At 35.2% G+C, this 107,469-nt stretch overlaps 4 protein-coding genes across 4 annotated transcripts; 2 read left to right on the top strand and 2 right to left on the bottom strand.

Moving 5' to 3' along the window:
- Positions 1-4,417: 4,417 nt before the first annotated feature.
- On the bottom strand, positions 4,418-19,781 carry LOC121418164 (ataxin-3-like). The gene is made up of 8 exons (XM_041611883.1): positions 19,600-19,781; positions 17,572-17,620; positions 15,512-15,627; positions 11,948-12,078; positions 9,913-10,067; positions 7,663-7,917; positions 6,675-6,756; positions 4,418-5,167 (listed from the first exon to the last, which is right to left on the bottom strand). The coding sequence occupies exons 1-8, from the start codon at positions 19,621-19,623 to the stop codon at positions 4,912-4,914; spliced, it is 1,068 nt and encodes a 355-aa protein (XP_041467817.1). The 5' UTR covers positions 19,624-19,781; the 3' UTR covers positions 4,418-4,911.
- Positions 19,782-21,612: 1,831 nt separating this feature from the next.
- Positions 21,613-31,596, top strand: LOC121418165 (serine/threonine-protein kinase Nek2-like). The gene is made up of 8 exons (XM_041611885.1): positions 21,613-21,861; positions 23,484-23,701; positions 24,126-24,363; positions 24,815-24,897; positions 26,293-26,419; positions 27,063-27,334; positions 27,846-27,928; positions 30,527-31,596. The coding sequence occupies exons 1-8, from the start codon at positions 21,700-21,702 to the stop codon at positions 30,760-30,762; spliced, it is 1,419 nt and encodes a 472-aa protein (XP_041467819.1). The 5' UTR covers positions 21,613-21,699; the 3' UTR covers positions 30,763-31,596.
- Positions 31,597-39,046: 7,450 nt separating this feature from the next.
- Positions 39,047-66,667, bottom strand: LOC121418166 (serine palmitoyltransferase 2-like). Its single transcript, XM_041611886.1, has 12 exons — positions 66,236-66,667; positions 62,360-62,527; positions 58,361-58,515; positions 51,343-51,488; positions 48,493-48,617; positions 47,582-47,675; positions 46,319-46,424; positions 45,440-45,659; positions 43,275-43,401; positions 42,003-42,138; positions 41,136-41,265; positions 39,047-39,728 (listed from the first exon to the last, which is right to left on the bottom strand). The coding sequence occupies exons 1-12, from the start codon at positions 66,386-66,388 to the stop codon at positions 39,630-39,632; spliced, it is 1,659 nt and encodes a 552-aa protein (XP_041467820.1). The 5' UTR covers positions 66,389-66,667; the 3' UTR covers positions 39,047-39,629.
- Positions 66,668-77,226: 10,559 nt separating this feature from the next.
- LOC121418167 (GDP-D-glucose phosphorylase 1-like) lies at positions 77,227-99,107 on the top strand. Its single transcript, XM_041611887.1, has 11 exons — positions 77,227-77,330; positions 81,645-81,721; positions 85,076-85,192; positions 85,782-85,889; positions 88,467-88,667; positions 90,145-90,203; positions 91,917-92,019; positions 94,432-94,535; positions 95,270-95,415; positions 95,724-95,789; positions 97,974-99,107. The coding sequence occupies exons 2-11, from the start codon at positions 81,647-81,649 to the stop codon at positions 98,090-98,092; spliced, it is 1,098 nt and encodes a 365-aa protein (XP_041467821.1). The 5' UTR covers positions 77,227-77,330; positions 81,645-81,646; the 3' UTR covers positions 98,093-99,107.
- The last annotated feature ends 8,362 nt before the right edge of the window (positions 99,108-107,469 follow it).

Genomic DNA, 107,469 nt, shown 5'->3' on the forward strand with positions numbered 1-107,469 from the left:
CATATTTTGTCACAAATTCTATTCGCATATTTTAATGATTGATGTATTAAGAACAAAATGCACGAAAAATATGTGACACCATTTATAAAGCAAAAATAGATTATTACTTCAAATTGGAAAGGCTAAAGGTTATTCACCTATTAATTTTCAAATGTCTCATACATCTTCAATAAGAAGTTTTTGATGTGAGGATAATTGAAAGATTGTTCCATTAATTGGCTAAAGCGATTGCAAAATCAGGTTGATTACTTTACACAAACATTTTTATGAAGTTCACCGGATGTACATGTGTATAAAAGGGGCGGTCACAGTTGGTTGTTTGATCGTTTGTGAACAATGCTATCATGAGATGTCATGCAAACAAATGGTCACAACCTTTTGTGAAAGTTCCTTTCGATGGTGGTGAGCACCTCCTTTGCTTGTGGGCAAAGGAGAACCACATATAGGGGGTGGGGGAGTAGAGGGGGTGGGGGGGGAGAGAGAAAGTGAGTGGGGGAGGGAGGGAGGGAACTGGGAAGGCGAGGTGGTAGAGAGGGAAGTGAGAGCTTGAGGAGAGGGACAGAGAAAAAGGAGAGTGGGGGAGAGGTGGGAAACAAAGAGAGGGAAAGCAAGAGAAGATGTGAAGAAGGGAAATAGGAAAAATATGTCATACAGAAGATGCATGGGATGATGGTAGAGTTTGACAAGGGAAAATGACAAAGCCATTAATCATCAAGTTAAATGTGATGATGAAGACAAGAGTTACAGAGCAACACTACATGCATGAGAATTATGACAAAGGAATAAGGATTACTGAAGTTAAAATGCAAAATCCATAATGAACCCGAAAGGCAATGAGATACAAGCAGGCACTCAGGCAATGAGATGCAAGCAGGCACTCGAAGTAACCCGGATGTAACAAAAAGCGGTGAAGAATTGATTTTCTTTTGTAAAAGGTGTAAAATGAATAGTTTTTAAATCGAAATTCAAGATCAAAGATATTAATGAGGGGTAAATATTTAAGATTGGGGTTATCATCTAATGTAAAGAGTGGGGAAGGAGGGGGGGGGTCAGTTGCAATTGGTCTAGATGAGAGATGGTAAGGTTAACAAAGGAAAGAATGAATGCAAATTAGCCAAGAAACAGAAGAGAAACAGGATTATTTCATGGTGGAACATGACTTGAGAAATCTTGAGCACTATACAGAAATGAGGAATTACTAGTTTCTGATCTGAAAATGCAACATACCAGAGGGGGGAGAGGATACGTACGAGAGAGAGAGGGGAGTAAATGAAAGTGGTACAATAATAAATAAAAGTAGCCAAAAAAGGTGTAACACAATATTTACTAATGAACCATCTGAGCAAAATAACAAATTCTAAGAATTTAGTCCAACGTCATTTGTAATTCATTCTTAAACAAGGATTTGGGAAATACCAGCAATTAAAAAAAGGTACAATATTCTTCATACTTTTCAAATCATAGTTATAATTTCCTAAAAAACCTACTTTTGACAACCTTAAAAAATTATAACTGTTACCAGTCAGAAATACATCATTCAGCTCCAAGGAAAGAATATCCATAAATATCAATAAATTTTACTTAATATCAGGTCTATTGCAATTTTTGCACTAACAGTCTTTCATTTTCATCTGTATTGAAATTGCTTACTGTCCTACACTTCTTAACTTAAGTTTGTTTTTAGATCTCATCATACCCAGTTCATGAAACATGGACATAAGCATAAACAAGTGTCACTGATCAATTGGTATGAGGTCTCATGATCATGTTGTGGTATCAACATCAAAAAATTAAAACCTAAGTAAAGATTTTTATTTTTTTCAAGTTAATTTGGGAAATATAAAACCTTAGTCCACGAAACATGAATATAATGGCTATGAAGTATAGAGAAAGAGATGACTGTGGTTTAAAAACCCTCGGTGAATGTCTCTGCTGCCATTGGAAACGCGACACCTGTAGTTTTACTCTGCTATGTACGTGAGACAGAACCCTACGACAGTTGTATTATTTGTTTTAGGCTTTATTGATTTGTGTTATATACACATTACTTAAAATGAATTTCTAAATGAAGACAAAACAAGCAATAACACTAGCTACAATGAAAGTCCTATCAATGATCGCTCTGCAAATATCCCTCTTTGCATTAAAGTTCAATAGATCTCATTCAAAGTAAAGCACAAGATAATTCATTTAGGCTAAATACAGCACAAATACCACTAAGGCACTGCCTTTGGATTAAATCCAACTCAAAATTAGACATAATCTTATCAGTCATATCACAATTAAATTAAATTGAATAAAACAGCTGTATGCGTGAGAAAAATCTAAAAGCTGTAAAAAATGGAAGATTTTGGTTTCTTCTGTTTCTTGCTGATAAACACACAACCATTTTATATTTATAGTTTATAATGCACATTTTATCCCACATAGCTAAATGTAAATCCTGTATAGTAATTGGTTCAAATAGCATCATGTGACTGAACATATTTGAACTATGATGTTGCATGACGTCAGAAAACTGGATGTTTACAAGTAGCTAAACTCTCAGGCACATCAGTCAGCGAGCTCTCTCCTCCGGGCAAGTCCCGTGATGCGGCGGCACAGGCACCAATCTGCGTTCTGCTGAGAGCGGTGGCTTTAGCAAAAGTAGGTCTTTCAATGCAAATAACCGGAATCTGCGAGCTCAGCGCATAGATTTTTGTTTTAGATTATTAAAAGTAGGATATAAAACAAATATATCAGGCATTTCGTTTGAAAGCATAGCATGTATAATAAACAAATATATCAGGCTTTGAGAAAGTATAGTGGAATTATCTATTCTCAGTTGGACTGGCAAAAACAACTATATTTTTGCCTCTCAGGAAAATAGTAATTGCCAGACCAACCTCGGATAAATAATTCCACTATACTTTCTCAAAGACTGATATATTTGTTTAATATACACATGTTCCTGCTCCCATATAGAGGGCGGTAGAGGGCGCATGCTGGTGAATGGTCGGAAGCCATTCCTTGGGGATGTCAATGCCGTTACAAGCACTCGTACACACGGCGTGTTAAAGAGGCTATCCAAATCCGCCTACATCTGAATAATGTTCACCTCGGGTGGGCGAGACAAAAATTGAATAGGAAAGTTATGAGCATTTGAATGTTGGAAAAGCGACTAACATGTATGTCAATCATGTCATACTTGTATAACTCCTTAATTAATTCTGAAGACGACAAGAACACACTACAATCTTCTTCTTTGCCAAGGAAACCTTCAGAAGTTACATCCCTAATTACTTTTACACAAATTAGTTACGTAAATTGTCACTTTGTCAAGTCTATCCATAGATCAGATACTCAGTAGCGGTTTCATGTAAACATATATCACATTTTGGTGTATATTTTCAGTGTACAACATGGGGACATTGTACTTGTGTTACTTCAAAGATCAATGAGAAGATCTAGCATTAGTGATTTCAACATTGAAAGCTCATAACTTCCCTATTGTTTACCTGATTGTTCCCAAACTTTTATCAATCTTATTTTCTGTTATGGGTGTGTTTTTTTTCATACAAGTTCACATTCCAACCTATAAAATCTGTTCCTAATAGTGGTATAAACACTAAAATCAAAATTCCAATCTAATTTGAGCATTCCTGCAAGATTAGAAACAAATATAATTCCAAGCTGTACCATCACCAGCAGCTGGGTCTTGAAGTCAATTTTGATTTATCTCCAATCATAGTTATTCCAATTTACTTCTTGGAACACATTACATGCAAAATATAATTTGTAAAAAAATTTGTTTCAGTTTGCGTAGTGTGCAATGGTCTTTTCATGTTACAGCAGAATAGCTGCAGCTGCTGACTAGATATTAGGCTATCTACATTTGATGTTATAATTCTAGCTATCACAGACTAACCTGAGGTTGGACTTGATATATACCTACCTTGATGAATGAATACAAATAAAATAAAATCTTATTAATCATCCATGTGTGACCTGCCTCCCCAAAGCCAATAAGATGCCCAAATCAATTTTGATATTTTGATTTATTGAACTTGAAAAATGATATACAACTTGTCACACAAGTACTAGATTGAATGCAGAAGATATCCAGTGAGAGCTTTCAAAGAATAAAGAGAAAAGGTTTGAAATTCAGGGTTCACTCAAACATGAGATGCGCAAACAGCAATCTCAGTGAAATATCAAAGCAGTCCACAAAAAATTATGTCAAACAAATTCTTGTATTTTGTCTATTGACTTTCCAACTTCAAATTTTGATAGAATGAAGATCAACTCTATCCAATATTAGCTAACTTTCTCCATTCACTCTTCGAAGACCAAATTACTGTTTTGCTAAATGCAAACTTACTATTTGAAGAGAACCTTTGGGGTAGCAGGTCACTTATGACTCCGGACAAGATTCCTAGATCTCCCACACATAATATTCAATAATAGTGAGAAAATCAATATTCTACATACTACAGCAGAATGATAATTGTGCACTGCACAAAAAAAGAAACCCTTGAAATAAATCAAATAGCCCCCTGAAAAAAAATTACCTTTCTTCTTTATAGCTATTTGTAAATTTTAGGGGAGATCGATCAACTTGGATAAATGAAAGAAAATATTTAGGCGAATTATCCTCTGATTCACACACCTCTGTGTCAACATCTTTCCATTTCCAGTCAGCAATAATGATAACTTCCTACATAATGACTAAAATCATATCATCGTCAAATTGTGACACAGAAAATACATGTACACGACCAACTCAATTTCCTGGCAGGATTATCCATCACAATATGGTTTGTATGATCTGGCCTCTACCTGCTTCTACTGCTGACATCTGAATTTTCAGTCATTTTAAGTAACATCACAACAAGATTAATCAAATTCCTGACACAGCTGCTTCAATGCTTCTCACGTTTTCTGTTCCACAGATTCTATCGACATTTTGATTGCAGCTTCAAGCATAGCGGATTCGGTCATATCACTGTCCATCTCTCCGGTTTCCTGTTCGGCAACGGCTTTACAGGATGGGCTAGATGTCTGAGCTGAGTTGTTAGTATTGCTTTCAAGTCTGTCTTTGGCTGTTCTATTCCCAGGTGGCAAAGGCACTTCTGAGGATGAGGACTGGTTGCTTTCACCTGATGATTGCGTTGGACCTTGGGCTTGTCTGTAAAAAAAAAAATTAGATTATAAAATGAGACGAATTTGAGAAATCTTGCTTTTATTCACTGGAAACTGAAATCAACCCAGCCTAAAAATAACATATATATGGATCTGTTATAGTAAAAAGACAACTAGCATTAATGTTCTAAATCATACAGTGTATTTACTACAAGAATCTAATCAGTCAAATAATACAACACCAACTTTATATTATCTTGCATTTAATTGTTGTATTTCTTTTTCCCAGCTTTCTAATAATGTATACTTTTTTTTATTCCAATGTGACCTTGGTCTAAAAGTTTATGCGTATGGCACCTCTTGTTTTGTGTTTACATCATTGCATGGTCGCCTGGTTGAACAAACAAGTCGAGCACCTCTGGCAGTCTCGCCTGCATTACGCAATTCAATATAGCAGCAGTGCTGCCTTTGAAAACAACTATAGAATAATCATTCACAAAAACACTATTCATATGATGATAAAATACTATGAACCTAAATGACGTTTGACTTTAATTGTGTAACCGAGGACTTGTGCAAGACAATCAGTGACACTTGATTACCCTTATGTCCACACCTCATGAACTAGATCCACATACTTTTAAAGTTATGATGGTATTTCAACAAATACCCCCTCCAAAAAACACGACCAAAGTTCTTTGACCTTGGTCATGTGACCTGAAACTCACACAGTATGTTCACTGATGCTTGATTGCTTTTATGTCCAATTTTCATGAACTAGATCCATATACTTTCAGAGTTACGATATCTAAAAACCCAAACTTTGTTAAGATTTTGTTTTGATTCCAACATAAACTGAGTCATTGACCCTAAATGACCTATGACTTTGGTCATGTGACCTGAAATTCACAAAGAATGTTCAGTGATACTTGATAACTCTTGTCCAAGTTTCATGAACTAGATCCATAAACTTTCAAAGTTATGATGGAAATCAACAAATACCCCCAACATAGCCAAAGTTTATTGATCCCAAATGACCTTTGACCTTGGTCATGTGACCTGAAACTCACAAAGGATGTTCAGTATTACTTCATTACTCTTATGATCAAGTTTTATTAACTAGGTCCATATACTCTCTATAAAGTTATGATGACAATTCAAAAACGTAAGCTTTGATTATTAAAGATTTTGATGTTGATTCCCACAACATCGTTTAAGTTCATTGACCCTAAGTGACCTTTGACCTTGGTCATGTGACCTCAAATCTGGCAGGATGTCCAGTAATACTTGACAACCATTATGTCCAAAATTTCATGAACTACACCTATATTCCTTCTAATTAGGATATCAAAACTTAACCTTTGGTTAAGATTTGATGTTGTTGCCACCCCCGTCGGAAAAGCGGCACCTAACGTCTCGCTCTGCTATGCAGGTGAGACAAAAACAGGACTGATAGACAACTAAAAACAAATTAGTCATGCCATCGACTTAATTTGTAATTCTCTTTAAATAAGAGCCTGACTAGATATTTCTTGAATGTAAAAACACCTCACCTGTTAAAAAAAGCTTCTCTCCTCCTCCTCACTTCATCAACATCGACAGGTTTGCTTGCTTCAGGAACTTGTTTCTCTGTACCTATTCCAATGAAAAAGCAATCTAAATATGCAAAAATCTTAAAATAAGCTTAACTGTAAAGGACACATTTTCAGAAGAATGTTATCATGCATTTAAATGGGAAACATTCATAATGTCCTCCTTTGTAATTTCAAGTCAGAAACGGATGAGACACAAAGCATTCCTCATCATGATGATTATTCAATATATTTTGATGAAATTTTCACTCTCTATTTATATTAATTTACTGACATACTGTCGGCACATATCAAGCCTTGATTTATATGAACAAAACATTAATATTTAAAAGTTATCCATAGTTCCAAGGAAATCTATATTTTGAAACAAACTTCCAAAGCCTTGACATATTCATAGAGGTGGCATCCCACCACACCACTTTCTCATATTTCTAACTGTATCATACAGACAGGCATTGTCCGGGGAAACAGTTTCAACAAAAGAATTGTCAGATGTTTTATCTGACAAAGTTATGTTTTGTCTGACAGTTAACATTATAATTACTACACTTCTCCTCCAGTCAAAATCAAGGAAACTTGTCAAACAACAAATTATATTGAAATGCTCTCCAGAAACCGCCAACGCAATTCATCACAAACCTTCATGTTACGGAGCCCAGGTCATAGATGACCTAAAAAATCTTGTATGTCTGATGTAAAAATGATATAAATATACATGTTGATACCTAGCCAATCGCATTGCAGTTGATGCGCATACCTAGAATGATTTTTCTAAATAAAACTTACAAAAATAACCACACTGACATCATATGGTCACCTGAAGTTGAAACTAAAGCACAGCAGAAGTTCCCAAATCTTACACTATTTGGGGTTATTGCTTTATAACAAGACTAATTTGAAACTTTTGGCAGAAAATTTCTGTTAATTGAAAATGAATTAAATTCCACACCTTGAAGACTCAGTTGAATAGCAGCTTGCAGATCATCCTCTGCTTTGTCACCGGATATTAAATTCCTGCTTTCGTTAAGCGCCCTCTGGAGGTCATCCTGGGTCACCCCTGCACCGGTGGAAACCCTCTGGTTTGATGACTGGACAAGGTCCGAGAGAAGCTTTGGTGGCTGAGTCTGAACGGCAGGTATCAGGCGTAACAGCTGGTCTGCTTCACATTCTGGTAGACTACCACGGATCACAAATATAGAATACCCTTGGATTGGTGAGAAAAATGAGCCACATGTCAAGGGTGTATAACAGGTGTATATTTATCAAATAAAAAGAGAAAGGAATAAAGGCTGGAAACAATTTTTATGGCAAAGAAATATTCAGTATAGAGGTTTTATGGTATACCACGTATTCTTTTTTTGTGGGCATGCATTTGGTCCTGAAAAGGACCCTTGAAAATTTGTTTGAAAGCAGAAAAATCAAAGAATAACATTAATTAAAGAACAAGTAATGTACAAATGATTGACAACACAATGATTAATGTGAAATGTGTTGGACTGACATTCCAAACTTACCAAAGTGTAGTGACTACTATCTTTTTCCATCCACCTATTATGTGAACATTAGACTTTTACTATCTTGATACAGTTTCATTAAAAAATAAATAATAATGGTTGCATTTAAACAATATATATACACAGATTACATCCTGAAAATTTTGACCCATTCCATGCTTGACAATTGGTTTCATATGAAAAAGAAACTAGAGTGTCAAAAGGGGCCTAAGCTTATGCACCAGTTTATTATGCCTTTCTTTGTTACCTGTTTGACCCACCTCTCAATAATTCTCTTGTTATTAATCTCTTCCTCATACCCTCTGTCATTGTTTTGTTTCAGATCCTGTTTGATGTTGCCTGCCTCATTATCTTAATCCCTCTCGGCTTGAGGTCTTTCATTGGCCTTATTTACACTAACTTCCCTTTGTAGCCACCAACTCCTTTCCTTTCATACCTACACTAACCTTATTGGTCATCTATACTCACTAATGCCCCTTTTGTCTCCTTGTTTCTAGTGTTGCTGTTGAATGTCTGTGGTCTATATTATGGTTGTTCCACTTTTGACCCATTCCATGCTTGACAATTGGTTTCATACAAACAAGAAACTACAGAGTCAAAAGGGGCCTAAGCTTATGCACCAGTTTATTATGCCTTTCTTTGTTACCTGTTTGACCCATCTCTCAATAATTCTCTTGTTATTAATCTCTTCCTCATACCCTCTATCACTATTTCAGATCCTGTTTGATGTTGCCTGCCTCATTATCTTAATGGTGGAGTGAATTCCCTATAACCCTTATAATCAAATTTCTATAAATTATGAATTTTTCATTCCAGTGGTTGTTCAGAACAAGGCTTTTAATCCACAAAGACTGGAATTCAGCTTTAGCCAATGAGAATCAAAATGATTGGCATCCAAGGAGCAGTTACCATCCATAAGGTTATGGATATTTTTTTTAAAGCATATATGAAAAATATGAAAACATTTGCCATAGAATAACTCAGGCAAACCAAAATATGTCATTGACAAATAGCCCCCCCCCCACCAAAAAAAAAACGACAGCATTTTTCTTTTTTAAGGAATGGCTCCAGGTACATGTATGTTCGTACAAGTTTCCATGGGGAATTCAAAAGTATAAAGATGCATAACCTGCATCTTTCAAAGAGTGCATTGATCCGAACAACCAAAAAGATGGAAAGCCAGCAACATCAACATCTAAATGCATGTTTCTTCAGAATGTTTTTTACATATAATTTATACTCGTACATACTCGAACTTGACAATTCAGTGTGTTTCCTCTTTGTTTACAAAGAACATTTGTGCAAATTTCTGATCAACTAGAGTGAATAAGACTTATGACAACCACTGGAAATTATACACAGTGCCTTTATGGTCAAGCCATTATCTCAATTTCCCTGGTCTTCTTTCTTTACTGCACCATGAGCATCTTCATGATGGATACCAGCCTGTTACAAATGTCCATATTATTATTACAATTATTATTAATCATATCATGCAATGTGATTATTATTGGAGGAGAGACTGGTTAATTTTCTTCGGTCCCAAATCTAAATTATCATAAGGATTGGCAAAATAGTACTCACAAGTGTTTTTTTTTCTCAAAATGCGATGTTCCAACCTTTCTTGAATACAATTAGAAAAAATAAAAGCAAGAAAACACTGCATTGTGTCTGAAATATCTTACCCTCCTTCTGAAGCTGCGCAAGGAACATGCTTAAATATGTATGTGATATAAGCTCTGGACCCGTCAACAGAGAATTTAGATTAAACCACTGGTCCCCAAGCTTTCTAATAGTCAGCCAGTGCTCCCGGAAATTACATATGAAGGCACATTCTCTCCTGTAGAAATAAGACAAATAGTAAAAATATATTGATAGTTTATGAATTGAAGAAATGACAATGAAATTTGGCCTGTAAATTGAGTAGATTCAAAACATGGTGCGCTATCAATTGGTTACAGCGAACAGGCCCAACTTCTAACTGAAGGTCGACAATACTTGCACGCAACGCACAGTGCTAGTGTACTGTAATGTGACTGCGATGCTTCAAAAATGAAAACCACATAGCAAGAATTGAATTTCGCCATGAAATATGCAGGCAAATTTGATCGCCCATTTCCTGGACCCTAGTAAACAGCATATCCGGTCGAGCCGCATCGGCCAGCACTGAATAACCTCATGCATGTATGCACAATAGTGCTAGCGCGGGCAACAGATGTCTACTGAGATGAGGCATTGCAAATTTTGGCCTGTCCGCTTCAAGTGATGGCGCACTGTATTGTAAATCCCCCAAACTGACAGGGATGGAGTCAAGGCCAGACTCGAAGGCCATGGTTTGCCAGTCTCAGCCTGAGTCACGTGTATTTTCTTCAGTGGCTTTGTGGTTTGAACCTATCTGCTTTGACTCCATCCCTGAGAAATGTACAAAAGAACAAGTGGAGCATCTCTAGCAGTCTCATCTGCATCGTGCAATTCAATATAGCAGCAGTGCTGACTTTGAAAACTACTATAAAATGATTATAAAAAAAACACCATACGTATAATGATACAATACTATGTTCATCGACAATAAATGACATTTGACCTTGATCATGCGACCTAAGACTTGTCAGTGATACTTGATTACCCCTATATCCACATTTTATAAACTATATCTATGAAATGTGAAAGTTATGATGTCCAGCAATCTAGTTATTACCTCCAAAATGGCCAAAATTCAATGACCTTTGACTGTGATAATGTGACCTGAAACTCGCATGAGATGTTCAATGATACTTGATTACTTTTATGTCCAAGTTTTATGAATTAGATCCATACACTTTAAGAGTTTCAGAGTTCCAGCCCCCTCCCAAACCCTCCCCCCCCAAAAAAAAAAAAAAAATTAGATAAAAATAATAAGAAATAAATAAAAAAAATAAATGAATAAAAAATTGATTTGATTAAAAAGAGAAAAATCCAACAAGCATATCACTCACCTGAAAATTTCATTAAAATTTATGTAAAATAAGGAAGATTTTTATTGGCTAAATTTCAAAATGAGTTATATACACATGATTGTTGATACATTTACATGTATGCAGATGTGGCAACCACACTCAATACAAGTATTTCTTTTGTATGAATGTTAAACTATTTCTATTTGACAATAAGGGATCTTTACATTGAAATGACAACAGGATAAAAAATTGATAATTCCACTTCTTCAGGGAGGAATAAAATTTTATTTTACATCATAGTGAGAAAAAAAATAATGTTCATATTTCATACTGTATACAAAAGAAATAATCAGTGGGTGCTATATTTGAGTAAACTTTGAGTTGAGAAGCCCTTGGTTTTCATTACTGAGATGATATTCTTAATTTTGTTATTAAAGAAAATAACAAAAAAAGAGCCATTTTCACACCCAATTTGCTTCTACTGTACAAAATGAATATGAAATAACATCAGAAAGTCCGGGTTTATTTTTAATTCTCGTTAATCTACATGCAGGATGGCAAATATGAAATAGTGATAGGAATACAGGATTTTAACGAGTTTTTTTTTCAAATAAGGAGTCTGGGGGCCCATTTTAAGAATTAAAACTTTGGTAACTTTGCCATTATGGAAACTATACCTAACAGAGCTCAGCAGCCTTTCACTATCAAGGTTCCCATGGTACAGTAGTTACAAAAAGTTACATAGTTGTTTATGAAATCGACCCCCTAATTGATTTGTACTTACTCAGGAAAAACTGAAGCGGAACCAGCCTCTGAACTACCGATAGGAATACTGACCAATCCCCAAACAGATAGAGCCTTGCTGATGACTTGCACAGAAAAGAAACCACTATCATCCATATTTGAAGATGGTTGCTGTTAAAAAAGGAAGAGTCAAATTTATCTAAAGCAGTGGAAGCGCCATGGTGTAGCGGTTCTGACTCTCGCCTTGTAATCAGAAGGTCGTGTGTTCGAATCCCACCATGGCCTAGCGCCCTTTGGCAAGGCGTCAATCCACACTGTGCCACATTCACCCAGGCGCTAATTGGGTACCGGTAGGAAACAACTGTCATTGTGGTTGGTTTAGCAAGTTTGCGCCTAACAGGCTGCTTGGAATGCTATGAATCCAGTGACCAGGTAATAATAATTGAACAGTCGTAGATTGATAAAGCGCTATATAAATGCCAATTATTATCATTATTAAGCAAAATACAAACCAGGGGCCCGTCTTACAAAGACTTGCGACTGATCCAATCAATGGATCAACTATGTAAAGCCAGCAAAGTCAACATATAAAAAGCATGTTTGCTCAAAATTTTTCTAGATATGAATGTATATCTATAAATTCATTGATTTCTAGACAGTTTGTTGTGTTCTCCTTTGTTTACAAAGGACATTTTGCACATTTCCTGTAGAAAAAATTATGACACTGATGGATTTCCAGAGTTACGTTTGATCCAATCAATCATAAGTTTTTGTAAGACGGGCCCAGAAGCATTGTAGAGTGCCACTTCAAGTCCTCAATTATTCAAATCTGACCAGGGTCCCATAACACAAAGGTTAGCAATTGATCATAAGCTTGATTTTTATGATTGATTGTTCACTGTAGTCAATGGAATCAATCGTAGAAAAATGTTCTATGATCATTGCTAATTTTTGTGTTACTGGTCCCAGGGGGGTGTTTCACAAAGATTTAAGTATGACTGTATGACCAGTGCTGTCATGCCTTTTATACTGCGCAACTAGACATTGTGACTCTTAGTCATACTTAAATCTTTGTGAAATACCCACCAGGTTCTTATCCCATGTAATTCAACATTCTGAGCAGTCTAGTCTTGTATATAGGTCATCTTGAATTATTGATAATACACTAATTCACTACTTGATACATTCTTGATGCAATAATTATGTTGGGCAATTCTACAGGTTGGTGGACATGAGCTTAAAAATTCAAATTCAATATTTTCTTGAGTTTTTTAATATTTCAAGTCCTTCATACATGATAGTTTCAGGAACAAGAAATAAAAAGTTTATTTTCATATGTATACTTTGGAAAAAAATGGTCAAAAGTTGTGTCTTCCATTCTGTACCAAAATACAAGAAAAATAGTGAAAAATGAAATATGCCTTATTACCATTTTGTTATTGCAACAACATACCACTTTATATATTCCTGAAGTTTAGAAGAGTCAAATTACTTAAAATACACAACAGCTTTTCAAGTAAATTTGTAGTATTCATTCAAAAATGAAAATTGCAACCTGCTCAGTTGATGTAACGTGAGTAACCGAAAAAACTGACTTTGTTTTCTGAGAGAAAAATTCTTCACAGTTAATTGGTGGGATTTTAAATTCTCTTCCTTCAAACAATATTTGAAACAGTGATGACTATCAAAATCATTAAAAAGTACAATTTTTTTATAAAAATGATGAAGAAAAACTGTAACGTGAGTAACTTTGTAACGTGAGTAACCATCATATAATGTGAGTAACCAGTAAAAATTATTCAGTTAGGTAACATTTTCTGTGGGATGTCAAGTTTTAAGTCTAATGGTGAGTTGTGTAGTCATTTTTGATTAATTAAAAGCAAAATGAGGGTACACCTCTTTGATGTGACTCTTTGTTCATCAAAATATCAGTGGTCATACAATCAAACAAAAAATTGAATATTAGTAGAAGTATTCACAATGTGAGAGTGCATTAGTAAGACTTGGTTTCGATTAACCAAACTTTAAAGAGTGTTCGAACAACACATTGAATGCCCTTACCTGTAACCCTATCTAGGCCGGGGTATTTTGGGAGTCGATATAGCCCGGAGGGGGGGTGGGGAGGCCTCCCAGGCCCCCCTTGAGATCTCGGCCATTGGCCGCACAATCACGCCGAAAATTTGCGCGCTGGTTGTCTTGGACATAATCTACAATACTATACAGTAATTTATTTCATGCAAATTGTATTATGCAATTATGTTAATTTATGCATAATTAGCAAGCAAAATCATACTTCTCCCTCTTACTCCCTAATAAAGCTCCAGTTGTTCCAATTTTTGGTATAAAATCTCTTTTTTAAGTTCCTAGCAATGAATTTTACACACATTATTGAATTTTTAATGACATGTGTGTTGTTAACCATACATGGACAAAATGTAACGTGAGTAACCATATTATCTGCACCCCAAGTAAAAACCATGTGTTCTTTATTTCTAATTATATACAAAGTTTGTCTCCCTAATATACTTCTTTGAAATGGATATACGTAATCAACTTTCATTAAAGCCTTGTATGAGGAGACTTTTCACTTATGTCGACTTTTCATTTTATGCATGTCCAAATCATGTAACGTGAGTAACCGACACATTCCAAAGATTTGCCAGGAGCATAATAAAATTTCCCAAGTTTTGTTTTTATACAAAGGATAGTCAGACTGTGTACTTTGTTGTGATAAGGAGATGTTTAGTTCCTATGGAGTTACAGCTCCAAGTATGAGTCAAGGTGTCTCCAAATGTAACATGAGTAAGCGTGGAATAGCCCTGTTACAAATAAACTCAACAAATACTTTTCCTCTCAAAACTTACAAAAGTAAAGCCTAATTTATTCTATGTATTATTATGCTCATAAAATCTAAGAAGGTATATTTTAAGATTAGCTATATGAGACTAGCTAGTAGAGTTACAAAGTGCTTTTGTATGATTGTATAACATCATTTCCCAAGTACGACAAAATATTGTTGATGCCACAGCACATTCAATGACATGAACTTGGGCCATATTCATCCACGTAAAATTCTCATAAGTCTGTTGAGATAAAGTGACTTTGTCTCAACATTCTTGACATACATGGGCTGAAATCCCGGGGGGACGTATCCCCTCTACTAAAAATAGTAGGGGGACAGAATATCAAATGTCCCCCCTACTATTTTTGGTCTTTTAGGATGGAGAGAAATACAAAATTCACAATCGATATAATACACATATTTTGACTTTATATTTTGGGTGACAATCTTTTCTTTTTTTTTTGCTTGTCAAATTTTCCAGCCTCTGGTACCCCTACCCTTGGGGACAGATTTCTGCCCATGGTGGCCTATAGAGTACCAAAGTGTGACAAAAAGGAAAAATATTCAGCTGGTGTTAAAAAGCATTGAATATGCATAAAGCTTGCATTGCTGTCTTCAGTAGTTCAAGCTTTTGATTGGTATATGATTTGTCAATTGCATTTTTGGGTCCGGTCAGGGTCTTCATTATATAACGTTAGCAAGAGGTGAATAACATTGGCCTTGTATGGCCTTCCCCTTGTAGATGTACATTCTTGTACTTACTTCTTGAAACCTGAGGTATTCCACTGAGTCTACTCCTCCTTCAGCCATGTGAGCCCCTTCAACATCATCAAGCTCCTGGGCAATGGTAGCAAGATCTACTGCACTGAAATATGAACCTATTGCAAAGTAGAAGCAAGAATGAGAAATCACAATAATGCATGGTCTGTTATATTTCAATAATTTGCATGACAATGAACACCAATTTACATTATATTACCATTGAAGAAAAAAAATTATTTGAGTGAAAAGAGAAATTGAACAAACATAATGCTGAAATTTCATCATGATCATATACAAAAAATGTATTTTTTTTTTAAAGTTATGTCATTTTAAAGTCCCACTGAATTTCATGTAATGGTTAGAAGCGCATCCTGGTCAGTATGCAAATGAGGTAACCAATGACATTATCCAAATAGCCCTGTCACTTTTTTTGGATTGCATACATTTAATGTCGATATGAAATATTTCCTCATTAAAATGTTACCATGCTTAATAATAATTCCTCTTATGCAATATGTGGGATTGTAAGTATTACTACCTGTAGTGATTCAATGAAGATAATCATATATTGCCAAATCTGTAAAAATAAAAATATTTTATACTCTATACTGTACATGTAATATGTAATATGTATAATAAAGAATAAAAGAGAAATTAATCTAAACCGGTAGTCTGAATATGTATATCTACCAATTTTCGACATTTGAATTATGACATTTCAGGCTATCCATAGTTAAATCAACCCTAATACAGGTTATTTAAAAGCTTGCACAGGGTATTTAAAGGGGTGGTCCAGGCTGAAATTATAGCTTAATAAACTGAGAACTCACTGAGCAAAGTGGCGAAAATTTCGTCAAAATCGGACAACAAATAACAAAGTTATTGAATTTTGAAGTTTAGTAATATTTTGTAAAAACAGTCGTCATGAATATTCATGAGGTGGGCTGATGATGTCACGTCTCCACTTGTTCTTTTGTATTTTATTATATGAAATTAGGTTTATTCAAATTTTTTCCTCCAAGAACTCAAAAAATTGGATTGACAACTGATTTAGTGCATTATTGCTGCAACTTATTTCATTATGAGGGAGACATATTATTCACACAAGTATGAAATAATGAAAAAATATGATTTTATGTAATAACATAAGAAAACGGAAAGTGGAGATGTGACATCATCAGCTCGCCTAATGAATATTCAAGACGATTGTTTTCACAAAATATTGCTAAACTTTAAACTTCAATAACTTTATCATTTGTTATCTGATTTTGATGAAATTTTCGGTGTTTTGCTCAGTGAAGTCTACTCTGTGTATTAAGATATATTTTCAGCCTGGACCACCCCTATAAAAGCTTGATATGCAGAGATCTCAGCCATGGGTCGCCTGATTTCTTCAAAATTTTGCAGAAGGGTCATAGCAAAATTTACAAAAGTAAAAACTTGTTTTAAATAAATCAATTTATGCTTTTTTAATATTAATGCAAGAAATCATAGATTGTGGTATTTCTCACTAAAATAAAGCCTCAAAAACAACAATTTTGGGTACAAATGTCTTTCATAACTCACTCATCAATTCATGAAAAAAACGGTTGTGGTAATTATTGATGTATTTTATCATTTTCAATTTTCTTAGGTATTTCTTTATTTTTCGTCAAGCGTTTTCAAATGCACAAGTGTGGGTGAAAGTGAGGGTGTGCGTATGTGGTGGTGTGTGTGTGGCAATTATTCACACTATTTGAAACAATGATGACACTATAAAAGTAGACTCTATCTATATTGGAAAAGCTCCTGATTTTGTCCATGGTTACACAGTCATATAGCAAAATTTCAGTAGCATGTGTTCGGTAATCTTTATCTGACACCCACATAGTAGGTCCGATCGCCTTAAATTTGGTATCAAAATGTGCCGGAATGGTCAGAAAAAAAAGTCACGAAATATTGAGGCACTAGGAAGTACTGACATAAATTTGAAAGTGCCCCCCTCCCCTCCCGAATATTGGGGTACATGTAAGAATTACATTGTATAAATAATCATAAAAATTGAATCATTCTTATCTCACCTTGTAATAATGAATTCAGACAATGTTGGGCACATAGAGAGCCCTCTTGCTGTAAGAAATGAAAGGGAGGTAAAACTGTTAATAAATTAAATAGAATACATAAGAGATACATCACATGATTACTTTAAATCCTTTTGTTACAGTAGTGTAGTGGTTTTACAGTACATCATCATATGTATTCCTTATATGTTGGTCTGAATCCAAAGTCATAAATTGGCAAAAGAAAGACCAATGAAAATGAGATGGGATTAATCTCTTTTTTTTTTGTCAGGACCACAAAAAAATACATGGTGTACCGTCACACCGTGAAACCACTACACTCTTCGTCTTCGCCATGGAAACCTTCATTTAAATAATGTTCTAACTTGAGACTTTATTGGATTGTGTTGTGTTGCATATATTCTTAGCACAGATAGTTGGTTGCAGACTGCAAATTACTCTCCCTAGTTATCGTATGCTTGGACAGCTCATCTGTCCGAATAAGACAGAGGTTTCTCTAAGAGGGTCCAAACGTTTCTGATGCCCTGACCCAACTTTCTGCAGGGATGATAAAAAAGCATATAACATAACCCCTTTCCTACATGAAAAAGGTGTTTTCTATGGACAAAAAAATATGTTGAAAAAATCTGTTGAATAGTAGACTTGATACAAAACCAAAAGAAAAAAAAGAATGATGGGGGGAACACATTAAAATTGAAGCAAAAATGAGTTGCAATTTATCTTTATGAACTGCAAACATGAATTCCATTAAAGAAGAGAAACATGGCTTATTTTTATGAATATAGGGCTACTATGGAAATAAAGAGACTCACAGTGTCCAAAATCAACAAAGTACATATTTACACGGTAGGATATTAGGATCAGACATCAGAAAACAGCATACAATGTAAAATACAATGTGTGTCTCTCAACACTTAATGCACACATGATGTACATGTTGTCTGCTTCAATTTCAACCTGTGCAGTGAGCACTTGTTCACTGGAGCATACATGTAGCATTCCTTTTTATAAAGTTCAATAGACCTGTACATTTCTTTTGTTCCTGTCAAGACAGAAACTTTTTAAAACATTCAGAACACATCTTGCTCCTGACTAATTTGCATTTAAATTAAAGAAACCAAAACCCAATGAAAATTCAAGATGACAAGAAATTAAAATGAGAGGACCTGTCTGGAGACGTACGTGTATGGTTGAGCAAATAAATTTTCAGATAGTAGGAAAATACTTATTTTATTTCAAAGTTATTTATCTTGTCCATCTTGACCAAAAATATTATAGCTCTGTAATTTATTTCCAACTATACGTTTCCATGTCTTTGTAGGAGACCAGGGTAAACATGTACCTAGGTTGCATTAACAATGGATCAAAGATGGCGATGACAACAAATGTGGGTAAACTCTCTTCTACTTTTATTTCTTCATCGCATTTCTGTGATATTTTTTAACCATAACTATCCATTTTTTGCCAACCGTTGCCAACCGATATTTTTACCCATGTACAGAAGTGTTAACCTCAGATTCTAAACATAACTAGCAGCAGTTTGGTGCATTTGTATAGTTGCCTTTTCCCTCAGTGCGTGGGAGCCTATAAGGCTATATAGACCAGCGCCAGGCGTTAGGGGAGTAAAGGATAGTAGGCCCTACTATGATTTCTACTCCCCAGACGCCTCCAGGCTAGTTTTATCTGACAAGTCCCATTTTATCCGACAGTTGTTGAAGGAAAGATGTCAGATCTGAAAACTTGTTGGACAAATTACCAGACTCATTGACTCAACTTTTGCAGTGATACCTGCCGATCTCCAAAGTTTGACCAAACAGCGGTGGAACTGACAAGAGAGAGAGAGATACGACGATAGACATGATAGAGTTTACTAGTAATTTTGACTTTTTGTCTTATCTTTCTAACAAAAACTAATTCGAGAGTCAAAAGGGGCCTAAGCTTTCGATCCTAGCAGAATCTTCGTCGGAGGCAAAATGACCTACTAACTAACATGACTAACATAACATGACTAATTCAGTAATTCGGTACCTTTTCATGGAAGATAGAATCCATCCTCGTCTGGCTTTATAACTTAAGACTCGTCTCCTATTCGTCCTAGTGATGCAGTTGACAGATCCCTATTCCTAGTAGATCTAGATCAAAATTACCGAAAATCTAGCAGCCCATCTCTCTCAGACGTGAAGTTACAAATGCAAATGTAGTTGTTACGGACTAGCACTACTACTAGCAGCTCGCTACATACAAGATGCTGCGCCACGGCCGCATCAGCGCCGCACGCCGGCAGCTCCCCGGCGCGGAATTGGAAAGGTAGCTAGAGAAACTCCGGCCGTGTTGCTGCTGTGCGAGTTCCGTGGATAATATTTTTATTTGTAGGCGAGTTGCCATCCGTACGTACCCTACATAATAAAGTCACTTGAAAAATGACTGAACGAAAACGACGCGATTACGCTTTGCGTTGCTGCTAGAAAGATCTTGACCTCTGTAATGATTTATATCGTTCTATTCGAATGTATACGACACAGAGCGCTACCGCTCTTTTTCATGCTTTTGATTTACTCTCATTTAATTCTTCTTAATGTTTTTTTAATACTCTTTGCCTTTTCTCCCTACTCTGTGACAGCCTATTTGAGATCATTAGGGTTCGTACAGCTAGGCTAGTCAGCCAGGTGCCCCTAGGAGCTAGGCCCTAGCCAGGCGCTGATTTTTTTTTTTGCTTGTTAATTTTTTTGGGGTACAAAACATCCTTAATTTGTTGTTGAAAATCTTTTTCGGGGGGCCGGGGGGGGGGGCTTGTCAAAAAAAATTACTCTGGAAAATTACATCCCCCGGCCATTTTGGAAAATCCTGTATCCGCCCCAGCTTCCCGCCGCCCCGAAGCTATTATGATGATGATGGGTGATGATGACGACGATAATGATGATGATGATCGATGATGATGATGTGATGATGATATAATTAGATTTATTTACATGTATTTTCTGTTCAACAATTATAAATATAATATACAACAAGCTTAGTATATGACTGGACGAGCCTAATAGTGTAGTGATCGATAGCAGCTAGGAGTGACATGCCATCAGGAATGGGGGGAGCGTTTCCATACCGATGTGCCCACCCCCCCCCCCCTTTGAGAGTCATATAGTCAATATTTTCAATGTAAATGTCATTCATATACAAATGTGACTCACCCCCTCCTTACAGTCACAGCAAGTATTTTTCATGGATTTTTGTATATATATCTGCTACTTGTCTATTCTTTTTTATGTAACTTTTTTATTTTTTGCCAATCAGACAAATTGTTTGTAAATTTTGTGATTTGACATTGATTTCCTAATAAAACATATAATTGTAAAAAAAGTATTTTTCATGGAAATTAATGTCGTTCAGATCTAAGGGCTTCTTTTGTTTGCTAGTCAAAGTGTAAGCGGGAAAAAATGACTGTCATATTTTAGTGGCAACCTTTTTTTTGTTGCTGTTTTTGCTTGTCAAATTTGGAAAAATGTGCCCCCCCCCCCAGGATCGACGCCTCTGGTTCAATCAAGTTTGTCGATTATCGATTCTCTCATTTGCATTTGACTAAATCTGTGCATATATTTTGTGAAAAATAAGTGAAATTTTAAAATGTCATTACTTTCAGTTATTTTACATCTGATTTTGATGAAAATTTCAAGCATGCAGTGCTTGTCTGATTTTTCTCTATCAACATTTTTTCTGAGGTGGACTTAACCTTTAAAGTAATTTTACTTTAATGAACACGAGGAGAATGAGGATGCGGGGATATGATGTCATGATCGACGATGATGATTGATGATGATGATGTAGATGGAGATATCATGACGGGGGACTATGATGAAAATGATGAAGATGATAATGACTGTGATGTTGACGATATGATGGTTATGACGACTTTAAATTGATGGTCCATTTTCCACTTGCTTTTCAACTCCGCTTCGAGCTCCCCCTTTTTTCTGGTACAAAGTTCTCTTCCCAAATTGTGCTCCACTTATCAAATTGGCCACGCATTATTTGTTACCAATAATAGGTTGCTCATTTCGCAAGCTTACCCAATCAAAAAACAATGTCAATCAGCTGGCGTGAATTCAAAATATTGTGCGTGCACGATCTTTCATGATCGACAAACTTAACCACGAACGACCACACATTTTTTTTCAATCGTGGCATTCAAACACCAAGATGCCTTCAAAATTGAGCGATTATGATATTCTTTATACGATCGGGAGTGGCTCTTACGGGAAATGCAGAAAAGTACGTCGGAAAAGCGACGGAAAGGTAAGTAAACTTTCTTATCCTCGAGGCTCGGCTTCTTGGCAATTGCTTGCGCGTTGTGTTGCGGGCATATTAATAAGTGTGTGGTACGGTGGGGGAGGATACCGGCAACGGCGCCTACGGCGGGACGATCGCACTGTGCCTGTGGATTTAGAGCGAGCCTGCGATGCGGCGAAGGTACTCATTCAGCTCTGCTTTCGCTGGATTGCGATTTCAAACTTCTAAGTTCTATTTACTCTATATTATAAAATAGCAAGCATCGCGATTGGCCAATACGCGTCTCATCAAGGAGCTTCTCATGACCATGATGACATCCAACTTTTTTGGTGCACGGCAGTGCAAAAGGTGCGCAACGAAAACTGATAATATTGCACGCTTGAGCAAACCAATGCGGTAGAAGTCCCTGGAGAAGTCCAACAAAACTGTACTGTAACTTTTTGGAAAGTAATTGTTTCTGTGTTGCTACATGTATTTTATAAAACAAATGATGCACTCGCTCTGTCGTGCATAAAAGTAAATGCAGAGAAAGCTCAGTTTCTTCAGCCTTCAGGTGATGCACACTGGGCAGTGGGCATTTAAAGAAACCTCGCGTGCTCTCCATTTCCACTAACTCACTCGGCTGCATGCGTTATTTGTATACCAATCAATGAGTGAGCAGTGTCTTGGAAAACTGTAGTGGATAAAGTCAGACATACGGTACCTAGTTGAGTGACACAAGTTTTGCTGAGATTTAAACAAAAAGTCAAGCTCAGAAGCCTTTATATTCAGTTGGACAGCAAAATCTTTTACTCACATTTTGAAGATATCTGATATCTGCTTGCAAAATTATGATTTCCTGATGCTTGTTGAGAAGTTCAGACTTTTTTAATGGGTACTTGCTAAGGGTAAGGGTTTGGTGAAAAAATTGCTGATATTTTGTCATTATTTTCATGCATGAATAAATACTGATCTAATCTCATCCTAATAAAATTTATGTTATGGTTAGTTTATGTTTTAGGTTTAAAAGACAAAGAAATACATAAGAAAAAACAATAAAATACATAAGAAATTAATTATTTTTGAAAAAAACGAAATTGTAGATATTTGTTAGAAATTGATACTCCCACCCAAAATTAGCATTCTACTAGTTATACAAAATGAGTTTAAGGCAAAAAACATCTACACAAAATGACAAATTTAGGGCAAATTTCATACACTTATAAATTTACATAATTCTTTTAAAAACATTCAAAATTTTTTGAAAATTTTACTAAACAGTCTTGTTGTTTACATCTGGCTCTATGCGAGGGCAAATTTTTGCGGCGACCACGCGATCAGCAAGATCTGAGGGGGGGTCAAATTGACCTGCCCCCAGTATATACTGGTCTGAAATAGCCCAGTTTAGATGGGAACAAGTCAACAAGAGATGTGGATGGATCTCATGTACAAGAATGAAGGTACTGTAAGTCTACAAGAGAAATTAGAAATGACAACCTGGCCCTCAGTTTCATGACCTTGGATTATAAAATTGTATCAAAGAGTACATTTTAAAAAAAGATGTGATAGTTCCATGTCTCAAACTAATGTCAACACTGCTTCTATATTTATAAGTCTGTCATAAATCCTACGTTTTTCTCATGTTTTAGATCCTTGTTTCCAAAGAAATTGACTATGGGACCATGGGTGAGGCGGAGAAACAGATGCTCGTGTCAGAGGTCAACTTGCTGAGGGAGCTTAAACACGAGTTCATTGTTCGCTACTATGACAGGATTGTAGACCGTTCAACATCTACCATCTACATCATTATGGAGTATTGTGAAGGAGGTGATCTAGGCAGTCTCATATCAAAATGCAAGAAAGATAGGTAACTGGTCATCTTAGTACTACTTGTATCAATCAGTAAACCTGCTCATTCATGATTGTCTGAAATTTTTCCATAGCCAAAGGGAGACCAATTGTTTTTGTTGTTTATGAAATAAGAATCTGTCCAAAAAAAAATTTAGTATGAACTTTTTTATTAATGTTAAGTTGAAAATCGAAATTGTAGACAGGTCTACAAAAGGTTGTGCAAAACCCTGTGAAGATTACATACTACATATTATATGCAAATTATTGTAAGCATTCTGTGATGAAATTCATGGTTTTAAACCTTTCTGTTTTGGTCATTGATTCGCTTTCTCTCTTTTTAGCTGTATTTAAAAAAAAATTAATAATACAGACTAGTGTTTTTTGTTTATATTAGGTAAATGAGGAGATTTTAAATTTTTGTATTCTTTTTTTTTTTGAAGGAAATTTTTAGAGGAGAGCTTTGTGTGGAAGATATTTCAGCAGCTTACCGTGGCCTTGCAGGAGTGCCACAGGAGGGGCAAAGGTCGCGCCATCCTTCACCGAGATCTTAAGCCAGCCAATGTATTCCTGGATGCTGATCACAATGTGAAGCTTGGTGACTTTGGCCTAGCCAGGGTGCTCCATCACGATACCAGTTTTGCCAAGACATTTGTTGGGACACCTTATTACATGTCTCCTGTAAGTTTGTTTTGAGCATGTTTTGAACAATGATTGTAGTTATTTGGTCTAGTCTAAGGTTCTTTTTGCCAGAGCATGTCAGGAAAATACATGCAGGCTCTGGGGAGCGTTTCATGAAAGGACTTGGTCTTGTTTTATCTGACAGTTTTCATGGGAACTGTGCTTTCCAGCCAATCAAACTCAAGGAAAGTTGTCAGATCTGACAACTTGTCAGACATAAATGTTGATGAAATGCTCCCCTGGGCAAATTGGCCCCCAATAGCCCTAAAATACTCAAAACAGAGCACTGAAATTCTGTACCCTTGGGGAAAAATTAGTATTGAATTATAATTTATGTCCACTTTGGCCAACTACAAGGGTTTGCAAAAGAGACATGCAATTTTAAAAGGCTTGATAAAAAATAAATACTACCAAATAATAACAATGATTTTAATATCTTTTATGTACACAGGAACAGATGAATAGATTATCATACAATGACAAGTCAGATATTTGGTCCTTAGGTTGTTTGCTCTATGAACTTTGTTCACTCAGGTAAGATTGTATTCCAAGTTCTATTTCCTTTTCATCAAGATTTTGCGATGCTTTTTCTCCCTCCTGCTTCTTAAACATTATACAATTATTGGAAATAGTCTAGTGTTTGTTTTTCAATAAAATTGTGGAACAAATTGAAATTGTTAAATCTTTTTATATTTGTTTAACCCTTTGTCTGCCGTGCATGGAATCCCCTATTGCCGATTATTTCTGTGGGCACCTGGGGAGCGTTTCATCAATATTTTCATTCGACAAGTTGTCAGATCTGACATCTTTCCTTGATTCTGATTGGCTGAGAGGCACTGTTCCTATAGTAACTGTCGGATAAAGTGGTACTTGTCGGATAAAACGTCCGACAAGTCCTTTCATGAAACGCTCCCCAGAAATGGGTGCTCTGGATTTGCATGCGTAGTTTACATGGCTGTAACTTTTTTATGCTTTTTTCTACAGAAAAATGTTCTCAGTAAAGTTGTAGAGTATGAAATTAGCTTTCTATTGATGTATATTTCATAAATATTTACTCATGTTTAGAAGATATATCTCTGATCAATGGAAACCTTTAAGTTTCAATTGGCAAACTACAAGTGTACAGGCTATTCATTCCCAGATTTTTACAAAATATGAGAACAAGCTACTTACATGTATAACCCCTTTGTCAACGAATAATAGTACAGGCCCAATACTCTAAGCCTATGCTATTTTTTTTCAATGGCAAGACAGGAAGTGCAGCTTAAGGAGCTTAGCTTTTGTGATTGATAGCATTGTTCAAATCAACATAATTGGATTGTCATGAGATTTGTGCCGATAGGCGTACTTGGCGAAACAGTGTGTGCCAATGGCAATCGGCGAACTTGGCGAACAAAGAGTTAAGGGAATATTTCTAAAGGATGTGTAATGGTATTCTCTTTGGCTATTTTACAGGATGATTAATTTAATGAGATATGAGTCATGTGACTTGTTACTTATTAAATGTAAATCGAATTTTTGATGGTTCACCAAACATTTATTTTATTTCGCTATTGAGTAAACATAAAAATGGGGGTTGCGAGATGTACAGTATCAAAGCAAGTACACCTCTCTTATACACCACCTCATAAATCATCAACTTTTCAGTGCAGCTGTTCAGAAAACAATTTTCTAGAACTCTCACGATTATCAAAGAAGGGAGAAGCCAGATCTCAATTGGTTAAATCCAAAAGAAGCTGAATATAAAATTTTGCAAATTTTATTATTTAACACATCCATAATGTGCAGTAATAATATTATTATACACATTTAACATATTTGGGGATGTATGATGAAATGAACTATTGAAGCCAAAGAAAAATATCTTGTTTCTTTTGATAGTCTCATTAATATTGCAATTTTCATATTTACTTTCTGATCTTTCCTCAGTCCTCCTTTCACTGCTCCTAACCAAGCTGCCCTAGCTGTCAAGATCAAGGGTGGCCATTTTCGTAGGTTGCCTGTGCAATATTCATCTGATCTCAATGATATCATCTCCACCATGCTAAAAGTCAAGGTAAAATCAATTGCTTGATATTGTTTCATTCAACTACATGTATGACTAATTTTTAATCACACTTTTTCATCAAGATTGACAAAGGAACTAGCCCTTTTGTTTAAGTTTTATGTTGAGATATATAGGTGAAACGCTACAGTTTGGAGAGGCTCATTTGTGTAGAATAATAACAACGATGTGTTGTAAACATGCCAAAAGATTCTTGCCATGATAGATAGAATTTGGTCAAAGATCCCCTTTTTTTAATAGATTTTCTTGTTTCCACCATATACAATTTTCATGCTCTTTGGAAAGTATACACATGGATGTAAGAAATAAATGAAGAATATGTCATTGTCATTGTGGTATTGTAATTTTAGAATGTGTCAACTATTTTGTGAGTGGTTATAATCTCCTTAGGAGTGGTGGGCGAGCTTCCTTTGGTGATCAACATTGTTTCTCAATTTCAACTTAATTTCACTAGCCAAAACAAAAAGTGTAATTATTAAATACAAATTGCAATATTATACACTATATCAAACTGTGTTCATAGTTAAATGGACTTTCTTTCCTTTTATATAAGTCTGTGTTAAGCCAACAAATTTCAGTTTTATATCTCATTATATACCATGTTTTAAGATGACCTTCTCTCTTTATACAACAGCCCGCATCAAGACCATCGATAGACGAACTCCTCGCAAATCCAAGACTGTCGCCTCCAACTTCCCCAGACTCCTCAGGAGACAAGAAATCATCTGAATCAGATCTCCTAAAGAAGGAAAGAGAGGCCTTGCTAGCCCTGGAGGAGAGCCTCAAGGTCAGGGAGAGGGCTGCCAGCAAGAGGGAACAGATGCTGAATGACAGAGAGAAAGAACTGGACTTGAGGGAGAGAAGCTTAGCAGCTAGGGAGAGGCTAGCAAAGGATAAAATGTCAAGGTAGTCTCATTTAGAGAAAAGCTAGTACATTTATAGCTATAACATAAAAAGTAAAAATATGCATTGATGATTTTTTTTTTTGAAACGGTAGAAAACTTTAGTATAGGAACATCCTTTATACATGTCTGTCATTTGCACAAAATTTCATGACGAAGATCCTAAAAATGGTTGGGGTCATCTTGACTTGTTACATCACCCCCCCCCCCCCTCCCTTTTAAGTTCCATTTATTGTATAAAAATCTGATGTTTATTTCAAGTTAATTGCATTGACCACAATGTACAATCGATTGTGAAAATCAAGCGTATGATTAATCACTATTAAACTTAAGTGTTACATGTATGGGATCCTGGTATTGCATCACTATTTGCTATGCATATACTTAACAAAATGCCATTTGTGTATTTTGTCGAAATGTTTTTAAAACAATAGCCTAAACTGCAATTCAATTTTAAGAGGAAAGACACATACATCCTGATGCTATCAACGGTTATTTTTATTTTGTAATAATAGGGCAGAAGAGCTACTTGAGCAACAGCAGCAGAAACAGCTTTCAAAGGCTACCTCCAGAGTGGCAGAACTTCGGAAGCAAAAAGGTAGGACTTCTCCCGAGCATGACTATGGGTTTCCTTATTTGTGTGCTAGATACGTGATGAATGCGCCCTCGAGAAATAGATTAACTCCTCCATAAAATTCTTTAGGAGACAGTCCATCCAGGTGCCATCTCACAATAGCTGTATTCACAAAAGAAGTTTCAATAGTATTATAGTGCAAAACCATGTTCTAAGCAGATTTTCGTATATAACTATATTTCATCACGTACAATTATAAGTGTGCCCTTTCGGCAAAGGGCGCCTGATCGGAGCACGATAAAGAGTGAAATCTACATAAACTATGGTTTTGTACCATGGTTCAATTGAAACCTCTAGGTTTAAAGAATATGGACCAAATATTTTAGATTGATTAAACGTCTTTGGTATAAATATGGGTTACTGGATAGCTGAATTTCTACATAATCTTGAACAGTACATCTTTTGAACTGTTGAAACTTCAGGAAATATGAAGAACAAATATTTTCTTGGGAATTCCAGAAAATAACCTCATTGTACATCAGACCCCAATGGTTATCTAATCTTACTTGACTCCACATCCTGCTCAAGCTATGGTAATGATTAATATGAAAACTTTTCATCATTAGAAAACAAAGACAAATATCTTTCAGGAAGGTTCCACACATTGGCCCGTATTCCGAACTTGGGTTTACCGTGGTCTAACTCTGCTAAAATTCTGGGTAGCCAATCATTTTAAATTTGTTCACATGGTCATATTTTTCTTATGTTTACTGTGCTATTTCCAAAATTCTTTAATGGTAAAGATAATTACAATGTATTTCATTTATCCTTCCCAGACAGATCAGATTTGATCTTATTATTTTGTGGATTATGCCGTTATGTCGAAATAGCTTGATTTGTTTAGGGTTAAATTAGCTGATACTTTGAACCTCTACTTTTAGAGATTTATGTCACAATTGGCTATCCATAGTTAACCACAACTTAAGACCAGTTTGAATTAAACAAGACTTCAATACAGGCCATATGGGTTTTGATGTACATATTATTTTTTTTTTTGTTAACACCAGAATGGGCTTTGTCCCAATAGCCAAAAAATACCCTAGTTGAATTCTAATGGGCGAAAAGTTCATGTTATTACTAGTTTACTACTATGCTTTTGTAATATCCAATGTTTGATGATAAGAGCATATTGTTCAAATTAATGACTCTGCCCAAACTTTTATTGTGTATCAGTAAACTGAAGATTCCACTCATTTAGTTTCATATTATATTATATATTAATTTCTGCCATTTTGATAAGAGGTTGCCATAACTAGTACTCTGCTCTGGATGTTTTTAGTCACTGTCATTGTCTATACTGATTTACTAAGTACGGTATTTATATAGATCTAGTGTTACAGTATGTCTAAATAAAATGTCATTTTTTTGTATTTGTATTACCTGTATTTAGTTGTCAGTTTATGTAGATTCTAAAGAACATATAATTGTACGAGGTATTTCCATTTGAAAGAACATTGCCATTTTCATTTCAATGTGCAATATTTGCAATACAGTGTGCTTTACTTACTCCAACAGTACGGTTTAGAATTGCATCACAGATTGTTTTCTTTTGTATTTGTTGCTTTGAGGAGATCATGATGTTTCATTGTTATTCAAGTTAATCATGCAGCTATGAGAGTATAATGGCCGTTTTGTCTATGTTTGTGTAATAGAATCTACTCAGATTAAGGTTATTTAAATGTGAAGTGACAAAGTTTAGCAATATTTTTTGTGCTAAATCCTAGGCCTGAACAAGCAACGTATTGTACAGGAAATTTAATTTATTTACAGCTTAAATATGTTCTGGGATTTTGTGTGTCTATTACAATTATTATTCATTCTATGTTATTTCCCTTTCGTGCACTGATATTTTTTTAATAAACTGCGTTAGAGAATAATTAATCTGATCCCATCGAGTGATTTTTTTTCTATTCAATGCTTTTTATTGAAATTACAAAACTCATGCAAATATAATTTTTGCCATAATAGTATACAATGTATTTAAGTCTTCAAGAAAACCAATCGGGGCAGAATGTATTCTATTTTCCAAATATCTTTCAAGAAACATGATGCACATTTATGGAAAAATTACCAGCTATACATTTCCTCAAGTAGAGTAATGAATGAGTTTCAAGTTTTCAATACGCTTTCCATGAAAAGTACTAGAGTTTGAACTTAGCTAGTCCTCTTATTCCCAAATTTCACCCCATTTTCTCTTCGGTAAAAGTTTCAGAGTATGAATGTTTCAAAATGACTCTTCATCCTGCCACTCCCCCCCCCCTTTAATTCTCAAGTATAAATACTTCAGACGATTATTGTGTTTGACTTGCATCCCCTTCCCTTTTCACTTCTACTACACAAGTACTTGTATGAGTAAATCATAATTCAGATATGTAGTTGTGACAGTAGAATAATTACCCTATTCAAGTGGAGGAGGGTTTATACTTGTATTTATAGATCACCCCTCCCCAAAATGATATGATGCTCAAATCTCTGGTGATGCCTGTTCAGTATTAATACCAGTTCATGTTTCATTATCTCTTTAACGCTATCAATCTCATTTTTACTCCTGCACAATTTCAGAATACCTTGATGATAAGCACCCAACCACCTTGAAGACGAAGAAGCACGTCCATTTCATGCCGGGAAAGGAAAACGACCCCGCATCTCACGAAAGCGACGATGCCGCACTGCCGGCCGATACCAAAATGGTAAATTTGAAGGAGCGATTGTATCAGGCAAAATTGAGAGGACTTGCCCTTCGCAAACAGGAGATGACTTCAAAGCTCAAGAGCAAACAGCTGCTTTCATTGAGATGAGCTTGTCAAAGATTGATAGGCTGAAGGTCAGGCAGGGTTTAAGAAAGTGCAGGACACTTACAGGCAACGTACAACGGGACAGGTGGACCATGCAAGCTTGTTTCAAAGAGTCAAGAATTTTTTGCCTTGGCAACATAAACAAGTGTAATAAAAAAAATTCCTGAGGGTGTTTCACAAACAGTGGAGTACGACTTGAAGGCATGTTTTAGTGCTGATATACACATGATATTTAACACATAATCTCATTGATTTTTACCAGTGATGTGATTCATTATTCAACACACAATCAGGATAGGTTGGTCCTCCCTCTGATATAATGGAGTAGTATAGATTGTTCATGATAGTGAGCTCTGATTAATGAAGGTCTGATGAATAAAAAAACAAGACTGGTAACCCTGGTGAACAGAGTGGGTTTCACTGTGGGGGGGGGGATGAATTTATTTGTATGTTGGTTTTCTATTTTTCTATAAAAAAATATTAAAACAGATCATATGGTTCTTCATAGAAAACTGTTTTATTATTCATTTATCACAATCTAATCGACAAAAGTTAGTTGTGATATACCAAGAGGTCTGATAGTATTCTGGCAAAGTGCCAATGGACTTGTAAGCTGTGCCGTTGAATGGAAATAAATGTAATTGTGTGTTATTGTAATTTTGGAAATTGATTATGCTGTGGTTAATACGAGTGCACACGGTAACATACAATCATGAAATACAATGTATGAATTGAGGACTATTATCATACAATGACAATTATTGCATGACTTACAATCATGTATATTTTTATATTTCAACTCATGCCAACTTAAAATGAAAAACAATACAAACAACTGAAACAGTTCAAAATGGGATGAACATGATATCTGCTCTGCCTAATCATCACATTAAATCCAATGTGGGGAACCTCTTCCCAAAGCGTATCCAGTCACTTGCAGTGTAATTCAAATGAAATTGTTTGTTACATTGTGATACCCAATACATGGTGCATGATCTGAACACCAACTTTCAGTAATTTCCACAAACAACTTTTAAAGATAGGTATCCACATAAGAATAGCGAGCGAGATAAATTTTTCCTGTATTACAGCATAACATAGATTCAAGATAAATTCAAGTATTTAGATCACTAATGGCTACCAAAGTCAGTCAAAATAAGAATTGGTTCGGTCAGCAGAGTTGCACATGATAATTGCTCTTTCTGTGGACATACCAGCATAATAAAAAGTGAGAGGTACATGTATAAAGTGACGGTACATACAGTAAAAGGAAACTTGTGGGACTCTGCCATTATTTTTTTCAGTCATATACAAGAATAGTAGTCATTGAAATGCATGTGATGTGGCCTCATATCTTTACCTGATGTTCCTGCTGCATATACATGTATAGAGCTAAGTTATTTCAAGTCAGCATAAGTCAAACGTTATACATTCCAGTGAATAATCCGCAAAGTAATTTTTCAAACGAGAAAATTCAGAATTTTGTCAGTTCTCTACAGCTACATCCAACCTTAAATTTGTAAAATCAAATAATTAGGGAGGAGCCATCCTTTTCTTTTTTTTAAGTTGACATTGTAATGCAAGTAAGAATCTCAAATAAGAAAGTGCAAAATTATGCATTATTTCTCTGCATGAAACAGAACATTCCATTTCAAAAGGAAAATGTCTTCCAAGCAATTACATATTATTGTGTGGCATTATCTCATTTTACATATTGTTGCATGTCATTATTTAAATTGTGATTTAATGCATATATATTAAATTCAATTGTGAATTAAAAACATGAAAATTTGTGTTTGTTTCTTTTAGTCCAAGATGAAACCATAGCTCTGGGGTTGAATAACAAGGCAATAGAGATCAGTATCGTTCACAATTCACACATCTTTCACTAGCATAAAAAACAAAACAAATACATGTAGGCACAAAGCTCTACCTTCCATACATGTATATAAGAATATGTATGCATACAACTTAACATAGGACAAACACTACATTGTATTTTATATCCCTTTATTCCTTGTACATTTCCAATTCTAAAGTCACATATCCCAACAGCAGGGCCCTGTTGCATAAAATTTACCATTGACAATAACTTTGCCATTCTATGGTAATTACCATGGTTACAACGCTAAGTTCCAATTGGATGGCAAGCTAACCATTGTCACAACTTTTATGCCACAGGTACCAGACTACATGTACATGAACCTGGCGGATGTTTTCAAAAAGCTGTTCATAACTTACTTACTTCCTCAGACCTGTGGGCCGTTTCATAAAGATGTTCGTAAGTTAAGAGCGACTTTAAGAACTTTCAATGAATATACCATCTTCCACAAGAAAAGATCACCAGTCATTCTTAAAGTTGCTCTTAACTTACGAACAGCTTTATGAAATACCCACCTGGTAAGCTTTTCTTGTCTTGTGCTAAATGTTCATACCATGCCCACGTAACTGTTTTAGATCATAAGATCATGTCCAATTGTGCTTAAAATTTTACGTTACTTTATGGACAGCTTTATGAAACACCAACCTGAAAAACCTTGAGTATTATCACTTAAGTGTATATAATAAGTATTAACAAATTGCCACAATATAAAATAAGCCTCCAAAGGAGGAAAGAAATGGTACATTTCAGTTCTTTTCATCAAAGTTATCTTTTCATGAATACCAAAGATGTTATTTCTAGTGTCAAAGATAAACAAGCTATAAAACAGAATTAGCAGGAAAGATCTTAGATTATACACTTAAACAGCTATAATACAAGAAATGTTTCTTTTAAGTTCCATGTGGTTACACATTAAGCTCAGGGATCATTGTGATAATTGACCTTCACTCCCCCTTTCACTTGAGGAACACTAATTGCATGTGAACGTAGCTCAAAGAATCAAGTCCCTAATGCATGCTTTTGTCTGATTTAAAAAATCAAGCTGTGTTTAATTTTACGGGTTGCGTTAGATTGCAACTCTTTCTGCAACTTGTTTCGTGAAACATAAATTCATCTTACAAATATAAAAAAATCTGCAAAATTAATATTTGTTTTTATGGGCTCTAAAAATTCACTTGTATGGCACAAATATCAAATGTCATGAAATTGATTTGTTTGTCTTTGTCAACAGGAAAGATTTATGGGAAGCTTGCATTGTTTGGTTATATTTTCATTTGTTTTCCCTTGACTAAAAATAATCCACAAGGTAAAAATATTTCAAGCCTACTTACAGCAACAGTAGGGAAATTCCATAAAATGATGAACTTATTTGTACATCCAACCCCCATTTTTCTGAAGTCTCCCTTCACATCATAAACTGACCAAATCATGGTCTTTTGAGAACATCACAGACTGTCAAAATAATGAGAAATCAGAGACAGAAAATTTCATGAGGGTCCCACATATTTTATGAAATTGCCCAGTAAAAAAAATGAATAATGTGCACTCTCTGTGTACAAAGTCAATGGGTAATAAAAATGTCCTCAGCATGGACAACATGAAGTGCAGTGAAGGGACCGGTGACGTAAATGCTGATAATGCCTGTATGCATGTACCTTATTCATTCAAAGAAAACTTGTATTGTTATTGCTAGTTGCAGGTTTGCAGACTCTACGCTATACATTATTTTCAAGGGATGACAGAAAAGTGGCTATTCGACCATTTACTTTGAAGCAGCTTATTAAAGAGTTTTGTTACAACAGTATCAGATAATTCCATCATGTTGAATGGCTGTAAGGGATATACATGTATTACACATACTCCACAGGTTGGGGCCATATTGTATGAATCAAGGATGAGTGCAGTACTTAACCTTTGCAAGTGGCATATTCATGATATCCCATGAATAGTGCCATCCAATCACATAAGTGATCATTATCCTGTCCAATATGTCACAGTATTGGTCAGCACATTTTTGTACATGCAAAGCCTGATGGAAATTCATCAGATTTCGGTGCATCATACAATATGATATGGTACTGCACAGCAGACCAAAATATGTCTGTTTAATGCACCACAAAAATGCCCACAATATTTGATAAAAGATTACAATGCATGTATAAAGAATGAAACATTAAATATCTCAACTGGTATGATTCAGAAAATGATCATCATCATCATATCCATGTCTCATCAAAATATATCATTTACAAACTTATCCTACATAATTGATTACTATTTAAAAAGCCTATACGTCACATTCATTGAATGATACATAGTAGACAAGCGATTGCCCTTCAGTATCAAACATGTAATTCATATGAAATACATCTACACAATATATTAATGCTATGCAATTATTGATTATATAAATGCTATGAAAAAAAAGGTTACACAAACCATGCCTATATCTAAAATACATGTATATAAATATCGTACTACTGAGTATTAAGATGGTAGAAAACATATTGAAGGTAGAAAAAAAAAATGACAATATGATAAAAAGAGGAAAAATATCACAAATTAAAGACCTCCACTACATTATATTTCTGATATTACAGCTGACAGCCTCTTGTTTTTGTCAATAAAATGTAATAGCATAATGATGACATACAATTCATAATACATACCCTGAAAGGCTAAATATATCAGTAACAAAATTTGTGCATATCGAGAAGTGATCTGAGAGAATCTCTGCATAAACTTCCTCATCAAAATGGATACTTAACTCATCAAGATTCACTGAAAATATACATGCAGAGGTTCTTCATAGAATTCCTCTTTGCCGAGTTGTTGGTAATGCTATCAGCTTGTCACAAATGGCAAGAAAATAAAAGTTCTAAACAGTGACTTCGGAGTTAATATTATTTTCAAATAAAAATATTGTATACCCTGTAGAGTTATATATAATGGCAACAACAAATGGACACCTGGCAATATACTGAGAGAATTTATGTATAACTGTTCATTAAATGCAGGCATTTGACTTTGACATGATAGTTAAATGCAGGGATCTATTCATAAAAAAATCTACTCTTGTTGAATATATTGGCATAAATGGCAAAAACTATACTCCTCTAAAATATTGCATCACAACTTGTCACAATCAAGGGAGAATTATAGGCTTTTATCTTAATAATGAAGATAAACAGAGATTTAACCTACATGAAAGAAAAATACTTTTCACATTTTCTTTCTTTAATTCGTAATACACAGGCACAAGTTAAATTCAATTAAGTCATAGATTGTGAAAAATGGAATAATCATACCAATCAACATCTTGTAGAGAAAAGAGGCAGTCACAACTGAATATTTCAATCAGCATATATCAACATACATATGGCAACCCATTTAAAAATTTGATCAAAATTCTCTTGCTCTCAAACGTTCACTTCTTGATATTAAGAACTGCAATTTCTTCACAAAACAATTTGACATCAATAAAATGACTATTTGATTCAAATTTCTTGATATCGACTGAAATCTTGATAACAAGAAGCAGCATTAAATGACATTACAGCTTACCATGTGAATGTCAGTACACACTATCTAAAACACTTAAGTATGAAAGCCCTGACACATCACAATGGGCAATGCTGGCTGACATCTTGCTTTTAAGTGCTCCACAAATGTCATAGAAAGCTATAACATCCTGCGTTTGTTGTTGAATTCATTTGTGTAGCACAGCACTTAATTGGCACCTTGAATTCTGTTAAAATAGCACTTGTCACCACTGAGGAATCCTACCTTCTTCAAGTACGATGTTTACACCTTACAATAATCTGTACATGTACATCATGGTACTACCTCAAAATGGAAACAAAGTCGATTCTTAGAATCAACTTTGCAACTGACTTGGAAAGTAGAGAGAATAGAATGCCGGGGGGAGGGGGGGCCACTTCCATTAACTAGTGGATACCATAAGCGACCATGGGGTCTGGAAAAGCACCCTAAACAAGTATTTTCCATATGCTGAAAATGTATTGGAATCACAATGATACCCTTGGCATGTATTCCCTGAAGTGAACCCCTAAACAAGTAGAGCAATATTTTAGTTATGTCACAGACGACGATTGTCACTTTTAGCTTTAATTACATCATTGGGTTTAGTATGGCCACACCGAGCAAATACGGCTCTATTCACATAGTGTTGACGAGGCAAAAAGTACATCCTTTTGAAAACAATTTAGTCTTTTGTATACCCTCGCAAATTTGACCCTAAACACGTAACGTTCCTAGTGAAATAGATACCCCTTTCTGATTATATTGTTTTTGACACCCTTATTACGTTAAGTACGTAACGTGCCCTATCTTGAAAAAGACATCTTTTCACGAGTTTTGGGGGTCGCGCATGGTATCCACTCGCCCAAGTAAGTGCACCCCCCCCCCCCCCCCCGGATAGACTGTCAATTCAGTCTTGCAAGGCAAGAGTTTCAATAGAACAGTTGGGGTTCAACATACATATCCATATCACAATTTTAGTCATAAATACATGTATACCAAACTGAATAGAAAGTTAAGAGCATATCACAGTTATTGCTTAATATTGCCTACACTGTTGCTTAATATCATTAACACCAATACCATGATTTTATATCTGTTAGCAGTTTCATTTAAAAAAATACACTCAAATTGAATCTTGATTATTCATAAATTGGGTAAAGAATAAATGATTATTGATATTTGAACTTCAAAAAGGAAAATATACACAAGTATGCAAAACAATACTAATATTCAACTGAAAGAGATTCAAAGATTTGAAAATGAATTAAAATTTTGATTTGGCTTTAAAAAGAGAATGATAAAGGAATAATAAGTAAAATAAGCTACATTTTATGGCACATGACATTTATATTTCAATGCACTCAAACATTCTCATAATATGGTGCATATGATGAAACTTACAAAACCGTATCTAACAGATTGCCAGTAGTTTTTAACCCGTTTTCATACAAGACCTTAATGCAGTTTGCATAGCAGATGTACTAAAATGATTGCACAATTTCTATGAAAAATTTTCAAAGACATGAGAGTTGTTTGGGATGAAAGATAAAAATTACATGTTTTACACATTTCATGTATTGGCAAGCAGTACCACAGACCAGAATTTCCCCTAAAATTTATTCAACTTAGCTGGTAAAGGATACAAGTAAAGAATACTAGTAATCAAATGTTTTTATAACACAAACCTATTCAAAATATTTTATTTTCTTATCATATTCTGAGATTCTAATAATTAGATAAGAATTAGAATTTCAATTTGGTTTAAAAAAATTAAACATGATAACACCCCCATCATAGTGTGTATGATAATACATACAAAATCTCAGTGGAAATCAAAACATGATCTTTGGGTAAGGCTATTTTTCATATAGACAGAATTGATCAGCCCTGGAAGTTTTTACCATCAAAATCAGTTTTTTGAGCTGATTTTGCTTCTTATTAGAGGGTCTGATAATGTATCAACATCATATGATCTGGTCAAAAGTTACATAGTAACAGGTACTGTGTGGGGGTTAAAGATTTTTTACCATCTAAATGATTTTAAACATTCCAAAATATGTACACAATAAATTTACAAATTCCTGAAAATTGCAGTGTATAAAAGTTTTTAATCTGTTTCCAAACTAGACCTTTATGAAGTTTGCACACAAGATGCATTCCAAATAACCAACTGCACAAATTCTATGAAAACTTATTATCAAATACACAAGATTGGTTTGGGTAAAAAGAGAAATCACTTTTTTGCAAATATCATGAAAAGATACAGAAAAAAACTAGAAAATAAAAGGAAAAAAAGGAGGGGGTGAAATACTTTTATTTTCTGAATATTATGTCAAAACCTATCATTAAAAAAATGTATAAAAATGGTGAAAATTTTTGTTCACTTGCTCACAGATTTTTGTTGCTGAAATTTTACCCCATATGCCATGGGGAAAGAAGAAATATTTGTTCCATCCCATGAGTGGTAAACAAATAAATAAATAAAATAATTTAAAAAAAATAACCCGAGCATCAAATCATCAGAAATTCGAATCAATGACATGGTAATTCATGAAAGAGATCCTACACCACTAGTCCAAAATAATAATAATAATATATCCATTGATATAGCACAGTTACTATATATACTCTACTTGATACTTCGTATCATATTATTAGATGCCATGTGAGGTGTCTGTTTTGAAAGTACATAATTTGGTCAGGAAAATCTTTTGTTTTATTTTCTCAACGTCACTTTACGGGGACAGAGTTCAGGGGAGTGTTTCACGAAACAACTAGTCAGTGCTCTGAGCCAATCAGATGCAAGGATTTCAGTAGTATAGTCAGTGAATATTTGTGAAATGCTCCCGTTTTCCACTTACTTCTCAGTATGGCAATTTTTCATAACACACTACGAGTTTATTTTTTATCAATATATAAATTTTCTTTTCCCAATTCTGTTCAAATGTATAGAAAGAAGGAAAAGGATGCACAAAGATAAAACACTGAATACCACAAAACAACGGTTGGATATTGTACGAAGAAAGAAAAATATAACATTGTTGGCACTTATCAGGCTGGCTTACTGGAAATCCTGTAAGGGAAAGGAAGCACTGCATTTACAAATAAAAAGGAATTAACAATAAACATTCTCAGCATAAAAATTAATGAGTTGCTAATAAGGTTAAATATTGTACAACAAAAAAAATATTACATTGGTAATCAAGCTAGCTCACTGGAAATCCTATTTATGCAAGGAAGCACTGAATTAATACAGAAGTACTACAACAAATTTCTCAGCATGAAGATTGATGAGTTACTTTATATGAATTATTACCAAAAATCATGGAGAAGATCAATAATATCATTTAATTCAAGCAATAAACTTAGATTTACAAAGACATTTGTTCTGAGTTGTAGGAAGACTTGATTGCATTTGTTCGGCTGAAGGCAGTGTAAGTTGAAGCTAAGTATGACAGTTGCCATTTAACTCTTGCTTTATCAGCTGGCGTCTGGAATATTTCACATTGAGAAAGTCACCAACTTCATCCATTATCTTCAAGGCCTGTAGTAAAAATAAACAGGAAACAGGGGAAAGTGAATAGGGAAGTGAGATGAAAATAAAGCTGACCGCAATGTGCAACATCCTCAATTCATCTACCGGTATCTTCGTATACTTTTTAAGATAAAATGTAACTAATTTCTTGCTGGTGGAAATAACAGTGCCCCACATAATGCATAGTCACCTTCAAAGTGTTAAATTAAATTTGATCATTCTAGCATTGTGAATCACATTTTCATATTGTCCACACTGTGGACACACTGTCAATACACTACACTATAAATCACATTTTCATATTGTCCACTCTGTGGACACACTGTCAATACACTACACTATAAATCACATTTTCATATCGTCAACACACTACACTATAAATCACATTTTCATTTTGTCCACTCTGTGGACACACTATCAATACACTACACTATAAATCACATTTTCATATTGTCCACTCTGTGGACACACTGTCAACACACTACACTATAAATCACATTTTCATTTTGTCCACTCTGTGGACACACTATCAATACACTACACTATAAATCACATTTTCATATTGTCCAATCTGTGGACACACTGTCAACACACTATACTATAAATCACATTTTCACATTGTCCACTCTGTGGACACACTGTCAATACACTACACTATAAATCACATTTTCACATTGTCCACTCTGTGGACACACTGTCAATACACTACACTATAAATCACATTTTTATATTGTCCATTCTGTGGACACACTGTCAACACACTCTGTCCACTCTGTGGACACACTGTCAACACACTACACTATAAATCACATTTTCACATTGTCCACTCTGTGGACACACTGTCAACACACTACACTATAAATCACATTTTCACATTGTCCACTCTGTGGACACACTGTCAACACACTACACTATAAATCACATTTTCACATTGTCCACTCTGTGGACACACTGTCAACACACTACACTATAAATCACATTTTCACATTGTCCACTCTGTGGACATACTGTCAACACACTACACTGTAAATCACAATACTTGAACTAGGTCCATAAACTTATAAGTTATGATGACATTTTAAAAACTCAACCATAGATTAAAATTTTAATGTTGATTCCCCAACATGGTCAAAGTTCATTGACCTTAAATGAACTTTGACCTTGGTGATGTGACCTGAAAATCTAGAAGGATATCCAGTAAAACTTGATTTCCCTTATTCCCAAGTTTTATGAATTAGATCCATATACTTTCTAAGTTGTGATGTCATTTTAAAAACTTAACCTTAGGTTAAGATTTCAAAGTTGGTACCGCCGCCGTTGTCAGAAATCGGCGCCTATAGTCTGCTCTGCTATGCAGGCGGGACAAAAATTGAGCAGAAAAAATGGCAAATATTAAAAAATGATATGCCAACTCACCTCATCAAGCATTTCTATGGTGTGCGAGGCAGAAAGGCAAATCCTAGCTCTACCCTCAATGATAGGCGTAGCCGGAAAACCTACAACGACCACGGCAAGACCACGTTTACGACACTCCCTTGCAAACGCCCTATGGAATAAGGTAACAAAACATACACATAATGAAACTTTTCTTCATATCTCACAACCCCAGATAAATATTGGTTGAAAGAGCAATGGTATCGTTTTATATAGCGCCATCTATCTAGATATAACCTATTTGGAGATGCACGATTATCATTACTATGGCTTTAGCTTGAGCTGCTGTATTCCAGCGCTTAGTGTAATTAATCGATGAAAGAGTAAATCCTACCTGAGTTAAGAGGGTAAATTGCTAATTTGTCCACTCCTAACTCGTCTACATTCCGTCCATCAACATTTCGTCTAACAACCATTTGGTCCAATAAGCATTTGGTCCAATCATCCCTTCGCCTAATCACCAGTTTGTCTATTCCCATTTTTCTAATAACCAGTTGGTCTAATATCCATTTCTTTTCATTCATTTTAAACAATTAACATTTCTGTTTAATTAGACCAAATGGTATATGGACTAAATGGCTATTGGACCAACTGGTTATTAGATGGAATGGCATTGGAATGAATGAAAGTAGACCATGTGGTGAGTGGACGAACTGATGGTAGACCAAATGATAGTAGACGAGTTGGCAATTGGACGAATTGGCATTAGACAAATTGGAAATAAACCGCTGAGAGCAGTACAACTAGGGTAAATAATCTTTCTGAAGGAAATAAACAATGGCTGGGATTCAAAATGAAAATATAATTGGGAATAGACATTTCTATTCTGCTAATAAGCTTATAACTCACGCTAGTTTTGAAGGGTAGTAGAGCAGCATTGGAACAACAGGAGAGTCCACATTCCCGTAGGTGAGGAACCCCAGTTCACGGAGGCGTCTTCTGAAATACTTTGTATTTCTTCTCAGTGCTTGAATTCTCTTCTGACCTGTCAATGGGGAAAAAGAATAGCTATTTCAAAGTTTCCTTTGCTGGTTCCTAATTGTTATTTTCAACAGGAAACCAACAACCATCTCCTTATGAAGACATCATCATTTTATTTTACAGGAGTACATAACTCCAATTAGGCAATTTTTTTCAGCAGCTACTTTTCACTACCTACTGCGTAGATCTGCAACATTGGATAAAGTTTAAATTCCCGAGCCCATGTAATATTTCTTTCCTGCCTGCCACCAATTTGAAAGTAAAATTCTGAGCACACGTCATGAACAAGAAGTGCAACATCCCTTGTGGTTAGGGTCACCATCCAGCTTTGGGGTCATAGACAATCACAGGTGCTGACATAGGCTTATTATTCAACATATCCATGGCCAAAACCACACTTACATTAAGTACAAGTTCAAGCTCAAGATACCACTTCATAGTCACTAAAAAAATGGAACAAAAACATGAAAAAATACCTGAGCCAGAGACCTGATTTGTCTACATGTACCATCTATGCTTCTGTTGGCCCTATTGTCACTTTTGTATAAACATCTGAGAAAGTATTCGAGACTCCAATCGGTCAAAATAAGTCGCATGTAAAACGCACTTTAGTGTAAAAAGGTGTAAAAATTGACATTGCATGCTCCGAGTGCCATCAAGACAGAGTAGGAGAGCACCAAAAAGGTACTGTTTTCTGTGCCACTTCATTATAAACAAGTAAGGCACTTACTCAGTCATGTGTAAAAAAAAAATGCAGTAAATGTTCAGCGTCTTCACATAGTGCACATTCATTGCGGCACATATCTCAAGATATTTCAAGTACATTGCATTTCCACTAACACACTCACACCAGGGGCCATTTCATAAAGCTGTTCGTAAGTTAGGAATGACTGGTGAACTTTCTTACGAGCTTAACCATCGCCAATGAATATACCATTTTCCACAAGAAAGGATGACCAGTCGTTCTCAAAGTCGCTCTTAACTTACGAACAGCTTTATGAAACACCCACCTGGGTCCCATAACATTAGCAATGAATTGTACTCTTGACTGATTGTAGTAATTCATTGTAGAACATTGTACTACGATTATTGCTAAGCTTTGTGTGCACGGTCCCCTGTGCATTATTTGTATGGTATTACCTTCTGTGGACCCATCTTCTTGCATGATGATCTTGACGGTCCTGAGGACCTGTTCAACCACAGGGGCTGGGGTGGAGCTGGAGTAGGCTGAACTGTGTGAGTGGATCCGTAGGTGATCTATCAACTCCTGCACCAAGAAACAAAAATAATATTTAAAGAAAGAGTTTTGATGAACATGAGGTAGATGTGTTTACATCGTCTATTTCCTTTCACTTTCAAAAAGTTTCACAGATGAATTCTGAGTATTTTGCTTGCTATTATAATAAAATTTGGATCTAGTTTTTCATTGTTTCCATGTTATTTTATCATTTTCCATGCAAAAAGTATCACAGAAGAACAAGTATTTCAGTTGCTATTTAAATATAATTTGGATCTAGCCAAGCCTTGAAATAAGCAGCTGCAGACCAGGGGCAATTTTTCCAAAAAAATTGCCCCCGGCTCACGGGCTTTTTACAGGAACCGCGGGCAATTTCTGGAACCAGGGGCAATTTTCTGGAACAAGGGGCAATCAAAAAAAAAGAAGAATGTAATGGTGAATCACACTGCAAATTTGTTTATAGTAAGCACAGCTCCCGCAATTTTTTTAATCAGTACATGAATAGCATGCTAATAGGCTAACATTTAAGAAATCAGATTTAAATGTTTAAGTGTGTTTTGATACCCTCACTCCACATCCCCTTTACAACCACACACACATGGGCTTATTTATTTTTCATCTTTAATGAACCAAGAACAACAACCCCCCCAAAAAAAAATCTAAATAAAAATGTTAAAAGAGAGAGAGAGATGTAGAAAGAGAGAATTCAGATCAAATAATAAATTTTTAAAAAAATAAATAATTTTTAACGTTTTTCTTTTCATGGTTAGAGTCACGGGTGTGGGTGTTTGTGTGTGATTGTGACTGTGAGGTGCACTTGGATTGCATATAAATTATTTTAAAGAAATGAAGAAATGAAATCAATATCTAACTCAGTCTTTTCAAATTCCAGCACATTGCCACAGGCTATGTACAAGTATTGTAGGTTCATGTACCTTAAGTTTTTCACAAGTTATTTGAAAACGCAGATCTCCACAGAAAATGCCTTTCATTCCGGGAGAGTCTAAATTCGGTGAAAATGTATTCATTAATAACTTAAATATTCATCAAAATGAAGAAATCATAAAGTTTTTTGACGGTTTTCAAAAATTAACATGAAATCTAAACTCTATCTGAAACGGAAAATCACCATCACTTAGGCCATTACTGATAGAATTCTCACCCAGAGCTCTGGCAGAGAACATGAGCTCAAACTGGCTAGCTGCACCACACTCAAGTGCACGGCGTCCTCCTATATTTTTTTTGGATGGAGCCTTGTTTGATGATTTATTGTCTGATATTTACCCCTCTCCAGGAAAGAAATTAAAAAAGCTATAATTCACAACTATAAGCTAAGTGATTTTGGATCATTAAGGCTCCGTTTTGACAAGCAAAGTCGGCGACTGTGAGGACAAGACTCGCACATCAACAGGGATTTATCTCCTGTGCAATTCGAATTACTATATCACAGAATTGTGATATCCCAACTGGAAATAAGTGCATTAGAAATTGCACGTGGTGAAGTATGGAAAAACTGTTGAATTACATGAATTACCAAAAATAAAAAAAGACGGACGTAGCCATAGAGTTCTATGGACGTAGCTCACTTTTCATGGCACAGAAAAAAAGACGCACTTGGCAATTTGAAACTGCTTATCGTAAATTGAAAATTTTACTTGATTTTGGCTTCACTGCTCACTCACGGCGGGCGCAATTACCTGGAAAATATTTGCGCCCAGTCATCAAAATTTTGATGATTTTGGGGCTTTATGGGCGCAATTGATGGCTTTATGAGCGCGAATTTGCGCTTAGCGCCCGCTTATTTCAAGGCTTGGATCTAGCTTGTCATTGTTTGCTTGTTACCAGCTCAAGGTCCAGTAAAAATGAAAAGCAAATTGTGAGTCTACCTTAATTATCTGTGTTTATTATTATGTGATCAACTTTGAACAGATAGCTATTTAAAGTGCAGCTTCCTTTTAACATACCACCACTTGTTTCTTTCACAGGTAAACCTTAACCTGAGGTAGCAATGGTTATATCCTTGACATGGTTGACAATGTCATTACTGAAGTCCTATCATTCATCTCACCTTTGACCCTGCGATGTAGCCCCCGGCAGCACCAAAACTCTTGGTGAATGTACCCATCATGATGTCGACATCCCTGGGATTCAAACCAAAGTATTCCACCACCCCACGGCCAGTCGGCCCGATGGCCCCAATGCTGTGCGCCTCATCAAGGTAAAGATAGCATTTGTATTTCTTCTTCAACGCTATCAGTTCCGGGAGTCTCACAATAGACCCTTCCATACTGATCATGCAAAAACAAAATCAATTAATTTAATACTAGTTCAAATTTAAATTCAGTCATGCAAAAAAAAATTAAAAAATCAAACCTTGTTTTGTGAGTCTAAGTGCCTATTCTACTTTGTTCTTAATCTTTTTGTGTTCTTGGTCATACCCAGTTACTCAAGATCCTCAGGCAAGTGGGAGACATTTTCAGTTTACTTAATTAAGATTTGAGTTTTCATTTGCTCAATCCTTGTACCATAAATACCTTTTGCACACTTGCTTTGTCATTTTTCACTTAACATTTTGGGAAAAATTTTGACTGCTACAAGCCTATAACATTATGGAAGAAAATGATGTTTCTTTAAATTGAATAATATTTGTAGAGGTGATTAGTCTGAAAAACTTTGTGGGTCATGCCATCTACCAGTTGACCAATGACTGATTAACATGAGTGACTGAGAATATTAGTCAGATAAAATCATATAAAATATTCAATATGTACCATTTGAAACAAAAAATGTCAATGGAGAGACAACATAGATTTAACTGAGCATTTAATTACACAACATAACAATATACCCCCAAAAAAAATCCCTGAAGCCATTTTTAAGTTCAGGTGGTATTCATTCTTTGAAAAAAAAATTAAAATGATTTTTATTTCAGAAGAGAATGACTTACCTGTAAATTCCTTCAACTATGATGAGAATTTTCTTCCATGGCCTTTGTGTCCTTGGTTGACCCTCAATGATGGCCTTCTTCAACAACTTCTCTAAGCTTTCCATATCTGTAGAAAATTATCAATTCAAATAATCCAATAAGCATTGAAAAGCAGAATAGACCAATAACCAATTGGATCGGGAAACAGGTAGTCCCTGTACAAAACCAATGGGGATTACAGAATTTAGTAGTCAATCGGTTAAGTTCAAGTCAGATTTCACAAGAAGCTGGCAGAGTATCCTATCCTTCCTCTGAACAAATATGACGGATGCGAGATAGTTGAGAGATGGGAATGGATTTCTCGCAAGCAGGTGGATGGGAAGATGAGTAGTTGAGGTAAGGACAGGAATCTGTAGGCTTGTAATGTACCGATATGGTGATACCTGAGCCTTTGATGGTGACTTTGAGGTCCAGGAAAGCCACGCTGATGTCTGACACTTTTGGAAGTTGAACCGATGGAAGCACATTTCTGAGTTGGTCAATCAATTCTATAAAATCAAATCATCCTTGAAACATGCAGCAATTCCAAGATAATCATCAATGTATCTCCATAGAAGCAGTTGTTTGGACCCTTCCTAATTAGACAAGAACCTGCTTTCATTGAATCCCATGAGGCAAGAATAGGATGGTCCCATCTTAGTACCCATCTTCGTGTGAGAACAAGGTCAGTCAAGAGCTTTATTTATAGTGATGATTAAGTTGAGATCATGGCAACATGCATCTGCGTACAGTGCTAGGTTGGGAAATTCTCCTTCAGGGGGAATCTATCCTGACTGGCGAGGTTGCAACAGCTCAAAAGGAATGAGTGACTCAGTAGACTCTTGAACTTCATCTCTGGAATGGATGTTGTCGTCATCTGTATCAGAACTACATTCGACTTCTTCCCTTTGAGAATAAAAGTGTGACTTTAAACGTAAATGTTGAGCATAATTGAAGATTTCAAAATCACGCCGGAGTTGGAATTTGTCAGCAATCCTGCGTCGAGGAGCAAAAGTGAGACCTTTGGAGAAAAGAGCATGTTCATCTTACATAACGGACAGGTTCTCAGGAACGGTAATGACAAGCCTCTTTGTAAAGGTATCAATAGTATGAGAGTTCCTCCTGACAGAATATTTGGGAAGCAATGACATCAGTTTTCTATGCTTACAGCTTACATGAGCATTGAATTGGAAAAAGAATATCTACATAGAGTTATTTAATTTTAAGGCCTTTAAAAATACTTACTGTTATGTTCAAAAACTTTGACAGAAGCGCCCGACAGTCTGATTCCCAGTACAAGGGATGCATGGTTTAGTCTATCACTGACAACCAAACAACCCTGGAGAGAAAAAAAAGTAATATAATCAAACTTTTCATTTGCCATTATTCAATCTATTTGAAAGCCAGATGGGTATATTCCTAAAATATGGCATACCTGTATTACGATTTAAAAACTACACTGCAATACTTGTTGGGGACAATAACTTCAAGAAATATCTATATGGCAGTGTGTCTACAATTCAGTGTGTATTACCAGATCATAAAGAACTTTGTATACATGTAGGTTCTGATTTAGGGTAAGCAGGTCAGAATGTGACATAGCTGAAAGCCAAGTATGCTAAAACTTGCAAACACAGATGAGCACATGCAGGCACATGAATCAATTATCAGAAATAGGCCGCTTAACTTGTAGACTGTCATGTTTTAAAATCTCATAACTGAGCAATTTCTCATTTTCATCACTTGGCACATTTCTTGTTTTCAATAAAGTAATAACCTTGGATGGTTATTTGTTGGAGTGAGTCCAAATTGATTTACTGATATATATATACACATATGTCCATGGGTAAATTGTTGATTAAACTACATCTACTTTCCATTGCAGTCTCATCCCATATGGTCAAGTCCTTCTTAAACCACTACCAGTGATTGCCCTTTTAGCCCATTTATCAGTTTGTCTAGTTTCCAGTTAGGTTATATCCATTTTGTCTATTAAAGTTAGACCAACTGGGTATGAGACTAAGTGAGGATTGGACTAAATGGGTAACTAGACCAAGTGTAAAGTAGACCAAATGGCAATTAGACCTAATGGGTTTACCCATGTAAATATTAACCTAATATGGCATATTTCTTTTGGTTTTGATCCTGTTAATTACCTTTCCCATAAGTGTAGGAATGTTAAGAGCATTTGTGGCAAACCCCATTCCATAGGTTATGGCATCCTCTTGCCCGCAGAACTCAGCAATGCAAGTCTCCAACTCTTTGTGTATGGCTAGATTACCTGGATAGAAATAAATATTCATATAATATCATGAAAGGAAGCATAAAATCTCATTCAGAAAAGCAGTTTTCTCGTAACCTTGGTTTGATTTATTGTCCAATCTCTCTTTTCAAAAGTTGCCTTCAAAAAAGCAAACCCCACCTTTAGAGAACAAGTGACCTGTGAAGTATTTCACAACCCTCTACCCCCACATCAGTCTTGGTTTGAATGAAAGTCTATTATATCTCAATTCGACAGTTCTTATCAGTAAACATAAATTCCACTTGAAAAGCTGACCTGTAAAGCATTAATATTTTCCATCTCATAACCACCAGTGGATCAAAAACTAGTTATGCAACTTTACATATGTACAATAACATCAAGGGGCTATACTGTAAGCTATTAGGCTCGGCAAAGGGACATGCACCCATTCCTATTACAAGGACATTGGGAACAGGTAATCATCAAAGCATTGATATTTTTTGAATTCCCTGACCCACAATAATCTTGTGTATCATTGCCTGGGTTTCAATGATAATCCATCTATTCAAAAATTCTTATTTAAATAATAAAATAATCCTGCCTTTTGAAAACCTTGGCCTGCGAAGCATTTATCATACATTTTCCACTCCCTTGCTCCACGATAAATAGAAACAATCTACAAGTAGGGTCAGCAATGGACAGGCATTAATCTCCATTGCCAAGCCCCTTCAAGAAATCTAGAGACTAACAAACATTCAAGCTTTTAAACCTGGGCCTAGTCTTACAAAAAGTTACGACTGATCCGATCAACATCAAGTATATGGAAATCCATCAATGTCATCATGAATATACAGTTCGACCTCTCTCATCAGGCCTCCCCTTATTCAGATCTTTCTATTACGGTATACAGACGCACATTTTTTGTTCAATCTAGTACGTGGGGAATTCCATCTAAAATCGAAATTTCTACACAAACTCAGTTTGATTACATACATTTGCCAATATAGTCTACCTACAACCACATTATTCTTTAAGAAAATATCTTACCCAACTCACTGAAAAAACTTTGGATAATTTTTTAGTAAATCCAGGCACAGAGCAACCATTTTATCCCATTCTTTTTTTTTTTTTGGGGGGGGGGAACAACGCATGTCTCACTAGCTAGTGCTAGGCCTTGATACGGACAGCGCCATCTATCATGTTTGAGCCTACAGCCTAACATAGCCCAGTTTGCAAAGCAACGATGCCCGCCGCAATGATCCAATTTTCAAAATTAGTTTTATTGAGCCATTCTCTTTCTTTCGAGGTATGCTCAAGGTATTCCTTAATCATTTCAGCAGGTAAATTATCCAAGAGTTTCAGAAACCAATCGATTTAATTATTTGCCCTCTGCAGTGAATACTCTCTGTGTACGGCAACTACAACAGATTACCTACATGTATTGCTACCACTGGGGAGGTGGAGCTGCGTGTATGGGTCTCCCAGATCCGGATAAATTCCTTTAATATCGAGATTGGTGCTGGTTCAAACGTGTCCGGATAAGAGAGGTCAGACAGTACTGTACATCATATCTAGAAAATATTTTTAACAGACCTGTTGATGTTGATGGCTTTCCATACAGTAGTAGTGGTTGATTGGATCAATCATAACTCTTTGTAAGATGGGGCCCCCAGTAACCATCTAATGGAACCTATAAGCCATATCATTATTTATACTCTGCCATTTTCACATTAAAGAGTAAGTTCAACCTGATAAAAAGTTTATTGTAACAAGTGGAACACCTCTGGCAGTCTTGCCTGCATTACGTGATTCAATATAGCAGCAGTGCTAACTTTGAAAACAGTTCTTTTATAATTATTAAAAAAAAGAAAGCACTCAAATGATAATAAAATACTACCATATGTCCATTTACCCAACAACAACCTTTGATTATGATCATGTGACCTAGGATGTGTGCAAAACAATCATTCATACTCGATTACCCTTGTCTGTGTTTCATAAACTATATGTCCATGTGTAACTCCATTGTTATTGTTATGATGCCAATGCAACAGATACCCCCCAACATGGTCAAAGTTCATTGACCTTAAATGACCTTTGATCTTGGTCATGTGACCTGAAACACGCACAAGATATTCAGGGATCTCGCGCCTTGCTTGCTATCAGACCTCACTGCGCATGCCCATGACTTCAGGAAGTTATTCCAAAGGGTATGATTCGGGGCATTGTCAATGCGAATGAGGAATAGTTAATAGGTATTTTTTTGCCTGAAAAATTTTGTGTAAGTTAGCAGGGATTCTTGTGATAGAGGCGGTTTGAAACCACCTAGACAGGAGGAAATCCTCTTATATAGACTTCTTGGGCCAGCAGCTTATTATCTTTTTATTTTTTTTGGGGGGGGAGTCAAAGTTTGTCCAAAGCGACCCCCAGGTTTTGGGGTAAATTTGGGCAACCATTAATATCCCATTATATAATCACCTGGACTGTCTGAAGTAAACCTCCTATTATGGGGAACTTTGAACTACAATACAGGACTTTAAAAAAAACTCTTTCCAATTGCAACCTGTTCAATTCCTTTTAAACGGCCACCAAGTAATGAATAAAGTGCAATATATTTTTTTGTGGTGATAGTTTAACTACAAAATTTAGTAGAGTATGTAAATATGCTTCACTTCATAATATACACATTAAAAATCAATATTGTTTGATTCACATACCAACTAATCACATTCAAGGGATTGAGCTCTTTGTATAATATATTCACCTAACTCTTGGCGGGTACTGCAAACCCCACTCCCATAAAAGCTGGTTGAGTTCTCCACAGACTCCATTCCCGGACCATCTTGTTCAGCAAAGCCGAGATAGTTGTACGACCCAATGTTTATTGCACGATGAGTTTTACCCGTAGCTCTACAATGTTAACAAAAAAAGATATATATGACACTTATCCATAGAGATTGACATACGGATTATAAGAAATGAAACATACAGTAGTTAAATCAAATTTTGTAGGACCATAAATAATTCTAGCAAGAATGTGCTAGCTACATGTACCTGAAAATTATTTATCATTTTCCTGTTCAATGGGCATACAAAGAAAAATGCTTTGCAGTTGACTGATGCTTTATGATGATATTCTCCCCATTCTAAATAATTTAAAATTAAAAGCTCACTTATTTCTCACTTCTAACCTTTTTATAAACAGACAGCTTTTAGAGTTGTCCAAAGTCGTCAAATCAAAACTTCCTGATTGGATTAATAAGCAAAAGAGATCATTATCTTCAAAATTTGACATGCTGTAGACATTTGTACTGCTTACCTGATAAGCAATACTTGATGATATTTTGTGATGATTTGTTATCAGAGCTACTTAACTCATGGGACAAGTATTAATTTGCAAGAACATGAACATGTACGTATTAAAAATGTCATGAAATGAGTTAATTTTCACCGTCAGTTCCCTTCATTAAAATGATTCCTGCAATAAATATCAGTGCATACAAAGTATATTCAGGTGCAATAAAAAGTGAACATAAACATCACAGATGATACTTAGTTTCAAATGAATAAAATTGAAAACCATGATTGATTTTTATGAACAAAAAAAAAGACAGTAACACATATGAACATGAAGTAGTAAAGAAACTATATACAGAGTTCCCATGATTTCAAAGAAAATATTAAAGGAAAAAAAAAGATAGGTTGGGCAATCTATAATGGTTGGATTTTGATTGAGAGATGAAATATTCTCACTTCTGACCTCCTATACAGTGTTTTTGGAAAATCGCCTTCTGAATCCCAGTTTCAGAGACCCTTTTGGGTTTGGATTTTAGAGCTGATGACATTTAATGGGCACCTACATGTACATGTATATGAAAGAGCCACTCATAAACAATCTATAGCACTTCCATTTCCAAGACTATATTACCAAGCTTTGTGTACAAGTATGAAAGAATACAAAATGGTATGGAAATGGACCTGAAATGGGCAAATTGGCACATGGATTACAGTATTTTGTAATTTTGGATAACAGCAAAATAATAGAATAGATGGTTGTGGAAATTGCTATCAAATAAAATGAGATGGCTGAAGAAGTTTCATTAAAGAGTTGCACATGTCAGGCCATCGCACACATATTACTGATTGGTTTGTGACCTGATTTTGGAATAAAACGTAGAATTGGATGATATTGGTGGAATATATGTTCTAAATCATTGTATGAAAAGTTGAATGCATATCCATGTTCAAATCTGTGACTATATGCTATCAGCAAATTCAATATCTATTCATGACATCTAGAAATGATATGATTGGCTAAGATTTGAAACTGATTTGGCCTTTACTCCAAAAGAAAATCTTGGCATCATCCAAATTGTTATGTTTAGAATTCTTTTAGTTTAATCTTAACCTCAAATAAAAAGCTAAAAACTTTGCTTTTCCTCATTTTCTTTTTTTATAGTTTAAGTATTCTTTCCCCCCTTTTTTTTAAATTAGCAAAATGCAATTTGTTGCAAAATCAAATTGTGGACCAAACGTAAAAAAGTGTTGAAATTTTGTGCACGAGGATGAATAATATGAGGAATACAGAACACGAAAGAAAATATTGAAAGAAATGCTGCATTATTTAAGGTTATCACTGCAGAACTATAATAGGATTACATGTAGATTAGTTGAGTAAACATGGCAAATTGCACATCAAACACATTATGTACTCACTATGCAGGTCTAAAACAACCTTGGATAGAACAATGCAATGGACAAGGATCTGAAAAACGATTGTGTGACATTTTTTACACAAATTTTGGGTAGCAGTGGGTGGCTAGCTGTGCTGTGTGTTTACTTTTCCATCATTCAATAAAAAGAAAAGCATGAATGAAAAGGTTTTTTTTTCAATATACAGTTCTCACTATACTCACAAAATAAACATTAGCGTACACTTGTTCAAATAGGTTGCAACTCATTGTAACCAAGGAGCTTCAGCTGTGCAGGGAAAATAAGGGCGTACAGTATAAGCAAGTGCTGCAATTAATAATGTGGGAAAGTTTCAGGAATACTGCTAGAGAGCAGACTTGTATATTTCAATTCATTTGATGACAATATGGGGTACAACAAATTTAACAAATTGCAAAAGAAAATGTCAAAACTTTCTTCATATAATAAAAAAAAAATAATAGTTTTCATTAATTTTGTCTTGTAATCCACTGCAATTGGTTTGGTAAGGCTGAATTACACAGTACATAATTAGAAACTAAAATAATCTAAATAGCCCTTAAATTTAAAAAAAAATTAAGGGCTATTCCTGTTATCTTTGGATGGAGCGTTGTGGCCCAGTGGATTAGTCTTCTGACTTTGAAACAGAGGGTCGTGGGTTCGAATCCCAGCCATGGCGTAATTTCCTTCAGCAAGAAACTGATCCACAGGTGAGGTAAATGGGTATCGGTAGGAGTTAATTCCTTAAAAAGCTGTGTGCGCTATGAACGCCTAGCTTAGCCGGGTAATATAGGAGCGCCTTGAGCAACCTAACAAGGTGGATATGTGCGCAATATTAATACCCTATATTATTATTATATTATGATGATTTGCCCTTTTTCATCATCCATCTAACTTTTGATTTTAGACCTGCAGTCACATTTCCATTTGATTTCTACATCGTGACTGATATTGATCGACAAACCAAGATTTTGCAAAATCTTGGTTCTGAAGTATAACCTAGCTTTACCCTGTAGGCCTACATATATATGCCAGATGTGAAGACTGTAACAAAAGTACACAGGCAATAGATAGTTGTTTACTTATTCATACATAATACAAGAAAATGTCAGAGCTCTGTAAAATCATGATTCATCGCTCTACAACACCCTTTCCTGGCTTTATGAGAACCACCCAGGAGCCACCAAACTTGACCCAAGCGCATTAATATTCCAAAGGAGGACGAAGATTTACAAAAAAATTACAAACAATAGAGGTAAATGTATAGGCCTACATTATGTATAACCACACCCTTTTTTAGTGTGGACCCTGGATTTGGGATAAAAGTGAGTTTGCAGGGACAGGGGGTGCAATTCATGGGTCAAAGATTTTCAAAAGATGGGAATTATTTATATCAATAGAAAGTAAGATATGCAGATGTGATTTTGAAAGGAGAGATTTATTTTGATCAGTGCTCTTTGAATAGCGAGGGTACATGTATATAGATGTGATGCATGTCTATATAGGTGGTGCTGCACCAACCCAAGTTTGCTCAATCCTCAATCTTGAGATTTTAGCCCGATCGGCCCTCTTCGCGATTAATCTCGAGATTCAAGAAAACTGTCACCACCATCGCAAGTAGAGTTCATCTGCACCTGCAAATTAGTGGGATAATTCATAAAGAAGCGAGATATTTTGCAAATAATCCCAAGTTGACTTGGGATTGCAATCTCGAGATTAATCCAGCAAACTAGCGCGATAATTGCATCTCCAATGTTACAAATAATCTTGAGATTGTTCAGATCGGGATAATTTGCCGGATCAGAAATAGCGGGCTAATTTGAAAACTCGGGCTGGTGCAGACGGCCCTTATAGGAGCGTTTCTCCATCATTGAGTTCATCCGGGGGGAAGGGGGCACTTCCATTGATGAGTGGATACCATGCATGTCTTGCGTGACCATGGGGTTTCAAAAAGCACCCTAAACAAGTATTTTCCATGCTCTGAAAATGTACCCCTTAAGTATTGGCGTGTGAAACGCTACCTTTAACAAGTATTGGAAACAAAACGACACCCTTGACAAGCATTTCCTGAATTGACCCCCTACACAAATGATATCTTAATTGTTGTCACGGACGTGATAACAGATGTCGGCTTTGGGTTCATTAGATTTAGCATCACCCCACACAACTCACTCGAATCAGACCCTATACATGTACACCTAGTGTTGCCAGGGTAAAAAGTAAATCTGTCATTTTCCCTTTTTTTTCTTTTATTACCCTCGAAAATTGGATTGTAAACAGATATTTTTCCTAGCAAAATATACACCCTTCTAAAATTATTATAGTGGTTTTGACGATACATATCTAATTGAAAAAGAGATCCTTTTTACATGTCTTTGGGGTCACTCATGTTATCCACTCATCAATGGAAGTGCCCCCACCGGGAGTTCATCTTGATTGTCAATACAGAGCGAGTATTCTACTCTAGAATCTGCCCACAGATGTTCACCTTCCTGATGAACAGAATGGTCTTCAACGTTGATTGATTTTGATTTTTTTTGGCTAAAATGAAAAAACTGTGTGGAATCTCATTTTGCAGTCAAAATATTCTTCTGTCATTGCCAGACCAGCAGGCTAATAATAGGCTTGCCAACATTTGAAAGGCAGAAAACTGAACCAATTATTGCCAGGGACCGGAGCGACTGAGGAGGGGGTGCCCCGGACTGTCCACCACCCCAGCGGTGGGGAGCTATCTGGGTGTGTTATGATTTGCTTTAATAACTAGAATACAGAAATGGATAATTGGATATGGACCTTCCAGTATTTAATAAAACAATAATAATGATATTGATAATTGACACTCTAATATATGCACAGGTCTTAATCCATACTCACAAATCCCCACATCTGAACATTCAATTTTGGGGGGAAATTTATAAAAACTTAAAAAACTGCAAAATGCAGTTAAAAACTGTACATTTGGCAACACTGTAATAGTTTTGAGGCACAAACCTAAAAAAAAAATTGGCATAAATCACTAGATGCAAGTGGCCATTACTAGATTAATATCATTATGATTATGAGGCCTATTGTTCTACAGAAAATCTGTAAATAGCAAATGGAATATGCACATGGAAATGCATATTAAAGTTTCAGCATCTATAAAGATCACATGATGGGTTCATTTTCCTCTTCAGCATACTCTTCAAAGTGTCCATATTGCAAAATACATCAATTATGCTGGTACTATTCTTGTTGGGTAGCATGTGCGTACAAGATCATGTGGGGGTATTGGATAAGACTTGGCTTCTCCTTCTGAATATGAGAACTGAATGCAATTTGATATCGCAGGATAACTATGTTTCACTCAACTTATACATCATTGGGTATTCCTCTGAGTATTAAACCCAAGTTTAACCCCAGACTAAACAAGATGTCCAGACTTCTACAGCATGGTAGATTCAATCTTACCTCTTCAATAGACAATGAAAGAATTAACATTCATTCTCAATTCAACTTTTAATCAAATTTTTTGCCACTGCATTTAAATCTATTATTACTTAATGAATAAACTTTAACTTGACACTTGGGAAGACGACTGGCACTCCATAAAAGTGTAACCGAAACCATTGCTATGAGAAATTGAGATTACCACTCATGAACTAACTAACCAGGGGGGGTGTTTCACAAAGAGTTAAGTGTACTTAGTGTCGCACTTAAATGCTGACGCGCACATGGTATGTTACGCGCAATCTTATTGACAAATTCGCAGTAGTGCACGTCCTCTTAGCATGATTTGACCAATGTAGTGATCCCTTTTATACCCGCATACATTCGTAATTCCGAAGCTTCGTTATTCCGAAGGTTCGTATTTCCGAAGGTTCGTAATTCAGAAGGTTCGTTAGTCCGAAAACGAAATGGAAACGAATCTTATTTCGTTTTCGGACTAACGAACCTTCCAAACAACGAACCTCATTTCGTTTTCGGATTAACGAACCTTCTGAACAACGAACCATTTCGTTTTCGGATTAACAAACCTTCGGAACATCGAACCTTATTTCGTTTTCGCATTATCGAACCTTCGGAATAACGCCACAAATGTTCGGATTAACGAACCCTTTTACGTTTTCTGATTAATAAACATCGAGGTATAGGCAATTCACGTGTTTTGGATTTTACGAACCTTCGGAATTACGAAGTGTAAACTTTTATACCACACGCAATTTGGAATTAAAGTGTGACTTCACTTGAGATCAATCGCAAGTCTATTTTCATTCCGGAATTCAGCACATGCCATGCAATTCATTGCAAAGTTGTGATTGATTGCTAATCTGCTCCATGCAACAAGGAGTGTAATCTGATTTGCTAAAGTTAAGTGATCAATCAACTGTAAAATTGCAACATAATATTTGTGATTGATCGCAAATATTTTCTAGCAACACCCCCTAAGTACACTTAAAATCTTTGTGAAACACCCCCAGCTCTTTTCTGGAGGCTTCTTCACAAGGAAATCTCCCAATAAAGGCTGAAACATGGACAGACAGCTCAGGAGACCATTTTATGAAAGTCATCAGCACTGACAGCTTAGCAAATCACATCCCATGACAGGGCATCAGATACACGAGTCTCATACATCGTCGCTACATTTGGACACAACACAAATCTTCCAAGCTTCTATTCAATCTAGTCTACAGTTCGCAGTATTCAACCATGACATATTTTGCACATTGCACAACCAAATAATATCACACTCACATACAAAGCAATGATTCCCTGCTTTTGTAAGTACATGTAAGGAACCCTCCTTTGCTAGAAGAGTAAGGCTTTAACTAAACAACAAATACAGTTAGCATTATGGTTGCAATAAATTCAAGATTAACATCAAAATTCAAGATTCTGGCATCAAGTTAGCATTTTGGCTGGAAGAAAGTCAAGATTCAAGATTAAATTTCTGGCAATCAATGCAACATGCATAATTATTTTCAAAATACAGCACTTTGCAACATCATACGAACATAACTTTTAACTTGAATACATACATGTATATCCAGCTTTGCAAAGAGGTGAACACTACTATGGCAAAGTACACTTACTTGAATGTCCAAAAGTGATCTTCGCTGTATCTTCCCATCAGATCAAAACGTGCAGTAGGAGCACTGGCAATCGGAACATTCCAATTGTCCCGTATTTTTCGGTAGACATGACGTGTGAAGAAACTGTCAAAGTCTTGGTACAGTGGCACAAAGGACTGCAATAAGGAAAAATGAGAGATCTGCAAGCTTCAGAGGATGACAAATAATCTATTCAGCCAGTAGAAAAACACTTGCAATCAATTGCAAGTCAATTTCAGGTCCCCGATCGATCACAAATCTTGAAATTAATTGCCAATTTGCAACTGATCACTGGTCTGCTTCTCCATCAACAGCTTTAAATTGATTTGCTTTAATTAAAATTGTTCTAAGACTTGTACATTTGGAACTGAAAATGATTGCAAATATTTTCTTGCAACACCCTCAAAGTCTCTAAGACAGCTAACTAGCCAAATATCTGGAGGCTTAATTACTGCCCTGATATAAAAAAGCAAATCTCATATTTAACTGGATTTCATCATATAGCAAAGAGATATATGCCATATGTAGTAAAAAACAAAAATGAAAGAAAAAAAAATGTTCTTTTACTATGTCACTTATAACTTTTTTCTCACTTTAGTCCAGTGCTATCATCGTTCATATTGACAAATTTGAGAGCAATGCAAACACTACAAGTGTAACTAGAGATTCTCATATTGATCAAGTAAATGAAACTTTACAAACAATGTGAGCCAATACAAAGCACTGTGAATTAATAAAGCACTTCTTAAGGACGTTCCACAGTTAAAATAAAGTCCATGTCATTTTCACCAAGTTTTGGTATCTTATCTATGCATTATGAAATGCAAAAAATAACATAGGTTCATGTGCTTATTTTTTTTCTATGGGTCTTCAAAGTCACCGTATTTTAATGATATGCAATCTTGCGCAATCAAGATAATTATGCCTCTCTTAGACCTCACAAATTCACCAAATGAATTTACATCGCCCTTACTCAGTGGTTACCGCATCAAACTTCATCAAATTTTCAAGATATATGAAGTGTATACTAAAGTAAGAGATAGTCTTTTAATTAGTTAAACTATATCAATTTGGAGTCAGCAGCGCCCTTATTTGGCAAGAATGGTACAAAAACTCAGAAAAAAAAAATCTTCAAAGACCTGAATCTACTCAAAAATTAAAAAAGTATTTTTTTGTAAGCTGCACTCTTTTCAAAATTCATGTCATTTTCATCAAATTCAGCTAAATTGTAGAGGAATGCATATCAAAGGTGTAGGGAAGTTAAAAATATGGGGTCCATGTGCTCGTTTTTTTTAACTCTGAGTGTCCAAAGTGATGCGGGTTGGCATGAAAATTGCCCAAAACGTGCAAAAGTCTAAAATGCGAATGGTTCCGTAGTTTTGTCCCAAAACATTCAAAATCCATGTCATTTACATCATACATGTACTCTCTAGATTTGTAGAGGAATATATTTTAAAGGCATTGAAATACTAAAAATATGGGGTCCATGTGCTTGTTTTTAAACTATCCAAAGTGTTGGGAGTTGGATTGAAACAGCCCAAAATGCGCCGAAAACAAGTACATGTATAAGTCTGATAATACCATCCAAAATGTCTAAAATACGAATGGTTCGGTAGTTCTGCTCCCAAACATTCAAAATCCATGTCATTTTCATCATAATCTCGAGATTTATAGAGGAATATATTCTGATGACGTTAAGATTTTAAAAACATGGGGTACATGTGCTCGTTTTTAAGCTATTAGTGTCTAAACTGTTGCGAGTTGGCTTGAAACAGCCCAAAATGCGCCGAAAACAAGTAAAAGTCTGATAATACCGTCCAAAATGTCTAAAATACGAATGGTTCCGTAGTTCTGCTCCCAAACATTCAAAATCCATGTCATTTTCATCATACTCTCTAGACTTATAGAGGAATATATTTTAAAGAAGTTAAGACGTTTACACTATGGGGTCCATGTGCTCGTTTTCAAATTATCAGTGTCCTAAGTATTGCGAGTTGGCTTGAAACAGCCCAAAATGCGCTGAAAACAAGCACAAGTCTGTTAATATAGTCTAAAATGCGAGTGGTTCCGCAGGTCTTGCTCCCAAAAATTGAAAATCCATGTCGTTTTCATCATACTTTAGCACCTGAATATTCCAAACATGCAAAAATTAACATGGGTCCATATGCTTGATTTTTTCCTATAGAGCTTAAATAATAAAAGTTAACCAAAAATGGATAATGTTCTCAAGAATTGCGCATCCAAAAGAATTTGGCATTTGTAGACCTCACGAGATCACAACATTGAGTTTAAAGCCCTATTACTCAGTCAAAATCCATGAAAATTTCATCAAATTTTGCAATATGATTAATAATTGTATCTGTGACTGTGAGATGGATAATCTATCTATATTGCTGTCAATTGTTTGCTCATTTAAGTCTAACAAAACTCTCAGTTCTTAGAAATTGCGAGAAAGATACTCAACCTCAAAATTTTCAAATTTCAATAACAAACTTGAGAAGTAAAAGAAATGCTGCACTTTATTCAAAACCCATGTCATTATCACCAAACTTTGCAAAGTTGTAGAGGAGTGTATATGTAAGAAGTGCAATACATTAAAAAATGTGGGTTCATGTGCTTGTTTTCAAACTATCAGCACTCTTATTAGAGCAAATTTGCTTCTAAGAAAACGCACCAAAAGCAGTATCTACACATGTGAGGAAAAGTTCCGAAACACTTTTTCATTTTATTCATACTCGGGGTCATATTCATTATACTTTGCAGCACTACAGAGAAACTATTTTGAAATTGTGTAGAGGAATAAAGAAAAAAAAATGGTCCATGGAATATTTCCAGTTTATTAGCTTCTTAAAATAACACATCAGATCTGCAGTTAGTGCAGATAAGGAGAAAAATCAGCTCACATTACCTACAGCTGATTAAATCGCAAGTTCATCCATTGTGACGTCAGCGCGCAGATTGTAAAATATGCACAGACCATGATGCACACAAACATAACTGTGGAACGTCCAAAGGCAGTTCAATATTGCTTGGCAGATAAAGCAGATAAAGTAGATACAATTCAGTCAATTGGTTGAGACCATGTGACAAGTCATTAATTAATTTTCAATTTTCAATTAACACGTACACTGAAGTATATGACATCACAGTAATGATGGGCCATATTATGTCATGGTTTGAGATGCGGGTGATTTCTCAAATAACAAGGATCTGCATCATTATTTCATTTTACAGTACTGTTTGGGCCCACACTCACCCACTCAGTACCTTCCAACTGGTCCTGACACTTTGGCCATCCCCATAGTAATAAGAACCATTCCAAACCATGTTAAAAGCATATTGTGCTGTAGAAGTTCTAGATCTGAAATTCTTACTCTTAGCAAGAAATTGCCTTAAAATCTGGAGTCTTCTTTTGGTTTTAGATAACTGATTATAATTCGAGAAGAACAAACTGTACAAGAAAACAACTCTATTTTAATAAGACATCTTTAAGTCAAATTCCCAAATCTTTATTCTAAAGATTGATTTCAGAGAACCTTGGCTGGAGACTTTCTGATAGTTTTTTAGCAACTATAAGTACAAACAATACAATTTAATTCAATTCAATTTCATTGTCCACATGGAAATTTGTTTTGCTCCCATTATAAACATATTTGTATAAAATAAATAAAAACATTACATATTACAATATATCACATGCATATGTATCTACAACTACAATCATACTAAATTGCAGGCGATTATGCCCCACAGACCTGTGTGCATTATTTTAATGCTAAGAACTTCTATTTTAATAATGTATTTGGTCATGTATTGTCAGAAAAATAAAAAGTACATTAATATAATATATGGCAGTTCTACAAAATATCAACTTACATTCACAAATTTCGTGTAAGTTTTATCATTGAGATTGTGCTTTTCTCTTTACTTTCAGTATATAATTACAATACAAGTACATGTAATAACAAGTGATTAACATACCTTAAGCTTACTACATTCTTGAGCTGCAAGGCTTTTGGCAAGTCCAATATCTCTAAGCGTATCCTGGACATAACCTACCAGAGCCAAGATGAGATAACTAAGATAGGTCAGGAAAGCAGTCAACAACGTAGCTTCCTCAAATGATTCTTCAAAATGGCTTCCAATTGTCTGAAAAATAAGAAACAAGTGGAATTTTTGTATTAAACTAGAAAAGCAGACTCTGAAGTTGAGTCTGAACTCAAGCTTAATCTGCATTCTAGTGTAATTTCGCTTAATATCTAAAATCCCTCCAATTTCGTCAACATTATTGGCTAGAATTTGAATGTTAAAGTAAATGCTTTACTCAGTTTTCTTTAAAGATTAAACTGCACACTCCAAATTGAAACTTGACCTGTATTTTTGGGTCATCTCCTGACACACCACAAATATTAAAAATCTGTACATGTATTAACTCTTTCTGTAATCAGCCAGCTGTGTGGAAACCAATGAACTACTTTGACCATTGGCTTTTTATCTAGACTCAGAAATTCCAACAGAATCATTCTTTCAGGTCCTGTGTTTGATTTCATTTAAAGATATTGTAATGTAGGTGAATCCTATGATCTATAATTAATATGCTTGATTTTTTTTCATCACCTGAAAAAATTTTTTTCAACTTTTTTTTTGTTTGAACCCAAATTATTTTTAGATCATGATAAAGCTCAATATCTAGGCAATGGTATATGGTAGGTTTCGAAACAACAATTGGTTTGATCAGGTCAAGATCACACTTTTCATTGACCAAGTACATTAAACAACTTAAAAACAAAAATAGGCCTACTGCAGTCTGATTTGTCAAAGAGACAACAAACTCAATGGTTCCAGTGCTGGGTTCACGGCAAGGTCACACTCCCCATGTGGTAATCCCATCAAATTACCCACGCTTGTTGTTTTGAAGCCTTATCCAGCCAATCAGAACTCTACATTTCACGCTACTCCAAAAATTTTAGAAACCTTGTCTTGTACCTTAATATTGGTGGGAAAAGTTTAATCTTGGCAGGATTAAAAGGTGCCACATATTATTAAGAGTGACATTGTGAATTTGAGAAAGTACAGAAGGGCAATTCCAAGCAAAAGTGGACATTTTCCAAAAATTAATATTGGCTCTATTTCAAATCTGGATGAAAATTTTCTATGAAAACTTATATTGAATTTCATAAATACAAAAGGGGAAAATAATTAGCCACAATTTTTTTTTCTTTAAGAAAAAAAATAATTAAATTTCATTACGAATCTCCTTATACGACAATCAAAACCATACAAGAAATTCTATACATGGGACTACATAAATTGGTTTTTACTAAATTTCAATTTAACAGAAAACTATTGCTTGTTTTGTAAAATTTTCTTTTGGATAATCTGAAGGTCATCATTTTACATCATATCAAACAAAAACTTTGAAATATAAGTTCATTTTACACTGCCCATGAGTGGATATTTCTGATGTTACTCCGTAACCCGGTATAGGTTTACGTTTTAAGTTGTAATTGATGAAATAATACACCAATTTTTTAATGTTATGCAGCATATTACAGCTAGAGCATAGAATCCAATCAATGAATAAAAATTATGATAGCAATTCAAAATTCAGTTTTCTCCTCAAATATGCATGTCCATTTTGCGTCACTCCGTAACCATGTTTACGAATATTCATATCTAATTAATTCAGTGGATCAAAATAACAAATGTTATCATTTTGAAAAGTGGGTTTCAGCAACTACTGTCAGGTACCATTTCTTGGCAAATAACTATTCAAATATGGGTGATATCTTTGTTTGAATGCAAAAACGTTGTTTCTGAATGTCATTCCGTAACCATGGAACTGCCCAGAAGTTCAGCTTTGTGGTGATATACATGTAAATATCCTTGAGGCTCAAACTAAAAAGTTTTGCACAATTTGCAGAAGAAAATTCAGTTTTGATGCACATTTTTTGGCAAATAACTATTCAAATATGGGTGATATCTTTGTTTGAATGCAAAAACGTTGTTTCTGAATGTCATTCCGTAACCATGGAACTGCCCAGAAGTTCAGCTTTGTGGTGATATACATGTAAATATCTTTGAGGCTCAAACTAAAAAGTTTTGCACAATTTGCATTAGAAAATTCAGTTTTGATGCACATTTTCAGGCCTGAAATACACTTATTTTATAGAAATATTTTATACAAAATAAATGACTAATATGCAAGAGAAACATTTACTCTGTCCAATTGTGCAAAGATATTTCATTTGACTAGAGGATAAAGTAGCCAAATTCTTAGATTTCTAAAAAAAATCTCACGATTCACAAGATTTTGCAGGGAGGAGGATTCAGATGAATCTGGTGTATTTACTCATTATGGCATAGCCTAGGCTTAGGGACCTGTGGTCTGACTGAGAAATGATCTACAAAATGCATTAGAATATAAATAAGCTGTAAATTATTAATTTTTTTTTTTGTTCTTGGGAGTTGAAAGTTGGAAACCGAACATACAATAGAACAAGCGGAGATTTGGGACCAACAGTTTGCTCATGAAAACATGCAGCATAATCAAAGTTCCGCAAAGTTTCATAAAAAATAAGATGGAAATTTCATGCTCACATTACAATCAATATCAATATTTTTTTGGTCTGATTTTTCTTTATCTCAATATCTGTTCTGATAGATTCTACTAAACATTTTGTTAAATTAAAAAAAGAAAGAAACTGATGATTAAAGGAAAATGAAACCCTTGAAAGAAATAAGATAGCTTGTGCAGAAACAGAAAAATCAAAGAAACAACTTCTTCGCAGGCTGGAGCTCCCTGGGTTACTTTGCAGTCTACTTCCTTCAATCCTGAAGGTTCTTGCAGAACTTGGTGAAGTGTGTGTCACAAGGATAAAGTGCATGTGCCAAATATATATTTGCATGTGCCAAATATATATGACAACTTTCCCATTTCTTTTCTATATTGATCTATAAACCACCTCTAAGCCTTTTCTCACATCTACTGTTAGAGCCTAGATCTATCTAGTATCTTTCTTTAGTTTAGGATGGCATGTAAAATTGCAATACAGATTTTAAAAGAATACAAGAGTTTGTATCACCTGTCTAAGAAAGAGAAAAAATAGACATTTTCATGGTATTTTATAGACTAGATCTTACTATTATTAGTAGGGAGGTCTACAGATTCTCCTTTCTATTCAATCAAAGGGAAAGTTGTTCACATTTAGCTATACCCAAAAATTCAGATAAAATTAAATATTGGCGAATGGCACATCAAAATCTGAAAGGTGTTTGCAATAGAAACGCAACAAAAAATTAAGAAAATTCAACTAACCATTAAGGAGTTACGGGTAATAAAAATTTAATTTTCAAAACCCATTCTCCCGCATGTGATGCCTGAAATTTTTTTGAGATAAATATGTTACTTTTGAAAATTGCGCAGCATCATTCCAAGAATATTTTCACTCAAGCTCAAGTTTTGCGAATTTTGTTAATCCAAATTTCTGATGCTCGGGTATGCGGATTTGAAATTACCTAACATTTAGTAGTACATTTCAGCTTCAGCCCCCAAATTGCTGAAATATAGTGATTCAATTTTCAACAGCGAAAAACTATGTACATGTAATACCAGTGGTATGGTCATGATGGCCAGTTGTTTTTTAAAGAAAAATTGTGAGAAATGCCATGAAGACCCCTGCAAAAATTAGCACTCTACAAAAAAGTTTAATAAAATTACAAGCTTTAAATAATAAATGAGAACGTAAAAATGTAAAATCTCCAAATTGCCTTGTCGTCGCCCCCCTTTCATTCAACAAATATCTGCCAGAAAGTACAATTAGAAGAATGAAAACAAACAGGCAATAAAATACCAACCTCATGATAAAACTTTGAGTTTGACATGTTTGACTTTGTCTTTGTCTCGCTCAACCTCGAAGGCACATCTTTCCTTTCTAAAAATCCATTCTTCATGTTCTTCAGGGATTCTATACATTTCGAACTAACTCTGTTGTTCCTCTGCAAGGCCATGCTCCAGTCAGCGCCAGACAAGAAGCGAGTTGCCGATCCCAGGAAAACATGCAATGCTAATGCCAGGTTATTGCCAGCTGCTAGCTAGCTACATAGTCATAGGCATAGCCAGCGCCAGGCCTAGGGGGTACGGCTACGGCCGAACAAGTACGACCGGATACCGACGCCGCGTGCTTGGCGGTGCAGAGAGCGAGCCTGGGCGGCAGAGATGAGGACGGGTGAGGTGAGCTGCGCCTGCTTTTGCTCCTGCTGCAGACTTTTGAAAGGCCGACCAGCGGTTCGCCGGCGGCCGGTCGGGCCGCGCCGGTCAGCAAGACCTCCGTGATAATATGGAAGGCCGTTCCCACATAATTTGTTGTGATTTCTTTTTAGTCTTTTTGTCACAGAAAAAATTTGATTCAAAAGAGATCATTTAAATTTTGGTGAGGACTGAACATAGAGATGTATACTAATCAGGGTTGGCGATTTTTAAAAAAATAAAAAAATCGTTTTTTTTATTTAAATCGGATTTTTAGGTGGTCTGTCTACGACAGATCACCTATTGTTTTCGTCAGAATTTTCTTTCTTTATTTCTTTATTTCTTTCTTTATTCTTGGCACCTATGTTTGTCGCCAACTTTTCTCGAAATTGGCTGAATCAATTTTGCTGATTTTTTCGTCATATATAGAATCTATCATAGAGACGGCAAAATAAGCTTTTCAAGGTCATATGGTCATGATGACGTCATCTACGCGCCATTTTGTAAAATTCTTCATTTGATCATATCTTCATTATCAATTATCAAAAATTTACAATATTTACATGACATTAACTTCATGTCAAAGGTCAACTGTCAATGTCATCAAAGGTCATGTAGAGGTCATGACGCGCGCGTACGCGCGCGTCAAAGGTAAAAAAATCGTCCAAATGACCTATAAAATTTTTTGGGTACGTTTCAGGTCATTTTAGGCATTTCAAAAATTTGCGCGCGCGCACGTATGCGCGCGCGTTTCCGCGAGTTACACCTTAACACAACGCAGAAAAACCGTTTCTTTTAATATCATTGCATTGCTAATAAAATTCTGAGCAATTTGATACCTTGATCAACCTTCTACAACCATTAATATAGAAATTAACACCCATTAAAGTTTGCAGCACGTGTGCGCGCGAGCTCTCACTATAGGCCATATATGGGCAAAAACATATGCCTATTGTAAATTCACTGTAGCTCTTTAAAAAGTCCGTTGACCCCCAATTTTTTTTTCATATATCGATAGAGTATGAGTTGTAGATTTGATTTCATGTCACCATTGTCCCTAAATTATATCGTGACGTCATCAAATAGGCGCCCAAACTAAAAATTCCATTTTTTTCAAAAATGACGTCATCAAATTTATGCAAATTTGGCTGTAACTTCTCGAATATAGATCATTTTTCGCCCAGATTTCAATATGTTGTAGTTTATAATGTACTCTTTCTCCTCAGTTAACATGAATATTCGTTTTGAGAAACGCATCATTGCGTAAAACAGCGATGAAAAGAGGCATGTCATTTTTCCTCATTTTGCGTGTAATCTCTATGGGACATGACTTTTTCCCAAAACTAGATTCGACATTCCTCTATTTCGTGAGCCATATCTCCATTTTTTCTTGTCAGCTTTCCTTGAGCTTTTAACATGTTGTAGCTGAGATTCTGGGCTATCGGAAGTGTGCCCTTCATTTTTTGATCAGATGCCGGGATCATGCCCGTATTTCACTTGCAAAATTGGAATTGTAATTCTCAAAATTGCTTACGTGTAATCTCTATGGGGAATATCGTGGCTCAATGGATAACGCATTTGACTTGCTTTCTCGAGGGCGGAGGTTCGATTCCTGGGGTAGAAAAGATGATTTTTTTTTTCATTTTTTTTTCTTTTTGCCACCTCTTACATGATCCTTCATGATAATTAAAAGGTATGAAAGTTAAAATTTAGCAAGATAAAACAGATTATAATTGTTTTTTTTCATATCACATGTATTTTGTGTGTAATCTCTATGGGACATGACTTTTTCTCAAAACTAGATTCGACATTCCTCTATTTCGTGAGCCATATCTCCATTTCTTCTTGTCAGTTTTGCCGGTGCTTTTAATATGTTATAGCTGAGATTCTGGGCTTTCGGTAATGTGCCCTCCACTTTTTGATCAGATGCCGGGATCATGCCCGTTTTTCACTTGCAATATTGGAATTGTAATTCTCAAAATTGCTTACGTGTAAAGTCTATGGGAAACATTAATAATCACATTGAGCAATGGTCAAAATTTATTCTTAGGATGTCTAGAATCAAGATTATCAATCATATCTAAATGATTCATTTTATACATTAGCCGACTCTGAATGAAAAATCATGACAGACCACCTAATTCGTCCGCATGACGAATTAAATTCTAGTTTTAATTTAAATCAGATTTTTTTTATTTTTTTTATTTTTTTTTAAAGTTCCTTCGAAAAAAAGGGTAATTATCCCCACCCCCTTACTCTTACAATGACATCAATATTGATGTTCTACTATACATTTCACCCCTAATATTGTTCTTAGCCACATATTTTGTAATTAAAATCCAATAAAAATGGACAATTAAAAATAAATTTGAGGAATCATGTATCTGAACTTAATTCTATCATAGGCCTATGAAGGAATATTCCATAGGGAATTCCCAGTGAGTAGAGAAAATTCCCCTCTGGGATTTTCATTCAAATATTTTTAAAAATCCAAGAGAAAAAATCCCTTATCAAAACTGCCAACAAACCCTTTGCCAATTACTAGTATTTATGTATATTGTAAGAGAAATAATTCAAATCAATGATTTTTTTTTCAATTAGTCACAGCTTTACAATAGTCAAGGAGAGACTACAACTGTATTATGTTTAGGATCTTTTTAGTTTGATAAAAAAAAACTCTTCTCTTGCTACAGATATAGATGCAAAACTCTCAGTTTTGGAGAACGATATAAGAGATAGCTTAGTCAAAGGGTGACTATACTACATTATGTTACTGTGATTTTTTTACATTAATCTACAATTTTTATTCCCATATTCTCTACAAAAAAATCTGTTTGATCCATGAAGTATGAAAAAAAAATCTACTTACTTTTAACTTAAAGGATAAAAACTGCAAAACTGCTTAAATTACAACATATGTATTACAAAAAAGAAGTATTTTATTTTAAATGAGACACAGCTTACAACTGCCAATGATTGTAACTGAAGTACCTGCATCTTAACATTTGAATGCAGTGTTAAATGTTTATTCTGAGTTTTGCAAATTGTTGTTATAGAGCTCTTTCCATTACATGCAGATACAAAACTTCCATTATTTGTAGCACTGAACATAAAATGGGCTGCAGTGACTTAAAAGGTTTATAAGAGACAGCTTTTCTCAACAGTCAAATTATGACTGTACTACATTATGTTAATGTGATTTTTATAATTATGTTATTCAAAACATCAAATGTATGATAAATGTAACAACACGAAATAAGAGGCATGTTAAATATGTTGATTACATGCAGGTATCATTTTTTATTTTACATGACAGAAGTAGTTATGTGTAGGCGAAGGATCAAAACTGGAAAACTGCCAACAAACCTTTTCTCATTGACTTTTATATATTATATATTTTTTTACAAACTGCTCTCTGAAAAGTCTTTAGATTATATGTGAAAATTTTATGTTAAGAAAGAAATTGACTAATAATAACTGACAAAGAATGTAAAATTTCAAAAGAAAAACTCGACATAATTTACAAAAAATGAGTACCTATTGACAACATACATCTGTAGTTTTTAAGGAATTACCTGATTTTATTAATTTGATTTTAATTTGTTTATTTAAGTAGATATGAAGACTTTGTTGATCTTTTGTTGATATAAAGTTAATTCAAAGTTATTCAGTTGACTTGAAGAATTAAAACTGCATTGAACAAATACTTTGTCCACGATTTGTACATTTTTCAATGGAAGTGATTTAAATCAATGATTTTTTTTAATCATGGTGATTTAAATCGCGATTTAAATCACGATTTAAATCAACGTGATTTAAATCCGCCAACCATGATACTAATTACGAATCTCTAAGGGACTGAATAGATTATGTGATGTGGTAGGCCCTACAACTTATTATTATTACGAGACAGTCATAGAACGAGACATATGGTTACACTCAATGACAAATTTAGAGGAAAGCTAGGAAAGTGAGAACTGAAAGGGACAGAATGAAGAACATAAAATGATAGGGAAAATGGAAGAATATGAGAGAAAAGGAATGAACGAACACGGTGAAAAAGTACAAAATATCCTTAAATATGTAAATATGTTTAATATGTAAATAGTATAAGCTTACCATTTTATTATCTTAATTCTGTATTATTGAGGACCCCACTGGAAATGAGCCTTCGAGCTTTCGTGGGTCATCCTGTGCAAGCCTGTTGTTTTAATGCTACTGTATATATGTTATGGTGACTTGCCAAATAAAATCAATCAATCAATCAAATACATTAGCATGATTAGCAGAGAGCCTTCAAAAGATATATGACTCAATGGCACGGGCAAGAATGCTGGCGGGAAAATGGGAGAAACTTGGGGCAATGAAGAAACGGGAAATGAAAAGCACGGTAGAGCCAATGAAAGCTATATAGAATATGAAGAAATGGGACAAGAAAAAAAGTTAACAACACTGCCGGGCTGCCGAGGATTGAAAAATAAAAAGAATGGCAAGAAAGCTTGATAAATTTTATGCAGGACAAAAAAATCCTAACTAAGGGCAATAGTTCAACCCCCCTCATAGATTTACCGTAAAAAGCCTCTTAATGCTTACTTTGGCTTAATGTCCATTAAAGCTATTATTACATAATTAGAATTTCATTTCAAAATCATTTTGAATTAAAGGCTAAATTTTGTTCTGGCTTGCACTGCTCGCGGGTGACTTTTCATAAATTTTACCACATTTGCTATGTTGTGCTGCCTCAACTTCGTTTATCATCCTAACTGCATGCAAGCTTTACAGTAATTGTTTTAACATATCACGAAGTTCCGGGGGCTCCGCCACAGACCAGTGCTGACGGCACCAAAGGGAGAGGCATGAGAGACATTTCCCCCAGTGAATTGGCCTATAGATCCCCACTTTGTGCCCCCCCCCCCATTCCAAGTTTTGAACAATAAAATAATGTATAATAAATATTGTCATAAGCATCCTACTATACCATGTATACTAAAGCTGCAAAGTGCTCCAAAACATATGTTCTTTAGATTTTGAAAATGTTCTCATCCATTTACTGTATTGCTCCCAACAATTTTCGTCAACATTAATCTTTCAGGTTATAAAAATATGATATTAAAAATTCCGCTCGCGCGACGCACTCGCAGTATTTGTTGGCTGAGATAATGTTATCGCGATAATTCGTTTCAGCGAGATACACATCCTGCGTAGTTCATAAGTTCCAAATTCGCAGATTTTCTAATAAAAAGGTGAAATACAGAAAACTTGCGGGTAATTTCAGGAGCCCCTGACGGGGGTAGGCTTTGCTGTACCAGCACTTCTTTATATGTAACTGCAGAGGAAAGGCAACTCTTTCGTCTCCATATGGTTTTAAGACAGTGAAAATGGATTGCTTTTTAGCAGAAACACTCTTTAGCCTCAGTGGGGGCTCCGAATTTGCTGATTTTTTCCATAAATTTGCAAAATACAGAAAAGGGGGATGGTGTCTTCAGCAACCCACTGATGGGGGTGGCTTCGATTTTCCAGAAATTCGTTATATGTAGCAGTTAAAAGAAAGTCTACTCTTTTGTCTCCAAGTGGTTTGAAACAATAAAAGTGGCTTCACTGCATAGTAAAAACACTTTTTTCATCAATGTGGCTCCAAAATGTCGAATTTCCAAGAAATGGGCAAAAATGCGAGAAAGGGGCTGGGTGACTTGCATGGGGAAGCCCCCTGAGAGGGTAGGCTATGCTGTGCCCTCACTTCTTCAAATCAAGAAGAAATAAATAAAATAAGATTGTAATGTTTCACTGAAATCAGCAAGCGAGATTGAAATACACAATTCGTTCTTTATTTAAAATCGTGCTCAAAATGTCCGCTTTTCAGATTGGAATATAAAGATTTTCAGCTCGCGCTTCGCGCTCGCATCATTTCTGTAGCAAAAACCCATACATTTCATGATTAAAGAGGTGAATAGAATGTCCCGTTTTCAGTTCTAAACCTCAAAAGAACGCCCTCTTCGATTTGCAATAATCTTTTGTTGGATTTTATATCTTGTTCTTTATTAAAAACGTCCATTAAACTGTCAATATTTTTTTCAGATCGAAATATCAAAATTTTCAGCTCGCGCTTCGCGTTCGCATCTATCGTTTTAGATACCCATCTTAATCATTGGTACTAAAAATGCTTAGAATATCTGGCTTTCAGGTCAGAATATAAAGAAATTTATTCGGCACTCACATAATCTGTGTAGTGAGATATGTATCCTATATGAGTTACTATATACAAACATTACTAAACAGGTACCTTTTTCCGGTTTTCAGGTTAGTATACTAAGAAGTTAATTTGTTGATTAATTTGCTGGTGAGATATGTGTCTCTTCCTCATGAGTCATTATAAGCCTGTGTGTATGTGTCTTTTTGTGTGTGTGTGTGTGTGCTCGAGCGCCTGTGGAACGTTGATTCATGATTTCCCCCCCCCCCCCATCTGAAAAATGGATCGACGCCACTAGCGTACCTACAGGGGGGGGGGGGGGGGGCAGGGAGGAACTTGAAGACCTTTTTTTTGGCTTATCAATTTTTTGGGGGACGAATTTGCCCCCCCCCCCCCCCCCCCCCCTCTGTGGAAAATCACATATAGGTACGCCACTGATCGACGCCTCTGGTCAAAACCATATTATAACCATAAGTTTACCGTTGTTTTACTATGATTTAATTAACCATATTGGTACTTTACTGGCTACCATGCACAATGAATTCACAGTGAGTATAAGTAATCAATTATCAGTAAAACTTACCAGAAAACATGCACTGACAAAAAATTGAAAAAATAAGTTAAAAAGGTATTTTGATACCAAGGTCATTATGATTTAATCAAATAGTTATTAGACAATGCCTGTTCATCGATCAAGAAATATACGGTATGCTGATGCTCGTCACTATATCATTTTTTAAGATCCATGTTAGTTATTTTTTTTCTAATAAGTTACTCATTATACTTAATCAATAAAATGCAATACAATCCAATACAATATAAGTATTTACATGTATATAGCGCTCTTCACAATTGTATCACGCTTACAGGCTTCATAAATAGATTTACAATAGGTCACAGGTTTTGTAAATAGATTTACAGCCAAATTCTGATTCCAAGCGGGAATCAGCATATTACTGAAAAAATATTGATTTGGAACAAATTGAGATTATTTTTGAACAGTCAGCTTTGATGACGGGTCTGGTCATCCCTAGTCTGCAGGCACAGACCCTCATTGGAACTTTGATCAACAAGTGTGCCTCCACGCAAAGACTAGCACATACAAAATTTGCTGTTCCAACACAAGGCATGAGTAGGCTGCACATTCAGACCCTTATTTCGAGTGAAGGGTTTGCCCAGCAGACTAGGTCAACCCGGCCTCGACTCCAATATGCGGCCGAATTGTCACACCTTTTTTGTGATTTTTTCTACACGAAATTGTGTCCATATTAATGGCCTTTGATATATCCTCCCCACCGGGTCCCCACCCTACTCACCCCCCCCCCCCCCCTGATCTCCCACACTTCAGACATTTCAGCCTCCAATTAAAAATAGGCATATTCCCACTCTTCAATTGTTTAGAGTAATTTCCTCTACACAAGCCATCAGAGTTCCAGTTTCAAAGAAATCATAACAGGGTTAGCTCGTACAGGGTCGATCCTGTGCATCAATTCTCTTTTAAAGCATGTTTGATCGAAACTGGCCGAATATCATGCAGCGATCAATTATAGGTTGACTGGGATATATGAGAGACAGACATCCAGATCCATTTATGTATTCATTGTCAATTTCAAACTTGTATCAAATTGACCAGTATGAAAAAAAATCGGGGGCACATTTAATATTTTGAAGGGGTATATAATTCTGCAATTAAAGGACAAGTCCACCCCAACATAAACTTGATTTGAATAAAAAGAAAATTCATCAAGCATAACACTGAAAATTTCATCACATTCAGATGTAAAATAAGAAATTCATGGCATTTTAAGTTTCGCTTCATTTAAAAAAAACAGCACATGACGGTCGGTATGCAAATGAGGAACTGATGACATCACTCACTCACTATTTCTTTTGTATTTTATTATATGAAATATTTTTATTTTCTCGTCATTGTCACGTGAAATGAAGTTTCATTCCTCCCTGAACACGTGGAATTCCATTATTTTAACATTTTGTCCTCCAGGCAAGGAGTTCCTAATCGTCAAATTCGTAAAAAGTGAAATATTGTATCATTCAAACAATAAAAAACAAAAGAAATAGTGAGTGACATCGTCGACTCTCTCAGTTGGATGTAACTGGTTCGTTCATATAATTTGTTAAAAATAAGCGAAACTTTGAAATGTCATAACTTTCTTATTTTATATCCGATTTTGATGAAATTTTCAGCAGTGTGCTTGTCTGATTTTTCTGATTCAAATCAACATTTTTCTGAGGTGCACACTTGGGCGCGAAACGACCAAACATGGGGAGGATGAGGGAGAGGTTACCCTCAATAAAAATTTGGTGGAATTTCAACATTAATGAAGGACTGCAACTGTTAATTATAATATACATAAATGACTTTTATAAATCTTCAGATGTTCTATCTTTCATTTTATTTGCAGACGATTCGACCTTATTCATGCGAACCAAAATACACTATTGTCTACTATAAATCGAGAACTGAGACATGTAGTTGAATGGGTTAAAGCTAACAAATAATCCCTTAACATCCTGAAGACAAACTTTATGTTATTTGTAAGGCTTTGCAAAATCTACCTGGAGACATCATTTTGGACGACACTCCTCCAAATAGGGTCTCTTCAACCAAATTCTTAGGTCTCATGATTGAAGATAAATTGATATGATTGACGATAAATTGAAATGGAACATTCATATTCAAAACTATATCCAGGAATATTGGTATATGAATAAAATAAGACACTTTTTTTTCCAAAATCAACACTTTTTACACTATATTCCTCCCTAATAGCTCCCTATCTGAACTATGGAATAATGGCATGGGGTATAACGCCAACAAATATCTTACAGACAAAATTCTCATCTTTCAAAAGAATATTATAAGAATTATCCATAATGCTCCTCCTCGTTCTCATACTAACAATTTATTTTACAAGTCGAATATTTTAAAACTTCCAGATCTATTTCTTTTTCAAACAGGGCAATTCATGTACAAATTGAACTCAAACGAACTGCCAAACATATTACAGTAATTAACATGTTTCAAAAAATAACTCCATTCACAAATACCCAACAAGACAATCCCTCCGTTTTCACCTTCCCCGTACCCGCACACAACTTGCACAAAATCAATTTCCTTTTACGGTCCTATACTGGAATACACTCAGTCCCGACATCATTAACTCCGTATTAGTATGAATTGCTTTAAAATCAAGCTAAAAAAACACATTCTCGAATCTTATAGAGTAAGTCCAAATTGAGCGCTCAGGACCCAACCTCTCTCTCTCTTTCTTCCTTTCTTTCTTTCTTTCTTTCTTTCTTTCACTTCTTTCCTCTTTGTCCTTCCCTTTCATCTGTCATCACCCTTATTCCCCCTTTCTTTCTCTTTCATCCACACACTGTGTGGTGCACCAGTCTTTCTTCTCGGTTACATTTCTTTTCACTTTCATCCATCATTTCCGTAATCCATCCATCAAAATAGCATTTTAGGATTTTTTTTTCGTTCTTGCATTTATACTTATACCTATACAAACCTGTCTTTTATCTTATTCTTTGAGGAATCCACACTAAACAAGCCCTACTTTTTAGTGGATCCCTCCATTTCCTCAACATTTATTTAAATAGTAAAGATGAATAAAAGAAATTATATGCGAAATTCTTTATCATGAATAGTCTACAGTTATTATTATGATTATCCAGTTCATTGTAAGATCGTTATTAATATGGTTATATTGTTTCGTGTCTATTGTAAATATGCATTTATCTATGTCATACTGTATATACGTGCATATGTGTAATGGTTTCTTTTGTTGAATTGACTCGAGTTGAAATGAAAATAAACCAAACTGAACTGAACTGAATTGAATAAGTCAGTTATGAAAGCTATTCATTTTACTCCTTAAGTATGCTCAGAGCGATCAAGTACTACAGAATGTGCATGGAGTTTTCGCGTGCTTTTAATCTTTAAAAGCATATGTCATACATTATCATTTATACAGAAACATTGATTTTATACAAATATATATTTTTTTCTAAGTATTATGATCATCATTTTTTATTTATTATTTCATAGGGGGTACATGGAGAGAACTCCCCCCCCCCCCCGCAGAAAAAAATAAAACATTTGGGGGCAATTAGTGCCCCTATAGGTTCTATTTTCACCCTGTAGCCCAAAATAATACTTTAGGACACGATGTAAATAAGACAATGAAGACTGTAATTTTATTATTTATAACAGGTCAATGCACAGGTACAATTCCTCCTCCATCCTAACTGACAGATTAGTGTCCTGCCCCATTCACATCTGAAAACAACAACAATTGTGATTTATGTCCACAACCGCCTTCCATACATCTTTCATAACGTATCACGCATGCTCAACGTGATTTTTTATACAAGTAATTTGAAGCGGACGACAATTCATAATGCAGACAGCATGATACAGCATTACAGGCGCAGGCCACGTCAATAAATGGGCATGAATTGAAAGCTCGGAAACTTATTTGCCAAGTACAAAAGTAAGTTCAACTTTAATCATATCATTGCATATAGGGCAAGGGAAAGCTTGAACTCAAGTTCTACTGAAAATAACACCGTGGCTGTGGATAATAATCATGGTCATGGCTCCGCCGGCCGCCTGTGCTGTGGTCACCCAGAGGCCAGACCCAGTCCCAGCCTTCTCCAGCCCAGCGGCAGCGCAGCTGAGCTGAGCCGGCGGTATATATGGGCCCACACCTACCTGACCGCCTGGCCCGCTCCGGTAACGGTGCTGAATTCCTGCTGCGATATTTGGCCGTGAACCACGCTTACTTCCTTTATTTTGCTTTAAAGGCCTAGATGCCAATGTTTTGGATGATTTTTCATTAATCCCTGATATCAATATGCTAGACATCGACAGCTGAGCTGGCAGCCGGCAACCATCTGTTTCGAGGAGTTTTTAATAATTTTTTTTTTATTAAACATGTTTAATTTTATTTTATTTCTCCTCGTACACAGATGGCTTGCTATTAAGAAAAGCAAAAAGAGACATTTTGGGGGTATTTCATAGTCCATCAAAGGGAAAGTTGTTCACATGTGACATCCACGTCCTTGTCGCATTGCCTATGGGAAGATCTCCAAAGCATTAGTGATTGCAATATTCAAATGCTCATAACTTTCTTGTTATTTGTCCGATTTTTCTAAAATTTTCTTTATTCTGATTCTTTTATTTTTCTGTTTCGACACAAGACTACTTGTTCCAAAGGTTTCATTCCCCTTTAATACATAATCATATATGGCCATTGAGTCCCTGTACAGATAGAGCTAGAACTTTGGTCTCTGTATTTGGTGAGTGGAGCCAATGGAGTTCAGCAGAACAGCCAACATAACAGAGACAGAAGCTTTTGGTATAATATGTATGATATTATTGATTATTGTTCCTGTTTTTTAATTTGGATATTGTTGCGCTCAGATTCAGTGGGGGGACATTGAGTCTTGTCTTTTATTAAATTTCTTTTTCTAGAATTAGATCTAAATCATAGAATCTATCATCAAATATAGATGTTAACTTATTTAACTTAGGTCTATTAAATATAGGTTTAACGTTCAAATTTTTTGTATTAAAAAGAATTAAAATTTACTTTTCTTGGGTAAATGTATTATGAATGTTATACAGATTTGAATTAGCCTTTCTTATTACTAATTACAATGTATGCAAATGATCATCCTCTGTATGTACTGGGCGGGGGGGTCTTTTTATTTTGTAACCAGTCAATTTTATTATCTAGGCTTTAAAAACAAAAGATGTAACTTAGTTACAGTTTAAACTTGTCCTCAGACACAGGATAGAAAAAAATGACTCTGTGTGCTGAAATTAGGTTGGCAATGTTTGGCTTGATTTCTTTTGATATAGATCTCTAGATCTTATGCCAACTAAACATGCCTGCATTCAGAATCTTCCCTAGGTATCCCTATGTAGGTAGGTATAAATGCTTGATTTGAGGGTTTCATGAGATTCTATTCTACTGTTATTCATCATATACATGTATGATTTGGCCCAAAACTAAATTGAATTCTTTGAATTATGTTTTTCTTATTGAAAAAACTTTTGAGTCCACCAATAGAGGGCCTCACATAAACGTGCTTAAATTTATTTTTTGAGTGCTCTGGTGAATAAAAAAACGTAATCCCAAAGATTACCTTGGAAGAATTGGCCATGTGTTTTAAGATGGGCTGCATATAAGTGGTATCATTACATTTGTTCGACAAGCACAAAAATGAATAATGGTATAAAACTACATAGGCATATAACAAGAGAATCTTTATAAACCTGAGATTACTTTGCTTACCAGTAATCAGCAACTATGTAACATCAATTGGCCATTTTTGCATGGTGGTAGATGAGGGGGAGCATAGATTTTCATTTCATTAAGAAACTAAATATTTAACATGTTAATAGTTTTGGGGTTCATTGGCTTATTCTTTAATTAAAGTGAGTCACATTTGATCTTGTAGGTTCGAAGGATACCTAATTAAACTGATAAATATAATCTAAATTATGTAAAGTTAGTTTGAAGGATACCCAATTAAGCTGATAAGTATAATCTAAATTATGTAAATCATGAAGTTAACACAGTTTGAAATGTATTGTGGCTGTCAGATGTGGATTAAAAAAATGAGAGAAAAATATAGTTGTTGGTTAACTTATATTCAATAAAGTTTAGAAGCTGCAAGCATTTCAAAAGGAAAAGCACAGACTAATTAAAGACTTCAGAGAGAAAAAGATTTTTTTAAGTATGACTTTATGATTTCAAGTTGACAGTGTATACTATGACAGTGATGACTCTGATATGTCTGAGTCTTCAGATTATTCTGGTAAGAGAACAAAAAGTCAGTAAAATGTTGATTGCTGAAGATTTGTTTGTAGCAACAAAGCCCTCAGCTGATGCAATTTATTCTCTTTTTTTTTCTTTATGTTACATCACATTGCATCTATCAATTAGTAGATTACACAGCCTCACGATGTGCCAACACTTATTTGGCCTGCACAAAGGTGTTAAAAGAACATTTTTCTCAATTATCTAGAGGAGTACACTGGTACAAAGGAGACACTAAAACATAATCAATTGTGCGCAAAGAATTAGTTTTGTATTATGGCATTGACATTAAAGGTAAATGCTAGTTTTGGTAACGATATCAAAATGAGTTTGTACAGAATCCCATGAAATGACCACCAAAGTGTCTGGTTCTATAAACAAAACGTATGTGCCAAAGGATTCTGGATGAAATTGTGTAATTGCTGACAAATCAGCAAATAAGCACAGGATTCGGGAAGAGCGTCGGGCCCGACATTCGAAGCAATTATTATACACTGTCCCACGTGCGCTTATCTGTGTTGGGGATCTTCAGTCTGAACATTTTTCAGCTTAGATTTCAAGATTTCACAAAGTTCAGTTTATGTAACTGTACCAGATCTAGATCCTCGATGATATACTGACAATTAAGCCTTGTTTTACAGACTTTCTCATAGAATCAGTGTTTACTGCAACTACTGGAATTTCTCTTTAAATCCAGTGGTCAAGAAATCTTACTAGCATATCCTGCAAAATAATGTGATCAGAGTATTTTGCCAGGTGTATTAAAGATGAATAGATTTGTTCATAACATGTAAGTTGTTTTTGTACACAAAAGTTTAACCTAAAGCTACTTGTATGAAAAGTTTTCAATGTGCATTTATATTTTTCTATATTAAACCTCCTGGCTCTCAGTTGTCAACCTTTTGACCACCAGTCTTTGATTGAGCCAGCGGTGAACCACCGGTCTTTGATTGAGATGACAAATCCCATGATATGAGTCAGATGAAATATTTCTATTCATAATAACATTTATAATAATGTACTTGAAACTACATTGTTCTGAGATTTATCAGGCATTGTTATATATTTCCCTGTAAACTGTAATGTGAAATTTTGTCTACGAGATGATTGCACAAAATCATTTAAGTAAGAGTTATCCCTATCAAGTTAGATACCATTGGAAAGGTCTCACTTTAAAAAGTTGAAATATGCATGTCATTTTCCGAGAGGGTGTCAATTTTTTCTGATTCTAAGATTTATTGGGAAGTAAATTTTTTCACAGTTTTCCACATTGACCTATAACTTCTTATGACATCACCCTATGCCTTTTCTGATTGCATTTTCTTAAATTCCTTAGACATTCTCCTTTAGAATATATATTTTTCTGGATATAGGATGTCAAACATGCAAAATATATTCAACTGAATAAAACAGTCTGATTTGGGGGGCAAATTTTAGTTGTAACGAAAATGGGCCCAACTCAAAATGCATGGCTGTTTGGTATTTTCTGTTACAAAAGTGATATTTTAAAGACTTCTTGGAGTGTGTTTCAACACAGCTTAGACAGGGTAGATGTAGACTGCAAGTGATACTTATCTGAGTGACAAAGTAATGTTTCCTCTCCAGTATCACCCTTTACAGAGGCTGCTGAAAGAATTTAAAAAGTGACAGGGAGCTGAACAGGAGTAAAATGGTTTATACTATCCTAAAAATGTTGTCTTGCTCGTACATATTTTTTGTACTCTTGAGGCTTAGTCAAGGACTGATACAATGTTATTTTATTTTCAAATGGAGAAATCTTTGTTATCTTTCTCTTTTGTATTTTATTTTTTGTTGATATATTTTAGACTGTGAGGTTATTTTCATGTGGGTAACACTTAAGAAAGAGTAATTTGAAAAGAATTTGTAAGTTGATTATTCCAGGGACCCTTAGGTCTGTGATTATTCTTAACTCTTGGTATTAACTTGTTGATATCTTCGTTTTGTTACATATTTCAGGGATGACTTCCATGAATTTCAGGTATTCCAGTCAAGACTTTGTGTCAGAAATCCCAAAGGATGCCAAGTTCAGTAAGGTGAGATGTTTAGCTGACACATTATAATTTTCCAGCTTCCAGAGGGAGGGGGGGGGGGCAACTTCACTTTATGGTAAAGCCACCGTACCAGATTCCATGTGTTAAGATGCCATTCCAATTGACAAAGCCCTTATGGATTGAACAGTATTCTCATTGAAAAGTATAATATTTATAGTTGTTTTTGTCTCACCTGCATAGCAGAGTGAGACTATAGGCGCCGCTTTTCCGACGGCGGCGGCGTCAACATCAAATCTTAACCTGAGGTTAAGTTTTCTAAGTGACATAAAAACTTAAAAAGTATATGGACCTTGTTCATGAAACTTGGCCATAAGGTTAATCAAGTATTACTGAACATCCTGTTAGAGTTTCATGTCACATGACCAAGGTCAGAGGTCATTTTGGGTCAATGAACTTAGACCATGTTGGGGGAATCAACATCAAAATCTTAACTTGAGGTTAAGTTTTTGAAATGTCACCATAACTTAGAAAATATATGGACCTAGTTCAATTAACTTGGATATAAGGTTAATCAAGTATCACCACACATCCTGCATGAGTTTCACGTCACATGACCAAAGTCAAAGGTCATTAAGGGTCAATGAACTTTGGCCGTTTGGGGGTATCTGTTGAATTACAATCAAAACTTTAAAAGTTTTTGGATCTCATTCATGAAACTTCAACATAATAGTAATCAAGTATCACTGAACATCCTGTGCAAGTTTCAGGTCACATGATCAAGGTCAAAGGTCATTTAGGGTCAATGAACTTTGGCCGAATTGGGGGTACATGTATTTGTTGAATTACCACCATAACTTTGAAAGTATGTTGGTCTAGTTCATGATACTTGGACATAAGAGTAATCAAGTATCACTGAACATCCTGTGCGCATTTTAGGTCACATGACCAAGGTCAAAGGTCAATGAACTTTGGCCATAATGGGGGTATCTGTTGAATTACCATCATAACTTTGCAAGTTTATTGATCTGACTTTTGAAACTTGGACATAAGAGTAATCAAGTATCACTGAATATCCTGTGCAAGTTTCAGGTCACATGATCAAGGTCAGAGGTCATATGAGGTCAGTGAACTTTGGCCACATTGGGGGTATTTGTTGAATTACCATCCTATCTCTGTAAGTGTATTGGTCTAGTTCATAAAACGTGGAAATAAGAGTAACCAAGTATCACTGAACATCTTGTGAAAGTTATACATGTAGTAGTTTCAAAGTGATGCAGGTGAGACGGCCAGAGGCATTCCACTTGTTCTTAACTCTCTATCATTTGTATTCATGCATCTTTTTACCCGATGTAAAACAAATTTCAGAACAATAGACACTATTCAGTTAACTAATGTAATTTTATTAATTCCATTAAACTTTGTATATAATTCTTCTGTAAAGTGAAAACTATCACTAATGGGGTGTTACAAGAAAATATTTGCAATCGCAAATATTCTGTTGCAATTTTGCAGTTGATTGATCACTTTTAACTTTAGCAAATCAGATTACACTCCTTGTTTCATGGAGCAGGTTAGCAATAAATCGCATATGTGCTGTTTATTCCACAGCATATGTTTGATTTCGGGAATGAAAATAAACTTGCAATTGATCGCAAGTTTCTTGCAACGCCCCATATGACATAATATGAGTAATGACAAAACCCATAATTTAATGAAATCATCATGATGTCAGGAGTTTGGAAGTGTTTAATTTGGACAGTTTTTTGTCTCACCTGCGAAGCAGAGTGAGACTATAGGCGCCGCTTTTCCGACGGCGGCGGCGTCAACATCAAATCTTAACCTGAGGTTAAGTTTTTGAAATGACATCATAACTTAGAAAGTATATGGACCTAGTTCATGAAACTTGGCCATAAGGTTAATCAAGTATTACTGAACATCCTATTAAAGTTTCATGTCACATGACCAAGGTCAAAGGTCATTTAGGGTCAATGAACTTAGACCATGTTGGAGGAATCAACATTGAAATCTTAACCTGAGGTTAAGTTTTTGAAATGTCATCATAACTTAGAAAATATATGGACCTAGTTCATGAAACTTGGACATAAGGTTAATCAAGTATCACTGAACATCCTGCATGAGTTTCACGTCACATGACCAAGGTCAAAGGTCATTTAGGGTCAATGAACTTTGGCCGAATTGGGGATATCTGTTGAATTCCCTTCATAACTTTGAAAGTTTATGGATCTGATTCATGAAACTTGGACATAATAGTAATCAAGCATCACTGAATATTTTGTGCAAGTTTCAGGTCTCATGATTAAGGTCGAAGGTCATTTAGGGTCAATGAACTTTGGCCAAATCGGGGGTATCTGTTGAATTACCATCATAACTTTGAAAGTTTATTAGTCTAGTTCATTAAACTTGGACATATGAGTAATCAAATATCACTGAACATCCTGTGCACGTTTCAGGTCACATGACCAAGGTCAAAGGTCAATGAACTTTGGCCGAAGTGGGTGTATCAGTTGAATTACCATCAAAACTTTGAAAGTTTATGGATCTGATTCATGAAACTTGTACATAAGAGTAATCAAGAATCACTGAACATCCTGTGCGAGTTTCAGGTCACATGATCAAGGTCAAAGGTCATGTAAATTGTAAGGTCAATGAACTTTGGCCATGTTGGTGTTTTTTGTTGAATAACCATCATATCTCTGTAAGTTTATTGGTCTAGTTCATAAAAAGTGGACATAAGAGTAACCATGTATCACTGAACATCTTGTGCGAGTTAGAGTAGTATTCAAAGTCAGCACTGCTGCTATATTGAACCGCGTGATGCAGGTGAGACGGCCAGAGGCATTCCACTTGTTTTCATTTAGACTTGGAAGTGTATAGTTTGCATCATCATAAAGAAGGAACTTGTCTCACCATGCTAGAACCAAAATCTTTTGAAGCTTTGGTGCACTGTGTTTGAACAAGAATTTATTGAATAAACAAGATACCTGCAGTGCATTTTATGAAGCAAATAGTACATGATTTTCACAGACAAATAAATTCTTAGCCAATCAGATGCAACGATTTCAACAGTTTATAATGAATTTACAGTGAAAATCATTGATTATTTGTTTCATGAAATCATTCCCTGGAGAAGAAATGATTGCATGAAATGAGTTAGTCTTGAATATTAATATCTGTCAGGCAAAAAATTATTATTTTCTGGGTGCTACTTTTGACGGCCTCCTGCCTAAGTCTGCAACATTGGATAAGATGTAACATTGCAGTTAATTGGGATTTTCTGGAGCTCTTTTGATATTTTCAAGTGCTCTTTTGAGCAATTGGGGGCAAACATGTCCGAGTCCCAGTTTCATTTTCTCCCCTGATCTTCGTTCTCTTCAGTTTGACCAGGAGTTAAGAGGGAGATGGGATGAAGCAGTTGAAAAGGGGTTCTTTCGTTACAAGCTTGGAACCCTATCAACGAGGGTAATAGAAGGCCCTCATAAGTTTGTGGCTCAGGTAAGTACCTTTATGAAGTCATCATCACCAGGGATGTAGTCCAGTGGGGTACTTCTGAATGAGGAGGCCAGTAGAGAAAAAAAATTCCCCCATAGACTTTGTGACTCAGCTCAAGGCCAATCCAGGAAAATGTGGCCTTGAGGCCTTATTATAGTTTTCTGACAAGGCCACTTTTCCATAGAACACACTTCTATATTAACAGCACGTTTCATGTATTGAAAAAATTAATTAGGGGAGGGTACAACAAGTACTTGAGACCAGTGAGAGGAGGTCAATGATTGTCAAAACCTAGGCCTTGGTTTAATTTTAGCCGTCATCAGGAATTAATGATAACGACATCAACATGCTTATATCAATTAGATATTAATGTTGAGTTGCAATTGAGCTCAAATCAACCATGAATTTATGTTTAATCAAAAGAATTGCACCTGATATCGGGATGTATGCTTGATTTGGAATTGAATATACCATAAGTTTCTTGCTGTGCCTATAAGTGTTTATATTATTACCTCATCTTTTTCATCCATATATCACTATGTTCTAAGAAGGTAATATTTATGATTTATTTTCTGATTTCTTTTACCAATAGTTGAATGAGAAGCGGGCAACTGACAGGCGGAAACCGCAAGAGATAACAAGTACCAAGCAACCATTCAAACCAGAAGAATTCAACTTCAATAAAGTCAAACCACATGAGGTGAGAAAATGCTAGAATTCCATGTAAAGTGCGGATAAGATTATTTTCATTTTAACCAGTGAAAGGAACCATTTAAAAATGAAGTTCATTAATTCATTCATCATCCATTGATTGATTGATTGATCGATCGATCAATTCCATCAATTTATTGATGATGATGATGAGCAGAGATGAGTGTTTGGGTGTTGTGGTCTAGTGGTTATGACTCTCGTCTCTCAATCGGAGGGACGTAGGTTTGAACCCAAGCTATGGCATGTTTTACTTGAGCAAGAGGTTTACCCTCACTGTGCTGTACTTGACCCAGGCGAGGTAAATGGGTAACGGTAGGAAGGAATTCCTTGAATGCTCGAGCGCCTGATCCGGGTAGCCATGCTAACACTTGGGTAATAATGACATTATCATGTTAAGCAGGACCCGCTAGGAGAACAGTTTTCAGAACTAATGTGGGTATCCTGGATAAAATATGACATTATTATTATTATTAGAGAATCATTTCTATAGCAATATTTATTTGAAAAGCCTTATAAGCCTTATAAAGCATCACATTATATACATCACATTATTCACACAGTTCCTGGAAAAAGATAAGTATTTTGTTCAGATTTGAATATTCTTGTTGATATCAGTGTCCCTCTAAGAGCACAAGCTTACTTGTAATCAGAGCATTTGCCACCAGTTTAATACTTTCTTGATCAAAGTATTTGCGAATGCACCAAATGTTATACAGGAGATTACCGGTATGTTTATTTGCATACGTTTGTGACTTGGGTCTCCATGTTGAGGTTTGCATTATCCGGCCTTATGTCACAGTCACACTCGGGGGGGGGGGCACTCAAATTATTTTTGACCCAGTGATTACACTACTTCACCATAATTGGTGATGAAATAACTATTATTCATCGTCTGGTGATGCATTGTTGTTGGAAGATAAGTGGTGACTTTGTACTTGCTTCACTTTCTATGAATTCATTAACATAAAGCAATAGTAATTGTATGTGAAACATAATCGTAAAGGTCATAAGAAAGATCAGAGAACTGGATTGTACATGTAAAGCTTGCAATGTAGCTATTGATCATACAGGTAATATCAGGGGTGTGAGAGTTCAGATTTTTATCTGATTTCAGATTTTTTTGTTTTGATTTTCAGCTGAATTTCAGCTTTTTTTTGGCTTTCCTCTGTACAAAAAAAGAATGGGAGCTCATTCTTTTTCAGACTTTTTCACCACTCCTCAGCTTTTTTTCAGATCTTTTTATTTGTGACCACTCACACCCTTGTAATTTGCACACTTGATTGTACGTAATGGTCAATGTAATCAAGCATGACAATCATGATCAAACAAACTTTGTTAAAGGGTCCTGCTCTGTTTTTACAGTAATTTATCAAATGTCATTGATATTGTATACATGTAGATATTGTATCCATCAATATTTCTGTACATGGTAATTTCCATCTATTCTGCTCCACAGTACATGTCATTTGTTGAAATGTAATTGATAATTGTATCCTTCAATATTTCTTTACAATACATGATAAAGCTTGCTTGAGTTGCAGGTTAATATGAAACAAGTAAATGCCACCTTTTGATGCAATGGTGCTATGAAAATTGATATCTTATTGACATAGTCTACAAATGTATCTGTTGTACATGTAGTATGGTTTGTATGGAGTTTACATACATGTAGGTGGGGCAGGCCAAACTAGCAATATACTTAAAGCTGTTTTTTTTTCTTGCTGAAAATACAGACAATAGCAGCATGCAAACAGGCTTTATATTTTACTTCATTGCTTCAGGCAGACCCATAACCTTGAAAATTGTGCTGACGTAACGGGTAATTCATTTCAGAATTCATGTCTGCTGATCACACAAAAGATTGACCTTTTTTCAGTTTTTCATGGTATTGACCCAAACCATTCAAGTGAATAAGAGAAATCAGATTATTTTAGTTCCCACAAAAGTTTGTTATATCATCATTTTTCATGCATAGCACTAACAGCTCTCATGCAGGACCACAATTGCTGTGCATAGATCTATATCTTGAAATACATGCAATCAATGTTCAAACATGGATTCTTCATTCCTGGCTCCTTTATATAATACAAGAAGTTTTTAATTGGAATTTTAATTTTATTTTAGTGTTTATAATCTGACAATAATGTGACAGATTATTTGTTGCATATTTTGGAAAGGTTTTAATTTTGGATATTGAATACTGGGGCCCGTTGCATAAAACTTTTTACCTGAGAAAACTCAGGTTGTTTTTACCAGAGTTTTTGCCCTGTGTTAAAGTCAATGGCAGAAATCAGTCTAACCTTAGTTTTCAGTTTTTACCAGAGTTTTCTCAGGTAAAAAGTTTTATGCAACAGGCCCCTGGAAAGGGTATGAAGTTATCATTATTTACAATTTGTTCAAGAGAGTGATATTGAAAGGAGAACTCGGGTTTTAAAAAAAGGCAAATCGTTGAATAAGATCAATGGAACCTTTAAAAAAATGAATGGTATGAATATTTGAATGTTGAAATATTTATTGAACTCAATTATCCTCAACTTCATGTGCATTTTATCTCCCACATGAACAGATACTCATGGAAATGCACCCTGTCAATCTGTCTTACCCATCTTCAAATGGAATCACCAATGGCACCATTAGCTCACATACTGAAACAGAAGAGTGCATTAATGGAGAAGGGAGGGGCAAGTATCAGGTCATCATCAACATCAGCCCTTTAGAATATGGAAATGTTCTCCTTGTCCCCAGCCCTCATTTATGTCAACCACAGGTAGGGTTTCCATTCCTTATTTATAGTATGTTTGAACATGGTTAAAGGTGAAGGAAACCTTTGGAATAAGGAGGCTTTTGTCAAAACAGAAAAGTCAAAGAAAAGGAACAAAGAAAATATGAGAAAAATCGTACAAATAATGAGAAAGTTATGAGCATTTGAATATTGTAATCACTAATGCAATTGAAATCCTCCCATTGGCAATGCGACAATGATGTGTGATGTCACATGTGAACAAGTTTCCCTTTGATGGACTATAAAATACCCTCAAACTGTCTCTTTCTGCTTTTTCTTATAAATGTGATAAAATCTCTTTATCCATGATGTATTCTTTAAAAATCTGTATTACATTCCTTTGTATGGAAAGAACACATGATCTACTGATAGATGTGATAAAAGAGGCAATTTATGGGGTGAGTTGTTCACAAGTGACATCACACATCTTTGTCGCATTGCCAATTCTAGGGTCTCCATAGCATTAGTGATCCCAATATTCAAATGCTTATAACTTTCTCATTGTTTGTCCGATTTTTCTTAAACTTTCGTTGATCTGTTTCCTTGATTTTTCTGTTTTCACACAAGCTATCTTGTTCCAAAGGTTTCATTCTCCTAAAATATTCACTTAGTCTACAACCAGTTAATCTATTTCTCTGATAGTCTCATTTACCACATGGGCTAACCATCAATTTGGTCTTCACTGCCTGTGGTCTAATACCCATTTAGTCTAAAGCCCAGATGATTGGATTTCCTCTTTGTCTACTAATTGTTTTGCACTTAGTCACTTGAAAAGACGATTCATAACAAGCAGTCTATCTAACCATATAGGCTAATTTGTGTTACACCAAGTAGATATTACATGTAGATGAACTTGGTATATAGCCTATAAACTAGGAATTAGACAAAATGGTAAATTGGCTAAATGGCAATTTAGACTAAATGATTAGGAGACCAGCTAGTTGATGCCAAACAAAGATTAGACCAAACAGAAGATTAGACCAAACAGGAAAAAGAACAAAGTAGATATTAACCAAGCAGCAAATAATGCTGGTAGCTGGGCCAAGCTAAGAATGGTGTTAATCACACCAAGCAAGCTAAAACATGGTGTTAATTACATGAGATATTTTATCAGTGATTTGTTTTTTCAGACAAACCATCAGTCAGTGGAATTGAAGGGTTTCAGAAGCCTATCAAGTCGTAATCCTTTTTTTTTTTTTAAGGCAAAGGAAATCAAAAGATATTCAAAAATCTTAGATAATGTTAATATAGTTCAAACGAAGCTTGGAATGTTGGCCAGTACATAATTTTTTCTGATGTCTTACATTGGTGGTATCCATTATCATAATAATGCATAGTTTATATACTCTGTACTATTTTTTTTTGGTCAGAAATGAAATGCATTGGAATTATCAAATTTGTCAGTTAAATTTTTGATAGAATACACTTTTACTTTCACATTGCATTTGTTTTGCTTTTCCAGATTGCCACTATGGAAATGATACAAATAGGTGTAGAAGCTGTCTTATTAAGTTCAACCAGGTATTTATCATGTAGCTTAATACAGAAATCCTAAGTCACTTATGAATGTATATGCATCTTACTCTTTGGGGATTCCTGGCCCAATGTCCATGTGATTGAGAAATTCTGTATGTATTGAGACAGACCTTCATTTTTGAGGAGTGCGATCGCGCCGGCACTGCTACCACGCTCCTAAAAAAAAATAAGGAGAGCAAAAAATCGCGCTCCTAAAAAAAAATGAAAAAATAAATTGCTAAAATTTCACATTTTACACCTTTAAATCCATGAAATGGCCTTCTTTTTTCCATAATTCCTTGAAATTACTATGATTTAGTTAAAAACTATCAGAAAAATGAAGAATATTCATCTCTTTCCCGACTCTGATTTTAATTTAAACTCGGTAAATATTGCAGTCCCATGTAGTCCCATATGTAGATTTTCATGGCAACACCATGGAAGTCTACGTGTGGGACTACAATATTTACCGAGGTAAGTTCAAATCAGAGTCGGGAAAGAGGTGAATATTCTTCATTTTTCTGATAGTTTTCAACTAAATCAAAGTAATTTCAAGGAATTATGGAAAATAGGAGGCCATTTCATGGATTTAAAGATGTAAAATATGAAATTTTAGCAATTTTTTTTTAATTTTTTTTTTTTTGCAGGAGCGCATACGACATCTTGTAAACGTATTGACGTGACCCAGGCCTAGTTTCACCACAGATTAATTGATAGCTAACACAGCTATTGCATATATACAATGTTAAGAAAAATCTATGATTTATCATACATGTATTGTAATGAAGAATTGGTTTGAGCTCCTCACTGAGAGCGATTCTGAGGTGCTCAATTGAGCTCCTCAAAAAAATAAGGAGAGCAATTTATTGAGCTCCACAAAATTATAAACGTGAAGGACTGTTGAGAAATAATTATCGATAAGACCGGCAAATGGCATCCAAAAATGATATTATGACATTTGGAATGACTAATGATTCTGAAGCAATTTATGTTATATCAAGCAGTACATACAGTACATTGTCTTCAGCATTTTTTTTTTATTTTGAGAGGCAATGGTATAGTGCTAGATACATGTTTATAGTTGATGTCAATTCCAATAATATATTTATTGCATACTATGTGCTCTTCTAGCTCAACTTTTTTAGCCTTTCTATGTTATTATTGTCAACATCTTCATCATTATAGGTAATTACAAGATAAAAGATACAAGATATTTATTTTGTCTTCGCAAACATGATTACAAAGAAATTTGTTTTCCACTTGTGTAATATACATTAGACATGCATGAACAAAATCAAACAAAGAAATAAATAAGTTACACAAGTATGAGACAAATACAACAAAACATTTGCAAAAGTTTGAGTCATCCAGAATACTTATCATAATTATTAGCATTCGAATATTGTTATAATTATTATTGATGTTATTATTATCATTATTATTGTTGCCATCATCATCACTACTATTGCTTTTATATGACTATTATCATTACAGTAGTGTACGCAGGATTTTTTTTTTAAGGGGGGGGGCAGCCGCATGAAATGACAAGCAAAAAGCCCCCCAAAAAATAGTCTTTAAAAAAAATGGGGGGGGGGTTGGGTATCAATAAAATTTAAGGGGGTGTTTGAACCCCTGTGACCACCCCCCTGTGTACGCCACTGGGTAATTATATTTCACAGATTTCGATGCAATGTGTTCTTTCTCTTGTTTTCTTTACAGTGCATTTAGGATAGGTTACAACAGTCTATGTGCTTACGCTTCTGTGAATCACCTTCATATGCATGCATATTATGTACATCACAGGTTACCAGTAGAGTACTGGGTAAGGCCAATTCATTCTCGATCCTCATTGTTAGTACCAAAGGAAGTTTGTTGGTCAGAAATTTGAAATATGACTGATATTAGATAATGATTGTATGTCACATGTCCACCATTAGGGAACTTGTCAAAGGTCCATGCCCCAAATAGTAGGAATCCCGCTATGAGGATTTGTGTCTGTTCACAATAGCTTTCCTGCAGTCCCTATTGTTCTGTCTATGGTGACTGATGATTTGTAATTTAAATCCAACAGTTTCCATGGTAACATTGCTTCTCAGCCAATCATTATCAAGCAAAGATGTCAGATCTGACAACTTGTCCGACAAAAATGTTCATGAAACGCTCCCTTGATTGCAGGATTCTCGCAGGAAAGAATTGACTCTGACTTTTGACAAGATGCCTCAACTGCTGGTTTAATTTGCTACTTGGTCTTATGCAGAATCTTTTAATGTCAAAATTGAATTTATTCTTTATTATGTATCGACTTGTCAGATTCCTTTGTAGTCTATTGTTTTCTATTCTTACACATTTTGCTGCTCTTGCTGTTTTTTATGACGAAGTGTGTTCCAAAATGCAATTCTGATCAATTTTGATTGAAAGAGTATGATTTAATTGGCGTAGGATGTGAAATGAGCAGGGTTTTGCGTCGATTTCCAAAATATCAGTAAATTCCACAAGTTGTTTGTTCATGAATTTCTGAAAAAAAAAACAGTTTGTTTCAGCCGATGCAGAGATGCCAACCAGTACGATTTTATCGTATTTAGTACGATAAAACAAGTAAAATACGACAGTACGATTTTGGCCATCAAAAATATGATTTCCTGACTTTCTGTGATTGTCCTGTTTTTGTCCCATATATGTGTGCTATGTATAAGCACAGTATCAAATTGCCAAGTGCGTCTTTTTTTCAGTACCATGAAAAGTGAGCTACGTCCGTCTTTTTTTTTTTTCCTGTAATACATGTACGCGCATGCTTCCAGTAGCGGTAACAGTTTTTCCCTACTTCACCATGTGCAATTTCTAATGCACACATTTCCAGTCGGGATATCACAATTCTGTGAAATAGTAATTTTAATTGCACAGGAGATAAATCCCCGTTCTCAGCACATAGGATGTTCGAGTCTTTTATCCTCACAGTCGCCGACTTTGCTTGTCAAAACGGAGCCTTATTAATCCAAAAAATCAATAGTTGTGAATTATAGCTTTTTAATTTCTTTCTTGGTGAGGGGTAAATATCAGACAATAAATTACAAACAAGGCTCCATCTAAAAAAAAAAATAGGATGCCGTGCACTTGAGTGTGGTACTTGTATGCTGTTAGCTAGCCAGTTTGAGCTCACGTTCTCTGCCAGAGCTCTGGGTGAGAATTCTATCAGTAATGGCCTAAGTGATGGTGATTTTCTGTTTCAGATAGAGTTTAGATTTCATGTTAATTTTTGAAAACTGTCAAAAACTTCATGATTCCTTCATTGTGATGAATATTCAAGTTATTAATGAATACATTTTCACAGAATTTAGACTCTCCCTGAATGAAAGGCATTTTCTGTGAAGATCTGCGTTTTCAAATAACTTGTGAAAAACTTAAGGTACATGAACCTACAATACATGTACATTTAAAAAATCACATGTAGCCTGTGGCTATGTGCTGGAATTTGAATAGACTGAGTTAGATATTGATTTAATTTCTTCATTTCTTTAACATAATTTATATGCAATCCAAGTGCACCTCACAGTCACAATCATACACAAACACTCACCCACAACCGTGATTCTAACCATGAAAAAAAAACCTTAAATTTTTTTTTTCTAAATTATTATTTGATCTGAATTCTCTCTTTTTTATATGTTTATTTTATTCATTTATTTAGATTTCTTTTTTTTTTGGGGGGGGTTCATTGTTTGTGGTTCATTAAAGATGAAAAGTAAATAAGCCCATGTAAAGGGGATGTGGAGTGAGGGTGTCAAAACACACTTAAACATTTAAATCTGATTTCTTAGTTGTTTGAATAAGCCTATTACTTACTACTAATTAAAAAATTGCAGGAGCTGCGCTTACTATAAACAAATTTGGAGTGTGGTTCACAGTTATATTCTTTTTTTTTAATTGCCCCTGGTTCCAGAAAATTGCCCCCGTTTGCCGTGGGCAATTTTTTTAAAGCCTTGCTTAATTCAAGGCTTGCACTGGTCATGTTGAGTTTTTGTGAAAATCTGATTTTTCACCAAAAAATATGATTTTTGAGGATATTCAGTCTGATTTTTTGTGTCAAGAGGTTGGCATCTCTGCCGATGTGCAACAACATATGCCATGAATCCCTGTTGATTGTGTGAAAACAGAAGAATATGTAGAAAAGACAATGTTCAGAATACTGCCCCTGATTATTTTTCAACAATACGTTAATATGTTTTTCTTTGTATAGCCAACGAAGGAGGTAGTTGAAGGCAGAGTTCATGAGTCAATCGGTTGGCCTGCTCAAGGATTTCTTTTGCAGTTGAACAAAGAGAATTATTGGAATGGTATCAGGTAAGTTATTAATTTCTTCCTTTTTTTCTGAGGGGGAGGGAGCTTTAATCTGATTAAGCTTTGGAAATGATCTGTTTCACACAGGTTAAAATGTTCTTTATAAAATTGTAAGGATCACATTTTAGGGAGATTGCCACGATTTATTTGGGGGTGTCATGGTCTAGTGGTTACAGCTCTCGTACTTACTACAAGAAAGGATCACCACCACCAGTTCGTTCATTAAGTCGCTTAAAACTTACGAACAGCTTTATGAAACACCCACCATGTATTAAAGAGAAATGCCAGTCATTGCAGTAAACACTGATTTCATGAGAAAGTCTGTAAAACCAGGCGTGATTGTCAGTATATCATCGAGGATCTACATCTGGTACAGTTACATAAACTGAACTTTGTGAAATCTTGAAATCTACGCTGAAAAATGTTCACACTGAAGATCACCAACACAGATAGGCACATGTGGGACAGTGTATTATTATTACTGGAATAAAGACTGACGGAAGTGACCAAATCCGCGCTTATTTTGCTTATTTCTCAGCAATTACACAATTTCTTCCAGAATCCTTTGGCACATATTTTTTATTCATACAAACAGACACATGGGTGGTCATTATATTAGATTCTGTTAAAGGTCATTTTGAGATCATTACCAGAAATGGAATTCATCTTTAAGTGCAATAGAGTGTGCTATATAAATAGAGCTGATATCATCATGATAACTTGAATTCTATCTGCAGAGACATATTTACGATTGTGAAACATCTACAAGACAAGGATTTAGCTCACAATATGTTCTTCACAAGAGGCTCAACATTAGGGCCCAATCCTCAGGAAGACGGACAGACTGTAAGACTGTTTCTCTGGCCTCGCATCTCCTCCTTTGGTAAGTCCTGTTATAAGCTACTGAAATCCATGCATCTGATTGGCTCCGAACAAATAAGGTAGTGAGAGTCACTGACAAGAGGCCTTGTGAAACACTGTCCCTGGGCCCTAAATGGGCTCAGGGGTTTGTCCTGCTATGATTATGTTTTAAACTAGGTTTTAAAAGGGAAATCTCTGATAGTTTCCCTTTCTTTAACGATAAACAACTTGTTCAAAATATAATCCTCAAGATGGAAGTGAGTTGTAGACTTGTGTGACATATCTAAACTGATGTTTGTTTTCATGTTTATTTTAACATTTTCTGTTTAGGTATAAAAGCAAATGATGCATTCAATGGTGCTTGTTGTGAACTTGGTGGTCATCTTCCTATTAAACGTAAGTATCAATAAAGTCGACTAATAACCTTCCTGTACTATTAGTCAATAGCTGATCACTGATAGAATATTGTATACAAGCATTGTTTTTAGTGGACCGTCTCCTTTTCATGTCATTTTCATCTTATTTTAATATGCTTTATTTATACTGTTTTTCTTGAAGATGTAAATTCTTAAATTTCAATTTGAATTTGATTTATGTTTCTTTGTATTTTGTTTGAATGGAAATGAAAGAAAGAAAGAAAAAAGTTTCTTCCATCATCCACAAGTTTGATGCCTTGTGTACTATTCTTGGATAAAAATTGTGGTATACACTTGCACTTCATCCTATCTTGCAATAAAGTGTTTTGCTTGTAGCGCGTAATTCTACGAGAGCTTGGCTGCTGCATGTTTTGACATTTGCTTTACTTTGCCCTAAATATACACTGCACTTCATCAAATCACTGTCTTTCATTACTCACTTTAAGGGCGGCCTGCTACGCCTCTAATCCTTGATCACATTTTTATTAGTTCCAAAGAAATCTAGCCTGTCATCTATGACAATCATGACGAGGCACAAAAACCCATCCCTACTTTTACGTCAGTGCCGATTAGGCCCGTTTCGGGTACATGTGTACACGCACGGTCAAGTCAGTGCACGTGTACTAAATTCCATCACCGTGTACACGGAAGCATCTGCATAAACAAGCTCACAGCCTCACATTAAATCTTAGTTCTCAGACACTGCACATGTTTTAATTACTAATACGTCAACATATTTCAATTAATCCAGAGTGAGTTCACTTCCAAAATCGCCAATTTAATCCACATTCTTTCTGGAGACTCACGTTTTTGTACCACGAAATCGGCACGAAATGGGTCTGCTCCGGTCTCAAAAGCTCGAAAGCGTTGCTCAATCACACTCAGAGTCAATTTGAGAATCACCAATTGCGATAGCGATCATCGCTACAACTTACGTGTTATACGCTCGCACACAAGCCTACAAACAAACGCTCTTCAAATTGGCAACATAATAATGAAAATTAATCGATAACTTCAGTTACACTTATTCTGCAGCGATCTGTGCATGCATGTACGGTACAGTATACAAAATGCGCATCCACCGAGCGTCGGCGATAGCTAGGGCCCTGCACTGATTTTCTTTTGCATTCTTTATTAAATTTAATGCGCTGCTAAGCCGAGTAAACTTTTAATTTGCACCAATTTTTGTGGATTGATACTTCAAACTTCTCAGGTAAGCTTTAAAACCGTGACTTAGGCTATATAGACCCTTTTTATGACATATTGATGCGGGTCCGTGTCGACATGAAAACAGAACTCGCTCTCACAGTGTTTACAACGTGTACACGACCGAAAAACACGCCGTGTACACGTGCATCAAAAATGGACTTTCAAAACGGGCCTAGTGCCGATTGGTCCACGGTGGCCTGAAACGTGGCTGCCATGATAAATGTGAACATGAACCGATTGGTTCACGTTTGCCTGAAACGTGACCGCCATGATAAATGAGAACATGAACCAATTGGTCCACGTTTGCCTGAAACGTGACCGCCATGATAAATGAGAACATGAACCGATTGGTCCACGGTGGCCTGAAACGTGACCGCCATGATAAATGAGAACATGAACCGATTGGTTCACGTTTGCCTGAAACGTGACCGCCATGATAAATGAGAACATGGAGAATGTGTACCATTTTCATTGCTATTTGATTCATTTGTCTGCTCTCTGTATTATGTATCAAATCATAGTATGATGAATCAATTTTTTTTGGTCCATATTTTTGCCCCAATAGGCAATTTTATTTACGATAAATGAAGTCTCACAGGTTTACAGAAGTCATGTCATATACATTATTCAAACAAATTTTTCAATATACCTGGTACTCCTTTTCAAAGTATAATCTGTTCTTTTCACATTCATATTGTAAATGTAGCATTCATCTAAAATCAACTTTTGTATCTTTTTTAAATCAGGCATTTCATGTTCAGCCTTGAGAAGAATCATTGCTTTACTGAAATAATTATACGATCAATTATTGATTGTTTGCTGTATATTCTTGAAAAATAATACATGTTGACACATGGAGCCTCCTAATTGATAAGCTGTGATGAATTTGCAAGAATTTGTTGTTACCAATAACTTTTTTTTTCTCTCTCTTCTTTTTTGCTTGGTGACCTTATAGTCATTCAACGCTACAATGACCTGACAGACGAGCAGTGCTGTGAGTTACTAGAAACGTGTTCCCTCTCAGCGGGAGATTATACTACTCTTAAAAAGGAGATTAAGGACCTCTTTAAATAAATCCGGGCTCATGTATATCAAGAAGGTAAAAACATAGCAGCATTTGATTACTGGATGGTGCATTTCAGCTGACATCAGGGGGTTTTATTTCTCAGTAAATTATTCTCTATTCAGCCCAGAATAGATAAGCATTGTCCATATCTTTACAAATCTTTCACATATGGGAGATCTTACTCTGCATTTTAGAGTACAGTAAAAGAAATGATTGCCAGATTTCTTTTGAGAGGGATACTAATACCTGTATTAGACAGAGTTAGAGAGAAGCTGAAAAGCCCAGAAAAGCAAGTTTTAACTGTATGATTTGAATTTTCTCCAGTTTCAAACCCCAATAGCATACGTATGAATTATCACGCTCATATCATGTACTAAGGTCTTGATATAAGTGTTAAAGGACCATAGTCAGGAGCTATAGTACTGCCATTACCAGGCAGACACTGTGGTCGTTCACAGACACACATAGAAAGGGTTTTTTTTCATGATCGTGCGATGAACGCATGTACAGTGAAAAGGGTATCAAAAATATAGGTATACAAAAATAGGTGTATACACTTTAAACTGCCCAGATAAGTGTAAAGGATATAAAATTTTACCTAATGGAAATTCAGTATTTGAGATATTTGCATTATTTAATGTGGGTAAACACAAACCAAGTACATGTTTTGTGTACTTCGATATAGACGGATAATTGTTGAAGATCAATTATAATGTCCATGCATGAGTGTGGTATCCACAGAGGAAAAGAAAAAAAATCATATTTGTATCTCACTTTGTGTAATTTATAAATAATGGCTGATAATGTCTTGCTATATATGTATGTACAGTTAAGGCCATAAGTGTACATGCACCCATGGAATTCAGTGAAGTTTGTTCGCTTGCCAAACATCGTAAAATTTACTATATCTTCATAAATATGAATGCTACTATGATGAATTTGGTATCAACTGAAAGAGCGTATTAAGCTCTTTCACATGATTGGGATGCCATTGGGATTAAAGTATATTTCAGGAGGAATTTTCTTTGAAGAAAAAAAGTAATATTCGTGCCAAATGTATTCAATAAAAACATTTCATAGAAATATATAAATGTCAAATCCAGGGTGACCAGATTTCACAAAATGAAATACGGGACAATTGACAAACGAAGATCAACAAAAAAGCCCACACAAAGTGTTAGACTGGTGAAAAAATGTAAAGAATTGGAAGGGAAGGTGAAAGAAAGAACGGGAGAGAAAGAAAAGAGATGATTGAGTAGGAAAGAAAATAAAGGAAAACAGAAAAAATAACAGAAAGTTAGAATAAAAGAAGGATGAAAGAAATAAAAGAGATAAAAAAGGTTTCCGTCATTCTTTGAAATGAATATAGAAAGAGAGAAAGAAAGAAAGGAAGGGAAGATGAATAAATGTCTGAAAGACAAAATAAAGGAGAGAATTAAAGGGAGAAAAAGGTAAGAAAAAGGAGGAAAGAAATAATGAAGGAAATAAACATGTTTCCTTCATTCTTTGAAAGAAAGAAAAAAGAAAACTGGAAGGAAGGAAGGGAAAGATAGAAACAAAAGAAAGAAAGGGAAAAGAATAAGAAGGGAAAAAATAAAGAAAGGAAGAAAGAGTGGAAGGGAAGAATGAAGGGAGGAGAGAACAAAAAAAAATAGAAAATAATGGAAGGAGAGAAAGAACGAAAATAAACAGGAGACGAAGAGAGAAGGAAGCCAAGGTAATTATAAGGAAAGAATGAAGGAAATAAAAAAGGATATTTGATAAAGAAGGAAAGTAAGAGAAAGAAGGAAAGAAAGAAAAATGAGCAGAGAGAGAAAAGAAAATGTCTAGGAAAGAAAGATTGGAAATAGATAAAATGGTTTATTAATAAAAATCAAGACATCATCGCGGCTAAGGCCGAAGTGCGATGTATTCATAATTAATAAAGGCACAAAAATATTCAAACAATAACACAGATAATTACAAAATAAATAATACGGATGAAGTATGGTATTGGAAATAAAGATAGATGGAACAAATTAAAGGGCAAGCAGAAAGAATAGGGTATACATAAAAGAAAAAAAGGGAAAAAGTTCAAACTTCAAGTAAACAAAAAAAATCCAATCACCTAATGAAAATCATAATTTCATTTGGTGTTTTTTTTTAATGTATTTTTAAAATTTAAAAAATAAAATGTTTTAGAAATGAATAAAATTTCAAAGTGAAACATATTGTTAAACTTAAAACTACATCGCGGCATCGCGTGCACACCAATACTCAAAACGAAAGCTGAAACAACTAGACCTATAAAAACTCAATAACTTGTTCCTCCGATTACATCTCCAAATCATTAATCTGAGAATCCATAGCATAATTATAAGAATTTCCCGCCGATTTTGTGATTATTTTGGTGGAAAAACTGTTTATCATGTGAAATTGTTTCACCATTGAGAATTTGCTTCGATCCTACATGTCTAGCTAGTAGCCTGCCACACACACAGGCAGGAGGCCAGTTCGTTTGCAATGTATTGGGTTAGCAAGAAATCACCGCAGAACTTGCAAAAGTTTACAGTAAATATCGATTTAATTGTTGTCCCTGCTTCGTCAGCTGTTGGTTATTTAATGAAAGTTCGTCACTTTTAAATGTATTAACTACATTTTGTTCAATATTCTGAAATACGGGACAAATAGGCGTCCCGGGAAGGGTTTGTCGGGACGCCGGGACACAGGAGCAAAATACGGGACAATCCCGGGAAATACGGGACGTCTGGTCACCCTGGTCAAATCTATGATTCATCTTACATTTTCTATCATGATATGTCACCACTGATCAAAAAAAGTGTAATCTGAAATGTTTGTATTGAGAAGTAACTAGCACAAATATGAAATGTTTTTGTCAAGTTGTTATTCTTTATTTGTCTAAAATGTGAAGATTTTAGTGGAAAAAGGACACCTACATATTTTTTCAGCTCATAACGAGGAGTAAATGAGTAATAACGGCTGCCAAGCTACAGCTGGGGTAATAATATCCAAGTCCTTTGGAAGTGCATAGAGACATTATTCGAAATGTGATATGAGCTCTACAAGAACTGTATATTATTATTACTATTTGTTTGATATCAAAGTCGTCATGATAGCATAGATATTTTATAAGATACAGTAAATTTTATGATGTTTGGCAAGTGTCAACTTTTCTTTGAATTTCCTGGGTGTATGTTAACTTCTGGCCTTAACTTTTTACTGCCAAATTGCATTTATAAAAAGAATTTGTGAAATTATAAGTCTTCTGAAGAAAAAAAATGGTAAAGACCTCAATACTAAGTTGCTGCTGTATTTTGCCTTGATTAATATATTTATGTGTATATTGCATTGACCGGTAAGTCAGAAATTGATTGCTCATCTCATGATTAGTATACCTTCATACATACATGTACAGTTTTTGTATCTTATCATTATATACTAGCAAATCTGTACTATGTCTCAGTATATTCATGTGTGTTCAAGTGCCAAACACCAACATTATCATATATTTGTTAATAAAGTGGGAAAACATAAAGAAGATACTATACTAAGAGATATCAGAATATTTATTGGGGCTAAATCAGTTACCATTAAAAAATATATAATTACATTTCCAGGTTATTACAAGAATATCTGTAATAATGATGATGATGATGATGACGATTATAATGATATAACAATGATATTGATAGTAATTACAATATACTGACACCTACTGACAACAATGATAATAATTATTTCTAATTTTACATGAAACATTAAGAGAAATCTTTTGCCCTCAATGTTTAGAATCCCCCTATTAAATATAAATGTTTTAACATATATGCCCTATTTCATTTTCTTCTTTTGAGAGTATTTGATATCCATTGCTACAAATGCCCTTTGATATTTTGAACAGTTCGGTTATAAGTTACAAAGCAGCCCACGATGGCATAAGTAGCAGTGATGTCATCATATTGGGATGTTATGGTCTTCTCAAGTATTCACAATATCATTTGTAGTTTATTTTTATGCCATGACATGGAATATTTTTATTTTTGTTTGGATTCAAACTTTATTATAAATTTGCACTGCGATACATTCTAGTCTGCTAAAAGTAGGGTGGTAAATTAGAATCCTTTTTTTTAACAGAGATATTAAATGTATTTTGTCACCCCCCCCTCCCTGAAGTAATATTGGAGGTCAATAAACTGGTCATTAAACTGAATTAGCTGTTGCATTAACATAATTTTGTAAGATAATGATGACAGTCCAGTCTTACTAAAGATTTGCAGTGTTAAAGAGTGATGTTTCTTTTCAGTACTCCAGTGTTCGTGTTTTATGATTTTGTGCGTTATTCATTTTCTGTATCAATTCAAATTCACAAAGGCCCATGGATAGGATTACAACCTCTTATACACATGCAGTAAGTATATAGGTGTCAGAATGGCAGATTGGAAATATCAGAAGGGAGGAAATTGGACACAGGAAAAAGAAATGAAATAACGAACGAAAATGGGGGGAAATAATATATCCTCTCAAAATATAATTTTCCCTCTCATGCAATTTTAGCAAGCAAAAATAGAATACATATTTTTGTTTCATTCTGAAAGAGGATGCACAAGAGAGGGGGCATGAAATACCTCAAATTATTTTTTTTTTCTATTTCTTTACAACTTTGGGCCAAAATTTGGGGAGGGCACATACCCCCTGCTCCCGATTGATGCCTAGGATCTGATAGACATGTTGGGTTGTTTTTTGTTTGTTTTTCATAATGAAAAAGGGGCTTCAGAGCTGCCAAGTAGTACGGATTTTCCGTATTTAGTACTGAAAAATGAGAATACTGATGGTTTCATGCAAAATACTGATTTCTCAAGTTTCATTTTTAAGTTTTATTTCTATGGTATTTCTTTGAAAATTCTTATTTTCCTCGCCAAAATAGTGATTTTCAGCTTTAAAAATACTGAAATGTTCTTGTTCAGGTTGGCAGCTCTGGGGCTTAGACCACATTTTAGAACATAGTATTTTTCTGAATTTGGGTCTTAGTGCTTAGTGTTTTTTGCACAAAATGAATTATTTTAGGTAATAATGATTAGGAAATAGAATGCCAACGGAGCGTTCGCTTTATTTACATGTGGTAATGTTGTGTTGTGATAGGAGGTAACTCCTGCTATTTGTATATTATTTTTACGTACAAGAGGTCTAGGGTGTTGAATGCCATTTCTTATCTGAAATATTCTAATGTGTCATGAAAATTTCATTATGGAAAGGCGTATATATTCGACGATGGCCTGTACATTATTTGTTATTTCTTGCCTTATTATTCCATTTGACAACTCATGAATGGTAAGGATTTTTTATATATCGCAATCTAAAAACTTGTTGTTTGAAGATTGAAGTCTGATCATGTTATGTTCATGTACGTTCACTGGAGGTGTTACAGTGTAGTGGTTATGACTCTTGTCTTACAAGCAGAGGGTTGTGGGTCCAAATCCCAGCCATGACATATTGTCTTTCAGCTTGTAATTCATCCAAAATGTGCTGCACTAAACCTAGGTAAAGCAAATTGGTACCAGGTACAATTAATTCCTTTAATGCTGAAGCGCTGGAAATCTCGGCTATAACCATGGTAATAATGTTATACATTGTAAAGTGCAGTCAAGTTTATGCTATATGTGTCTTATATAGGCTCATAAATGTTGCACTGTTTTAATGAATGATATTAGTGATAAATATTAACATTATCAAATGGCTTTGTAAAACAATACTAAGCCTTTCCCTTCCAAAATTGTCCACATGAATTTAGATTCCTCTAAAAAAATAGACTTTGGGGACCAAAACAATTGAAGTATAGTTCACTTTTTTCTGTCAATTCATCTTTGAAAGTGCCTTTGAAGATGGAAATTGCAAATACACTTTAGAAATAATGCTAATATACAATATGATCATTATATGTATTGTGCAGCTTTGGTGTACTACTTCATAATGCAGTCTGGTTTTATGAATGCAAACATGATATCCCTTGCACTATCTTTTCTTTCATCTAAGTGTCACAATATATATTTTATCAAGTAATACACCTTGTAAATGTACCTTATCTTATTACTTTTTTTAGTATTCAGGGTATATTTTGTATTTATGTTGATGTGTACTTGTGTGTTACTATCATTCTTTTGATATTTTTTATCTTAGATTTATTAATTCATGTTGCTGAAAGTGATGTATTGTATTTTGCATGGGTATAATTTTTTTTTATGCTTTTCAGTTGATGAAAAATGTAGTTATAGGATGAGTGATTTAGGCATATACTTAATTGTCTTTTTTTTCCATATAGATGCTTGATTGTTAGGCATGCATGTGTAGCAGAATGGGTGATTTCAAGTTTAGTGTTGACCTTTTGGTGCTGGTGCTAGGTCAATTGCATAATTATATAACACCAAACATGAAATGAAGATAGTCCTGAAAAGTCACTGAGTTGGTGTTGAGCTGTCAATATCCTGATCTGGATTATTTATGTAAACTCAGAATATGTGTAGGAGCTAGGAAATGCAATCCAAATTGTGCTTCCAATGCCAACACTGGACTTCAACCCCCCCCCCCCCCCCCCTCTCCCTCCATCCAATGTTTCTGATATAAATATGTTTGGAATGAATGAAAATATAATGGTGATTCTCGCTTAGAGGCACTCAAACAATAAATGTACTTGTTTGGGCTAGTACGTAGCATTGGAGAGGGAAAATCAGGATACTTGTCAATTCCAGCCTCCTTTATTTGGGTCATTCCTTAATAATTTGTCTCTGACTTTGAGTTCTTATGAAAAAAATTGTAATTCCTTCAAATGATTGTGACTTGGACAGCTTATGCAATGGAGTAAGAATGGAGACACCCCAGTGTCAAACATACTTAAAGGACAAGTCCACCCCAACAAAAACTTGATTTCAATAAAAAGAGAAAAATTCAACAAGCATAACACTGAAAATTTCATCAAAATCGGATGTAAAATAAGAAAGTTATGGCATTTTAAAGTTTCGCTTATTTTTCAACAAAGTAGTTATATGAACGAGCCAGTTACATCCAAATGAGAGAGTTGATGACATCACTCACTCACTATTTCTTTTGTATTTTATTATATGAAATATGAAATATTGTTATTTTCTCGTCATTGTCATGTGAAATGAAGTTTCATTCCTCCCTGAACACATAGAATTCCATTATTTTAACATTTTGTGCTTCAGGCAAGGAGGTCCTAATCATCAAATTCGTAAAAATTGAAATATTGTATAATTCAAACAATAAAAAACAAGAAATAGTGAGTGAGTGACATCATCGACTCTCTCATTTGGATGTAACTGGCTCGTTCATATAACTATTTTGTTGAAAATAAGCGAAACTTTGAAATGTCATAACTTTCTTATTTTACATCCGATTTTGATGAAATTTTCAGCATTGTGCTTGTCTGATTTTTCTCTATTGATTCAAATCAACATTTTTCTGAGGTGGACTTGACCTTTAAGGATCATTTTATAGACTACTGTTAAATTTGTGTGTCTTCAAATGTATTGAATGGGAGTAGTAAAAAAGACAGCCCGGGGGACATCCACATGAATAAATACATTATTTTGTTTATATTTTTACCATTATGAATATTTTTTTACAACAAAGGGTGATGGACCATGTGATAGACCATGGTCGGGTGTAGGGGTCCTTGGTTATTATTTTGAATTGGGCAAAATATTGTGCATATTTTATATATTTACTTTGAAATTCATGGGAAAGCAAATAGAATACTTTATCATAGTATAAATTGCCTTCATTTTTTTACATTGTGAGAGTGCAAATTTCATTTATATTCAGCTCCCACTGAGCATGTGTGTAGTGGTGGAGTTTTCTCTTGTGCATTCCAAGCAATTAGAAAAATTGTAGTTGTGGCATTATAAAGAAGGCATTTCATACCTTATATTATTTAGGGTTGTGGTATAAATTTATTATACTTAATATGAACTTTGCATAGTAGTAGGCATACAGGTGTGGTGTATCACATACTTTATTTGCAATATAGTATGGAGGGAATTTTATAAGATATATACATAATACAATCAATCAATGAATGTAATCTATAGTGATTGTTGGGGCTAGAGCATCATGATATAATAAAAGTCAAATATTATATTTTAAGTGTTGTTGAGTGAGTTCCATCTTGTTAAGTATCTGTTATTTTGGAAGGATACATGAAAGTGTCAAAAAGTGTAAGCTGTAAGTTTCATGTATACTGTAAAGAGATGGTGTAATAAGAGTGGATAAAAAATGTATCGTGAATCAGGCATAAAGATGAAGCCATTGAAAGAGAGAGAAAAATTACAAACTAGATTACTAGTATACACAGCATGACGAGAGAAAGAGGGGAGGGAGAGAGATAAACAGGAAGAGAAATACAATCATGAAGAGAGGATGAGAGAGAGAAAGAGAGGGGGATATATAAGACAATATCCATGGGAAATAGATGTGCAAGATCGAGATAAACAAAATGGGGTAAGAGAGAGAGAGAGTGAGGATGAGAAGTTGGTGGTAGAGAGGGAGGGAGGGTGAGATAAATAGGGGAGAGAGAGGGGAGAAATGTATGAGAGAGGAGAAGAGAAAGGATTAGAAATAGAAGACAGAAAGAGTGACAAAATGGATGAGAGAGAGATATGATCGAAATAGATGGGGGTAGAATAAAGAACTGGGAGCAGAAAAACAACAAAAGTGAGAAGGGAAAGATTTTTCACAGATTTGTGATTTTTTATTTTTTGCATTGCTAAAAGACAAATTTATTATAAGAATGTATTTATCATTTCCAATAATAAAAGCTCGAGAGATATAGGCAGAGGATAACGGAGAACTCCAATTCAAACTCAATAGCAGGAGTATATAAATTACGGGGGACAAGAAGAAACGGAGAAGACGGGGATAACATTGAAGTGAATACACACATGTACGTTTATTTATCTATTGCTTGACCATTGTGGTGAATTATGATTTCACGGTCGGATTGAAGATGTAAATTCATTCAAGATGTGGACGGATTCGAGGCATCTATGCTAATGAGGAGAGTGAGTCATAGGAGAGGCTGATGCTACAGAGTGAAAACATAAAAGTTCAGTTCGTTATCTGGAATCTCCCCTGCATCTACCAATTTTCTCCACCACCCTCTCTCTATATCTTTCTTCTTCTTCTTCGATCGCCTTCTCCTTCTTCTTCGTCTTTTACTTCAGTGTCTCTGTCTCTCTTCCTCTACCCGTCTGTCTCCCCATCACACTCTCTTCAACTTGCACATCAAGAAGAATATATATATATATATATCTTAATATTTGTCAGTCTTGTCATTTTTGGGGGAATCATGTCTGAAAGGTTTACAGTCATTTGAAAC

The sequence above is a fragment of the Lytechinus variegatus genome, chromosome 7 (genome assembly GCF_018143015.1).
Source record: "Lytechinus variegatus isolate NC3 chromosome 7, Lvar_3.0, whole genome shotgun sequence".
In the NCBI taxonomy this organism is placed as follows: Eukaryota; Metazoa; Echinodermata; class Echinoidea; order Temnopleuroida; family Toxopneustidae; genus Lytechinus; species Lytechinus variegatus.

What these genes read in the sequence shown, in the direction of transcription:
- LOC121418165 (XM_041611885.1), top strand. Translation starts at nt 21,700, where the DNA reads ATGATCGACAAACTTAACCACGAACGACCACACATTTTTTTTCAATCG. An exon ending in TATGAACTTTGTTCACTCAG is followed by an intron (nt 24,898 to 26,292) that starts GTAAGATTGTAT and finishes ATCTTTCCTCAG; the next exon opens with TCCTCCTTTCACTGCTCCTA. An exon ending in CCACCATGCTAAAAGTCAAG is followed by an intron (nt 26,420 to 27,062) that starts GTAAAATCAATT and finishes TTTATACAACAG; the next exon opens with CCCGCATCAAGACCATCGAT.
- LOC121418167 (XM_041611887.1), top strand. Translation starts at nt 81,647, where the DNA reads ATGACTTCCATGAATTTCAGGTATTCCAGTCAAGACTTTGTGTCAGAA. An exon ending in AGGATGCCAAGTTCAGTAAG is followed by an intron (nt 81,722 to 85,075) that starts GTGAGATGTTTA and finishes CGTTCTCTTCAG; the next exon opens with TTTGACCAGGAGTTAAGAGG. An exon ending in AATTATTGGAATGGTATCAG is followed by an intron (nt 94,536 to 95,269) that starts GTAAGTTATTAA and finishes TTCTATCTGCAG; the next exon opens with AGACATATTTACGATTGTGA.
- LOC121418166 (XM_041611886.1), bottom strand. Translation starts at nt 66,388, where the DNA reads ATGGCCTTGCAGAGGAACAACAGAGTTAGTTCGAAATGTATAGAATCC. An exon ending in AGAAGATGGGTCCACAGAAG is followed by an intron (nt 42,139 to 43,274) that starts GTAATACCATAC and finishes CCCCATTGACAG; the next exon opens with GTCAGAAGAGAATTCAAGCA. An exon ending in TACTACCCTTCAAAACTAGC is followed by an intron (nt 41,266 to 42,002) that starts GTGAGTTATAAG and finishes CTTATTCCATAG; the next exon opens with GGCGTTTGCAAGGGAGTGTC.
- LOC121418164 (XM_041611883.1), bottom strand. Translation starts at nt 19,623, where the DNA reads ATGGATTCTATCTTCCATGAAAAG. An exon ending in TATTCAACTGAGTCTTCAAG is followed by an intron (nt 6,757 to 7,662) that starts GTGTGGAATTTA and finishes TCATTGGAATAG; the next exon opens with GTACAGAGAAACAAGTTCCT. An exon ending in AGAGAAGCTTTTTTTAACAG is followed by an intron (nt 5,168 to 6,674) that starts GTGAGGTGTTTT and finishes TTTTTTTTACAG; the next exon opens with ACAAGCCCAAGGTCCAACGC.